Source organism: Vitis riparia, chromosome 10, assembly GCF_004353265.1.
Source record: "Vitis riparia cultivar Riparia Gloire de Montpellier isolate 1030 chromosome 10, EGFV_Vit.rip_1.0, whole genome shotgun sequence".
Classification (NCBI taxonomy): Eukaryota; Viridiplantae; Streptophyta; class Magnoliopsida; order Vitales; family Vitaceae; genus Vitis; species Vitis riparia.
Window position 1 is genome coordinate 23,380,124 of NC_048440.1, and position 140,954 is coordinate 23,521,077.

General features: G+C 34.8%; 18 protein-coding genes and 1 non-coding gene across 28 annotated transcripts; 5 read left to right on the forward strand and 14 right to left on the reverse strand.

Moving 5' to 3' along the window:
- Positions 1–5,777: 5,777 nt before the first annotated feature.
- Positions 5,778–11,551, reverse strand: LOC117923995 (homeobox-leucine zipper protein MERISTEM L1-like). Its single transcript, XM_034842536.1, has 13 exons — positions 11,226–11,551; positions 10,666–11,011; positions 9,908–10,170; positions 9,693–9,810; positions 9,336–9,524; positions 8,800–9,240; positions 8,603–8,704; positions 8,315–8,515; positions 8,051–8,225; positions 7,682–7,953; positions 7,188–7,283; positions 6,692–7,077; positions 5,778–6,329 (listed from the first exon to the last, which is right to left on the reverse strand). Exons 3-12 carry the CDS (start codon positions 10,126–10,128, stop codon positions 6,712–6,714), a joined length of 2,181 nt encoding a protein of 726 aa, XP_034698427.1. The 5' UTR covers positions 10,129–10,170; positions 10,666–11,011; positions 11,226–11,551; the 3' UTR covers positions 5,778–6,329; positions 6,692–6,711.
- Positions 11,552–30,137: 18,586 nt separating this feature from the next.
- LOC117923537 (COBRA-like protein 10) lies at positions 30,138–32,775 on the reverse strand. Its single transcript, XM_034841873.1, has 2 exons — positions 32,107–32,775; positions 30,138–32,016 (listed from the first exon to the last, which is right to left on the reverse strand). The coding sequence occupies exons 1-2, from the start codon at positions 32,657–32,659 to the stop codon at positions 30,599–30,601; spliced, it is 1,971 nt and encodes a 656-aa protein (XP_034697764.1). The 5' UTR covers positions 32,660–32,775; the 3' UTR covers positions 30,138–30,598.
- A 2,036-nt stretch (positions 32,776–34,811) lies between these two features.
- LOC117922983 (CRIB domain-containing protein RIC10-like) lies at positions 34,812–38,207 on the reverse strand. Of its 2 annotated transcripts, XM_034841230.1 has the most exons (5): positions 37,587–38,207; positions 37,161–37,325; positions 36,937–37,034; positions 36,705–36,813; positions 34,812–35,384 (listed from the first exon to the last, which is right to left on the reverse strand). In XM_034841230.1, exons 2-5 carry the CDS (start codon positions 37,216–37,218, stop codon positions 35,167–35,169), a joined length of 483 nt encoding a protein of 160 aa, XP_034697121.1. In that variant the 5' UTR covers positions 37,219–37,325; positions 37,587–38,207; the 3' UTR covers positions 34,812–35,166. The 2 variants fall into 2 exon arrangements, with proteins under 2 accessions (XP_034697121.1, XP_034697122.1); XM_034841231.1 differs by having other exon boundaries at positions 37,161–38,207.
- Positions 38,208–39,464: 1,257 nt separating this feature from the next.
- Positions 39,465–41,644, reverse strand: LOC117924319 (pectinesterase). Its single transcript, XM_034842926.1, has 2 exons — positions 40,702–41,644; positions 39,465–40,328 (listed from the first exon to the last, which is right to left on the reverse strand). Exons 1-2 carry the CDS (start codon positions 41,594–41,596, stop codon positions 39,637–39,639), a joined length of 1,587 nt encoding a protein of 528 aa, XP_034698817.1. The 5' UTR covers positions 41,597–41,644; the 3' UTR covers positions 39,465–39,636.
- A 1,013-nt stretch (positions 41,645–42,657) lies between these two features.
- Positions 42,658–43,604, reverse strand: LOC117924320 (nuclear transport factor 2B). The gene is made up of 2 exons (XM_034842927.1): positions 43,182–43,604; positions 42,658–42,957 (listed from the first exon to the last, which is right to left on the reverse strand). Exons 1-2 carry the CDS (start codon positions 43,527–43,529, stop codon positions 42,883–42,885), a joined length of 423 nt encoding a protein of 140 aa, XP_034698818.1. The 5' UTR covers positions 43,530–43,604; the 3' UTR covers positions 42,658–42,882.
- Positions 43,605–46,104: 2,500 nt separating this feature from the next.
- Positions 46,105–47,374, forward strand: LOC117923468 (probable dolichyl-diphosphooligosaccharide--protein glycosyltransferase subunit 3B). Its single transcript, XM_034841767.1, has one exon. It carries the CDS (start codon positions 46,120–46,122, stop codon positions 47,137–47,139), a length of 1,020 nt encoding a protein of 339 aa, XP_034697658.1. The 5' UTR covers positions 46,105–46,119; the 3' UTR covers positions 47,140–47,374.
- Positions 47,375–51,234: 3,860 nt separating this feature from the next.
- Positions 51,235–53,417, reverse strand: LOC117923466 (pentatricopeptide repeat-containing protein At4g21170). The gene has a single exon (XM_034841765.1). It carries the CDS (start codon positions 53,295–53,297, stop codon positions 51,588–51,590), a length of 1,710 nt encoding a protein of 569 aa, XP_034697656.1. The 5' UTR covers positions 53,298–53,417; the 3' UTR covers positions 51,235–51,587.
- A 904-nt stretch (positions 53,418–54,321) lies between these two features.
- Positions 54,322–55,760, reverse strand: LOC117923467 (thiamine thiazole synthase 2, chloroplastic). The gene is made up of 2 exons (XM_034841766.1): positions 54,798–55,760; positions 54,322–54,677 (listed from the first exon to the last, which is right to left on the reverse strand). Exons 1-2 carry the CDS (start codon positions 55,695–55,697, stop codon positions 54,510–54,512), a joined length of 1,068 nt encoding a protein of 355 aa, XP_034697657.1. The 5' UTR covers positions 55,698–55,760; the 3' UTR covers positions 54,322–54,509.
- Positions 55,761–56,986: 1,226 nt separating this feature from the next.
- On the reverse strand, positions 56,987–57,066 carry TRNAL-UAG. Its single transcript has one exon. It is a non-coding gene; the product is annotated as a tRNA-Leu (tRNA).
- A 1,250-nt stretch (positions 57,067–58,316) lies between these two features.
- LOC117923339 (probable xyloglucan endotransglucosylase/hydrolase protein 8) lies at positions 58,317–60,414 on the forward strand. The gene is made up of 4 exons (XM_034841594.1): positions 58,317–58,645; positions 58,727–58,827; positions 58,905–59,107; positions 59,860–60,414. Exons 1-4 carry the CDS (start codon positions 58,450–58,452, stop codon positions 60,260–60,262), a joined length of 903 nt encoding a protein of 300 aa, XP_034697485.1. The 5' UTR covers positions 58,317–58,449; the 3' UTR covers positions 60,263–60,414.
- Positions 60,415–60,875: 461 nt separating this feature from the next.
- LOC117923328 (cysteine-rich PDZ-binding protein) lies at positions 60,876–64,550 on the forward strand. Its single transcript, XM_034841580.1, has 4 exons — positions 60,876–60,980; positions 61,071–61,188; positions 64,009–64,100; positions 64,187–64,550. The coding sequence occupies exons 1-4, from the start codon at positions 60,965–60,967 to the stop codon at positions 64,249–64,251; spliced, it is 291 nt and encodes a 96-aa protein (XP_034697471.1). The 5' UTR covers positions 60,876–60,964; the 3' UTR covers positions 64,252–64,550.
- A 1,101-nt stretch (positions 64,551–65,651) lies between these two features.
- On the reverse strand, positions 65,652–67,291 carry LOC117923273 (MYB-like transcription factor ETC1). Its single transcript, XM_034841496.1, has 3 exons — positions 66,444–67,291; positions 66,125–66,209; positions 65,652–66,035 (listed from the first exon to the last, which is right to left on the reverse strand). The coding sequence occupies exons 1-3, from the start codon at positions 66,496–66,498 to the stop codon at positions 65,948–65,950; spliced, it is 228 nt and encodes a 75-aa protein (XP_034697387.1). The 5' UTR covers positions 66,499–67,291; the 3' UTR covers positions 65,652–65,947.
- A 4,075-nt stretch (positions 67,292–71,366) lies between these two features.
- LOC117922900 (probable serine/threonine-protein kinase WNK4) lies at positions 71,367–73,231 on the reverse strand. The gene has a single exon (XM_034841108.1). It carries the CDS (start codon positions 72,977–72,979, stop codon positions 71,726–71,728), a length of 1,254 nt encoding a protein of 417 aa, XP_034696999.1. The 5' UTR covers positions 72,980–73,231; the 3' UTR covers positions 71,367–71,725.
- Positions 73,232–73,771: 540 nt separating this feature from the next.
- Positions 73,772–75,550, reverse strand: LOC117923858 (ubiquitin-NEDD8-like protein RUB2). The gene has a single exon (XM_034842356.1). The coding sequence runs from the start codon at positions 74,847–74,849 to the stop codon at positions 73,995–73,997; it is 855 nt and encodes a 284-aa protein (XP_034698247.1). The 5' UTR covers positions 74,850–75,550; the 3' UTR covers positions 73,772–73,994.
- A 124-nt stretch (positions 75,551–75,674) lies between these two features.
- On the reverse strand, positions 75,675–86,447 carry LOC117923856 (tyrosyl-DNA phosphodiesterase 1). Of its 2 annotated transcripts, XM_034842354.1 has the most exons (16): positions 86,179–86,447; positions 85,909–86,088; positions 85,567–85,830; positions 85,066–85,296; positions 84,623–84,683; positions 84,148–84,224; positions 83,726–83,983; positions 82,772–82,861; positions 81,741–81,875; positions 79,195–79,344; positions 78,056–78,159; positions 77,436–77,489; positions 77,217–77,307; positions 76,216–76,293; positions 75,966–76,116; positions 75,675–75,885 (listed from the first exon to the last, which is right to left on the reverse strand). In XM_034842354.1, the coding sequence occupies exons 1-16, from the start codon at positions 86,191–86,193 to the stop codon at positions 75,788–75,790; spliced, it is 2,037 nt and encodes a 678-aa protein (XP_034698245.1). In that variant the 5' UTR covers positions 86,194–86,447; the 3' UTR covers positions 75,675–75,787. The 2 variants fall into 2 exon arrangements, with proteins under 2 accessions (XP_034698245.1, XP_034698246.1); XM_034842355.1 differs by lacking the exon at positions 86,179–86,447 and having other exon boundaries at positions 85,567–85,840; positions 85,909–85,994.
- Positions 86,448–86,904: 457 nt separating this feature from the next.
- Positions 86,905–90,061, reverse strand: LOC117922996 (dnaJ protein ERDJ7). The gene is made up of 10 exons (XM_034841251.1): positions 89,893–90,061; positions 89,736–89,798; positions 89,578–89,644; positions 89,131–89,190; positions 88,911–88,961; positions 88,739–88,819; positions 88,300–88,412; positions 87,934–88,051; positions 87,709–87,835; positions 86,905–87,329 (listed from the first exon to the last, which is right to left on the reverse strand). Exons 1-10 carry the CDS (start codon positions 89,994–89,996, stop codon positions 87,226–87,228), a joined length of 888 nt encoding a protein of 295 aa, XP_034697142.1. The 5' UTR covers positions 89,997–90,061; the 3' UTR covers positions 86,905–87,225.
- Positions 90,062–100,559: 10,498 nt separating this feature from the next.
- LOC117923610 (gibberellin 2-beta-dioxygenase 8) lies at positions 100,560–105,670 on the forward strand. Its single transcript, XM_034841985.1, has 4 exons — positions 100,560–100,885; positions 102,612–103,075; positions 104,770–105,088; positions 105,167–105,670. The coding sequence occupies exons 1-4, from the start codon at positions 100,634–100,636 to the stop codon at positions 105,395–105,397; spliced, it is 1,266 nt and encodes a 421-aa protein (XP_034697876.1). The 5' UTR covers positions 100,560–100,633; the 3' UTR covers positions 105,398–105,670.
- Positions 105,671–119,568: 13,898 nt separating this feature from the next.
- Positions 119,569–124,962, forward strand: LOC117923608 (pyruvate, phosphate dikinase regulatory protein 1, chloroplastic). Of its 3 annotated transcripts, none has more exons than XR_004652650.1 (4): positions 119,569–120,204; positions 121,077–121,716; positions 121,904–122,157; positions 123,592–124,962. XR_004652650.1 is itself a non-coding variant. In XM_034841984.1 (3 exons), exons 1-3 carry the CDS (start codon positions 119,674–119,676, stop codon positions 122,005–122,007), a joined length of 1,275 nt encoding a protein of 424 aa, XP_034697875.1. In that variant the 5' UTR covers positions 119,569–119,673; the 3' UTR covers positions 122,008–122,411. The 3 variants fall into 3 exon arrangements, 1 of the variants encoding a protein (XP_034697875.1); XR_004652651.1 differs by having other exon boundaries at positions 123,597–124,962; XM_034841984.1 differs by lacking the exon at positions 123,592–124,962 and having other exon boundaries at positions 121,904–122,411.
- LOC117923613 lies at positions 123,715–126,778 on the reverse strand. 6 transcript variants are annotated; one of them, XM_034841991.1, is made up of 6 exons: positions 126,482–126,778; positions 126,098–126,286; positions 125,741–125,935; positions 125,286–125,394; positions 124,543–124,783; positions 123,715–124,391 (listed from the first exon to the last, which is right to left on the reverse strand). In XM_034841991.1, the coding sequence occupies exons 2-6, from the start codon at positions 126,137–126,139 to the stop codon at positions 124,301–124,303; spliced, it is 678 nt and encodes a 225-aa protein (XP_034697882.1). In that variant the 5' UTR covers positions 126,140–126,286; positions 126,482–126,778; the 3' UTR covers positions 123,715–124,300. The 6 variants fall into 6 exon arrangements, with proteins under 6 accessions (XP_034697882.1, XP_034697881.1, XP_034697884.1 ...); XM_034841990.1 differs by having other exon boundaries at positions 126,387–126,778; XM_034841993.1 differs by having other exon boundaries at positions 126,113–126,286; positions 126,387–126,777.
- Between the last annotated feature and the right edge of the window lie 14,176 nt (positions 126,779–140,954).

Genomic DNA, 140,954 nt, shown 5'->3' on the forward strand with positions numbered 1-140,954 from the left:
AAGGTGATAAAAATATGTTAAAGAAAGTCTTTCTCTCCTTGAAAAACGTCATGTTTAAAAGTAGAAAAAAAAAAAGTCTGCTTCAATATGAAAATAGGAGATAAAATTAAGAAAGTGATGAAGTTTTTCCTTCAATTACCACCTCCATCACTAATATTGTACTATCAAGTGATGAAATTAAGGTGGTGATAAACAAAAAAAAAAAAAGGTGTTAGAGTGGTATAACTCCAATTGTAATAATCATGAGTTAATCTCATTCGTCTTTCTTAAAGTTGTAATTAAATATCAATTAAAATTTTATCAAATATCTTTCATATATTTATCATTTATTATTTTAAATAATTTTTCATCTTTTATTAATTTTACTCACCTTTTTTCTAACTAAAATTTAAAAAAGTACATTATAGAATGTCAAACCAATGAGAATTAGATATATTGAGATGAAAATGAATTCTAATGACAATTTCAATTTTTTTTTTTTTTAAGAAGAAAGGGCATTTAATTAAGGAACTAGCTTGTACCATGAATTTATTTCAGCATACCTTAGGTAGGGTATGCTACGTGTGCATGCACGTCCCATGAGGCTATGACATTAACCTAATGATGCTGTGCTGTTTGTATGAGACGTGTAGCACGTACCTAAAACAAAGCGAGACAATAAAAAAAGTTAAAACATAAAAAGAAAAATTAGATGCCATATAAAAATTAATTAATTAATCCATCAATAAAAGGAGCTTATAGCTACTAATTATATAAAATTGACCTAAAATTATTAATTATTGTGAGTGGGTTAGTCGGAATATCATTGGTTGAAAATATCTTGTTGGATGAGAAATAGGTTATACAATACTCTAATTGAATCAATCATATTCTATATTTTTCGACGAAATATACCATTCAACCATATTATGGAGAATGTTACAAGAGATGGGTCAATGCACTCCTTATATCTACATCCCCTTGTCACCCTTATATTTATACCCTCAATCACAAGCCCCTTAATTCATTAGATCTTTCATCATTCTTGTATTTTTATCTATTATACCTAATCTATGGTATTTCATCTTCATTTCATAACCTAGAATATTTATAAAAATATTATAATAACTTTTCTTCATATAATAATTATAAATTTGAGATATTTTTCAATATGTAAATTATATATTTATGACATCACCGATTCGATTATCATTTAATCATTGATTTTATTGTGGTTTAACCACTAGTAATTTTTTTAATTTATTGTTTGGTTTGATTTTGAAAACATTGGTCATTTTTCACAAATATGATATAAAATTTCGAATATAACATAAATATAAATCCAAATAATTTCCTAATACATTATGCAAAGGAATCACAATACTTATGTCTTGTCATATAACTTCGGCCTGGGCCATGCTGATCCATGAGCCGCTTGGGTCCATGTCAGCCTACGCAGTCCGCTCACAACAGAGCTCAACCAAAGCGGGCGGGCTCATGGGGCCAGGCCCAAGGAGCCCAACACAATCTAGCCCCACGCCCACAATTGAGTTGTGGTAAGATTTGTAAGTATGTTCACACACTTTTGGATCGAAAATATTATCCACATTTTAAAATAAATAAATAACCAAAAAAAAAAAACCCCCATATATTCTTGATGGCTAAAAGAAGTTGTATATATCCTGGATTTAGTTGTAGAAAGATAAAACTTTGAATAAAAGTGTTTGAAAGCGTTTTGTTTTAAAAGTGTGTTTGATGAACTTTTGAAAATTTATTTTAAAGATTTAGAGGATTACTTAAAATAGGAATGACAAGGTATCAAGTTTTTTTGGATTTTCGACTTATCATGTCTCTAATAGTTACAATTTGGGTAGAGTTTAAATAAAATAACGTAATATATATATTGGATAGATTATTCCCACAAAAATTATATTCAAACATTGAGTTATTCCTTATAAGATAATTTTTGATAAAATTGATACTATTACATTCCTAACAACAAAACCAAAAGCTGCACCGTGTCATGCTCTTGGGCTGCAAATGCTGGATATAAGGTGAACTCATTGAAGAGGATTTAATGGTACATTGATGGGGGAATGGTTATGGCTTGTTTGATTTTGGAAAATAGATTTAGAAATTAAATATATTAAAAATAGTTTCTCTTTTTTATTCTTAAATTACATGTAAAACATAAAAATATTCAGATATGCTTGTAGCTCTGACCCCCTATATGCCTTTATATAAATGAGGAAAGTTAAATAGAATGAATTTGAAAAATAATTCATTAATTTTAAATATTTTCATGGTTTAAGAGACTTTTGAAAGAGGGTTATGGCTTGATGAAAAGAGTTTTCTAAATGTTAAAAGTAATATTAGAAGTAAAATACAAATTTTAAGATATTTTAAATAAAACTTTCATAATTTATCTATGTTTTGAAAAGTCAAGAAAGTAATGTTTTTCCTCAAACAAGATACAAGATAGATATGGTTATAGATCTGATTCCTAATGTTTTTTTTTGTTAACTATTATTATTATTATTGTTGTTGTTGTTTGGTTGACGTGGTTAACATTCTGATCGATTTCCACTCCGTTTTTCTCTTGTACAAATTAAGTGTAATCGAATAGTACTTTTTGATAAGACTTTTGATAAACCAAGAGTGTTCCTTATTGAGGGTAATGAAATCAAAATCTAGTTTTGGAAAAGAGATTTTTTTCAAATATTATAAATATATTTATCTTTAATAAAAAAAAAATTTAAAAATACAATTCCTAATTAAACATAAAATCATACATCCAAAGATAATAATGGAACCCATTCAAGATAGTTCTACTTGTACACTTTCTTGAGGTAGATGGTACTTGGAAAGAAGAGAACAATATGTAGAATATTACCATAGAGGTGTTTGATGGCTAACATACCCATATTATTAGGTGGTTTTTATGAAGTAGAATCTCCAACATGATATTGGAGTAATAACATAAAAGACAAATCATAAAAGGTACGTAAGTGAAAGCTTTAAAAACGGGTAGATGTGGCAACGTACCTAAAGCATTCATATATGTTTGACTTCTCCTTACCTTTTGTTTTCTTATTAATTACTCACTTGTTGCTTCCTTGGATATGTTTGATTTTTTACTCAAATCACAACCAAAATCTTCAAAGTTACAAATTTCACAAGGCAATATTAGTACAATACAAGTCATGTTAAATATGAATAACTTTTTAAATAAGTTAAATAAAATTTTTATGATAATAATATGTCATATATCCTTTTAGATTATAATGCTTTCTTTATATTTATATAGAAGAGCAAAAATAAATTTGATTTGATAAGGAAATGTTGGATTTGATGGCGGGGGTTCCTCTTTTGTTGTTGGAAATTTTTGGGAAGCCCTGCTGCTATCAAATGTATGATGATAACAGAAATAGCTTTGTTCACCAAGCATGGACACGAGTGTTCTTCTCCTTCATTTGTTTCCCATTGAAGAAAACAGAGTCCTCCTAGCCATGGTATTTGCTGGAAAAAGGGTTGAGGAATGAGGACGTTAGAGTTGAAGCATTTGGCTTGCTGGTACTGATAGTTTTCTCAACAGAAATAAAGAGCTCTAACCACCTAGTAAAAGGCTCAAAGCAAAGCAAACCTAACAACCTTCATTTCTCTGGTGCATTCAATAAAAGCACAATACTAACCTCAACCACCATTGCTTCCATCATTTAACTTTTTTTTAGTGCTCATCTTACAACCCGAAGAAGAAGAAAAATGAAAATTCAAGGGAGGGGGATGGAAGACGACAAAGGAAGATGAAGAAGAAGCAAGGATTTTAAGTCTGTGCCAAGCTACTGGGTGTTAAATCACTGTACTGCTATTAATGAATTGAAGAAGTCCCTTTTGGATTGTTCGCCCTTACTGTCTGCTTCTGGCTCGGAGTCATTACAGGTACATTGTTTTCTTATAAATTTCTCTGGACAAGTTATAATATCCTTGTTGCTTGTCTCTTGCGCAAATTAATGAGTTATAATATCCTTTGTTGCTCGTCTCTTATGCAAATTAATGCCTACAGAGATACACAAGGATCCATTTTAAATGGCACCACACGTTCTATGCCAATCTACATCCCTGGCACCATCATTTATTGATAATTTATATTTTCTTTTCATATTGCAGTAATTTAGTGAAGGCATTTTCTGAAGAACAGGAAGAAATTCTTGTTTCTATTGTATTAGCAGAAGCACATCCTTGGGTAGGAGGGAGGGCTGTCAGGATGTGAATGATATCATATTCGTTTAAATCCTGAAATGTTGATATGAAACTGCAAGAAAACATAGGGGTCTCTCCTAGTCATCTGAAGTGCCTTTTGAGGGCAAAATCTCTCTTCCTAACTATGATTCCAAACTGGGAAGCACAATGTTTCTGAAGCTTTTGGTGGACTCTGCTTGAAACCCCTTTTTAGTTTAACAAGATACTTTCCCTTAATCGAATTCTGGCAAGGATGATTGGAGGTGCTTTGTCTTCCATTGAGAATGAAAAGGAATGACAGCAGTTGCTAGTTCCTAGTTCTTATACAGCATGGGCTTCATGTTTTCATGGTAACTGTACTCGAGTATTCTGACTCATGCTAGTTCTGTGAAGTATCCCTGGCATTTTGCATTTTCACTTTCTGCAGTCTAATCTCCCTTGTAATGCTATGTAAAACAGAATGAAACAGTAATTTTGCAAACTCTGTAATGGAATCCGGCAATGTCCTCCTAAATAATCTTTCATTTGCAATGGATGAAATGATTTTGCAGACTCTTGGAACGGTTAAGATTGGCCCAATCATTCTGATTTCGGTTCCTGTCCATACCGGGTAACTAAAGGACTGCTAGAAAGAAGATTGAGGTCAACTTGATGCATCTTTGTAGAGTGTCTTTCAGGCCTTGGAGTTAGGTTCTCGTCATTATTTCCTTGAGCCTGTGGATATCTGTCTTAGATATGCACCGCTGAGATGGTTAATGTGCTTGAGGTTGCGCATATTAAGTCCAATGATCCAATGCCTGGCTTCATAAAGAGAGACAATCCCTGGGCATCAATAAACAAACACCCACCCTTGTTACCTCACTGGAAACGTGTTGAGTAATGATTTCAGAGTATCCCAGAAATGATAAGGCTTTGGTGTTTAGTGATTTCAGAGTTTTCTCTGAAGTTATGGTTCTGCATTTACAAATGTGCTGAAGATATAGCCCTATATTGTTTCAGATCTGCCATCATGTCATGCTTAAACATATATTAGAGACATAGCGGTAACCTTTTGTGCTGACTCTACATTTTGGTCTTACTGGACACAGCATCTAGCTAGGGCACATGGACAACGTGTCAGGCTGGGTCTTGCATGCAGTGATCACTAGGGCCGCCAGTTGTTGATGCAGTAGGCACGCCTTGTTGATTACAGGTCCTGACAAACTCAGGCACTTTGACCCAAGTTCAACCGAATTTGTCAAGGTTGGCTGCTGCAGGTCTTCTCAACCAAGTAGATTGTTCACGAGTCTTAACAGATGTGGCTCTGTATTAGTATTTTTCAGGTAATAATGTTTGTGCCAGTCATATCTTTAGGGTTTCAAATGATCAGCCTGGTTTTACTCTATAACTGCAAATATTACGTCTTTGAAATCTCATGTTTTTTAGGCTGCTGAATGAGCTTGAACAAAGTATGGAACCAAACAACTTTTTCCATTTCATTAAAGTGCTGGCTTCGTTAATGAAATTGATTGGCTCAAGATCAAGCCCTGAGGCCAGTTGATTTGGTATGAGAATGATCCTGAATGAACATGCCACTGACTTATAAGGACTTGAGCTGCATGAGCTCGGTTTAACGGTCTTTCTTCCAAGTGAAAGCAATACAACAAAAGAGACACTCAGTTTTGGAGTTACACCAATTAAACAAGGCCAAAACAGAGGTTTGTTAATCAGTGTAAGCTCCAAAAGTCTACATCTAATAGTAATACCTATCTAAAAGACAAACACACATATGAGAAGGAAAGAAGGGATGGGCAGATTTAAGTTAAACTAACTTTCACAGGGAAATTAACTAAACCTTGAAGTAAAACAAAAAAACTGAATGGATGGCATAAACTTATGTGACTGGTCCTCCGTTTTGTTTGCCAAAGTCAATACCCGAACCTATTACCCTTGCTGGGTGGTGAAATGCATTTTCTGTTTCTGTTTCTGTAACAAATACCAGGCTTCTGTAACAAACACCACAAGGCAAGGGTCAGACAAGGTGCGTTCTTGACTTCTTCCCTCTGTTCCAAATCCCAGGATGAACCCCCACCCTTTTTTCTTTTCCCTTCTACTCCCTTCTTTTATTCTCACTGCAACAACAAGAGAAGGAAAAAAGGAACAATTAAATCAGTGGAGTTCTCCAACTTCATCTAAATTAATCCCATTTAGAGACATGAAAGTTTATTTTCCATGTCCTGTTATTTCCTCGTAATTTTTTACTGTTGATGGCTATTTGGAATGAGTATGTACCATGCCTCAGAACCCTTGAGGCTTGGCTCAAGTGGTAAAGGGTTGGGAGGGTTTGTGGGAGGTTCCAGGTTCAAGTCCCAATAGGGACAAAAATTCACCTATAAAAAGGGAGATTTTCAATTTCATGAGTTCCCAAACCCGGTTTAAGTTAAGCAGATAGCCAAAGGACAATATATTTCTAAACTAGGTAGAATTTGCTCACCGTGTTTAAATATTTCTGTATCATGTGTTCTCACATGATACTGCTGCCTTGATCCTTTCAACTGTGCACTTGATAAGGCTATTAACAGTTGCCACTGATCCAAGAGAGAGTTTTGCAGTTGGTGCTGAATCAACTAAGATCTGAAATGCAACCGTCAATAGAGAGCCACCAGACCCAACATCAAGAATTCCTCCTCCATGAAGGACTGCTCCATCAGGAAGTATTGCGAAACCAGATGGCAAGAGGGCAACATAATCTGGGTCCCCACCGCTTAAGACCACATTCATGGCAACGATGTCAACTGGAGCGTAGATCACGTAAGAGCCGGTAGGATCAGTGCAGCTCTCTTGTAGTATCAGCATGTTGCTCTGGCTCGAATTTGCACTCTACAGTTTATTTTGAAGTTCACACTTTAGTTTAGTCGCACAGTGACAGTTTCAGATATATGATTATGATTTGATCATCGACATTGACACGGCAGGCATATGGAACTTACATTCACTCGAAGTAGAGAGACACAGTTGCCTGGATCCCGGCCATTAGCTATGTGTGCCATCTCTTGAACTAGTCCTCCATTTGAAAGGATGTCCCACTGTCAAAATTATATGAAAATCGGTTAGATCTTACGGAAGAAGGTGGTTTCTTTCATAATCGTGCTATGAACCTTCCTTATGAATCTTAATCTTGGAATCCCATGCATGTTTACCTAAAGAATTAAGACAGATTATTTAATCCACCTAGAAATTAAGTGATGCAATAGATCTTAGTACACGAATTAGAATGTGTTGGTACGTCTTCACCATGGCTATGTTTGTTTTCTATTTGCTATAAGATCTCTGTATGCCAAATGACAGAAAAATTGTCTGCCAAGAAGAAATGTCTGCATTTGATTGAAGATGGACAATTCTAGCTGGGATACTCGGTCTTCCTGGCTTCTTTGTTGTAGGTAAGAAGAGAATGGAAGTGATTAAGTTTGTGGAATTCATATACCTCACTTCGGGAGTTCTCAGCACGAAGAAAATCAAATACTCGTTTCGGTGGAACTGGAATCCAGAAGGAAGTCGCAGCACTTAGTACAATACCAGGAGGCCTGCCAGGATCATCCATACTCTTTCTGGTCATGACCCTTACATCATCAGCCCCGCTGCCTGATAGTGTTGTCCATGTGTGTGTAGTAGAAGCCCCAACACCGGCACAAAAACTCATCACCATTCTCTCAGCCAGCTTCAACATGCTTTTCCTTCCCTCTGGGCTTGTTATCACTGCACACCACCAATCAAAATAACAACAATGGAGGAAATTAATTTAAGGAAACTGGTGACAAGATATCATGTAAAGATGAAAAGAAATATCCATTACCACCAATATCTCCTGCAGGAATGTTGCTGGCCATGGCACTTGCTAGACGTTCGCATTGGCGATCTAGGGTAGCCACCCAGCGCTTTGCTCCAAATGCAAGACCTGAGTTTACTAGAGGTCTGTATATATTGTGAACAGCTCTATCATCCACCTCTACATGTTCGACCCATATGACCTGAAAAATGAAGACACCATGACAATCATCAGTTGAAAAAACTATCTCCAAGGAACAAGGTGAACTGTGACTAGAGCTAGAGTTGTCACCTTGGAGTAACCATTGGGTAACTCTTGGATCAAACAACCAGATGGTCTTCTTCGATTTCTTGTTATTGGACCAGGGCGTAAGTTATCCAATGAAACATCAACAACTGCCCAAGTCCCATCGGGATGATGCTTGCAGTACCTAACAAAATAGTTTTCTCTAGTTGGAACCAGCGGTGAAGGGACTTGGAATTCAGCCGTCATCTGCAGAAATTAGAACGTTTTCATGGATATGGAAATTGAAAATTTTTGTTCAAAACATAAAGTTAGGGGAAAGACATTGATCAGTACCACTTGCAAGGCTCCATTGTAGTTCCCTGCCACTCCCGTTGAGAGGACTTCTAGGGTCATTGCTCTTGAAACAATACCGGAAAACACACTTGACCATTGATTCTGATAAGCGTCCTCGGATTAGAAAATTTTGTTCTAATGAATCTTTAAAAAATAGATGACAATATCAAAACTATCAGTAAAAGAGAAAACCCTACCACATCCATGAGAATCTCAACAAGGCTGATATGGTTCATTATTACCACTGCAGTTTCCCTGGAAGCTTCAGATTTTAACCCCAAGGGTTTTGGCCCAATTCCCCTGGGGAAAGTCCTCAGGTATTCATCTTCACTTAGAATCTCAGTAGAGTTGTCAGAGGTGGGAATCCATAAGGGTTCCCCAGCCTGGGCCATTCGGATTAGTTCTTCCATTGCTGCAACAGCAAGCTCAACAATCATCGGTTTATCTGCCTCAGTAGGCAGCGAGACTGATCTAAGGAGATCACCACCTCCGTACATGTCCCCTACTATGCCTGATTGCGCCCCAAAATTCCCAACCCCAAGATCGAGGGACCGGGATGATGTGTGGGTAGAAAGATGAGGATATGAAACCATGGGCTTCCCAACATACTTGGCTGCAATCCCAGAAATCCTATCAATCTGTAACCAAAGATTACATTAAGTCAATTAAACCATCACGCTAGCCTCTCACTTCAAACTGAGACAAACATCAACACATTGTCTCTTTCCATTACCTCATCCCTGAGCCGAGCATTTTCGATCCTCAAATGCTGCTCATCAAATGACATCTCGCCAATAGAAGCTGGGCCTCCGCAGTGAGGACATGTCGCGTTGCTGAGGGCTTCTTTGTACCTTATGTTCTCAGCTCGGAGCTTTTCGTTCTCAGCCCTCAGATTTGAGTTCTCATGGCGTTCATGTTGGGCCTGTGATGGAGACAAAGTTTGGTTAGAGACATAGCCAAGCTCTCTTTCCTGAAATAAGCTTACTTCTAAAATTAAAAGGGAGAGAAAACCAAAAGGCTGAAATAAACAGCATGTAATCTTAGAGAAACGTATACAGCGCCTGTAATGCATGCTACAAAGAAGCCTTACCTTCATTTGAGTGCGCTTGTTTTGGAACCAAAATTTGACTTGTAAAGGCTCCAACCCTAATTCACGGCTCAACTCCTTTCTTTGCTTATCATCTGGATGAGGGCACTCCTTGAAGAAACTGAGGAACACAAAACCCCTCTTGTATCAAAACGTCAAACATGAATTACTAGGCTACTGAGCCTTCCCTTCTACTGAAAAAGTAGGAGAAAACTTACGCTTCCATTTCCTGGATTTGATGCTGAGTGTGGCGATGGTACCGCTTCTTTTTGGGGCGCTGGTTGGGATCTTGATCATCGCCAGAAGGGGCGTCCATGTTTTCTGTTCCTGATTTGCTCTCGAATTCTTCGTCTCGTATTTTCCCCATTTCACTTTCGGGGGTTTTGTGGGGCATATCTAGTAGATGATGGTGACTGTCGAACATATTTGGTTGAAACATATTCACAGATCCTTTATGATTCCAAAGCTAGGGTTCTTCAATCTGCCAAGAGAATGAAATGAGTCAACCACTTCAAAAGGAAGAAGCCCATGTAAAGAATGAAAAAAAAAAAAAAAAAAACCTCAAGAAGTTGAATTAAGAAGAAAAGAATTAATCATGTGTGGAAATCTGTACATAGTATTAAGCAGTGAATTAATTTTCTTAGGTTATGGATCCCTATCCCACTTTTGAAAACCTGTTTATGAGAAGACTCTCTCTCTCATCTGCAAAACAGCTTTTTAGCGTTCGTATCGAGAATGATTTTTCTTGAAATACCTTAATGCCTAGCTAAAACCCTCTACTAATCTAATTGATCTTGAATATGTATACATATTTAGAAAAAAAAAAAGAAAAAGAAAAAAGAGAGATGAGGAAACAATGAAATGACTAAGAAAATGATAAAAGAAAAACCCAAACCCAGACAACCCTAACAGTCTTCACAGACTCACAGTCCATGAAATGGACATCAATAGAACTTGGACTGCCACGAAGGCTTACCACGCTTAGAATTAGTCCTGATGACAACCCAAATCCAGCAACCTTTAGGTTCCTTTCAATTGGCAGTGGCCAGTCATTAGCCGGAAGCATTATTCCGGCCGGGAAGTGTCACTGCCCCGACAAACCCTAAACATGCAGCAGTGGAGGAGCTACAACTGTGGCTTTGGGCTTTGAAAGAAGATCTTGACCCTGTATTTCTGTTCGTAGGTCACAAAGCTCTTACTGGAGAAAAATGGAAGATAGAGTGGACAGTATGGAATGGGCTTTGAAACACCAATTTCAAACCATAACGCCCACGAAGATCTCGGTGCGTCCAACCTCAACCTCAACCTTTGCTCTCTCTCTACTGCAAAAAAGATAACGGAAAATAGAGCAAAAACTCAGAAGTTAATAAAATATGCAAAGAAAGGTGAAAAAAACTTGTGTCTCAAGACAGTTAAGGATGAGAATGATGGTGTTGCAACCCCATTTAGACCCCCCACTCAAAAAAAAAAAAAAAAAAAAAAAAAATTAAAGACTGGTGAAAAATGGAGAAGACCTATGGGGTCAAAATAACTTACAGGTGCGGAAGCTATGGGAGAAAAGCAAAACGACCCTTTTGAAGATGAAGGTCAAGTCCAGTGAGCAAAGTGGCAGATCTGTTTTAGAGACTATTGGGTCACCGGAAAACCACTTTTTGGGCGCTGAAAGAGTGGTTTTCTGGCAGCTTTAGATGAGAGTAACAGGTTTTGAGAAGAACACTGAGAGAGGAAGAGGCAGAGAGAGAGAGGGAGAATAAAGGGACGGCGAAAAAGAGGAGATAGACTCGAAAGGCAGAGAGCTTTGGAGAGGGTGAGAAAGGGAAGAAGAAAGGGTAACAGGTGGAGAAGATGTGGCAGCGAGGAGTTATTGCAGAGCGTATTGAGAGGGTGCAATAGCATTTATGGTCGATGGAGGTGTAATTGCTAAGGAGAGAGAAATATATATACAAATACAGAAGCATATAAGCGTTTGATGTTTAGATGTCTTTGAGAGAGCGTGTATGGTGAAGCCAATTACACCCATCTTAACTGCAGCACTCCTTTCAACTCTTTCTTTTTCTTTTATTCCTTCTTTTTTTTTTTTTCTCATTCTCCCATCACCTTTTCTCCAACTCCTTTTCAAACTTCTTTTATTGTTTCTCTCCTTGTTTGTATATCATTAATCGCTTCTCATATACACTACCTTTTAAGCTTTTACAAATGGTTGTTTTGTGACACTGTTTTCACTGTTTACGCCTCAATTGAGTTGAACTTCCATGTCCATAAAGCACGATTTGCCCTAATGAATCACCCCTTGAAATGATTTTGCTACATGCATCCAATAATTTATTGTATTAAACAGAAGATTTTGTGAGTAACATGTATGGAAAACTTGGATTAATAGTTAATGTTCCAAATATGATGTTTTTGGCACCAATCCCCGTGACAAAGTGAGGGAATTAAGAAAGGGGATTATCAGGAGGAGGAGGTGGAGGTGGAGGTGGAGCTGTGATGAAGCATTTTAGCCCCATCTCTCCTCCTTCTCCCTAGCAATATTCCATTAAATGCCTGAGCCACGAGCAGGGTCTGCATGCAGAATAAGTCATTTACTATATTCATGCCTCCCTTGCACAAATCTCTTAGCTTGATAACATATCTTATTGTACCAAAATCTGTGGGCTAATGGCTGTCTTCAGGGCACCCTTAATTTTTCTTATTCCACTCAAATCATAAATTTGGATATTGTTAATAAGGCAGTTTTGTTCCCTCACCAAATTGAAAAAAATATCAACCTAATATTGCCTTTAGATAACAAGCTTACCAAATATTTGTAATTCATGAAACCCCCCATTTCTATATATGCTCTAACATTCTTGCACCATGGTGTAGTGTGATATGTACATATCAAAAGAGTGTACACATTAGCTGCATGCTATTATGCTATTAACTACATACAAATGTAATCATGCATATATTGGTTGCATGTTACCGTGTAAAGGTTATACCATATTTGATAAACAAACCAACAATTATGTTACTTCTTACCAAATTTTGATCTTTGCCTAAAATTTTATCTCCTTCTACATGAAACAAGATTTTCTTTTCTTTCTTGGTTTTTCAAATCGGACATAATGTGAAACAACCTTTTTGTTTTGATTTTTGAATCGAACATAGCGTCTAGCCTTTGCTTGAAGGTGGACTAACATGCATGCGTTAAAAATGAGCGTGCACTGTATATGTCAGACTAATTTACCACGTGTAAAGTGAAAAATTACAGTGCCAGGTAGGAATCTTTTACTATTTTGTCTTAATTCTATAGTAATTCGTAAAAAATATAATTTTTACAATCTAGACAAAAAGGAATCCCTCTAAATGTGTGCGCGCGCGTGCAGCGTGTGACTCTGATTGGATCCTTTACAACCGTGGGTTAAACTATGATGATGATGGTTCAAGACAGTCTGACCCCACTTGAGGACAAGTTTGGTAGGCTCAATTGTAGGGGCCCACTTTTAACCTAATATGAACCGCATGATTCTCCTATTTTTGGAGTTATTATTCACATCAGCATCAAAAGGCTTGGTTGCTAGTATTTGTTTTCATATGCATGGTTTTTTAAGCAAGTTTGGACATTTTCGTCATTCTATATTTGAAACGTTGACTTTCCACGTCATCATCCTCTTTTGGATAACAATCAGAATCCATGCATTGGCGCGTGATTCTCCTCCTCTTGTGAATAATCATATGTGGCTTGATTTTGTAGCTCACCTTGGGCATATGCGCGTGGATTTTTACAATCAACTCGCCACGTGTTCAAAGAGTGAACAAAAATAGTGTACAAGTAGTCAAAGTTACAAAAACTAATACGATAACCTTTTTCTTTCTCGTAAATATCATAAAAGTTAAAAATGTGGAAAAGGATAAAAAAATTTTGTGGGTTTCTTGTTTTCAAATTTCCTCTTAGAAGAAATAAAGAATATTCATATATTGTGTTTTGTCAGAGAATCTATTATAAAATACCAAATAATTTTATATCGAAAAAAAGGAAAGAATATTCATATATTGTGTTTTGTCCGAAATGGTTCAGAGTTTTTTATTTCCAAGAAAGGAAAAAGGTTACTAAGACTTAGGTAACAACTGTTACTAGCATCCATCGACAATGACAAAATTACCATAGTAATTGTATGATTCTTTTTGCCAAAAAAGACTTATACTTATCTTATTTGCCATGAAAGTAAATACTAAGAAATTTGAAATTACTAATTATCATGTCTTGACACGTCAACCTTTTTCATGTTATGTAACCACATCATATAATAAAAGAGTATATTTTCATGTAATTAATAAAAAAGATGGTTCCATAAATCATCATATTCTATCATTAGAAACCATAATAATACAAAACAATTCCTAAAATATTCTAAAATTTAATAATTAGAAAGCCTTGTTTGGGATAGTGTCCTATTTTTTATTTTCAGTAAAGTTGAGGTTAAAGTCAAAGTCAAAATTTTTAAAAGATAGTATTAGTATTGTAAAATTTTATTAAATATGAAAAATTTTCTTAAATAAGACAAAGTAGCGCTTTTATGAAAAGTAATATTTTCTTGACTTTCATATTAAACTAATTTTTAAAAAAATTATAAACTCTTAAAACAAAATTAACCAAACGAACATAGAAATCTTATGGAGCTCAAATTAATATCTTAGAAGTTGATCAAAATTGAATGGAAGTCATCAAGAGTATGATTAATTTACAAAGTCCTTTTCACACCAAAGAGATATAATTTTGAAATAAATTAATGGATGATCATGCTATAAATAAAATTACTAATTTATAGTTCTTCGTATCGATTATTTGTTGATTAATATTTACTGTGTCGTTTATATTTTTGAATTGCAATTTTAAAAAACTATTGTTTACCATCAAATTTGAATTATACCTAATAATTAAAGGTCATTTTTTATGGACAATTATATGTACATAAGTGATTAGTGATGTCGTTAATTAGTTCTTTGCCATGCTCCTAATATTTAAATCACATCATGACCATGCAAGTATTGAATGACTTTGCTTAGAAACCGCTCTTAATTTTTCTTTTTAAGAACAAAATATATATATTTTTTATTTAAAAAACATGTTTGATAAATTTTTATTGAAAATAATTTTTAAGAAATCTAAAATATATTATATTTTAGAATAAGTTAAAAAAATTGGTACTAAGAAATAATTAAAGTTAACAATTTTTTTCAACATTAAAATTGTATTTATTATTGAAAATAATTGATAACTGTTTTTATAAATTGTTTTTGAAATCGAAGTCAAAAGGAAAGAGAAATTCCTCCTTAGTAGATCCACACTTTTTTATTATATATATTTTAATTGGTAAATTAGTCATATTCTTGATGACCTCTTTTAAGCTTACTGTATGGTCATAGCATGGCCTCTTGACCATACAACCTAGAGTGACACCAAACCACAATTACTCATTTCTTTTTCTTTTTTTCTATGTTATTTTCAAATATATGTATATTGTTTTCTATTGTATTTTCCAAATAAAACGAAGCAGAAAATCAATATTTTGAAAATAAAAACCCAAATATTTTAAAGTATTTTATTTATATATAATAATTTTAAATTTTAATAATATATAAGTTATATATTTATCTTATAATAAATTGTAATTAAATTATTGGTTTGATCAATAAATTTTAATTTATTTTCATTTTTCAATCCAATTTTGAAAGCATTAAAGAAAATTTAAAAATTTTGAAAAAACAAAAAAGGTGAAGTGAGGAATACAATTGAGAAAGAGTTTAATAAAACAAATTTTTATTTCAATTATAATTATTTTTAATTTAAATAATTATGGAAAGAGTTGAATCAAATAAATTTTTATTTCAATTATAAATGATTTGTGATGTGAGCCACACGCCATACTCTATTTGATTGGGCCTGACGTGCGTTGATTCTCAAAAACTGAAAAGGTCCCCAAGCCACGTGTGTTGACTGAAGAAATTTCTATTGCAGAGAAACCAATTCCCATGCATATCCACCACACGTGGCTCTGTCTCTGTCCCCCACAAGTCAGAGCCACCGATTCCTTCGATTGTCCCCTAAACGGCGTCGTTCGCAAGCTACCAATTTCCCCTCGTCATCTCAGAAAGTCCCGTGTTTCATTTTTATGGGATTTTGGACAAAATACAGGGTTTTTTATTTTTATTTTTATAGTATGTTTCTCATGTGAGATATAAATCATAATATCATATAGCATTTTAAACACATGGGGACTTAAGGACAGTGCTAACCCTCCCAAAAATTTAAGAGAGTATTAAAAGAAGTGTACAACTAATTATACTTCATTGGTAACAACAAATGTACGTTCTGTGTTATATTAAATTTGAACATCTGCCTCATACAATAAATACAAGGCCCGTTGATGATATTTTGTTTAAATGATGTAAATTTTGATTTTATGAGATGACTTAAATCCAAACATGGTTGCCCCACAATGCGCCCACAAACGTCCTTATCAGTTATCACTTGATGAAATTCAAATTCAATCATAATTAATTTTCATGAAAACATGAACAAATTTGACTGAAATTTCATTTGTCAAAATTAAAATTTCTCCATTAATTTTTACTTCTGGAATTTGTTAAAGTGCCCATTATTTCAAATCGGTTTCCCGAGTATCTTTCCTAATCTTATACTTTATATATGGTATATCCACTAACTTTCTATGTAAAAGGAGCCATTTACCTTCCAAGGAAAAGGTGGTGATCAGTGGAACATCCCTATCAAGGGAAAAAGGGAGAATGCCTTTTGTAAGAAATAAAAGTATATGGAAAGGCTTGTGTTAAGAAATAATACCTCTAACGATTATCCAAAACCTTTTGACTACAATTATCTTTGCTCTAATTGGATAATTTAAATGAGTTATAATCATGTCAAGTTTGAGATGATTAACAAGTGGATTAATCATCTTAATTTTGTGTACCAAAAATAATTATTGTAGTAAACCATCAAATTAATTCTTTACCACCCTAATCTCTTAGAAATTAATTATGAGACCTATGTTTTACTAGTGGTTAACTTCTCATGCAAGATATATGTACAGATAACAGCCCTTTTACTTTGTTCCCAAGTCTTTCTAATTTCTGAGGCAGAGAGTGAGGATTAATATCTTGCTTCATGTTTCTTTTTTTTTTCTTTTTTTTGCATAGAGAAACATTTTTCTACCACACGCATAGTGGGCTCACATTGCATGCGTACATCTTTGCCTTATCGATGTGAAAGTACATGAATCAAAGGCCTAGCCAGATCTCTAGAAATGTGTCAATGTCACATCATTTAGAGTTGTAGAATGGCCATGAAAGCTTCCATGAAACAACCAGAGTTTTTGCTTCCTTTGATGGGGTGTTTGTCAGTATGGTGCCCATTGGCTTATTCGCTTCTTCCTTTGATTTGTGAGAGAGGGTTTGGTCTATTGTGAACAGTATATGGAATGATATAGTTGGCTGTATCTGGAACTTAATTGATTAATTGGAGCACAAACATCACTGTGCCTTAAGGCAAGGAACAAGTATATGTATGGGTACCATTAAAGATAGGGTGCCCACATTATTGGGTTATATATGCATGATTACTAGGGAGACATTAGGATAATGAGGAACATGAATGAATGTAGTTTAGTACATCCATGTATATTGTATTCTTAGCATTAATATAGCTGATGTGAACACTCAATCAAGACTACTTTTATTATTCCTGAGTTCAAATTATTGTTTTTTCCTATATGTTATCGCTCCGAGATATCACTTTCAACAAATAACTTTTCCTTGCTGATACAGGAGACAAGGGCTAAATTTATCATGGTGATGAATGGAAAAGGAGAAGAGGTGGGTATTGTTTTAGGCCCACATGGGAATGTGTTGGGTGTCTCCCTCCACACATATATACTTGACTCTGAATGTGGGTCGTTAACACCACCATCCTTGTCTTCCCAATTAACTGCATCACTGTTCTTTAAATTCTTGTTCCTTTCTCATTGAAGCATAAGCCCTAGCGATCCATAGCCCATGCATATGGTTTTTTTGGTTTATAGAATTGGGAAAATTTTAATTGTTATGATGAATTAATATGTGACATTAATTGTTGGCCAATACTTTTGAAAATAAGATTATTTAAACCTACCATGTTTGGTGTACAGATCAGTTAAGACCATATGTGTATATATATATATATATATATATATCCGTAGATCTGGCCTGGGCTGAAAGTTTTTGGCATGGTCCACAAGCTCAATGCCCAAACCCAACTCTTAGAGTTCATGTCTTTTAAATATGCATTAAAATCCTTACCAGATTTGGAAACAACAAAGGTTAAATACTGCAGCTAGTCAGTTGGGAATGCAGATAATGGATTGAAAGGGACGAGAATTTAGAGCTTGAACAGCCGTGAATTATATTTTCTTAGATTTTCGGTGTTCACCTGTACCCATTTATGCTGATATTAACCAGTCATGCCCCCAAGGACTCACTCTAGCCAGGCTAAATTAAAGCCTGGAGCTGTTTTCACCTGCACTAGTGAGAGAAGACCTGATAATGAAGTGGTCAGTTTGAGGTTGAGCTTCATTGATGATCAGTGTTCACTTCAATTCAAATTAAATACTTTGTAAGCATCTTCTCCCTAGCTTTCATATAGATATTGTTTGCTCCTAATACAATGAGCTTTCATGATTTAAAAACATGTATACAAAGTTAAAGACGGGCCTATTAGATATATAATGTCAGAGATTTCTTTCCTTAAACGATATAACATATCAAAATCACTTTTTATAAGGATACAATGTCCTTGATATGTTTAATGAGATTAGACGTTCTTGTAAGAGTGAACAATAAGTCCTAAACCAAGATGTAGAATATGCTTTGACACCATACCCACCATATATATATAATATGAAGAACTTCTGGATCTAATTGAAATATTTCAATCGGCTATCAAGCACTGGCAAGGCAAATAGAGTTCTACATATAGGTCAAAGGTTTGGTTTTGATGCTATTTGTTGTGGTTAATTCTTTTCATGTAGATATTATTTATTAATCCAATAAGTTTTCATAACTTTAAAAGCTACATACAAAGTCAATTACGAGGAACCCAATACAAATATGGTATCACAGGCTTCTTTTTATGTGAGATATTACAATCACCAAATCCCATGTAGGCACATCATCCTTGCGTACTACCATTTGTGATAGTCTAATTCATCCCATATAAATTAGATATGCTCATAATTTTAAAACATATTTACAAAATTAAAAAGAATCCATTACACTTATAGTATTAGAAAATATAGATATTAAATACTTAACTAAAAATGCTGAAATAATGAATATTTTCTTCATTACAAAAACAAATTACCAAAAAATAAACAGCCCGGCCAATTACTGAAAAAAATGATTGAAGTCTGAGGTCAAGGCAGTGTTAGACGAAACTAACATTTTCTGGCAAAGTAATGGATGGATTTGATGGCATTTTATTTTTAAATTTAAAAGGAAAAAAATTAACGTGATGGCATGCATTTGATCCTAACCCTTCTGGTTGAGTTTTATTCAATGCTCACCAGCCCTCACTGATACTCGGTAATAGCCTGACAAGACTTTGATGTAGATTTACATCAGCTTTCTGGCAAAGTCATGTCCTTGTTGTAGTTTAGGCTAAGTGCCAGGCATTTAGCGGCCTCTGAATATTTGACCAAAACTGCGATCCGCACTGGAAAATTTAAGCTCAAAGCTGATACCCTCATGGTGATATAATGAGAAAACCAGAAAGGTCTCAGTTTGAAATGGAAAGATGAGATTCGAAGTTAATCCACATTGTACTTTATCCTTAGTTGGTTTCCTTTACAGTGACATTTGGCCTTTGAAGTACCATGTTACCAACACCCTGAACCAATAAATAAACACTTCCTTTTATTGCGCCAACAGCACACAGACTGATAATCAATATCCTGTTGGATTTCATCATTAGCCATTATGCTAATGGACTGAGCAGGAATAGTTTGTGACTAATTCCATTTTTTGTTTTTGGAAAAATTGAAACAAATTAATCTCTTCTTTAAAAACCACGCCTACGGGAGGAGGGATTCAAGATTTTTCGATCAGCCCTTCTAACAAAATACAGTGTTCATACGTATCTTTAATGTTCTTAGAGAAAAACATCACAAGAAATACCATATATTTTCTATGAATAACTTCAAAGAACTTGGGCTTTATCAAAACTGGTTGAATTGCATTCAAAATACTTGCTAATGGGGCAAAAAAAAAAAAAAAAGGTTTCAAATGCAGTTGTACTGCTTGATCAGCTACCAATGCAGATCAGCACTGATTGTCATAAAACACGAATTTAGAGCTTGAACAGCTTAGCATTATATTAACTGTCTGTGATTTCAATGTCTCCGGTACCAATGACACCTGGAAATGACCTAACAAGAGCTTGATTTAGATTTATATCAACCTGGCAACCACATGTCCTTGATAGTTTAAGCTGAATGTCAGGCATTTAGGCTCCCATTAAGAATGGCCAAAGGCCTCAATTAAGCCTGGAGCAGATACCACCAGTTGAGGTATGACTGTATGAGATAATAACCCCAGATGAGATTTCAGCTAAATCCACCCTCAGACTTTATAGATCACGTGATTTTTTTTTTGACCCTTTGCAGAGATATCGATCTCCAAAATACGAACACTGAACATTTTCTTTTATTACAACAACAGCATACAGCTTGATAATGATGAAAAGTACAATTCCTGAGTTCCAGCATTGATTAATGTGTTTTACTTTTTCACTTTGTTTTTATTTTTTTGGTTCTTGAATTGGAAAATTTTCTATGAGTAAGAAAATATGTTTTGTATGAATAATTTCAAAAGCTAGCTTTGTCAAAGCTGGTTCAATTTCGCATTTGGAATATTTGCTAATGGGGAAAAACAAGGATTCAAAAGGCGTATGTACTATTGGCTCAGCTGCCAGGGCAGACCGCAGAATAGCAGAAACAAGAATTTAGAGCTCGAACGGCTTAGCATTATATCAATGAAAATTATGCATGTGGGCTGTTGGTGCACGACAATGACTTTTTCTCCATTATTTTCAAATGGAACTGGTGGTCCAAAGGAGAACTAAATAAACCTGTAAGAAACGTTCCATGACATATGCATGCATGCCATGAAAAGTGATGAGGGAAACACTTTCAAATACTCATCATCTTGTTTTCCTTGCAAAACATAAATGTGTGCATGAAAGTGGTGGAGCATGATTTAATTCTCCATCAACTTTCAGAAATGGTTGAAACTTGAAAATACGTTTTCTATGAATAATTTTAAAGAACTCTTTAGGTTTATCAGAACAAGTTTAAACTGGATTCTGATATTTTCCCATTGAGCCAATTAACAAATTAAAGGATTCAGAAGTCGTAGTCCTGTTTGGACAGATGGAATGCTGAACCACAGCTGATTCATTGACAGATATGAAAGCACGTGCTTTAGAGCTTCAACAGCCTAGTAATATATTTTCTGAGATTTTCAGTGTTCGTCGCTAACCTTTGGTACCTTGCAATTACACCCCATGGAGGACCCGGTGAATAACTGGCCAAGGCCTTGAAAATTAATCCTAAAGCAGAACCTGAATGGATCAGTTTGAAAGCCAAAGATCATATTTCAATTTAATACACACCCAACCTCATAATTCCTATATATGCTTCCCTTCAAAAGAGGTTTGTGTTCATATTAGTCTTGGAAAGTAAGGACATGTTTCATAGGCAAATAAAACCAGAGATGTCGGCATGCTAAGTTAATAATGGGATAAACTAAGCTACCACTCGTTGCTTCTCATATTTCATATTCAACCTAATATCAACTAACATAACCAAGAGATGTTATTCAATCCTTTTTATGTCCATTTCATATGAGATATTCCCCCATCAATGTCATCAATGATCATATCTACATTTGTAAATCATTTTAAGACGATTTGAGCGCTCGTAAAACATAAGCATATGCTTGAGCTAATTCTCAAGTACCTTAAGATTCACTTTAATATCTCTTAATATTGCTTTCCTAGACTTGTTCACAATTCTAACTAGATGAGCTATATTTAGACGAATAAATTTCAAACTAAGCAAGACTTAATGCGGTGGATTCATTAACAAGTCTAATAATTTTTAAAAATAATTTAAAACTCAAATAGTGAACCAATTGATCCCATAATTTTTTGGGCAAAAAAAGGTCTAGAATAGCATTATTGTTTTTTTTTTTTACATGAAATCATCATTTTTCAAAATTTTTCACTAGGCAAATGAATTCCAAATTAAATAAGACTTAATATGTTGAATTCATTAATGAGTCTAGTAATTTTTTAAAATAACTTAAAACTCAAATAATGATCCAATTAATATAAGAAATTAATGAATAAAAATTAGTTTAAAATGACTCTATTGTTTTTCTTTTACATAGAATCATTATTTTCTTTCTTTTTTTTTAACCAAGCAAATGAACTCCAAATTAAACAATACTTAATGTGTTGGGTTCATTAACAAGTTTAGCAATTTTTAAAAATAATTTGAAACTCAAATACTAAACTCATAATTAACACAAAAAATTAATTTATAGATAAAAATTGGTTTATAATGACTTCATTCTTTTTTTTTTTCTACATGTAATTATATTTTTATAAATTTTCTTACTATAAAAATAAACTTCAAATCAAGTGACCTTTTTTTATTAAATTTATTAATGAGTTTAAATTTTTTTTAAAATAATTTAAAATTTCTAATCATTGAAAATATAATAGATTAAAACTGATATATTATGAGTCATGACTTTGCTAGTTCTATATATACACAAATATATATTTTGAATTTAGTTAAATAAATTATAAATAAAAAATAAGTAAGATGTAATTAATAATTTAAATTCTTTAATGATTTTTAAAATTTTTAAGAATAATTTTGAATTAAAAAAAAAACGATCTAATTAATTATAGATTAAATAAAAATATTTTTGAACATCATGTTTGTAATTGAGTACTAAATGTGTATATGAAATGAAAACTTGACTTATTTATATATTAAAAAAGTTAAACATTATTCATTATTCATTTTAAATAAAATATTGTTAAAATTTATTACTTTAAAATATTATTATTCATTTTTAACTTAAAAAATTACGAAGATGTTTATATTCTTATATTTCTAACATATACTAAAACAATATATTTTTTATAAAAAAAATATATAATTTATAATTTTAGTTTAAAATTATTATTCATGTTTTACTAAAAAAATTATTTTTATTTTATTTGTAATTACAATTTTTATTTTTAATAAGACTAGCTTAAATTAAATTTAATTGATAATATATAAATTGAATTTGCAATGCTTTTACAAAGCCGAAACAAAATAATTATCTTTTAAAAACAACTTATCCAAACAAGTATTTTTTTTTTTATAAAAAAAAAAAAAAAAAAACTGTTTTTAGAAGCAATTTGCCAAATATTCTTATTTTTATAAAAAACCAAAAAACTATATTTTTTTAACTTAAAAATAATTTTAAAAAACAAGTTTTAGCAAACAGCCTTTATACTTAAAAACCCTCAAATGAGAATCTTTTTATTCTCCATGATTTCTTTGAAACCTCAAAGTTGAATCAAACCGATGGAGATCTATTTATCAAGTAGTATGTAGTTTGAGCAACTTCACTCCAAGACACTTTGGCAACTTCGCAGTCTTGACCAACATAAATAATGGCAACGACCTGATCATCAGTTTCAACTGGGAAAATTATGCATGACTGTTGGTATGCCACAATAACTTCTCCATTATTTTGACATGGAACTGGTGCGCTATCCAGCCTACTGCAAAACCTCCCTGCTCGTAGGTGGTCCAAATGAGAACTTAATCAACCTGTAAGAAAGGTTCGATGACATATATATATATATATATATATATATATATATATATATGCATGCATGCCATGAAAAGTGATGAGGGAAACAGTTTCAAATACTCATGTTGTTTTCCTTGCAAAACATCAATGTGTGCATGAAAGTGGTGGAGCATGATTTAATTCTCCACCAACTTTCAGAAATGGTAGAAACTTGAAAATACGTTCTCTATGAATAATTTTAAGGAACTCTTTAGGTTTATCAGAACAAGTTTAAACTGCATTCTGATATTTCCCATTGAGCCAATTAACAAAATTAAAGGATTCAGAAGTCGTAGTCCTGTTTGGCCAGATGGAATGCTGAACCCTGAATCACAACTGATTCATTGACAGATACGAAAGCACGTGCTTTAGCGCTTCAACAGCCTGGTATCATATTTTCTGATATTTTCAATGTTCGTGGCTAACCTTTGGTACCTGGCAATTACACCCCATGGGGGACCCCGTCAATAACTGGCCAAGGCCTTGAAAATTAATCCTAAAGCAGAACCTGAATGGAGATCAAGTTCATTCAAAGAGATGCAAAAAGAAATAAAATATAAAATGATTTGAGGCAAAGTTGGAAAAGTCCTTTTAATTTAGTTAATTTCATTCACATCTTCTAAGGTTTTGATTAAATGCACCGAAATTTCATCAAATACTTTCATTATTCTTTTTATCTAAATCTTGAAGGAAGGTGGTTGAGATTAACCTTTTTGAATTTTTGAATAGATTAATCCTTGTATGGAAGGATTTGGATTCCCTTCCGATTTGAACTCCTATATATAATATATGGTCATGAGATACTTTCGTATTTATTTTTATCTTGTTATTTAATTCCTTACAAGATTTCATGGTCGTTATATTTTTGAAATTTTAGTATGTGAGTTAGGAAACAAATATGACTTGATATAGAAAATTTTGTTTGACTTGGATTTGAAGTTGTGGAATATATTTTTTGGTAAGTCTAATTTAAAGTTCAAAAGATTTTCAATAGTTTTAGAAATTGGTGATGGTTAAGAAACAATGGCGAGTTACCAGTTGATGGGATTTTGAATTTTGACAGATGAAATTTCATATGGATAAGAATTTCTTAAAATTCAAGCTTTTTGAAAATAATTATGCTATTATTTTCCTTGCGAGACTAGATTATTGTTAGACTACTTAGTTTCTAATTTCAATTAAAATTTTAAAAGGTTAAAGACCCCAATTTTAATTTTGGAAAATTATTATGCAATTAGTTTGCTTATGGAATTAGGATTTACAAGTTAAAAAATCTTTCCACAAATAGTTAAGGCCGGGTTTGAAATCTCTTTGAATTTTAAATTTCATAAAATTGCTTGAATTCTTAAAAAGGTAAGTGAATAAAATATTTTCATAAATGTACTATAGTCTAAGACCATATGAATAAGGTTTCCATAATTGGGTAAATGTATGGATTAAAATTAATTAAAGAAAGACTCTCAATTTGTAAAAATCAAGTCAGAGATGATTTTAACAAATCTACAACCTCCATTAGCATATTTAATTTGAGAATGAGATGGGGCAAGTCATGGTATCATCGGCATTGATATAATAATGTGATTTAGTGGGAGTGAGTAATCTTACAAACAAAATATTTTAGTTCACTTGGTAATATTAATATTGATGATATTACCTGTTTGTTTAGTAAAGCACTTCCAGAATTTCAATGAAAAAATTAACATTACAACCTGAACCTCTTTGGAGTAAAACTCACTAGAAAATAATCATCCACTCATCCCAAGCCAATATGAATGATTTAGAACACGAGGAGTCCATTTATATATATATATATATGTAAAACCTAGAGCATTCTCCTTAAATAGGCCATTAAGCAATGACTAGAATCAATGGAACCTGAATGATAAATGAGACTCAAGGATATAGTCATAATGACCAAAATCAATGGAGCTTGAAACCAATAGATAGAAACTCAAGGTTATGGTCATAATAAGCAAAATCAATGGAATCGTGAAGATAGAAATGGAACTCACAAATACAACTACAATAACTGGAATCAACATTGGAGTCACAGAGATAGAAATAGAACTCAAGAATATGTAGTCGCAATAATTGGAATCAATGGGACCATAAACATAGAAATGGAACTCAAGGATGTACGTCATCATAATAATTGAAATCAATGGAATCAAGGAAATAGAAATAGAACTCAAGAAAGTGGTTGTAATGATCCAAACAAATGGAATTGTGAATAATTGATAAACAAAACTCAATGATGTTGTTGTAATCACCAAAGTCAATAGAATCGTGAACTAATCAATGAAACTTCAAGATGCACACAATAACAGGAATCTACGGAACCATGAATTGATCAACAAAACTCAAGGATGGGGTCACAATGATCAAAATTGATGGGATTGTAATAGAAATGGAACTTAAGGATGCAATTACGATGACCAGAATCAATGGAACTATGGAGATAGAAATAGAACATGGATATAATTGCGATGACTAGAATCAAACATGATAAATCATATACTCATCTTACTTTAAACCCAATTCTTTGAGAAATCCATTTAACCACAACATGTACTTTATTTCTTCAGTCGCAATTGTAGACTCAATTTCTATTGTGGTTAAAGTAATACACTTTTGTAACCTAGAATTTCATGATATAACTCTCCTTGTAAAGGTGATCAAATACCTCAATGAGATCTAGCCTTATCAATGTCATCAGTCATATCTGCATCTATAAACCATTTTAAGACCATTTAAGCTCTCCTAAAACATAAGCATATGCTTGAGCTAGTTCTCAAGCACCTTAAGATTCACTTTATTGCCTCTTAATGTTGCTTTCCTAGACTAGACAAGAACTTATTCACAATTCTAACTACATGAGTTATATTTGACCTTGTGCATACTATGACATACATCAAAATCCCTCTAGCTAAGAAGTAAATAATAGTTCTATCTTCTTCTTTTTTTTCATCTAAAATGAGACAATATTTCTTACTACGATTGAAGTGACCACGAAAATGAGAGCTAACTTGCTTGGCTTCCTAGAAACTCTATAGCTCATTCTCATCAGTAACTAACATATATGAAAATGAGAGATATCTAGTTGAAGGATGATGCTCTCCCATAGATCTTTTAACCTTAGGTATTAAACTCTCTTGATAAGGTGATTGCCCTTTAGTTCAATAGGCTACTATATAGGCATACCAACTACACTATCAACTCTAGTCAATCTATGTATCCCATTTGAGGTTGACAAGGAAGTAGGTACTAACTCAATACATCACCATTTGTACCTCTAGGCTATTAAACTCTATCAAAATTTTCTAAGGTTTAATCATCTTGAAAAACCGTATCCCTACTTCTCATGAATTAATCTTTTTTTAGCTAGATTCCATGGCCTAAACACCTAAACTTTTCATCATGATGCCCAATGAAAATGTGTGGGATTGCTTATCATCAAGCATGGATATTTGTTCTTTGGGAACATGCACAAAAGCTTTATACCTAAAGACCCTCAAGTGAGAATAGAAAACATTTTTTTCTCTCCATGGTTTCTTTGAAACCTCAAAGTTCAATTAAATTGATGGAGATTTATTTATCAAGTAGTATGTAGTTGAAGCAACTTCACTCCAAAACACTTGGGCAACTTTGTAGTCTTCAACACACACTTAACCCTCCTAACGACGGTACTCAACTCTATTGTCAAATTTTAGACAATTTAACTTCTTCCTAGTCTCTCTTTCAACCATAGCATGGAGCTATTAAAATAATTGAAAAACTTGATTCCTAAACCTCAATAAGTAAACCAGTACTTTTCAAGTAGTATCATCAATGAAAGTTATGAAGTACCTATTTCCTCCAAGAGTTTCCACATATGTGGGACCATAAACATCTTAATATAATCAATATAGCTTTATCTTTTTCAACTTCTTTTAGGTAATATTGAAAGAAACTTTCTGTTATTTCTCAAACAAACAATGATCACTTAGACATTTGGATCCATTTTTAGTCAAAGTCATTGAGGACTTCCTTTCAAAAATTTGCAATCCTTTTTCACTCATATGCATTGGTCTCTTATGTCATAATTCCAATGAAACATCTATTGCAACATACAATTAATCCTTGCACGCTTTCTCCTTAGTCTTGTACAAATGCAATATACAATTCCTTTAGCAATGACTAGTGATCATTTATTAAGCTTTGATTTTCCACCACCAAAGTGGCTCTCATATCCCTATATATCTAGTGCAAAACTAGATGTCAAATTAAAGCACAAATATGGTATGTACCTTATATCCATTATTAGTATCAAGACACACATATCTCTTATACCTAAAATCTTAGAGTAACTAAAATTTCTCATCTTAACCATGCCAAAATATTCAGCTCTATAATTAGGAAAGAACTCCGAGTGAGAGGTAGCATAGTAGCAAGTAGCAAGTAGTCGTGTTAACAATCCACTCAACTCCTTGGTCACCTAAATGTAAATGCTCGTGATACCAAAACTTCATCACTCTTGGATGTTAAGTTTTTTTTTTCTCCTAATTTTGACTCTTTTGTTCCATCTTCTAAACATAAAAATTCTATTTCATATAACCCTCTTTGTCATATTGAAAATATTTAATTTTATCTCTAGATTGAGACCTTCCCTTGATCTTGTCCTGACATTTTTATCTTCTATTTTTATTTTTTCCTCAACATTCTTTAATGAAGGCCTATGCATTTTTGGTGAAAATTTTCCTTTTTATATTTTTTTTGTAAAATTATTTTTCATTGATTTTATAGATAATGCATTATTCAAAATAGAGTTGCTAATAGTTACAATAAAAGTTTCTCAATTGTCTAACAATGAACATAGTGACATCAAAGCTTGAATCTAATCATTCATCACCATTTTCATTATAGCAATTGATTTATTATTATTTAAAGAGCATTCAAGTGATTTGTCACTAGACTCCCTTTTAACTTCATGTTTAGTAATCATTTTGTTCCCAACAATTTTTTATTTAAACGTTGACTCCAACTTCTTCTAGAGAACATGAACGCATGTTTCATTTTCCACATGATAATGTAAGGCTATAGTAACTCATTGCCTAATTTAGGCAATTGTCTTTTTCTTCATCTTCTTCCATTTCACATTGAAGATATTTTTAGGCCTAACTTCTTAACCCTTAAGAACATCTGATAAATGTTTTATGGTAAGAAAGTTTTCCATCATGGATTTCCATGTAGTTCAATTTAAGTGGTTGAGTTTTACCATAGAGGTTAGACATCTTTTTTATTTCCATACCTTCAAAAATAGGTATTCCCACTACAATGGAACTTTGATACCACCTATTGGGAATGGAAGGTGTAATAACAATAGTTGGATATAACACTGTTCTATGGGGGATGGTTAACTCTAGTGGGGGATAGAGAACTCAATAAAGATAACAATTGTAATTCACCTGCATAGCTCAATATTATTTCACAACAATACAATAGGAAAGATAATGAATCCACAAATATATCAACATGATGGCACCATATATAATGTGAAAAAACCCTCCTCAAGGAAGTAAAAAACTCACAAATTTTTTTTTTTTCCATTTCAATAAAAAAAAAATGGGAATACAACTAGTCTTTTCACAATGAAGACTAGTGGAAATACATCAATACTTGATAAGGAAATCCCTTATCTCAAAAATACAAAGAAAAGAAAGAGAGAGAGTGGAGAGATTATACCATAAAAGCTTTCACAACAGTTGAAGGAAGAACCTCCACATGTAGAGTTGAAGGAATTACCCACAAGAGCTTCACCTCCACACTTTGATGAACACTCTTGAGCCGTTGAATAATACCCAAGAATAAGCCCCTGATTTACCCCTTTTTTTTCTCCCTCCACTACTACCCCAATCTGGTTCTTATACACACAAAACCAGCCCAAGTACTGTCTATATTGGGCTTTAAAACATCCTGAAGAACATGTGGCCCAAAATGTGGGCTTAAAAAAAAAGGATCTTTCATGGGCTGGAACCTATATGGGCCTAGCCCAACAGTTATTGGCATCTCTAAGATTCCTGCTTTCCATGATCCACCTATGGCATTTATTTTAGCTTGTATGAAAACATATGGCTTAAAGATGGCAGAGGTGCCAATGGCTTTCTTTCTATTTGAAGCTCGTGGTCACTGAAATAAGCCACCTGACTTGCTTCTTCAAAAGAATGGGGCATATCATGAAATCAGATGGATGCTTATTCCCACCAATTCATATATATATATATATATTCCATCCATATGAATCTAGGTTGCTACACTAGGAAAATTAAAGGTCCCACATGATTGGGATTGAAAAGCTTCATAATTAGGCTTATATATGAACATATTGCTTAGTGTTTAATCACAGTGCCCATGTAGCTGTCACCTTTGCAAACTCTAGAACTGAATGCTTAAAAGAGAAACTGTGATGACTGAAGCATTTGACAATAATTTGAGAGAAAACTATCTAATACGGTCAGCAAAATAAATGGGCTAAATTACAATATCTAACAAGTAAGCTAGCTTTATATCTGTTACAACTTTGCGTATGCATGGATCTGAAAAGCTAAAACACCATAAACTCCATGCAGTACAGGGGCCTTATCCACTAGTTATAAGACACTCTTGCATGGCTGCTATCAACTGTTACAACTGTTTTAAGGCCAATCATCATCATGGTTCCCTCTTTTTCATCCTCTACAAGCTGAAATGTTGTAGTCTCTCCAATACTTGAGGAAATCGAGAACTGTGTTTTGTTAGTGAAGGTCATCATGAATATCCTTGGAATGCAATGAATTGGTTAACTAGAGCCTGAAGTATGACAAGGTGACAGAAATGTAGTTTTCTAGGAGGGAGGACTCTAGCTTTTGATATCAAACTGAATTGTCACCTAAGGTAAATATTGAATAGCAGTAGCCATGGGAAAAAAAAAAAAAAACTGGTTGTCAGTGCAAATGATTTGTCATCAGCATAGAAGTCACAAGTGTGAGGAGAATTACAGGCACAAGATTTACACGATATCTGTTTCCATCGCCTATGGGAAATTCTGTAGGAAGTGAACACTCTTCCCCATTGAAATACAGCTTTGAAGGAAAGCCATCTCCTTGTACTATCTTGATACCAGGTGTAAGCTTCTTCTTAAAGGAAATCACGGATTGCTGCTTACCAGGTACCTTGGGATCACTTTTCGGATCTGATCCATTCACCTCGCCCATCAAGTAGTTTAAACCCGGTAATCCTTGGAAGAAGAGAGTATTATTGATATCCTTGAGTACTGTTCCATTGAAGGAGTAAATATTTTCATAACCCAGGAAGGCCTTTTTCATTTCGACTGCAACAAACCAATCCTCAAAAATGATTTCTTCCCAATTGAACAGCGTGATCCGGGCTGTCCATCCAGTCTTGTAGTCTGAATTTATGTGCCAATTTATGCTAACCCCACAATTGTCACCGCAAGGCAATGGGCTGGGGACGTTAAGATGCTTTAATTTGGCCCAAGCCTTGGCCTTTGCAGTTCTGTTTTCAAAAGGAACCAAAAGAGCTTCAGAAGGGAGAAGCATTGATGGGATGTTTGGATTGCAAGTTTCTGTGTCATCACAACCACAAGCACATGTATTACAAGGTATCACTGAATCATTATAGTAGGCCGAGTAGGAGACACAGCATCTTGAATTCCTCTTCTTAGGCCTGGTGATGTTGCAGGTAACCTGCCAGCTCGCAATGGCGCTGCTAGTGACCTGCAGCAGCCCGCTCGCGTCTGGAAACTCGGTCGGGTCCACTCTTATTGGCGGCCCACACTTGTAGTCTGGATTGAGCACCCCAACGATTTTCCACTTCTGGGGAGGAAACAGAACTGTTCTATTCATATCTGGTGGAATCTTGTACACCTGCAGTTGAAAGGCTGCCTTTGATTTAGTTTGATCCATTATGGTTGGGAGGAGACTGCCATTTCTACAACAGTGTGGTATAAATCCCACTTTATCATCTTTGGCCTTTTCAGAAGGCAGGTCTCCAATGATGGGGTTCTTTTCGCAGTTCATGACTTGGGAAAAATCAAGGCCTTTGTAGTATTGCCCAGCAGCTCCATAAATGCAGTCAGTGGAGTCTATCTTATGAGTGTAAGCTCCTCTCATTGTGTTTATGAACTCCCCTCTCATCCACTCCCAAGTCAAATTCCAATGATCTAGACGCCCCAAAGGGTGATTGTTTTCTATGGTTACTTGAGCCAGATAATTCCCATCATATGCTTGGATGATATCATAGACAAAGGACAGATCCCCATATTGTCGTGGCAAGAACTTTGTCGATTCGGTTTTGACCTTAAACTTCGGCTTTCTAGTGCAGCATACATGCATTGCGGTCTCTGTGGAACAAAACCCGGAAAATTTAGATCATGAATCAAAAAAAAATTGAAGGCAACGCAGAAATGAATGATCAATGAAGCAGCACTCACTCTTTACAGTCGGTTTCGGGCACTTGTATCCGTCATTTGCAAGACTAATGGTTCTAGGCATTGGAACCCCTGGTGGCTTCACCCCAAACTGAGTCCCGGTGATCGGAATTTGGACCTCTATTTGGGTAAGGTCCCCAGCAGTTTCAATGGACGTTTTCAAATCAGTCTGAGGGAAGCCTGAGAGGTAAGTCCCATTCCCAACCGCAGCAGGCATATCATCCCCATTCATTACAACCGCTCCACCTGCTGAAACTAGAATCTCATCGTGCTGAAACCCAATGAATATCTTCCATGCCTTGAGCTCAAAGGTGCCTGCATTGAGCACGGTCGCCATGGCCTTAAAGGCCCAGGCCTGCGCCGATGCATTCTTGACATGGGGGAACTCCTTCTGCCTGGATATGAAGGTGTACGACACGAAAATCCCATCACAGTTTTCTTCTTCCGGGGGCGGAGCGGGCGGAACATAATCTGTGTAATCCTGGGCTCTAATAAATTGATCAGAAGTGAAAGAAATAAAGAACATGTAGACCAGTAGTCTCCACACCATTTTCATGCCTTGCTTATCAGATGAACGCAGAGAATGAGGTGAAATTCAAGGACAAGGCATGGCGAATTTGGCAAAAAAAGCTCGATTGAAGAATGTGGGGATTAATGGAAGCGAAATATGGTGGGTGATTGAGAAATGGGTGTAGAGGAAGACCAAGATTGAGATTAGGGATGATAATGTTAAGATTGTTGGAAGACCCAGTCAGCTGAAACCTCCACCGCTAAGTTAGCTACGGAATTGGCGGGGCCAATTATTAACAGTCTTTCAAATATTTGCAATTCCGGTACAAATACTCTAATGAGAATGTTGCATGCACTGACAACCCAAGGAAAATGCTGGTCAAATCAGTTCTATGCCGAGATTTTTTTTGTTTTTTGTTTTTTCCATTTACTACCCTAGATTTCATGTAAAATTTTTGAGGTAATAATATTATTTATTATCATTAGATAATATTTTTAGGGTATAATGTAGGAAGTTCAATAAAAAAAAAAAAATTGGGTTTATTTATCTTATTAATGCGACTTGCACCATTCTCATTTTTATATATAATTTAATTGATATTGGAGGATCATATTAAGATGGAAAGTAGCTAGCAAATAATCTTTTCTTTTTTTCTTTTTTCTTTTTTTTTAAAAAAAAAATTTATAATTTAGGGAGTTTTATGACTTTTAAAAAACTTAAGATAAGTTATAATAATATTGCTTTCTAAAAAATTCATCTTTTTAACTTAACCAAAAATCACATCATGTTTTATTAAATTTTTATTATTCTATTTAGAATTATAAAAAGATTACTAGTGAGTGACACATTCAAGTCAGAAACACTTTGCAGAAAATTTTCTTGAATTAAGACCAGAAACAACTTAAAAACCGAACTTGTGTGTGGGTATGCTTGAGCCCCATCATCTCAATACCCACCAAATTGCATTGCATTTGAATTATCATTGTAATTTACACCAGTTCAACCTACCCAATCTGCGGTTTTCGGATTGGCATGGATAAGGTTTCAACGGGTTAGGAACTTAGGAGGGAACTTGAATTAAAAATTTATCAACTTTAATATATTATTTTGGTATTGCTTTAAGGTATGATAGCATGTTGAAACATCAACTCACACATTATTATTTATTTTTAATTACATTATATATTATTTTATTTAATTTTTTTTTTAAATAGAAAGAAAGAAAAACATAAAAATGATAACAAAGAACTCCTTACCTTTCTTACCTTTTATTTCTGCAGGCATATGAAATTATCATTTTTATATAATTGTTAAAAGTATATTAAGATGTCAATTCATAAATAGTTATTTATATTAAATTAATAACTTATAATTTATTTTATGATTTTAAAATATTTAATTGTTAAGCTCTTATTTAATAATATGACTTATTTTACAAATTCTAAAATAATTATTTTATTTGATAATTTATAAAAACTCACAACAACTTAAATTGCTGAAAGACTTGATATGAGTTAAGAACTTAAGAGTGAATTTCTGACCGATCTCAAGTTAGATTTGACATAAATCAATATATATTAACACACAAATTTGACATGGGCAGATGGACGAGGTTAGTTTCAAACCCATCCAACCTAACCCTCTATAAGTTAAAGTCATAGTCTGAGTCATGATATCATACCATTTGGCGATTTTGACAAAATAATTATTTTTTGGACATTTTTTTCCTAACCCTCTATAAGTTAAATTCTTTTCCTAGATTTGGAAATATGCTTTGAATTTTCATATTTCAAACATTTTTTTTAAAATTATTGTATTTTTGTCAAAATCTCCGAGATTGTCCAAGACACCCTAGATTTTTTGGACAACTGGTCAGATAATTATAACTCCTCACGGATCAAGATGACTGACACCCAACAACCCAACGGACAAACATAGATTTTCTATGTGGATTCGTTTATTTACCATCACCTTATCCAGTGATTTTATGAGCCCTCTTTGTACTTACCTTGATGCTTGCAGCAATGATAAAAGCTTTTCGCTGTGATGGACTGCACATTGGCCCCATGGCAGGGCTAGCTAGAAGCGCAGCAGCAAAGGGAGAAAAACATCAGCTTGCTGTGCAGTGAAGCTGCTACACAAACCCAAAACTGCAATATTGAAAATCTTTTCAAGAACCAATATGACTAAACCAGTCTATTTGTTGTTAAGGAGAAAACCAAATAATCCAGCTCTCAGCATGTTTATTCCTTGTAATTAAGTCCAAAAATTCACATCTTCCTAGTTTTTGTTCTTGGAACACTGTCTTAACATTTTTTGCATGCCTCCACATCTCTATTCCCCAATCTTCTTGTTTTCCCTTTTGTGACTATGTGAATCTCAGAAATACAATAGGCTTTTACTGCTAAATTTACACATCTCCTATGTTTTTTCCTTGATGCCCCTGTGGATTGGACACCCCAACTGCAGAAAGGGGGACTTTGACGACCTTTGATATGCACAATGGGAGTTTCTTTTGTTCTTTGCAGCAAGTTGTTAAGTGTACACTGGTTCTAGAGTTGCAGGTTTGATGTTGTCTCCAATTCCATGTATGTAGCCTTGGACTTTAAGGCCCGGGAGGATCTGGACACAGAGGAAGAGGAAGACTTGGGGGAGGAAGTTGACTTGGTCTTTTTCCGCTTATGCTTCTTGGGAATATTTGGAACATCAGTAGGTGGGCAGTCTTTGAACATCTCGGATACTGGATGTTGTCCCATGGATTGCTCAAAATCTGTCACAACCACAAGAATTCGGTGTGAGAGCTTCGCTCATTAATCCAATGCAGCATATGATACACAACTAGGAATTAAAACATTCAAAATAATGGGTGGCATTTGGAAATATGCATGATCTAGTAGTGGTTGACAACAGAAGACAAGAAGATCAATCAAATGATGGTTGTCGATTTTCTCTGAAGCTTTTTCCCTTCAGAAATGGATGTTCATTATATAAAAACTCTGAAGGAAGGCGGCAATAAGGCAGTAACCATAAGGTAAAGGGTGTACTACTATGCAAGAAAATAAGGGTAAACCCTTCTTTCCCAGAAAGCTTGAGGATTCCCTTTCTTGCATGAGAATCATACTATGAAAACAGCGTGGAACAAGAGAGTAACTCCAAACACATCGCCTAGGTAAAACTTAATTTCAAAATAGCATATGGACGCAGCACATGAAGTTGGACCAACCAATCCCACACAGAACAATTTCTTCAAGTCTGAACAATTTTTATAGTACGTTCAGGTTCTGAGGAGTAAAATAGCCAATCTTATTGAAAAAAGGCAGCAAGAAACAACCAAAAAGAAAGGGAGCAAAACTTGAGGGTGAGTCACCTGTGATATATTTTTATGCAATCAAGGATTAGCACGTGTATTTCAAGGAATTAGTTCTCTGATTTCCTCCATTACTCGGATCTATTTCAGCATTTATTCCTCCATTATCAATCAAATTATAGCATGAGCTCAGCTCAGAATGCCTAAATCACTACGGTAAGGGGGTGGGTACTGTTCAGATCTGAAACTTGACTAGTTTCTGTTGACCAACCACCAGGTGGTGGCGGATCAGTACAGAAACCTGGCATAGTCAAGCCCAAGCCCCTTCAATCAATAGATTTCCCAGGCTGGGCCACAAAAACTGTTCCCTTTTGGGGCCATTAGCCAATAGATTCCCCTTGAAGAGAAGGATTGGCTCGTGACAGAAAAGCCAAGTCTCTCCTGTTAGGGGGGCAAAGAATCCAACTTTTTCCTATACAAAATCAGCTCTAAAAAAATTTGTGAAAATGGGCATTCATCCACAGCTGTTGAACCCGTGAAAAGGCTTCATTTGCTCTCTTGTTTGATTAGGAATACTGCACATGGCATCACCCAATATAATAAGGAAAAACAAAATTAACGCCGGTCATCTAATGATGATCTCTCTCATTCTATGTAAAGTTGAATTCATTATGATTACTAATATATTCTCTGTTCTTGGTGACCATGTAATAGCGTTGCAGTAAAACCACAAGAACAAGAATATGAAAGAAACTAGAGACAGAAAATAAAGCAGAAACATACCTTGAGAAGACCATGTGGAACGAGCAACAATATTGTTGGTTTCTCTTGGCTCAATGAAGCTGCCAAGCGATGAGGATGAGAAATCATGGGTTGATTTGTATTCATTCATCTGCATTTCTCGTCCAATAAAGCAGCCATCAATGATAAGATAATCTAAAAGAAATTGCAGAGCGAAACATGTAATATTCAACATCAACTAGGTAGAAGGGAAAATAGGATGTGGACAACATACCCAACTGGGTGCACTTCCGGATGGACCATCCCATCCAATGTGCGCCACATGCTTAACATCTGTTGGATACCCGATTTCCATCTCACGCTCCTTCACAACTGCAATACACCCATTTCCCACCTTAGCCTCAAGGCACCAAAGCCCATCAAAATGACAGAATAAATCTAGGGCCACAGGAAAAAATTAAATAAAATAAATAAGGGCAGTTCAACTTCAGGCATTACCGAAGATTTGGGAGATGTATTTGAAGCCTTTGTAGATCCCTTTCATCTTGGTGGCCATGGTGGAAAACAGAAGCCCAATCCAACAACTCCTTGAGTTAACGGTTAACACAGAGGGGAAGAGAGGGGAGGAAGAACCGAGCAAATGTGGAGAGATGACTCTTTTTCCTGTCAGAAAGTTGATATATTTAGATGGGGTTTGTAATTTTGGAACTTTTTGAAATACGCAAAAACAAAAAGTTATGGAGTATGAGAGAAGGGTGGGTAGATCATTAGATGTACTTTGGGAACTATTACCCTGTCAAAGGAGAATGGTATCTATCCATAGATTATAAAGAAAGATACAAAGCACTGAGACAGACATGTGGGATCTCTAACAAATTCATGAAAAAGAGAAGAGAGGAATACAAAGCATAGAGACAACGATACCTTTAGGGAGTGGTCAAGATGACACATAGAAGTGGGAGGTTCGTCAAAAGAGAGGCACCTTTGCCTCCTCCAATCACCACTTCCGCAAGGTTCTATTCTCCATTTTGGCTCAACATTTGTTGATAAAATGGAAAGACCTACAAAACCCCTCTATAGATGGGGAGGGCTTGGTGGCCTCACAAAAAGAAAAGTAATCCAACTAAGCCAAACCAAGAAATAATGGGAAGAAAGAAAAAGGAAAGGTAACAATGGTCTGAATGAGAAGGAAAATGTGTGGAGTTTCTCTCAGGGTAGGTTAAGAAAGAGAAAGAGAGAGAAAGGGGGAAGAAGAATGAGAGCCAAAGAGGAAGGGAAAACAAGGTGGACAAGCGTGGAAACCTCAGAAATGAAGGGTCAGGGAAGGCTTTGAAGGACAGGACAAGAAGACAGTAGAGTCAAGACACAAAATTTAGAGATTTCTTTGGTTAGAGAGGCAGTATCATATGTTGTGGTGTTGTGTTGTTGAACGAGTAAATCGCGGCCTCGGGTCTTTTTCTGTTCAAAACCCTCTAAAAATAAACCCAAAACCTCTCTTAAAATGCGGGCAAAATTCTGAGACCCAGAGAGAGAGCTTCTTTGAGGTGCCTTGACTCTAGTAGCAGCGGTCTCTGAAAATATACCTTGGAACTTGTAATATTAGACTTGTTGTGTTGAATCTGGGTTTGTAATCCCTTATTTTAGTGCAATAACTATCATTAGTTAATGGGAAAATGGTGTGCTAAAGGAGTGAAAAACACCCTTCATAAAGTAGGACAAAGTTTCCCATCAGCCAAGGCCTCAGGTGCACAGTTTACCTACTCTGTGAAAAGCTTGACATGGGTACTCCATTCCTGCAAACCCATTAACATTAACCAGAGAGAATGGATATGGGCAATGGACGAAGAAAATATCTACACCAACAATTGGTTGGTTCTTAAAATATGGAAGTGGTTAGTTTTTGGATATACGCATGATCAAATTAAGAACATTATTAAGGTAAGCTACTAAAAATATGATCAAAATACAAAACTTTGATATATTATCTCTTTGGTATTGTGTAATTTTCCATGAAAATGTTGAAGAAAAAGAAAAGTCAAGATTGATTTTTATGGTTCAATGGATTGATGATAACTCAATAGTGGTCAAAATATGGATGATTATCGATTTTTCACATGACCCAATCAATAAATTTTGCTGTTATACTTATTTACTTGTTTGGCAGGTCTGGGCATTTCAATTAATCTGTTGTTTACTCCCAACATTCTCCATATCAGCCCTGATTCTTGAAAATTCTTTATGTGCCCATTCATTATGAATCGTTGGAATGAAAAGTATACAAAGGAAGTCAAATCCTATAATATCATTGCCAACAACAAAAATAATTTCTGGGCATTTTTCTTTGATCTTTCGTGCGAGGCACAAGGATAATAAAATCCTTTGGTATATCTGATTTGATGCAACTGGGATTTTTGTATTGTTTCAACTGATCTGATTTTTTATTTTTATTTTTATTTTTATTTTCATATGACATGTGCTTCCCTGCTCTCCAAACCCCACCAAATGCTGAGGTGTTTCTGCTGCAACATGTGTTGAAGATTTATTGATGGTTGTAGCCACGTCTGGTGTAGTTGCTGCTTGGAATGAAGCAGAAACTAAGGCTTGAAGACACCATAAATGGAAATATGCCATACAACTCTGAGACAATCTCAGGGCTTAATTGACAAATGGGCCTTTTAATAATTCTGCTAATTAACAAGTCTGATTTTAAGAAGATTTGGATTGTGTAGTTCAATTAATATGACCATTTGAAGGAGGTCAATGCGGGTAAGATGAAATTATGATTAGTTAATGGAGTTCATATGAAGATGCAATCAGAAGAGCGTTGATACCAAATGTCAACCATAACATAGATGACCATTTCCAATGGGAGATCATGTGGCATACTGGCACATGAACAACATAGGATTCAGGTGAATTACCATAACATTAGCTTATTGTAGCATAGAAGGGAAAGGCATATTAACTAAAATGATCACAACCCTTCTGTGTAAGCCACACCAGTGGACTCCAACCAGGTCCCTCCTTGAATCAGCTCAGCTACTGTGAAATTTCTGGCCTCCGCGGGACTGGTAATGACGCGATAGCCTGGCCATTTAACGCGTTTGCTGGTGCCAGCCCCTGGTCCCCTATTCACATACTCACCATAGTACAAAGTCTTCAATGCAAATTCCCCATCCCACACTGACCACCCTGCTGGATCGATATGATCTCCAATGTATGACTGCAGGACCACAGCCCTAGAGTATTCCTTCCAGGGTCGACCCAGGTATGATTTTATGGTGCCCTTTACAGGCTCAAGATCAGAGCTGGCTATTATGTTGCAGTTTTGGATTGAAGTTCCAGTGTTCTGATATGGGTTGGTTCGGCCTTGGGCTGTGACCATGTTGGCTTGTTTATCCATGGGCTTTCGGGCTACTAGCTTGCAGTTTTGAAACACAACTGCTGCATTACCAAATATGAAGTCCACGGTACCAGTGATGTAGCAATCTCTGTAGAATTGTCTGTTGGTGTGTGCATAGAGTGTGTCCTGGTAGGCGTCGATGCGGCATCGGTTTATGACGGCTTGATCAGCCCCAACTCGAAGCGCCACTGCTTGATGCTTCTGAGGTCCCGCTGTGTTTTGGAACCAGATATCTTGTGCTATGAACCCATCACCAACGGCAGCTGCATTGGGAAAATGTTAGTAGCCTTCAACTCTAGGCTTCCAAGTACTCTGCCCAAGAGTACTAATTGCTTAGGATGGACCTCAGTATCAGATCAAGCCTTTTGGGTACAGAGTAATTTGAAGCAAGGACTAAAAAGTATGCTGCTCTACTCAAATCAACCACATAAACTACTTCCTTGATGGCATACAGATACAACAAATTAATTGTAAAAAAATCACAAAAACATGTTAGATGTAACATCAAATAAAGTATCTGCAAAAGAATAGATGTAGCATCTCATCAGCTCATCAGAACGTGTTGTTTTTTAGTCAAATATTGCTGTGTACTTTGACAATAGTATTGAGTTCTAGGCTAAAGGGTGAGAGCTTTACCAAGAGTTGCTGACTTGAAGGTTGTGGAACCATCGATAACATTTAGGCTTCCTGTGATAACCGTTGAATCCATGCCATCTCCAACGATCATCACATTTTTCTGTTTCGTGACAATTTCAACATTCTCTTTATATGTTCCCTTCTTCACATGGATGACATATCGGGTCTTGCTATTTTTTGGGACTGATGCTATGGCTTCTTTCACTGTTTTGTAGTTCCCACTCCCATCCTTTGCCACCACAACATTGGCCTTAATGTCCTTAGACGAACTCTCCAAGAGTTTCCTGTCTCTGCTGTCCACCCATGGTGGAAATTCACTGTGAAGTGGCTGGAGAACATCCTCTTTGGCAGGTGAAACTGCAACAAGCATGGCCAGTGAGGTTTCTGCTCTTGAGATCAAGTGTTTGAGGCCACGTTCCATTGAAATTCTGGATGGCCCATTTATCCCATCCATGCAGGTGATATAATTGGTGAGGACACCACTAAGCCAGGCATGAGCATCTGCGTGGGAATCGACCGTCCCCCTTCCAAGGGCCTCCATAGAGTCCCTTATCCTGCCCATGGACAAGTCCATGAGCTCCACACAGTCAGACAGAGCAGCTTGATCCCTAGGGTCATTCATCCGACGGTTGACATCGACCGTCATCTCCATCACACCTTGCAAGTGTGACATGGATTCCTTGAGGAACCTCTGAAGTTGATCCACATCTTCCATTTGCATCACATGGTTGTGGAGCACACGGGGAGGGCCAGTGGAGATGGTTTTGATAAGAGGGATAGAAAAGAGAGCAATGGGGGTTATGATAGCAGCTAAGAAGATGACCAAATAGAGAGACTTGCAGTGAGAGGCTTTGATTTGGGAAGAGCGTAGCAGAGGTTCAAGGGATGTTGCCATGGCTATTCTGAAAGGAGCTTTGCTTGCCAAGCTTCACTTCTGCTATGGTTATTTACAGATGTTGGAAAGTTAAACTTACATTTAGAAACCTCGTAAATATTAGAATTAGAAAGTCAAATACTGAAAAGTTAGAGTTGGTTTAATTTCTAAATATTAGAATTAGCTTCCAAGTAGCTATTTTAATTTCTATATTTGAATAATCAAGGTTGAGAAAATTTCTATATTTTATTACTAAGAGTTTCTATTTAGTTAAATGTGAGAATCTATGCATAAAAGATTATGTGATGTATATTTGTAAAAGAGAGAGTGAAAGAAGAAAATAAAATTTTAATCCTCCTTAATTTCTATCTTCTTTTGTAATTAGTTGTGTTTCTCTTTCAACCTTATTACTCCCGAAACTAACACAACAGGACATCAAGCATCTCTTTTCCAGATTCTCTTGTCAGAGTAGAAAAACAATGTCATGATGCTATCCGGACCCATGATAATAGCTTTTTCTTTTTGAGCTCTCTCCATCAAACGGCTCAATAATTTGGCTGGGTTACTAAACAAACATGGGGTATAACGGTGTTACTGAACCCATGTGTATGTACACTCATCTTCCATTATTTCATTTATGCTTAGTTGCTCCTGTTCATTAGACCTTTTTGAGTTAAGAAACCTCTGGAGACATGAAAAGTTGAGGAGAGCATCATGATGCTCCCCAGAAAAATGGTATTTACTTTGACATTAGTTTAAAATTGGGTAATCTTTGATCTTTCTCTCATATGTGGAGCCACCCTTACAATGGAAAGTTAAAAAATACCACCTACTCTCTTTTCAAGGGTGCGCATGCCTCTGAAGACTTTAGATAATTATGAACACAGAGATAAGGCGCGGCGCATTAATGTAGACTGATTCAGTGGTAATAATGTCGTAAGGTTAATAAAGGCCGACATATTTATGAAGATAGGGCCTAAAGTATGCTTCTTTTCCCACTCGGTATTATATCATGAATAGAATTTCTCCACGCATAACACATTCGGTATGTATTAGATCTGGCCACAGTGAGACTACTGGTCTAGGAAAAATGATTAATCATTCTCTGGATTTTTATTTTATTTTTGAATGTTCTCTAAAATGTATATAGAGAAGTGAGGACATTCAGGCAATGATACCTGATCGTGGTGTCAGCTTATGCAAAGCAAGGAAAGGGTAAGGCCAATCAGTTTTATTTCCTCAGATGGACTAAAACACAGATGGAACAACGTCACAGCATGAAATGATCTCCAGTTAATGGGCACAAATCAACCATAATTGAGGCGAAAGATGTCGTTCTGCACGAAGAAGCTTCCTTCGGATGATGGAACCAAGTGAAACATCTGCAACATCACAAAGTTCAAGTCAAAATATATACATGTGAAGCCTACCTCCATCATAAGTTGCTGCAAAAAATTGAATTCATAACTAAAAGCATAATAATTTGAGTGCCTTCTATCAATAACTAGGTTCTTGTCCCATCCCAGTAAATTTGTTGTAATCTAAGGAATGGGCTAATGAGTTTTTGGTGTATTTTTCTCTCGGCTGTGCCAAGGATAATTAATACCTGGCTAAATCTTAGTTGGTGCTCCTCCCCGGGTAGTTTAAGGCTGCCACTGACAAAGACCATGATGCCACCAGTGAAGGAGGAGGGCTGTGAATCAATGGTGCTGATCACATGTTGGCATTGATCGAATGGCAACAGATTGAGTTTCTGAGAGATTTCATCAACCCCTTGTACCTTGTGGCCCTCAAATGTCAACATGGAAGTTGAGTGGTAGAGGGAAGGCAAAGAAGATCGATCATTGTCAAAGAGATAGTAGTAATGATCCACAAATGCCCTCCCCAACCCTTCAACCTGCTCCTCCATTTCCTCTCTTCCTCTCCCCCTCTTCCCCCACTCTCCCAGGCCCATGAAAATATAGAGGGAGATCGATTCTCTGTAAAGTACCTAGTGCATGGCATAAGGCCCCCGAAAAAGGAAAAGATGAGATTGGCCGGTTTCTTTAGCTATCTCCAAATGACTACCCTATCCTCTGCATTATTAGAACAAACTTTTATCAGACTAGAACGAGCAGAAGTCAGTGTGCTAGAGCTATAGAGAAGCTTCAAGGGCAGTATTGTAAGTGGTTGATAATAAGGAAAGGAATCGGCTCTGCTGCGTTTGCACGCAAAGGTATAAAGGGTTTCAACCCAAATAGAAAAGAAGATTTGGTGGCTGTTTCAACAAGTTTTACCTTATTTGCAGAAGGGTGTTGAGGCCAACAAACTCTAGATTTCGATGCCCAAATGCAACTTTTGTTCTAGGCCATTGGCTTCTGAGAATGAGCCATGAATCACACCATTATTTTAGTATTGTAAGAGGATTGTCATTGTAGAAAAACTACATATGATTTCCTTTGCGGGGACTAAAAAAACCATGGTGAAAATTAATGAAAGAACAACTGGGGATTTGGTGATTCTGTGGATGCCTTTTGGGTGATGCATGGTTAGTGCGTCTTTGCTATTCTGAGCCGAAAGTGTGGATGGAATATATACTTTTCGGACAGTTGTTCTTTCCCAGGAGGAAAGCTGATCTGAGTCACAAGAGAAGCAATTCAGAATTCAGAATCTTTTGCAAAGAGCAGGAAGTGTTGTGATCTTTTCCCCTTGACGCTTGCTATTGAGTTTGTTTTCTTTTTCCTATATGTTTATGTTTTCTTGACGGGTTGAACTATGCTATTGAATGATGAGTTTTTCTTGATCTACTGTCAAATAAGGTTCTTCATTCCGACATTTGTCCTATTGCTTTATAGATAATAAGATTTTACTGTTTTGTATAGTATATGATCTTATTATGCTATTTCTTTTACCTTGATTCTATCTGTTTGCACCATTAATCATCGATCCTACACTAGAACAGCTAGCTCCCATTGAAAGTTCAATATGATATTGAATGAGAACCTACATTTTTACTTACTTTAATCCTCTTGGGAACCTATCTCACAATACCCCAAAATCTCAATTATTTTGGTATCCTTCTCTTCCCTTTTTGTGGCATACTCATTTCAAATTTCTACAAAACACATACATGGTAATGATTTGGTTAACAATAGAGAGGAGTCGTGAAGGTAAACTTGAAGCATAAATCATCAAGATGAGTCCACCGTACCATATAAAAATATACAAAATATATATTTGGGTTAATGTGGTTGACACCCTGAGCTTTAGTGTACATACACCCCATTGTTATTGATCTCAAATTTCGTTGGTTAACACCCTGATATTTATTTCATTTATAATTTTTTTTAGAGGATTTTAGATAAGATTATTTAAGAATTCTCTAAAAATTAAATTTTATCTTTTAAAAAATAAAATTAATACATGTAAAAGGTACTAATTAGCCAAATTTAAAACCAAAAGTGGCTTAGTATACTTATATTAAACATTAAGGAGTCTTAATGAAATCAACCCTATACATTTTCAATCACTTAAAACTTTTAGATCAAAATGTTAGATTGTGCATTTTATTGCTCACTCATTAGCAATCACAATGATATGATATAACAATTTCATTTTTATTTGAAAAGTAACTTATTTATAATATATATATATATAAATGTCATTTTTCATTTCAAATATTTACATGCAAGTTTTCAAAAAAAAAAAAATGTTATTTTTATAAGAAAATGATGAGGATATTTTTTACAAAATGAAAAGGGTTAAATTTCAAAAATTGAGTTTTCATAAACTCTTTTAATCAAATAATCCTTAAATTGTGAATATAATATTTCTCATATTTTTATTTGAAAAGTAACTTATTTATAATATATATATATATATATAAATGTCATTTTTCATTTTAAATATTTACATGCAAGTTTTAAAAGAAAATGTTATTTTTATAAGAAAAAGACGAGGATATTTTTTACAAAATGAAGAGGGTTAAATTTCAAAAATTGAGTGTTCATAAACTCTTTTAATTAAATAATCCTTGAAAAAAAATTAATTAATTGAATAAAAAAAATAATTTTGAGTAAAAATGGGCCGTTGACCAAACAAATGGTAAGTTATAAAAATATTGTAAAACTATAGTTCAAAGTAAACATTTTTTAATCCCCTTTATAATGTTTCAAACCTCTTTTCAAAAAAATACAATTTTTATAAAAAGGAAAAGTCATAGGTTTGAAATATGGTTTTTAAATATGTATTAAAACTATAATTTAAAAAATTAAAAGATAAGACGCTTGATAAAAAGAATGGAGCTCATTGTATATCATAATGGCCACTATGAACCCTAGCTTAAAATTTTAAAAATCTCACTTAACTTCTTATATTCAAGCAGATCGTAATTTTGAAGGGATAATAATGCAATTTTGTAAAACCCCCCCTGGGCCCACAATTCATTTCGGGCTCAATACCTTGGGCCATGGTGGGCTTTGGGCTAGCTAACTGGGCCTTGACTCCCCGGTCGAATATCTATAACCGAGTCTTCTCCGTCTTCGCGCAGACCCCAAACCACAGCGATGGCGATCTCTGAGAAACCAATCCTCATCCTCATCCTCATCTCCCTCGCCGTCGTCTTCTCCGGCGCCGAATCCGATCGGGTCGCTGAGCTTCTCTCTCTCCAATCTCGATCCAAATCGGGCGTGATCCACCTCGACGATCACTCCCTCAGCCGCTTCCTCACCTCCACCACAACCCCCAGGCCCTACTCGATCCTCATCTTCTTCGACGCCACTCAGCTCCATGAAAAGCCCGAACTTAACCTCCAAGGCCTTCGCTCCGAGTTCGGCCTCCTCGCCTCCTCCTTCATCTCCAACAACAAGGACTCTCCCTCCGCCTCCAAGCTCTTCTTCTGCGACATCGAGTTCAAAGAGTCCCAATCCAGTTTCGCCCAATTCGGGATCACCTCTCTCCCCCACATCCGACTTGTTGGCCCCGATGTGAAGAGCCTCAAGGATTCGGAGCAGATGGAGCAGGGGGACATTTCTCGCATGGCCGACTCCATGTCCGACTTCGTCGAGTCCAGGACCAAGCTCTCCGTCGGCCCAATCGAGCGGCCTCCGATGTTCTCCAAGAAGCAGTTGGGGTTCTTTGTGGCGGCCTTCCTGGTGTGGGCGCCGTTTGTTGTGAAGAAGGTTTTGGCCGGCCAGACATTGCTTCATGATTCGAAGATTTGGCTGGGGAGTGCTGTGTTTGTCTATTTCTTCAGTGTGTCGGGCACTATGCATAATATAATACGGAAAATGCCCATGTTTTTGGCCGATCGGAACGATCCCAGCAAACTTATATTCTTTTATCAGGGGTCTGGTATGCAGCTTGGGGCTGAGGGTTTTGCGATTGGGTTTTTGTACACGATTGTGGGCTTGTTGCTGGCTTTTGTGACGCATGTGCTTGTTAGGGTGAAGAATGTGACTGTGCAGCGGGTGATTATGCTTTTCGCATTGTTCATTTCCTTCTTGGCAGTGAAAAAGGTTGTGTCTTTGGATAATTGGAAGACTGGTTATGGGATTCATGCATTCTGGCCTTCGAGTTGGAATTGAGATTAGAAGTAATGCATTATTAGATTTTTGTTACTCAAAGGTGAGAATTTCGGGTCAGTTCGACTTCTTATGAATTATTATCAAACTTTGTTGATTCGATGCATGACGTTGTGGGAATTATCAATTATTTATACAAGAACTTGAGCTTCTTGCTAGGTCAACGATGCCCTGGATTTTTCTTGAATACTTATGTGCTGGATAGTTTTTAACATTAATTCGAGCAGTTATGATGATCTTTTCTCTGTTTTGTTTGAAGTTTTCACAAATATGAACACTGTTTTGTTTAGGTTCCTAGGTAATCTTTGGTCTTTTGATAGTGGCAGAGAGGATATGTGAGCCATGAGGTTGTGTTGTTTTTCATCTGATTCTTAACTTAGTCTCGAGAAAGAAAACTAGGGAACATAATAGACCATATATGCCTTAATAGCAAAAAGAGAAATTCCATGGTCATGCAGGATGAATGGTAGAAGGTCACAACACATGTGTCAAAGTCATGCCCAAAGTGCTTTAACAAGATCTTAGTTGCATTTTAGGCATAATTGATACATGTTTTTACTTGAGTTAAAAAATTATTTCCCAATTAGATCACATAAATCCTTGTAAAGCAGCCTTTCCAGAGACCAGTTTTCCACCATATTCCGGGTCTATTGTCCACAAACACCATCATATTTCAGCTCTCTACCACAAACAACTTCTCCTATTTTGAGTATGGTGGTGGGTTATGGTTACTTGAGTATTTTCCTGAGATAAATCAACCAATTTATATAGAAGAAAATACCATAAAGGATCCTTGAGGAATTCTGGTTAAAGTTTATTTGCCTCACTGAATCCTAACAAGCAAACAAATGTGTTGTGTTTTTTTTTTTTGCCCTTCATAAGTTTCTTTTTTATATTCTTTTTGATAGGTAAATGAGTAAATATGTTAAATGTGCCTAAAAGGAGATGCACCAACATACACATGATATATGCAAAGGAAACCTAAAATAGGCGAGAAGAAGAAAAACAAAAGAACTTTCTCCCTACTAAATGCTCAACCAATCTACAAAATCTATCACATTCATTGAGTGGTCCTCTATGTACACCCTAGCCCCAATTCACAAAAGAATATAGAAAATTGGATTTGTTTGTTTGGTCCAACTGCTCAACATCATTAAAAGCCCTTTTGTTCCTTTTTTTCAAATAGTCTAAAATAAGCACGAGTTTATTCTTTTGCTAAGACTTTATTACATATGGTGACTAATATTGGCTCTACAAGCCCAAACAGAGAGGGGTTGCTGCTTGTGCTACATGTGGATATTTGTTATTGCAATGGAACCCAGGAAGTCCTTGGGACAGTAGAAATGATAGTATTATTCAACAGCATCTATTATTGCCCATAAAAACCTAAGTTGTTTGATTCTCTTAATGGTATTATAAGCCAACTCAGATGAAACACAGGCAGTGAACTTATGAAACTGAGCGTGTGGATTTGCAGCGGTGAGTGTACCTGGGACGTAGGTTCAAAGACTATGCGATCCTCGGTGACAATATCATCATTGGGGATTGTTTGGTTGCAAGTGAGTACCAAACACTGATGGGGCGTGGTTGGTGTCATTGGGTTGGTGGGGGAACCCGTAAGGTGTGATTAGCTGAGGTGAGGTTGACCTTCTTTCTGCCTTAGAAGAGGTCTAATATTTACTCAGTTGTTCCTCTAGGCTATCAAGCAGGGGTATGTGTAGTACACGAGGCCTTTCATGAGCAAAACCAAACCATAGCCAACAGAAGTAGTTTAAGCCATGGCTGAGGGAGTAAATAAGGCCCTTGGAGCAAAAACCAAATTAAAGCCAGCAGTGGTAGTGTGAACCACGGTTGACTTTGAGTTGGTGGGTGGACTACCTTTTATTGCTTCCTTTCCCACATCCTACCTTTTCTCTGGCTGCCTAGGTAGCTTTTAGGGAAAACATGGGGTAAGCAGGTAGTGATTTTATAAGTTATTGCTATTGACAGCCAAGGGAATAGGTTTGTAGCAGCTGCTACTTCCTTCTAATTCCCCCACATCTAGTCAAGGATGATGCCCTTTTTTGTTTTTTGTTTTTGGTTGCAGTGAGCTAGGAAATGAAGGTATAGATTTGTCTTTGCAGTGTACGCAAATTTGGATCTCAGTTTTTTTATCAAGTACTTGAGATTCAGGCAAGGAAATTGGAGATCCCCAATTCCTTTCAAGATGTTGTAATCAAATTTTGATTTCTGCAAATTTTATAGAACCCAAAATGTGGATAACAGGAAAGGAGCCTCAAGTTAAAAAGAAGCTTTTGCTCTTTTAAAATGTGCTAATGTTATGGGACTCTGTTTGATATTGTTCTTGTATCCCATCTTGGGATCCAATGAAGTTTTACTTTTACCAACAAGAAGAAGAAGACTGAAAAATAGAGTAAAACCCCAACAACCGTGAGCACAAGTTTTCTGCCAAATAGCAAACTGAAACCACCTGATATTTATGCCAGCAATCTGAAATCTGTATTTGCTAGGGTAAACAACTAGCACAGGAATCATGAGGCTTTTACTAGTCGCAAGTGCCCTAGTTTTTCTTGGTTGTGGTGACTGGTGAGCTTGGAAACCTGGGAAGGTACACAAGTTCATAGTGGTGCATGAACACTGGGTCCTCGGTTTTTTGGTTAAGTAATTGCGGTTCAGTTGGGGAGTTGGAGATGCTACCTTCTTAAGGCAATCACCTCTTATTTCAAAATATAGCTCCATCTCTAAAGCCCTTTGAAAAGCATGCCTATGTGACCTGTTTACTAGATTCAGATCAAGGATCATAGCCAAATTTGAAGATGAATTCCATAAACAGCAGCTTTTGCAGACTAGATACCATGGGCTAGTTTATATATCCTCGTGATATGCTTCTTGATGGGAAAGCCTCTAAATGCTGAGAATTTTTATGAGGAGATGTTTTTCTGTTGTCTTCTTTTTCCTTCTTTTCAGCTACCACTTTCTATTTCTTTACCCCACTTCAAACGAGGGCAAGTGGTTTTTGCTGTGTGGTAATGGGATACACCTGAAGATTTTAGGACGGAAAGCTTGGTAGCCATGAATCATGCAGATAACACAAGCATGCACTGAACCCAGAAACACGGGAGTCCCAGGACATAAACCGATCCACTGCAGTATCAAATGTAAAGATTCTGTCTGAACCGTTTTTTTTTTTTTTTTCCTTTGCATATGCTAGTTAACTTATTACCATTTCTGGTGTGATGAGCCTATGGAGTGTTCATGATAAATGGTACTGGGTTCCATGGGGAGCATCTATGCAATTGACAGTGCATCTGACAGCCACTAAATATCAAAAGCATCTCAGCTGGGTAACTATCATTGTCTGAGGATCCCGTTTCTCCTAGAACAATTTTATAAGGAGCTATAGCTCTCTTGTTCTTGATTTTGCTTGCAGGGTTTCATCTTTTCCCTTTCATCATTCCTTAAAAGCCTTACCTATCAAAAAAAAATCATTCCTTAAAAGCGTTGGTGGATCTAGAGCTTCACAACTTTGTGCCTTGTTTGGAGGTGACTTCCACCTTGTTCTCACCAACTCAATTGAAGAATTGAACACATATACAGCAACTGAACATTTTCTAACACACAATTGAAGGATTGTAACACACAGAGCCAGATATCATCCACAGAAATTGCCATGGGATCACATGAATAAACTTCACCAACAATAAAAAGGAACCCCACATGGGAGAATCAATTAGGAACACCACAACCTCATGCAGGAGCCCTAGAAAGAGAGTTGTTTTGCCTATTGTCTCCCCATTTGAGGAGTCATAGAATGAAGTCACAGATTCCGGCTAAATCTCACCTTTTATGGTGACAAGTTGCTGGTACCAGTCTGTCAATGGGTATCCATTCACCAAGACGTTTGTAACTAAATGGAACTAAATACTATTCATCAAAGTGTGAGTTCATCACAATAATTCAGAGATATAAATTAAAAGAAATATAGAGATCTGACTTATCAGATTTGTTGATGATCAACATTCATCTTAGCCAGGTAATTCAAGTTATATATGCATCTCCCTGATCTAATTCCTCAAGCAGCTACAGCAGAGCACCCTCTTAAGATACACAGAACAGGATATCATTCACACCGAATCATCCTGGTTTTTTGACAATTTAACACAAAACCAGTATGGCTGAACAGGAGCACAAGACCAGTAATAGCATCAAGCAAAAATAAATATGGACATAGCAAAATGTACATGGTTAGAGAGTGTGCCTACATAGCCTCTGAAAATAGGGTTACAGAGGTTGTTTGCTTCATCTCTCTGAACCCTGTTTTGAATATTTGAACATAATTATAATCAATTGCTTCTAAGAATAAAATGATAAAACAATTATGACAAAAATAATCCAAAGCAAGAAGATCATTCTGCTCAGATCAGAAAAGTCGGGTATGAGTGAACAATCGCTCACTTAAATCCAGATATCAGTCGTTTATACGTTGCTCGGTCAGGTTTAAGCCCCATCTTCAGCATTTCATCATGAAACTTCATAGCTTTTCTCAGTTCCCTTTCCCGACAGAGCCCACTTACCATAATTGTAAAACTCGTACTGCTCAACAAATTTTGACTTCTCATGCAATCAAACACTGAGACAGCATCTTCAATCCTCTTTTCCATGAAAAGCCCATTAAGAAGCACATTGTAAGTTGCAACATCCAAGCTGCCCTTCACTTTCTTGATCTTTTCATGCAATGCAATAGCTGAATCAATCTGTCTACTCCTGCAGTAATGCTCCACCAAAGCACAACAGCAAAAGGAATCGGGCAAGAGCCCTTTCTCTATAACTACATTCAGAAGATCATCAGCTTCTGTCCATTGACCATTTTTGCATAAAGAAGTTATAAATTTAGACAGCTTTGACCCACATGGACTAAATCCTTTCCCAATAATTTCTCCCATTAATTTACTCACTTCTTGTGATGGATCTTCCTCACAAAGAACATTTACAAATGCATGATAACAACCATCCTTCACTGTCACACCACTTTCCAAAATCACAAGGTACACCCCAATAGCTTCTTTTACTCTTCTATCCTTAGCTAATGCCCTTAACATACACCCATAAGTAGCATTGTCTAATTCAATCTTCTCATTGCGAGCTCTCTTAAAGAACATTTGTGCTGCGTGTGTCTTCCCCAAATTGCATATCTTTTGGATAATTGAATCATATTCTGATAACAGAAGCTTTGGAAGCAATCCCTTCTCCACCATAGAACCCATTACAATTTGGATAACCTCATCATTTTCATATTTACAAGCACCATCAAGAATGGAGTTATAAGCACAAAAACCAGGGTCGAATTTTCTATTACACATCTCATTCAAGTAATGAAATGCCGCAGAGAAATTTCCTCTTTCACAGTAACAATCAATAACAAGCTTATAAATCAATGCATTACAAACAATACCCATATCTAATAATCGAACAACTCTCTCCAATTTTCCATTTTTACAAAGAATTAGTGCAATCCTAACGTAATCTGGCAAAACCCCATTACGAATCAAAGCACCGCAAACACACCAAGCCAATTTAATCTCATTCTCTCGCTGCAACGAATCTAGCAATGCATTGCAAGAGCGAACTGAAGGCACATAGCCATGAATTGTGATTCTTCTAAATACCTCTAAGGCTTCAATAAACAAACCCTTATTGGAATAACACTCAAGAACAAAACCCAATACAGGAGATTCAGAATCTTTACCTCTACAAGCCTGAATAATTGAATCCACGAGCACGGATGCTTTCTGGGTTTCAATTAAAGAATCTAGAATGCCTTTAGCTGGTTGGAAAAGACCCGATTGGATTGAAATTCGGATGATTTGAGAGTGGGCAGCAAGGTCGGGTTGGAACCCAAGATTGGTTTGGACCCAGTTGAAGAAAGATAAAGAGCTTTGAGGGTTTTTCTGGGTTTTGAGGAGGATTTGGTGAAAGAGAGATGGGGTTAGCTTGGAAGAGAGGTTGAAGTTGCGGAGAAGCGTGACCCAGTTGTGTCTCTGTAAGAGAATGGAGGAAATTTGGGAGATAAGCTGATTTTGCTTGATTTGGGCTCTCCAGTTTAGAGGAGTTGTAGATTTCGAAAATTGGTTGAAGGGAGTATTGGGTTTGGGAAGAGGCATTTGAGTTCAGTGACTTTGATGGTGCTCTTCTCCAACATCGCTGGCCCATTTTTAAAATTTATTAGGCTTCCTTTTTTCATTATTTTGATTTTTCTCTTGTTTTTTCTTTTTAATTAATTAATATGTTTGTCTGTTTATTTTATTAGTTTTTCATTTGGTGTTTTATTTTTCTTATTTTTTTTTTTTTATTTTTCTAACTTGACTGACATAAATCCGAGAATAATGTTAATTTTTTTTTAGTAAAAGATCTCAGTTGCTTAGGATGAACAAAGTTCACGTTCACCCAAATTTAATCCAAAAAGTAATCTAGAAAAAATGAATCACCTATATTATGTAGTAAATAATAAATAATGAAAAAGAGTGTTTCATATTTAGTAAAAAAAAAAATAATAATAATAATAATAGTAGTAGTGGTGGTGAAAATTGATTGATATAAAGGATTGTTATCTTGTCGGAATTAAAACAGGGCATGGACATCCCTAAATGATTCAATTTTAAATATGCAACAATTCTTATAAATAATTCTTTAAAAATTATTTTTAGAAAAATTGTTTTTAAGAATAAAATTTTATTTGAGAGCTTAAATATGAAAAAATAATTTTTATGCACCTACATAGAAATTATAATGCAAAAATTCTAAAGTATTTCCATAATTTCCATTTTTGTGTCAACATACTCTAAATTTAAAAACATGATAGATAAGCTTATTCAAGAAAATTATAAAAGAAATCTTTGTTAGTCAAAATTTTGTCTAACTTGGTATTTAAACAAAAAATATATTTTTTAAGGACAGTTTTGGAACGGAAGTTGAGATTTTTGGATTCAAACCCGGAATCAAGTTGAGATTTGGTATGGGAGATGGGCAGGAAAGGAATGGCAATTGGATGAATTTATCAGCTATAGTCACTCTGCCTCTGCCATGAATTTATCAGGATTACACAACCAGAGATTCGAGTCGGGCTGGTCTTTTGATTTCATCCCATTGAATTTTGACTTATTCATCATTGTCTTCGGTTCATATGGCTAGCAACTTGGAAGAAAAAAACTACCCATTACTTTTACTTTTAATCAAAGCCCATGAACAAGAAATCGAATCCCAATCCCTCCAAATCCATCATATCAACATAAATCTCATTCATCCCTATTTAGTGTCCTCATTTTCTCTTTATTTATTCAACTTCTCAGTCATCTAAACTGCCCTTGTACAAATTCTCAGGCATCTACTATCTCCCCTGTCTCTGCTGCAGCAAGAATCAGCTCTGGTTGCATAGTTTCAGCTTCTGTGTAGTTCCCATCAATGGCGTTGGGCTGCCCCAGTGCCCTCAATGCCAAATGTGCAGCCTTCTGCCCCGATATCATCATAGCCCCAAAGGTAGGACCCTGCAAAATCAGCAAAGAAAATTAACCGCAAGGAAGCAATACAATCAGGGTAGTCAAGAGCTCCTCTGTTTGTTGGATGGGAAAACTATGGTGGAATTGGAAAGTTTTTTCAGAAATTACCATCCTTGGAGCCCCATCAATCTCTGCAACTTCCATGCCTGTAACGATCATTCCAGGCACAATCTCCCTGGTGAGCCTCACAATGGCGTCCTCTGCTGTGTTCATGTCAAGGGCCTTCATGCCGGGGACGCTGTCAATCATCCCAATGCTCTTCAGCCTCTTGACTCCTGTGGCCCCGAAGGGCCCGTCGTGGCCGCAAGAGCTCACGACCACCTTCGCCTCCATCACATTGGGGTCCATACAGGACTGTGTGTCGTGGTTCATTGAAACCAAAGCCCAGTTGGTGACTACGCCGGCCACCCTCTCTTCCTTCACAATCAAATCCTCAGCGGCCACGGCGTTGAAGAGCTTCACATTAGGCCTGGCCAAGAGCTTGCTCATGATGGTGGAAGTAAACAGAGCGGCATGCTTGATCACAACGTAGTTGTCCTGCTCATCATACTCGATGCCAAGCTCATCAAGGAAGTGATGAGCAGGCTTCCTCACCACCATGGCTGAGAACAGCTGGCCCCCGAGCCACGCGCCGCCGCCGGGACTGACGGACTGCTCGATTATCGCCACACGGATTGACGGGTTCTTGCTGAGCTCGTACGCGCACGAGAGCCCCGCGGAGCCGGCTCCGACGATGACGACGTCGGTGTCGGCGTAGGTGATCATGTCCATCATGTAACGGCGAGTCATCTCGCGCGCAACGATTGACTCCTTGATGGGTTCGAACTTGAAGCTCTGAAGATCGTATGGAGAGGCGGAGGACATGGAAATTGTGGGGCTTTGGTGGGAGACCTTGATGGGAAGGACACGATAGGAGATGGGAGAGCCATGGAAGGAGGACTTGTTGTCGAAGAAAGCTGGTTTTGGGTTGGAAGAAAGAGAAGTGAGAGTGGTAGCCATGGACGCCATTGATGATATGGGCTATGAAGACTGAAGTGGGGGAAGATGGATAAGAGTGATGGGCGTTGAGTGGGCAGAGAGCAGGGTATTTAAGCATGGATTTGGAGGAGAGGGATGGGAAAATATCTGAAATAAAGATCTTCAAAAAGAGTGGAACATGAAGAGAGATAGAATTTGAACGGCTCACAATGCATGGATTTCTATTTCTATCTACAGTTTCCTACTTTTGTGGGTTGATGAGTTGTTGATATTTGATTTTGAGGTGGAGGCCACAACCCCATCACAGTTGTGATTCAATTCAGCATTTAAGACAATTCCCCTAACCAGTTTCTATCTTTGATTTTATTAATTTACATGCATTTATCTAATGGTACGGACTATGTCTTCCATGGCCGTGGGTAGCATGGAATTTCCCATCTTTTAAGCATAAAAATTAGGATCATACAACTTAAATTTGAAGAACCGAGAGCAATAAGTTTATGAATAGAAGCCTTCCCAACCCAATGCAACAAATTGAGATATCAAAAGTGGAATGCAATTTGGTAATCATAGAAAGCAACATGTCATGGGCTAAAAATCAAAGGTGAAAGTAACCATTCATGATAAAAGGAAAAGCAGTTACAACTTACAAGATGAGGCATGGCTCAACTCTGGAATCTTGATATTTTTATGTCATCTACTGAACCACAGCTTTGCCTTCCTAAAATATGTCCTTCACCTTCGCCTCATCCTGGTACATCATTAGGGCTTTGCCATAATTTGGTAATATTACCTAACAACACTAAATTTCAAAGCCACGTGAGTTTAGTCAAATTTTAAACTTTTTCTAAATGAATTAACATATCGCCATCTTTATTAATATTAAGTAAAGAGGTTATTAGAGAAAAATATCTAAGGAAGGGCATAAATAATTAAGATAACAAATATTTAAAATTTATGAAAAATATTTATTTTTATTTATTATTTTAAGTGTTTAATAACTTAAATTAAATCTAATGTTCAAATATTTCTCCCAATTAAGCTACAGGATATTATAGCTCTAACTTCATCTATGTTTGTCTCTAGGAAGCCAGAGTTTGCTATAGGCCTCATTGGGCAAAAAAATTAAGGAGAAACACCCAATGGGCTCATAACAAAATAAGGACAACCAATGGGATTTGAACTCATGCCTTTCGAAGCAAAGCCTAAATTTGGCGCATTAGACCAGTGGATCAAACTAATCAAATATTGGGACAAAAAAAACAAAAAAGGGAAAAGCTATAAAGGAATCCAAATTCCCATGGGTCACAAGCGATTAATGACAGCTGTGGGATTTGAACCCACGCCCTTTCGGACCAGAGCCTAAATCTGGCGCCTTAGACCACTCGGCCAAACTGTCAGGATGGAGAAAAATCTACTTACATATCTTGTAAATATAAGTTTAATATGAAAGTACGTAGATTGAGATTGAAGATCCAGCATGCCATTCCCATGTTCCACCGACACCTTCACTGCATGTGAGTCTGTGACCTCATCATATCATAATACAAAATAGTCTCTTGAGTTTTGACTTTTTATTTTCTTTGAATACCACCCCCCACCCCACTTGCCTACTCCATGACCTAAAATACCATTAGATTTGATCACATAAGCCTTGGATTAAGATAACGTGAAATCCTATCTTTAAAGAGGTGGTCTTCATGAAAATCTTTAAAAATAGGATGGTTTTGTCTAGGAATTCATTTTTTAAATAAATAGAATAATTTTAATCTTTAAGATTTTAAAATAAAAGAGTTTGTTACATATGTGTGTATATATATAAGATATCACAAGTACTCATTTGAATCATCAACACAATCACGGAAAGGGAAGGTAAATAACCCACCTTACACAAAATATCTTTTTTTTCTTAATCAAAGGAAAGGGAAGGTAAAAGTTTTTCACAGCTACCATTCAAGAAAATTGCTCAGGAAAAAAAAAAAAAAACGTATATGCCTTTCTGTATTACTGTACTTGATACCAGGTCTCTGCCAGTGCCATCACAATCAGTCGATGAATGAGAACTCCCCACTTATTCAATTGGGTGGACGGTGGACCACTATCAGCTCTCTCCTCCATCACTCTCTTCACCGATCACCACCACCCACACGGCATGTGCAGCCTTCAAGCCAATGTTTGCTGGGTCATTGGCAGCGAGGCTCAACCAACCACACTCTTTTCTTTAATCCTTTTCATTCTCTTGGACACTGATTTAGCATATTGGTCATGGCTATTACCAAGAAAGCTCGCTTTCTGTGCTTCCACTAGGAGTTAATCTTTGTTTAATGCCACTGATTATGCGTTTGTCACACAAAAGCAAAACAAACAAGTAGAGAAGATCAAAAGTGGTAAAGAAAACAAGCATCAGGAACCCATTAACAGTTCTTTTTTTTTTTCCCTAATGGCATATATGCAGTCAATTCTCAATTATTTTGAGCTTTTGTCTCTTCTGGAAGTTCACAATAACCCGACCCGCAAATACAGTTGTCAAGGCCAAGAACTTTCGATTATTCTATAACCAATCAAATCACACTCATGTTCTTGTGTGCCAACATGTGACCCCACTTCCATTTTTATTTCTTTTGTTATGAGGCTCATTACAGGCCATGGCAGCCTGTATTTTTCAGTGTTTGCCTTCTGGGTTCTCTAGTTTTTGGATGGTTTAGGTGGGTAAGCAGATCAAAGCTTCTTTTGAAAAGGAGTGATTATCTTCTTCTCAAAGATCCACCATTGGCAACCCAAAATGGAGTTGCAGGCTTCTCCAGTGCCTATTCTTCTCTGCATTGCAGCTCTCATGGCTGCCTCTTGCCCTCCATCCCAAGCAGAAGGTCAGTCAAAGAGCTCGTTTGAAGATAGTTTTGATATAATGTGGTCCGAGGACCATTTCAAAACGTCTGAAGATGGGCAGATCTGGTACCTCTCCTTGGACAAAGAAACAGGTATGCAATGCATGCTTTTCCCTCTTGATTTCTCCCATTCCTTTCCATTTATTTGCAAGGTTTTCCAACTTCTTCCATCAGGTTGTGGGTTTCAGACAAAACAAAGATACAGATTTGGGTGGTTCAGCATGAAGCTCAAGCTGGTCGGCGGTGACTCTGCCGGTGTGGTCACAGCTTATTATGTAAGCCCCCTGACCTCTCTTTTTGAAGCTTTTTCTGAAATATGAGTAAGGTGCTAAAAGGGAAAAATAATGGGCAGATGTGCTCAGAAAATGGAGCAGGGCCAGAGAGGGATGAGCTAGACATAGAGTTTTTGGGGAACAGAAGTGGAGAACCTTATCTCATTCAGACAAATGTATATAAGAATGGCACTGGAGGCCGTGAGATGAGGCACATGCTTTGGTTCGACCCCACTGAGGAGTTTCATTCATACTCCATCCTTTGGAATAACGAGCAGATTTTGTAAGTTCCACTCTTTATTCAAGCAATATTGTTTCCTCCTAATGTTGTGTTAATAATATGTACCTACTCATTAGTCATATTTTGCTCTAATGTGTAATGTGTTGTTACAACTTAGAAATTAATTAGAATAATACACCAACCATACATCTTCTTTCGGCTGAAAATCAATTGATTGTCCATAAACAAGTCATTACTATATTCTTTTATTTCTGAGGAAAAATATTGTTACAATCCTTCATCCAATAACCCTAAACGCTATCATCATTGATTAAACCTAATCATGTCATCAAAAATATATATTCATCATTAGATGGACATGCCAACATCAAATCCCAGGCTAACAAAATCCTCCACTTAGTCCTTGAGTTATCAAGTAATGGTCGAAGCTTCTTCCCAATATGATGCTTCACAAACTTGAAACCTAATCACTTCATTTGAAAATCTATTCACCATTAGTCAAATGACTATGCCCCTTTTTATGACATTTGAGATCACACCAAATCCCAAGGCAAATACAACATAAAATCCTAGGGCTAACAGACAACCTCTGACTCGTTTGTTTTTTTCTTTCAAGTAATAGTTGGGTTTTGCAGCTACATTATTAACTGATTGTATGCAGTAAGTTCCACTTAAATGAATGGGGATCATTCAATTCTAAATCTAAGGGCATCTTTGATGTAAAATAGAGTATAATTAAGCAGAATATGGGATGATGATTCTTGGGTACTAACACTCAGACATTAATTTAACAGGTTCGTTGTGGATAGAGTTCCAATCAGGGTATACAAAAACAATGGGAAAGCAAACAACTTCTTCCCCAATGAGAAGCCCATGTACCTGTTCTCCAGTATATGGAATGCAGATGACTGGGCCACAAGAGGTGGGATGGAGAAGACAGATTGGAAGAAGGCCCCATTTGTATCATCTTACAAGGACTTCAGTGTTGATGGGTGCCAGTGGGAGGATCCATACCCTGCATGTGTCTCCACCACGACTCAAAACTGGTGGGATCAGTATGAAGCTTGGCACCTCTCTGATTCCCAGAAGATGGATTTCGCTTGGGTGGAGAGGAACCTTGTCATTTATGACTATTGCAAGGACACAGAAAGATACCCTCAAATGCTAGAGGAGTGTTCATTGAGTCCATGGGATTAATGAACTATAAATGGACACATATTCCAACAACCCCCTTCTTTTTTTTTATGTGGATTAGATATAAAATGGTGTATTTTTTTTCATGTTATTAATGTATTGGGATATTGGGAATTTAATTCTATTTATTTAATTATTGAATTCTAAAGTATGGAGCTCTGCTGCATTGTAGGGCAGTGGGTGGGAGAAGAGATTTTTGGTTTTAAAAAGAAGGTATTAATCATTTAACTGAGATGAGTGATTGGTGATTCAATCCAAATGGAAACCCTGGCCTAACTAGGAGCTTAAAGTTTTGTTATTTTTAAATAAAATTGGAAATTGGATGTTTTTATTATTTCTATAAGCATGGGAAAAAGAATTTAAGGGATTTTGAAGAAAATAGATGTGGAGTTGGACCGTCAATCTTTATTTTTATTTAATACAAGAGATGATATTGGTTCCTATAAAGGAATTAAAGAACATGATTTATATTATATTTCAAATTCTAATAATATAAACTTATTTAAAAAAAAAAATCGGAATTTTGTTTAATCCTGATATACATGAGCAAGTTTACGTATGTAATATACTTCTATTCATTAAGGAATCATAGGATTTAGTAGGTGGGCCGAGTTTCTATATCCAACTCCAATTCTAACCGTATTGGGCTCTCGAACCCTACTTAGGGCTCTGCAACTGAAAAAAGGGAAATCCAGAAGACGAAGAATGGTGTGCGACAAGTGTAAGCTTCTAAATTCTCCTCGATCCTTCGTTTTCTATGTTTCAATTCCCTTGAAGGTCAAAGCTTTGATTTTGGGTTCATGGGTTTCAGGTGAGAAGAAGCTTTCGAAGGTGATAGTGCCGGACAAGTGGAAGGAAGGAGCCAGCAACACTACCGAAGGCGGTGGTCGCAAAATCAACGAGAACAAGCTCCTCTCCAAGAAGAACCGGTAATTCTTCAATTGCCCATGTTTTCTTTGCCCTCAATTTTGTTGCTTGATTCATCTATGGGTTGTTCTACGGTTTTTCGACCAACATAGTTTTAGGGTTGTGCAGTGAAACATTCGTAGTAATAATGATAATAATCAAATATGATACCGCTACTCTTCTAGAATAGTAGAATTTGAGGATATGCATTGGTAATGTCTTCGGTGTGCTGTAGGAATTATTAAGGTGGTTTGAATTGCATGGGGGGCTCTTTCAATCTTTTTCTATTTGATTTTTGTTGAGGGCTTGATACTTACTCTTTAGTTGATTGATAATCTAGGCACGAGGGTCATGTTATGTTTGATTATTGATAATTATTGGGGTCATTGATTCTAGACAAGGTGATGATTGCCCATGTTTGTATATCTCTATGTGCCTTTCACTTGATGGATGGATGGATGGATGGAAGGGAAGTGAGATTGATAGGGGTCTAATGGGGATGGAGAAAGCAAGGGCATGGAACTAGAGGAATGTGATTTAATGGGCTAAGATCATGCCTAGGACATCTTTGCTATTTGGTGTTTGAACTCTGAAGATAGGAGGGTTTGATAAGTGTAACACATGAGATCCCGGAATTGCATGGGAAGGGGGGTGGATTGGTGAAAAATGGTGGTAGATTGATGGAATGACTGATTGGAACTAACACTTCCTGTGCACTATGGTGTGCCACCTTTTGATTGGCACTGTCAATAATATTTCTGGAACTGAACAAATGAAAAAAAGATGGAGGAAAATAGAAAAGGGCTAGACTGGCAGCAATTAGCATGAAACTCATTAAGAAAAGATGTTGAAATAGGCTTTATTGACCTGCTAAGAAGAGCATAAACTTGATAGAGAGGCCACTTCTTTTTTGAGAATTAGAACTACTTGCTTATAATTTGATGGAATGCTGGAATTATCAGAAGGTATTTATAAAATACATGCCTCCATCTAAACGAATTATCTTTCATGTTTTCTTGTCCCTCTTTAAATCTCATGTTTATTGTATTGGTTGGTTCAGGTGGTACTTGAATATTGCTCCCCCCTTCCCTCTCCCCTGTCTCTCACTCTCTCTCTATCTCTCACTTTTGCTGCAAAATCTTTAGGATTCAAAGTGAATGTATCAAATTTTATCAACTATCAGAAGTCAGAAACTTGTAATGAGTTTTTGCCAAACATAAGAACTAATTATTTTTTAAGGTTTGAATGCATGCCAAAAAGATTATGATCTTGATGAGTAGGGATCTTGATGCTGCTATTTAATTTTTTTTTCTTTTTTATATTTTCGGGAGTAAATCCTAGACGTATCCAAACACTCTAGGAGCATATCGTAGACGTGTTCAAACACTGTCCAACTTAAAAAGCCACTGGGTTAGATTTGTTGGTTACTAGAGTCTCACAAATGTTATTTAACGGCAGTTGTTAACAGGAAAATTGTTTGTTCAAACTTCATTGATTGGTTGGATTCATTTTGAGGAGGGGAGTAGTTTTTTGTTCTCCCTTTCCTTTTACAGGCACCTTTTGACAGCCATTGCATATATCATGTGTAATTTGGTGCGCCCCTTTTTGGTGCTTTTTAATACTATTTTTATTTACTTATCAAAAAAAAAAAATGTTGTTCTACAATGGCTGATAGCTTGAGTTCAAAGACCTTGACATTAGTTTTCCTCTGTCACCAACTGAACTGATTGGCCCAGTCTGATTCAGTAACAGTATAATACCATAACAAATACATCATCAGTGGGGCTTTTTGGAGAAATGTTTCTTATACAGAAACTAGAGATGTATGTTGTGCCTGACAAAAAGGATGCACAACCTAAGTACATAACCACAAAAGGATCATCAAAGGAAGGAAAACAACAAAGGCAAAAGGCCCCCATACCAATCTAACCCTCACATAAGCTATTGATGAAACCTAAGGAGAGTCATTATCAAATCCTATAAAACCCTGTGACCTAGTAAACAAAGATCTAATAAAGAAATTTCTGATCTCTAAATCCAAATGCTGACACCTTGATGATTTGAAAAAAGAGTAATGTTAGGACACCTATTTCTTAGAAAGGATGAAGGGCATTGCATTAGGTTGCAGCCAGCATAGAACTTGCCAAGCACTCATGCCCTTTTAAACATGAATCTAGAAAAACTTAGCTGTAGATTAAGCAAATGGGAAAAGAGATTCATGTTGCTGGCTGTAATAGATGGAGAAGGATTTGACAAAGTAAGAATTATATTTTGAAATATAAGTGAGTTTTTGGGCCATAGCATGCTGACTTACAGAGGAATAAAAACTGCATGTGAATAGTATCCTTGTTGACTAAGACATCGAGATTGTAAACAAAGTCAAAAATATTATTCTTCACTGCTGGCCATGTTTGTTTACTTTATTGTTGATGTCAAAACTCTACAGTACACCACAGTAGAGTAGAGTAGAGTAATAAAACTTAAAACCACCTTATCATATTTGAGCAGTAATTGTTTTGTTGCTTGGTAGGTTCCATTACTGCTGCCATAAATATAGGTATTGATGATATTAACTCATATTATCAGGAATATGTCTAATAACATTAATTTTTAAAATAAATTATTTCATTTGTTTTCCATTCCTCAGTGGATCATAGGATTAATGAAAAAATGAGAATATATGGTGGGAGGCAAGCTATCTAAGCTATGGTTATGTTTGATCATATTCCTGGATGGACTTGGCCATTTTAACCATTCCCTTGACTGATGTTTTCCAAGTTGCCTGGTATAGTTTGCAATCTTTGTTACACATTTATCCAGAAGCTGACTTTCTCTTTTGGCAGATGGACTCCTTATGGGACAACCAAATGCATCATTTGCAAGCAGCAAGTACACCAGGATGCCAAGTACTGTCACACCTGTGCCTACACAAAAGGTAACATTATTCGATGGCTATATACCATGCTTGCTAGTTCTATTTTAATTTTAACAGCATATTCTTGAAGCACTGTTGTTGTGCAGGAGTGTGTGCAATGTGTGGGAAGCAAGTGCTGGACACCAAGTTGTATAAACAAAGCAATGTATAATACGAAGCAGATACTAGTTGGTGTTCTATGCTCAACCTTGGCCTTTTTCTCAAGCTTTGGTCTCTATCATTAAGTTAGAGCTTACCTAATTTGTAATTGAGGCTTCAAAAGGTCACAAACAATCACTAATTTGCATTTTTCCCATTATAATCATGGTAGTGTCATGAAATTCTACTCGTGTAAGCTAATATTGCAAGTTGCAACTTGTCAGTCTATGTGGCCTATAGTCTTCATCTGGCGCTTTTTTCATTAGCCTCTTCAGCAATTCCATTGGTTTTAGAATGCCTTGTCGACTGAAACTCATTCTGTTATCCAGACTAGCACCTGGTTGGTTTCTATGGATCAGAATTCAAGGTTGTGTTTGAAAAGTTTTATTGAAAAAATAAATAAATTTGAAAATAAGTTTTGCAGGTTTGCAGTCTTTTTATTTAGTGTTCTTATAAAACCTTTTGTATAATCCACCCCCCTCCCCTTTTTAAGTTTTAAGGTGGACAGATCCTACAAAGAGAGAGTTGAATGTTTGGTCTGTTTGTTGGGGCATGGGTCCGCGCCCACATTCACTTGTTTTCCTGCCTTCCTTTATCGTAATCAGCAGTGTAAGGATAAGATTCGGTTACTGAATTATTGCTTGATGAGAATTTTAAATTAAGTGGAGCTAAATACCATGTTTCTTTTATCCGGTTGAAGCTGCTCCAGAGGTCTGACTTTGTCCCAAATCCCCATCTGGAACTCCAGGTTTCGCACTTGAGAGTACTATTATCAAACGCATCATCCAAGTCATTGGTTGAGAGTATATTTGATATTTCAAGCGCCTAGGATTACTTGGGTCTCCAAATATAGTTTTTAGGAATCATTCTTTTTAAATTATTTTCAATAATAAAATTTTGTTTAAAATTTCAAATATAATTTTTCTTTTCCAGAAAGATATAAAATTTCTTAAAGCTTTCTTTATATTTTCCATCATTGTTAAGAACATTTTATCAAAATATTTCTAAATACATCTATTTTCATAACAATTTTTTTGTAAAATAACTTTTGTCAAATATATTTTTTAGACTTAGAAAATTATTCTGTTCTATTCCAAAATATTTTACCACGTACAGTCCCTTTCACCAGCATCACTTTCAAGCTTAAGAGTGGATAAAATAAAAGCAGGTTCCCTATTCTTTGTTTGTTTCTGTGGAAAAAAAAAAAAGGCTTCTGCTGAAAATGCCATGAGCTATAGCGACAGCATCTGCTCCGATTCAACTTTCTTTGCAAGTTGGAGAGACAAAAAAAAACTCCCCAATGGAGTTGAAAAGCTGGAGATTTGAAGAATATTGCCATTAAAAAAGTCTAGGCTAATCAATCACATGGTGTAAAAGGATCAGCATGTTGATGTGTGATGCAACAGAAAAACAAATTCAAAGCTGGAGCCATTTCCATGGAAACAAACAGAAAGTAGAGGAACAATTTTATACACTCGAGCTTGATTAACCATATTTTCACCCACATGGAATCATGATGTTAGGTAAACAAACAGTGAAACTTGAAATATCAAACAGAGTAATAACATGAAGAGCAAATCTTCTCTCCTAACAGGGATTGAAGAAAAACTCGAGATCTTTCAAATTCCCAACCATCTGTAATCTTCCTCCAACTCTCCAATAAACCCTTGCTTTTGTAGAGAAAACCACCAAAAAAAATTTCCCAATATTCACTCACTGGTTGAGTATCTTGAATTCCAGTACTTCTCAATGTCCTCTGCTGTTCTCCCAGGGATCCTCCCAGCAATTAGAGCCCACCTGATCACGGTGATTTCAAACATAGACTTATTAGAAGACTGAAGACCCATTAGAAAAATAGGGGGGGAAAGAAAAAAGAAAGGGCCCACCTCTCTCCAACCAGATTAAACATCCTAATGATCAGTGTTTCCTCGTCTTCAGAGAATTCAAGCTTAGCTTCTTGGCTGCTTTGCTCTGAAACAAACAGAAAATAACAGTAAAGAAACAAAGAGAGGAAATTTTGAGCTTGAGAACATGCAGAATTAATAACTTATATATGGCTCTATCCACTGAAACAAACATTACAAGTATGTAGCAGAGAAACCCATGCAAAAACTCCACATAACAAACAAGCAAATTCTAAAGGGCATGAAATCCCATGGGGGTGAGGAAAGAGTAGAGAAATAGAGAGTAATATCAACTGTGTACCTTGAGAATCAACACAAGAAGTGTCATTAGAAGTAGAGTATTCCGAGTCAGCCATAAGAACTGAAGAGAACAAAGAGACCGCAGATTTAATTTCAAACTCACCACCTACCACCAGGGGAATTTAATGAAGAGAGCCTATCAGACTAAGAAGCTTGCTGTTGGGGCAATAGAGGGGCACTTTAAGTGTTAATATATTAGTTAGAAGGAGAGGAGACTGCAGAAAAGTGGTGCTTTAGAGAAGAATGGATGGTGGGTGAGAAAGTGAAGAATGGTAGTTGAGAAAAGTGAGCCATGTATTTTATTTTTCTCCCTTCTTTTCACTGCTTTGATAGGTGGTTGAATCGGTTGGTCTGCAAATGACAAAATCATGCGGCCTAATACTCTTTCCATTATCGGATTGCTGCTTTCACTTCCCCTTCTTTTGTCATATTTGAGGAGTTAAGAGACAGATAAAAACTGATCAGAAAATTAAACAAAGGGCTTGGCCATAGAATTCTCAACCAAGTTGTTTAGTAGAGACAGTGAAACGAAGCGAAGGGATGTGGTCCAAGTTTATGGCTCCCCACAAGAATAAGAGGAAGACCCAACACTTTTCAGTTGTTATATAATAATAAGAAAAAGCCATGGCTGTCAATGATTCACCGAGAGAGATACTGCATTTTATGAACATTTTCGAAAAGTACAAGGAATTTGATGGTTTTGGGATGGAGGGGGGAAAAGAATTTTCAGTAACTTCTGCCTTTTCATACTCCAGTATCCTATAGGGCCGGACAAAATTTTCAGTGAGCGCAGGATCATGCAACTTGTGAGAACTCCCGAGCCCTGCAAAAAAAATCTCAAAATGTGTATGCGGCTAGGCATACAAAAAATGACAAACAGGTGCACATGTGTCAAATGATCTTTCACATAAATCAGAAGAAGGTTTAGAATAATATTATTAGCGCGGAATCTACCTAAACATGATGTGTTCAAAGTGAAAGAGACCCGTTAGAGGTCATCTTGTACACAGTCCCCTTTTTTTGTCCTTTCTTCTGTAAGTGGTAGATATACTTGTAGGCTATCATGGGCCAGAGTGGGAAGAAAAATTAGTGTAATATTCTAAGTTTGAGTGTAATTGATGTTTGGAAATTGCCAAGTTACCCGTGAATACACACGCGTGATAACGACATCCATGTAAACGATAAAACATTAGACTACTAAACGAAATCTAAATGGTCGAATTATATAATTGAATGAATTCAAAATATAAATAAATGAGATTATAATACTAATAATAAGTTACATTAAATTATAAATAAGAGATGGTTAAACAAAATAGTTTTTGAAAGACAGTTAAATCCACATAAAAGAAAAAGAAATTAAAGCACATGGGGATAGGGTTTTGAGAAAAAGAGGAAATTAAAGTACATGGGATTAGGATTTTGGGGAATGAATGAAAACCAAAAGAAGAGTATAGAAGAGAAAAATGAACATAATTTCGAAATATAGATGAATATGAACTACACTTTTCATATACTACAGCCAACACTGATATATAGTGGTTAATTGTAAAAAAAATATAAGATCTTCATGGTGAAAAAGTTCTTCCGAGTACAAAATTATTATTCTTTTAAGTGATTGTGATTGTGTGAAAAGACTTATTAGTGTATTATTATAAGTTTGAGTGTGGTTCAATGTTTGGAGTCATAAATCAACTCGTGATAAATCATAAATGAGAGATGACCGAACAATACATACAAATTTGACAGATACCCATGTAATGTAACCAAATCTAATATCCATTTTCTTAATCCATAGATATATTTGGTGAGAGATTGATATCTTGGATATTTGGCTCATTGGCTGTGATTGGGCGCACAGAACCCAAAAACACCAATGAAAATTCGGACACAAGGATGATGGGAGCCAAAACTAGTCTCTGATTTTTGGGGATTGAGACTTGGGTGGGGCACTAGTACTGGGATTCTCTTATAAGAAATTTGCCCACTTATACTTTGTTCCATTTGACAAATATGAAGCAACTGGATGCAGTTCAGTAGTAGTAGACTAGTAGTAATAGTTGGAGAGGCATGGATGATGAGCCTTTGAAGATTCTGGAAAGGCAGGTGCAATGTCTCAATCAGATCATGGGTCATGGGTTCAATGATCTCAATCATATCCTTATAATCAATATCTTTCAAATCACCGTATGTTGGCCATCACCCCGAGAAAACAGAAAGGTGGGGGTGGGGGAAAGGGGGATTATGCAATCATACACCGATTTAAACAAAAAGTGTAAAACGGAGAAAAAAATTATCCATCCAAAATTACCTGTAAAGGTCGTACGTCAACCCCTTCTGTCTCTCTCTTTCTTCCTCTTTTTTTTTTTAATTGGTGGAATGAGGAAGAGTATGGTGAGGGGATGTCACCAATCGACAATGGCAACATTGGCAACGACTAGTGGCTAACAATAATTGGCGTGATGGCAACGACAATGGGTCTACCGTGGAAGTGAGGGATGGAAGCTCCTTCTTTGTTTCTCCCATTTTCTATCTTTTTTTTTCCATTTGGTGGCGGAATGAGGAACAATAAGGAGAGTGTCGCAGATCGACTATGTCGACGACGTCGACGGCGACTGGTGATCGACAATGACTAGCACGACGGTGGCAACAGTGGGTTTGCCCTTGACGTGAGGGATGGTGGTGATGGGCAGGTGGTTCCTGTGGGTGGGCGTTGACGCCGGATGTGATGAAGATGAACTGATGAAGATGGCAACATGGGTTTGCGTGTGTGGGAGAAGAAGGGAAAAGGGGGAAAGAGAGGAGCAGAAGGGGTTGTAGTGGAACTTTTGAGGGTAAATTTGGAATAAATTAAAAAAAAAAATACTGGAATACATGAATGAATAGTGCACTTAAATTGAAAAGTTAAAATATTTGTACGATTGCATAATTCTGACAAATAAAAATAAAAATGTTGTATCATCAACCATATATATAGTTTTTGATTTGGCTTGTGAAAATGGTTAAGAGATACGAAAGTTTACATTTCAACATTATTGAAAATCAAGTGATTGAACATTTCAACACAAAACCAACACATTTTACCTCTATTACACAAATATTGCCTTGTTCATTAGTTTTAACCCAAACAAGGTAATTGTGACAACTTCTATATTAAGATTTGAGTCTAATATTAAAGTGTAATTTTTTGAAAAAATATGTATTTTATACATATTTTAAAATCTCATTTATTTGTGATCCTATACATATTTTTGACAATTCAAATCTTTTGTCGGAGAGGTAGAGCCACATCCACTATGGGTGGTGTACCATGAGGTCAGTAAAACAATAATGGAGGTGGTTTTGCCGGTGATTCCAGGGATCTGATGTTGGAGATTCACATTCTAATGCAATTATTAGACAAACATGGGGCTTGGGCCCATGACTATTACAGGGAGGATTGTCTCACAGAGCAGCAAATGGAGCCACACCCTGTATGGTTGGTGGGGGCACACTGACAAACATGAAAATCTAACCTTCTTCCTAAAAGATATTTGTGCTACAGAAAGACTTTTCAATGAGCCGGTCTAAATTCTAATAGAGTTGGTTTTGGCCACAGGGACAGGGACAATCCGTGTGGTTCTAAACCAGAAATGTGCGTTTAGAAAACAGTTATATGAATCTATTGTTTTTTTTCATTTTATTTCTCAGTTGTTCTTTTAGTTTTTCTGTTATTAATGGACAATTATTAATATCACTAAACATTAACACGCATACACACCACGATTAACATCACCACCAAGATTGAGGTTTGAGTAGGTGATCCACATTTGGAACAAATAAATTTTGAATCATGTCAAAGTGACCTTTTATGTATTTTACCATTTGATTGTTTTGTCATTCAAATCAGATTATGAGTGTTTCAGTGCTCAAATCTTTCAACTAAATCCCTCTCAAGAACCTTCAATTTTAGCTATTGGCATAGTCTCTCATTCTTACATTTGCATATGAACTTGTATGTAGAGTGAAGGAACTACTTCCCATTGGTAAATGATTCAACCTTGATCAACTTGCTCATAACTTCATCCTTAAATGGTTTTCATGTTGGGCCGTAGCCCATTAAACAGCCTTGAGCCTGAATGATCCATGTGCATTCCGCACATAACCCTTTCCTTTGGGTGGAAAAACAATGAGAGGACATCAGGGGATGTAAAAACACAGTGATCTTCATTCTTCACAAGCATTTGGTCGAAAATTTGTTGTACTCAACTGAGATAAACAAAATTCAAACTTATTTGTAACTCTTGGGGTACATCAACACTGCGCTTAAGAGTTAAGGCAATGACATAAAAGGGTTGCATACCCTCACTTGGTTTCCAGATGAGATGAGATGGTCAAATCCAAAAATTGATTTGTATCCAAGCCAAGGCCTACAGCAATCAGCAATTGGTTTCCGATGAGATGGTCCAATAGTAGTAACATATTCAAACTCATGTACGGAACCGATTCCATGTTTGGTTATCTAACCCATGAAAACATCCTAACGTTTGAGGCATGCAATGGGTAATCTTCTTATTCTCAGAAAGGGTATTGGAAGACGCTTTAATAGGTTTCTCTACCTTTTAGTAATGCATAAGCCTAGTGTTGGGAGAGCATTTCAGAGTATACTGCAGTTAGGATAGATTGAATATAATATGCTGAAGAGAATTCTTTTAAAAAAAATTTGTATCTGGAGAGCTTACCAGCTGATGGTTGATGGAGGTCACAAGTTTCCTATCAAACAGTTGGATCATGGAAGATGTAACCAGAACTCCAACTGACAACACCCCTACTCTAACATACATTCAGTACATGGCTAGACATAAACACTCAACAACAAATCAGTACCCATGCAGTGCGAGAAAGTTGCAGAAAGTGCTTCTAGATCTCATGGAATAAGGCAGAATTTAGAGCAACTCTTTCCGTTTCTTGGTTCCATTGAAATAAGAATTTAGGAGATGAAATCCTGATCACATTACCGCAGGCCAAAACTGGATTTGGAAGAGCAAGGCTTTGAAGTAATATACAAACAAGAGCAAAAAATTTTGCTATAGAATATTAAAAATTTCTTCCTACCGAACATACAGGAATAAAATAAGACCATGGATCTCAAATCAGACAGCAAACAGTTAATAATCCTCACATCTCAAATGGGATTGAAGATGGAGTATTATTATAGACTCCTCTGAATCAGAACTTGAATAAAGAATATGATCTCCTAACATACGAAATGGGGGCTCGCCAAAGGGAAGGAAAAGTCAAACATCATATAACAGGTATCTTCTTTATGATCCACCTCCCTTTTGCATCTTCTGCTACTTCCTCCCTCTGCCTCAAGAGTTGGCTAAGGCATTGCTGGTTTTGCATGTGTACTGCATCAAGATCGAGCTTAAGACCTTTGTTTGCAAGGGCAAAGGAAGAGATGATTGACAAACTTCTATTCCTCATGCCAACCAAAAGCTTCTGCCAGTCGGGGTCCATCTGTAGAGTAAGGAGTTGAAGCTTTGCTGAGTTCATGGATTTGGGCACAAGATGGGATAACTGCAGGGGATTGCAAACAAGCTCCTCGGAACTTTCAGAAGCCAAATTGTTCGTACTAACACAAGATTGAGGCTTTGGCGAACTCATGAATTTGGGCATAAAATTGGATAACAGCAGGGTATTGCAAACACGATCCTTCGAATTTTCAGAAGCCAGGAATGGGTCTTTCAAGAGCTCCTCTGCAGACAATCTCAAAGATGCTGGAACCAGGCACTTCTCAATAAACTGCTTAACCTGAGGATCACCCACTCTGCTAAGAGCAGCGGGCTTCACACCAGAGGTGACCTTCTTAAATATTTGCGCCGGGTTTGTGCACTCACTATATGGATATTCACCAGTAACCATCTCCAAAACACACATGCCAAATGAGTATATGTCAACAAGCTCATTATACTCCTCGTCGTAAAGCTCGGGAGCCATGAATTCCGGTGTCCCGATGCAACTCCGGGCAAAAGGCTGCTGCATAACGATAGCTAATCCCAAATCCCCAATTTTAACTTGCCCATTAAACCCGTTAACAAAGATGTTATCACACTTCAAATCTCTATGAATAATCGGCGGATTGTGAGTGTGAAGATAGTGCAAACCCCTCAGGATTTGCCTGGACCAGTTCTTGATGGCCTTCAAATCAACATTCTTGTGCTTTTTCCGATACTGCCTCAAACTCCCAGAAGTGAACAACTCGGTAATGATGTTAATCGTCTTCTTCTCGTCATTAACCCACGAATTATAACACTTAATTATGTTTTCATGCTTCAAAGACTTGATCAAATTTACCTCCGCATACAAGGATCGCTGAACCTCCTCGGGCGACTGCAACACGTCGTCGATGTCAACCTGGCACCACGCAACCTCCGTTCCATCGTCCTCGTCAAAACCCTTATACACAGTCTTGAATGCCCCCTTTCCCAAGAACTCGTTATAGCGAACGTATCGACCAGACGGATCTTTCTCCACGAAATCCTCAGCGGAGTCCATATCGGGAAGGAAGAAAACAAATGTTAGAGAAACAAGTGATCGGAAAAGCCCTCACGAGCAAGAGAGTAGGAATCGGAGGGAAAATTCTGGATCAGGTACTGGGAAAACCACATGTTGGAATAGGAGATTGAACAAGGAAAGAAGTATAACCCAGAATTATATAATTGGGACTTATAGTAGTAGAAATAGAATCAGTTAGGATTCTCGAAATTTAGCTTCGGATTCACCGCCTTTTTAGGAAGCTAGAACCGCACGCAAGTTGCAACTTCCATGCCCTAACCTCTTCCCTCCAACCGTGTATTGGGCTGGGCTGGGCTGGGCTCCAATCACTCCGAAATTAAAATCGTCCAATGCGTCGGCCCATGTGCAGGAGCTTTTATTTAGGCTTTTCAATTATATGTTTCAATCCAATAATTGATATTAAATCCAGCTATAAATATAATGATTTAATAAAGAATAAAACACAAAGACTAAATGTAAAGCCCTCGTATAACAAAATCATCACATAAAAATTATTTATTCTTATATTGCTAATTACATAGTAAAAACTTTATATAAATTATAAATAAAATCACAAAATTTATTAAAAAAAAATTTAGTGAAACTTACAACTTGGGTCCAAAATTAAAAGTACTCAAAATTATAATTTAATTATTTACCAGAATAAAAAATAAGTTTATAAATATTATTTGACTGGTTGAATATTAATGATATTAAAAAAAAAAAAAAAAAAAAAAAAGTTCTTTTCCTTTCACCCAAACACAACCAAGAAATTTCAGTTGGGTGCCACTATGACTCAAGAAATGCAGTTGCATTCAAACAAAAGTTGTTTTCCTCCAAACATAAACCCACACAAGAAAAGAAAATCCCGGAAACACTTGAAGAATAGCAGCAGTAGACTTATACCATTAATCATGGACAAGTGAAAACTCAAAACTATAGCTATATGGTAGCCTCAAATTGTTCTAACGACTTGTAACCCTAACCAAGAAACCAAGAAATGGTGAAGCAACGTTCAGGATCCACCTGTAACGCAGCCATTGAAGATCTCCACAGTATCACCTTGCCCAACATGATGCCACCGAAACGAGCGGTCGTCGTCCATCACATTCTGCTTGTATATAAAGAAATAACCTTCCGGCGGCAGATGAAACTGAAACCGCTGATCCAACTTCTCTAGCTCCTTTCTCAGCTCTCCCACATTGTCCAAAGGGTTCACTTCCACCGGAACCTTCTTCGTCCCGCACTTGGACATCACCATCAGCTTCAGCCTCTTCGACCCCGAACCAGACGCAGGTAATGGCTTGATGCCGACGTCGATCTCCGACCGATCAGAAAGCTCGCAGTCACGTAAAGAACGACTGTCCTGGAGCTCACGCCCTCTCCAATAAAGCACCATCCGGTTAACAGGGATGCCCTCCATTTCATGAATCTTCTCCTTCAACCTCCCGACGGTGTGAGCAAGATCCATCTCGATGGAGAGATGAATCTTGGAGGTGGGGATTCTGAGGAGTATTTGAATTTTGGTGGAAGGAGGTGGAGGTGGAAGTGGAGGCGGAGGCGGAGGAGGAGATGGGTCTTCTTGAAGGTTGTTGGGGGGCGGAGAATCTTCGATGTTGATGAGCGGCGGCGGCATCTCGGAGGGTGGGTCTGGAGAGATAATCATCTGAATGCGGCAGTTGTAGAACATCTGGATGGAGGGGATGTCACGATTGTCTTGGAGAAGGTGGCCATTGAAGAAGAGGGTCTGTCTGGAAGCGGGTATGCCATGGTATTTCTGAACCTTCTCTTTGATCTCAAGAACAGTATCGAAGAAACCCAGTTCAAGGCTGAACGGTTCCCCTCCCTGAGGTTCAAAGATGACATCCATGGCAGAGAAAACGAAAAAACAGAAATGGTGGGGGAATTGGAAGATTGGTACTGCTTCAAAACTAGTGTCAGTATAACAAATATGAAATGTCCTCCTCAACTGTCACCCGATTTGCATGCCTAAGTATTATTTTTCAGTTGCCCTTTCTGCCACGTGTCTTGCTCTTTGTTCTGCTTTCATCTGCTTTTCAACCATTCTAATTTATAAAAAAAAAAAAAAAAACCACCTGAACTAAGGAAAACGGGGAGGAGAGAAGATAATTGAAAGTTGTTTGGTCACACTCTGTTTTGTGAATAATTTTTAAATTTTTTTAGGAATAAAATTATGTAGAAAAGTCAAATATATGGGAACAAATTCCTGTACATTTGTGTATAATATTAGACTCTTAAAACATTTTTTTTCCTATTCTAAAAAAATTACCTAAAAATCATTTTAAAAACAACTTCCAAATGTGTTCATCCAGCTGTTACTGTTTTTTTTTTCCTCTCGGAAATAAAAACGGATAAACTATTATTAGCACGTCCAAAAAAATAAAAAATGTAAAGTAAATCAATTTATAGTATTTGAATTCGTAATAAAGAGGAATGCTGCAATGTAGATTGATATTGGTTGATAAAATGATATTATTTTTATTATTTAGAAACAATTTTCTAAAATCTTATGGCGTTAATAATTTAAGCAAGTCAGAATTAGGCCCGGACAGCCCTAGAAACAGAGTTCTATGCACGTGATATTTTCTTTTCTCTTCTTTTCCTCCAAACACAATCCTGCAAAAGCAAAATCCCACATTGTAGAGAATGTGAAACAAGAGCTCATAATCAAAGATGGCCTAGCAACCGGGCAATGGGCATAATAGAACTAGAAGATGAATTCAACTTCATTCCACTGTCGCTAATTCTAGATGAAGATGCAAATCAAATTATACGTTAAGAACAAGGTTAGGAATCTGGGGAACTGTACAGCTGAACGTGTCTCGGCCAAACTTGACCACAAACATCCTTCTTGTAGTATCGCCTGTCCCAAGACCAGGGAACATCTGCACAGTAAAATAAAACAAGTTAGAAGAACCCAGGAGATGAATGCACGGCCACAGCTGGGGTTACAATGTAGGAGGACCTTCAGAGGAGTACTGCTTTGGAGGGAGTTCGTATGGCACAGGCAATGGAATTACTTCAGAAGATGAATCTGAACTTCTGTTTCCTTCCCAGGTCAGAGTCACCAGTTTCGTTCTCTGCGATTTTGTGTCTTTTGACAAGCCACATTTATTCTGAAACAGAGAATAAGGACCAAGCAAGCAGTCTCCTCAGTGTGATAATCCTAAAAACTATTTTCCTGATAAGTACTAGGAGTGGGATGTGGCCCTTACCTTTGATGGACTACCATTGTCTGTACAAGAGAATCCCTGACCACGGTTGATGGGAGATGGTAAAAATAGTACTCCCAGCTGAGATGAGGCACAGATATATTGTACAAGGGATTCATCATATACGCATCAAAAAATCTTATTATAAAAAATGAAGAGGAACAAGGATAGCTTGGAAACTTCAAGGAAGACGGGCTACTCAACTTCAATGTGAAAAAATTGTGTATAAATTAGCCTTCTCTGGTCTTAATTCTCACAGATATTTCTGAGACTACAATGTATTTCAGACTCTTTTTACCACTCATAATAAAGTTTGAAAGACTTTCTTATGTATGAATAGGACAATATCCTATGCAAAACTAGGTAAATGAATGCATAATGACTATTAGATGAGTGCAGCCTGTGATGCGTACATGGACCTCCACCATGCCTGAGTATCAGCACCTTAAATTGTTGTTCTTAAAGGTAAGAATATGAACTGCAAAGAAAAATATTTTAGCAACTATTTTTGTACTTGAGGACGATGAAGACTGGGGCCACAAGGTAAAAGGTCAAATGCAGACAGCTCATAAAACAAAGTAGCACATATTCAGAACACCAGGAGACTAGGACAGAGAGGAAAGAGCTCTTCTCGGAAACAGTGCCAATTGTATCTACATAACCATTTCATACCAACAGTACAGAGCTCAAGCTGCAAGGAAGGCTGCATTTTGAGATCAGCAAAGCAGGTACTTGGTCTAGTCTTCTTGGGGAGTGATTGCATCCCCTAGGATGCCATATAAAAGGGATTAGGAAAATGGGTCCTTGGCAAGGTAGCATAATTAGAGAATACAATGTCTAAAAAGAACACTGACGGCGCTTCTTGATTCAGTTATAAGGCACCATTTGTTATCGTAGAATTACAGCCTTTTTTGTTTTTTAGTGGTTTTAACAACTAGATGGCCAAACTACTATTAGTCCCTAAATACAATGTGGTCCAGATAACACAATTCCAGTACAAATACCTCATATGAACGGATCATCAATTGGGAATTGTTCTTCTGGAGTGCTCCCCAGGCTGCTTTGCTGAGATTTGCTGAAGTTAACAAGAACCAACTGTTGGGAAAGGCAAAGCATAACAGTTTCAGTTAAAACTAGCCACGTCTTGGCACAGGAATATACTGAGAAGTCCAAACATTGAAGCTTCTAAAATCATGATTGGAAGGTCTGATATGAACTCTTACGCAAGGTTTTGACCATTATAACGGGTGTATGTCTTTATATGAGGCATTGCACGACTGAAACATTGAAAAACATAATAATAAGTAACATTCAACAAGTATGAAAAAGGGTTGATGATAATACAAACCAGGGTTATGAAACCTCATATTTTGCACCAAATGAAAAGAAAGATAAAAAATGAAGTCCTGGAAGTTATTTTGTGATGGAAGCCAAAGCTCTCTTACATATCAAACTCAAATTATTATAAGATTTCAAAAACTTATAAAGTAAATTTTTTTTAAATAATTAAATGTATAAACACAAGGATGGCCTAGTGAAACAACCAACTCAGCCACTCAACCCAGTCTTCTGAAACTACATTGTCCGTTTCTACAACCAAACCTAGTCAATGAGATGGGTCTAGACTAAGTTTACAACTCCTCAACTCATTGAAGCATTTATCAACCAAATGAGCCATACAATAACATACCATATATTACTCTAAGATGCCAAATATAAGGTTACTCCAATTTCTTCAGTTAACATTTCACTATATAGGGTATGCATGCAATCGTATGGAGACGATAATATGGATCTGCAATTACATTGCTAGTGACAAAAATCAATTGCTAAAGAACAATACCAGCGACCAGTGTGGGTTGCCTTCCATTTTGCCCAATACTTCTTCAAGAATTCTTTCTCCACATTTTTTTGTGGACTTGGAATTGCATTTCCAGCTGCATAACCCTGAACAATGTAGTATGATTGATGCAAAGCAAACTTACACATATAGCAGCCAAGAAGATATCCAGGAATCTAACATGTAATATGCGCCTAGATATTTTAGTTGTAGACTTTAATAAAACCACTAATAATTATTGTCAAATCAAGACCACCAAAAAAAGCAGAGAAAATAATCTTAAAAAGTTCTAATATTTACAATAAAGCTTCATTTTATAAACAATGGTAAATTACAAAGTCTATGGACAGAGTTTAAAGAGGAAATACACATTTAATAAAGTGCAATCTTCAAATGGTTTATTAGGTATTTGGCCTTCTTCCCAAGCAAATACATAAGCTGCTTTTAGCCATGGTAAGTAAAGTGACACTTAAAAGCATAAGAGCAAAATAGGGAGAAAAGGCCATAAAGGACTTCAGCTATGATACATAATAATGATCTTTTATGACTTTCCAGAGAAAAACAGGCCATACTAATGTCACCACGCCATTCATCTTATTGTGCATCAACACCATGTTTTCTTTATTGTGTATCATCTCATATTTTGAATCATAAGGGACACTAGAATTTTTCATGAGCAAAACCAAAGCATCAAAGCCATTTATTCGATCAAATTCAGCATAAAAATTTGAGTTAAAAAATATGTATATTACCAACAAAAAAAAAACAAAAAAAAAAAAAACATAATATTTTCCCTCTGATTGTCAGAAAAGAAAATGGAAGTTTGAAATGTAAAATTACATATTTTCCCAAATATAGAAAATAAATATGAGTAATGCTTTATCATGTCATTTACATAAAATTTTACCATCAACAACAGGTTTTCTTTTTATGTACACGTAGGGAAAATAGAACAAAATTTAGAATGTGACTGCTGACATAAAGGGGAAAAAAGGCATTTATTATTATCACTTTAATTGGAAAAAATAATAATAACAAACAAGAATTTCTATGTCTTTCCTTTAATTGATACCAAAGTGGCTTTAAACCAAAACTCTTAACAAACTAAAATATTATTCAGTGAGTAATCTACTTGATATTACCTCCAAAGAGCATCTGACATCTTCCACGGTAGGCCATATTATCAGGGGTTTGCCTAAACCAAGAGGTGTTTTATCATCACAGGAACCTGATGACATTGAGGATGCTAGTTCAGTCATCCACTTCTCATCCAAAGAACCAAGGGAAGAGAACTGCAATAAGACAAGGGTTTAGAAGGATTTGAAGTAATTCTTTCAGCAAATTCACATACACAGAACCTGTTCATGTGTTTATAATGCACTAAAATAAGCACAAGGTTAAATGAAAGGACCAAGCCTGAAACTTCATATGACAAAGAGATATCAATTTGAGAAAAAAAAAAAAACCATCAAATCAAATGCTATACCATCAAACTTCTTTACCTGATCTAACAAAGCAATTAGTACTCAATATTCTCAATTACAGGGCTATCATTATCCATGGGGGTTGACATCCTCGATACAAATCGGATAATATCATTACATTATCTAGAGGACAAGTGCCATTAATGTCAAAGAATAAAAAACAAGGAGTAACATCCTTTCACAGTTAATAATGCAACAAGAAAAAAAGGATAGAATGTTAAGAAAAAGAAACCAGGTTCCCTGTATATATATATATATATATATATATATATATATATATATATATTTGAGATAGGTAACAAGTTCCCTATAATTTTATCACCCCTTTACTTCACACCATAGTCCATCGAGACATTTTTCCTTATTTTTATGGAGATTAAGAGTCCCAGAGATGGGTGGTCCCACATCCTACATCTTGGGTGTCCCAAATAGTTATTCTCATCTTGCCCTATATATATATATATATATATATATATAAGGTAACAAGGCCAAAAAGAAAAGGAATAGCAAAAAAAATCATCCCCTTACTTACAACCCAACCAATCAATGAAATAAAAAATGAACCATGATATACAATCTACATGCACCCTAACCCAATTTGAAAACATGTACAAAAAAAACAGTAAAATAGTTTGATCCACTAATTCAGTATCTTCAAAGATTCTTCTATTTCTCTCCTTCCATAAAGTCCAAAATAAACATAAAGGAGTTGCATTCCACGCCTTTTTTCTTTTCTTTCCAACAAAGGAGCCGTTCCAACTAAGAATGGTTTCCTAGATATAATTGGGCATAACCCACTAAACACCAAAAAGAGAAAAAACAAGATGCCAAATCATAGCTACCTTGGGACAATGAATAAGCACATGATTTGCTGATTCTTTATCTGCTTTACACAAATAACACCTACTTGGTAAAATCCAACCCCTCCTTTTTAGTTGATCCCAATGATGAAATGTCAGTTTATTTTGCCAAAATATCAAATATTGGTGGGGCCTGAAGTGAGGCACCAATTATCATTCAACAGGAATTTCAGGGAAATCTCGGCAAAATCGTGCAAAAAATCGGCAAAATATCGGTTCAAAGGCGATATATCAGCGAAAAAATCGAAATCGAGCGTGGGACGAGCAATGGAGGAGAGCACAAAAAATCGCTTTTTGAATTTTTTTTTTTAATTTATCCATTTTTAAATTATTAATTTTTAATATATCTTTTATTTTAAATTTATATTATCATTTTATTTTATATTATCCTTTTATTTTTAACTACTTTTTATATTTATCTCATTAATCCTATTTTAAAAAATTACTATCACTTCACTCTTAATTTTTTTATTTATCCTTTTAATTTTATTTTATTTTAAATGTTTTTATTTTAAAATATTAAAAATATAATTTTACTCAAAATTTGCTACAATATAAAAAAAATTAATGAAGTCCTAATATTTAATAAATTAAAATTAATTTGATAAGATAAATTATTAATAATTTAATTATTTAAATAAATTAATATTAATAGAAAAAATTGTCACAAAATATTTGTAATAAAATTTTAGAAATTAAATTTCAAATAAAACATTTTATATAAATCAATTTCATTTTTTTATTTAAAATGTAATAACACACGTTTTAATAAAAGTATTTTTAAAAATTTTAAAATAAATGAATATAAATATATTAAAAGAATTTAAACTAATTTTTTTATAAAAAAATTGATAAATATTATCTTTAATCGTACTTATATCAATTATACTTACAAAATAACTTTAACATTATATTTTTGTCTATTTTATCATTTTTTTTTTTTTGAGTTTTTTCAAGCATTCCCGTGAATTTTGAATAATTTTCGCTTCATCGATATTTTTGTTAAAATATCCAGCGATATTTTTCTCCTATATTTCCGATATATCTATAAAATCTAAATACCAATATATCTATGTTTACCGATATTTCAAACTTTGATTGATCCATAGTTAGAATTCTTCCCCAAATAGCCTCCCAAGCAAAAATGTTGACTCTCTACTGATGCAAGGAACTAGGGATGAGTAGAAAGACTTAACTGTAAAGACATCGTGTCATGTTCCTATCCCTAAATTTTTATACTTAAGACAGAATTTCAGCAGGATGCTGAATGGAATTGAAGAAATAAACAAGAGACTAGAAGCATGAATGCACTGTCATACTGTTCTGAATGAGGTTCAGCCATACCTGATAAGCAAGGGGAGATTTCTGAAACTCTTTGTCAAAAATACACTCCTGTAGAACACTGCGGAGCTTCATATGTCCCCACTTTTTCAGATTGGAACCCGTGTGATAACCAGGGACAGATGCAATTAGTCTGACCTAGGATTAACAGATAACACATGCAATTAGTCTGATCTGATATTAACAGAAGGTTCTGAATCATGAAATGACAGGACTAGAGCAAAAAATCCACTCATAATTGTAATACTTTAAATCAGTAGGAGAAACAATTTCATGCAGAGACCACTCTAAGAAAAGGCCTAATGATCAGAATCAAGGGCTTTGCTACTTCCTTGAATCTGGGATCAAAAGTTCTTCTCACGCAATTTTTGGAAAATATGGAAAACATGAAATAGATGAGGACAGTAGCAAAGAGCACAATGCCAATAGTATCATGATGCAGATTTTGCAAGCATGGTTGTCAGCATTCATCTTCACATGCAGGATACCATGCAATGCCTTGCAAATCCCCCACAATCTTGTGCTTAAACGCCATCTAGTCTCACTGTAATAACATGGCAACAGAGACAGACCAACACAATTGAAAACATAATATATGATGAGCTTTTCATCATATTATATGAGATAAAGAGCATGTTTTAACAATTTTTTCAATTTAATGTATACTTCTAACTTTTCTTCAAGAACTCTTGTACAAGTTACCACAAATCAAACAGGAATTCTATTCTCTCATGGGTGTCACACAAGAAAGAACTAGGTTTAAACCATTCTACCAATTTACTTCCAGCATTTCTCTGCCCAGAAAAGGAAAAAAATGAAGAACTTGTTTATTTGCTCCCTACTTTGAATTCACAAGTAACAAAAGAAAGGAAGTTTAATGCATTGAATATTTAAAAAAAAAATATAAGCTCATACAACAGTTTTCTCCTATAATAATAAAAATGAAAGCAGGAAAAATTCAATGGTATCTAAAAAATAGAACATTACAAAAATACAGCACAAAAAATGAATACTGAAGGGAAATGGAAGAATACCACTGCATTGCTGTAATCGAATTTCTTGAAAAAGGATGAATTGATATTGAAGCTGCCAAGAGCTGGTAAATTAGCGGTGAATTCTGGCCACTGCAAAAATTTTAGGGGGAGGGGAGAAAGAAAAGGATTTTAAATTATTCTACTGAATATAGATGGCTTGGTCAATGAAGAAAGAGGAATTTTTTCAAGCAACAAAATTGATGTCAAGGCTCTTTGTTCACAAAATTGACATGTGAAATTGTATTTTGAATATACCCTGCAGCTAAGACGAGCACAGAAACATTAACAGGATAGGCTTCCAAGTTTTACAGAGGAGAATTTATGTAGCTTCATTGTCATAGTTCATTGTTGAGTAATTTTCAATTCATAGACAGGAAGAAAAGCAAAAACAAAAGGAAGAGAAGGGGTTGGAAAGTATTTTTTTTTTTTTTCCAGGATAGCACATTCAGGCTATGTTCAGTTCCCAAAAGTACCAAGGAAAGAAAAAAAACGTTAAAGGAAATGGTTTTCTCATGTTTGGTTTCACTATGGAAAATACAAAATAAAATCAAATATAATTAAAATTAGTTGAAAATTTCTTTTTAAAGTTATTTAATATTTATATAACCAAAGAAAATAAGATGAAATAAATTTGAAGAAGCATATAAAAATAATTTATTGATTTGAAATCCTTTTTTTTCCTTCATTTTTTCTTTCCTTCTACTTTTCTTCTCTATTTTCTTTCCCTCAAATTTTCTGGGAACCAAATATACCCTAAAGGAATAAAGAAAGTGAAAGGCATTCATTACTATCATTTCTAGTTCATCATCCCCACATACAACTAAAGAAATACCACAAAGATACACCAAAAAGAAAGAAATACTAAAAGAAAAAAACATTTTAAAAATGAAAATAAAAATAGCATATGCCCTTTTAGAGTTAAGCAAACAAATAAGATTTTACATGTATTAATACCTTCAATACACTCAGATAATCAATCAGATCATTTTCAAATGCACATCCTTTACTCAGTTCTTTTTGGACCTTCCAAGGGAAATCTTGCATCCATAAACCTTGGCTTTTGTTGTTCCAGTCAACATATATTAAATTTGCTGTATGTACAATAATTCTCACTCCCCGAGGATAGACAAGAAGCATGGCCTTCGAATGGTGCGTTCCAAATGAAATTGGTAGTGGCGGTTTGTGCAGAATCCAATTCGGAGGTTTGTTCTTCTATAAAACAATCAGAGCTAACAAATTTTAGTAATGCGCTTGCTAGAAAGCTTCAAATGAACAAGTGTGAATACACAAATGAGCAGAACTAACAAATTTTAGTAATGTGCTTGCTAGAAAGCTTGAAATGAATAACCGTAGATATAATTAGAGCCATATCAGACCTTCATGTGATCCAGAGTACCATCACCCTCTCCATGAATAACCAACACATGAGGGATTTTAGTAAGTGTTGGACAAGCTACAGAGATAGAAGAAATTTAATAAAAATAAAAACTAAAAAATAAAACAAGATATGCAAATAATAAAAATAATAAAACCAAACAACCAAACAACACTCATTATCACAAGTGAAAGGGAATGGATCGATGAAAAATACAGACATAAATGATCAATTAAGACATCCATTATGCATGACCATGGGAACTACACTCTTTAACTAGTTTTATATACTTCAAACTAATGCATATCATATCAGTGGAAAATACAATATTACAAAGATAGCATGAGAGAAGAAAATTAATTTTTTATGTTGATCTTCAGTTATCTCCAAATAGGTAGCTTTATTAAGAATAGAAGCAATAATATTCATAAAGGTAAGTTTCTTAAGACTCTATAGTTGTAGTGAATTAAACTCACAAGATAACAACCAATCGATGTCCACCATGTAGTTTGAAAGAACAGCAATGAGCACATCCCCCTACCAAATACAAATAATCAATCAGAAACCATTTTAAATGATTTACGACTTCACCCACATTTTACAAGGTTTATGGTCCAGTATATCAACACCACTCTGCAGACCCACATCAACAAAACCAGCAAGGTAGCAGAGGATAAACTTTGATCATTGCTCCTCTGACCTCCTGAGGCAAACTTCAATTATGTCTCTGCTAATATTTGTACAGATGAGGCAATGTTTAAGTTCAGCTAAAAATGTAAGGCTAAGAAATAAATCATTCATCAACAAAAATATCAAGTTTGTAGCTTTCTTTCAAAAGTTTCTAAGAAGCAATATTCCAATGCATCACTATGCAATTAGAATGGATTTACTATTGAAAAATAGAAATAACTTATTTCACCTGAATTACATCCCTTATAGAAACAGAAGATGTATTTGCCCATGCAGGCAGATCTTTCACTCGCAAAAGCCGATAGGTTAAAGGTAAATTATCTTTAGGAATACTAAAATGACGAATGGCCTCTGAGTTCATGTGGGAAGATGGAATACTTGCTGTACTAGCCTGCGAGTAGCCAGACTTTCCGGTCACCAAAGACCTCTCCTGTACAAGGACATCATTTTCCATCTCAGCCTGCACAATGTAAAGGAAAACAGTCATTCCAAAATAATAAATATTCAATCCAAACATTATCACAGACAGTACAAAACAGTGATAAATCTGCCATTGAAACCCATCAACCCACCTAGATTGTGAAGAACCAGCTATTATGATAAAATAAGAACACCCAATTGGCTATCACCATTCCAAACAGAAATCAAGCATATACAGTCAAATAACTCCTAAATACAAATAGAAGCTTGAAAAAAATAAAGTGGACATAACATGAGTATAAAGAATCACCTGCAATTTCCTTGCAAAAGCCTCGTCCTCAGATACTTGTCGCATTCGCTTCCGACTTAGACTGACTTCATTTGATTCCATATTCTGTGCATCCATGGAATTCCCTTTTTTCTCACATTTCTCACCAGCCACTGTTACATACTTAAAGAAGTAATGTCCAGGGATCAACTCTATAATATCATCATTGGTAATTACCGCTTTCTCCCCAGTTCGCAGCTTCTTCCTTTGATTCCCAGATGCCACAACAACTGGGTTCGTCCCCTCCTACAATTCCCTTCAAAACATGAAACCAAAGATAATGATCAATTTTCATAAGCCGGAGAAAAGGGAAGAATCAAATACCACGACGGCATCGACGGAACCATTTCCGGAGGCGATTAAGGTGAGATGCTTGCGGCTCAGCCTCTTGTCTGAGACGGAGATGCTATTCCGGCCGATGACATTGGCGCCAGTGGAAATGGGCAATTTTGGGGTTGAAGTGTCTTCTTCTAGATTGCGATTGAGTGGAACCAAGAATCCAATCTAAACACATAAACCCTAGACTTAGAAACCCAGAATCAACAAATCATATATATTACATAGCAAAGGCAGAAAAAAGAAAAAAGAACAGACCTGAGATAGAGACATTGATGAACTGCGATTGCATGAGACTGAGAGCGGAAATGGAGAGGAAACGAATGAGCGAAGCAAGAGGCAAAAGAGAGAAACGGAGTAGAATAATTTCGGAAACCCTAACAGATGATGCAATCTGGATTTTGGGTAATATTGAGGCAGCTTTGGACTTTGGAGGAAGCGGTGCTGCTGCTGCTGCTGCTGCTCTCAATTTGGCGCCATTCACCGTATGGACTAGCAGAAGGTCCTAAAACATTTCATATGGTTCTTTCTATTTAGTTATGTCATTTCATATGATTTTTTTTGTCATATTTATGGAAAATCTTATACTACATTCAATTTATGAAAAATCTATAGAATTGATACCATATTAAACTTTCACTGTAAGTCATTTAAGTATCTTATGAAATCTCCAAGTTTGAATGGAATAAAAACAAAGATGATGGGAAGAGACTATAACTAACTATACATATGCCATCCCTTGATAAGGTACAATTTGGTGGTATAACCAAACCACTAGATTTAATAAATTTAAACTTTAAAAGCTATGTACGTTTTATTGGCCCTACTAACACTTCAAGGAAATGAGGATGCAAGAGGCCCTATCTATTCTTCCTTTTTGTACTAATGAACTGCAGGAAGATGATGTCCATGAGATCAACATCTGTATGATTCTCGGCAGATTATGGTTGCAAACATTTGACTGAATTGGAGATGCAAATGATGTATCAGTAAAGTTCACAATATTTAAATCTAGTCATAAATGTATAGAAGAGCAAATGAAGGGTGGTCAGGAAGCTAACATATAGGATTACAGACCATGTCGACTTATCTTATCACACCCATGTTATAAATGTTCACACATTTGTAACTATCATGGAAGGTTGAACAAAATTCCTTCTCTATCTTTTCGTATCATCAAAGGCATATGATTATGTGTTTACAATTAGGCCATCACTGGCTTGTATCACTGGACTTCTAAACCCCAAAAAAATTTGTGTTCAGATTTAAAGAGCAATGGATAGCAAGGCAATGAAACAAAATCTGCTATCTTCTGCGCTTTGAATCTTTTCGCAGCTCTGCCAGGTATTTCTCTAGGTTGGACTTTTCCCATAAACGTCTCTGAAGAAGATCTTCCTTTGTCGATTCATCTGATAAACGTACACAGAGCAGAAGTTCAGGGACCAAATTAAGAGAAACTCTAAATCATTCAAGTACATGAGAAGTATGTATTTGGATCCAAAACTTAAGTCTCAAAAATTCTGTCATGATAGCATTTCACTGATGTAAGCAGCTATCACAAATTATATGGACAAAATCTTATCTGAACTAGTGTAAGATGATGATGATGGATGATATGAAGGTTTAAAATATTTGTCCAAGTAACTTAAACAAGATAGTTCTTTGAAGTTGAGGGGTTGGTCCTGCACAGTATTTAGAGCTAAAGAGCAGGAAGCAATTCCATTGATTCAAGGAAGGCTTATGTTAGCTTTTCCAGAAATAGATTTGTGGGAATTTAGTAACAGTTACCAATATTTCTCCATGCATCAAAAGGCACTCTTAGGGATTTCCGTGTCAGGTAAGAAGCATCTTCCCAAGAATATGGAGCTTGTTTTACCTTGTATCTCCAGAACCAAAATCCATGCCATAATAGTACCTGGATGAACATAAAATTGATAAGTAATCCTCGTATCATATGACCTAAGATGTTTAAGTTACAATGCATCTTGCAGGTAATGAAATGGGTATTCTAACCTTGCCAATGGTATAAGGTAGGAGTACAAAACGGACACCAATAAGTTCCCATATGGAGGGTTTTTCAGCCCCCTTTATCTGCAGTTCAAGTTCTTTGCTGAGCTCTTCCTCCATTTTCCTGCCAAAAAACATTGATCACCCTGTTTTAACTACAGGTTGAGAGCTATCAATGAATTGCCCAAACTTAAGGTCAAACAAAAAACCACAAAAAAAAGGGCAATGCAAGAAGTTCAAGAGGGTGATATTTTCATAGAGCTCGGTAAACATATGAAAAATAATACTGATAATAATAATAATAAAATGACATCATATACATATAATCTCATTGTTATCATGTTATCATACAAGGTAAAAATAAGTTCATACTTGTCCATCTGTTTGTGACTCTTCTTTTTGTTTGTAGCACCTCCAGTGCGCTCAAGTTCTAATGCCCGCAATCTATTTTTGTAAGCTGGTGTCTTCTTTACCATGTCTACAGCCTGCAGCAAGCAAAAATTATCCAAAAAAGGAATATCTAGAACACCTTTCTGTATGAAAAATCAGTATGCAATAAAAATTATATACTGAAAACCCTACTGATTATATTCATGTTCAGTCTGGCAACTTAGTTTCAGCAGAGGACAGTACACTGTCACTACACAATAATAGCTATTGATTGGATCTCTAGATATGGGAGTAAAATTCAAGTTGCTTCAACTTTTCAGACCCATTTAGCATGTTAATATTGAGCCTTTTCATCCAATATTACTGTGTTTACCACCATTAAACGACACAAGTAAAATTCATAAGTAATGTATCCCAGTACCTGTGTATACCTTGTCCACTGATTTAGATATTGAAATGCAGAGAGAACTAAAAGAAGACCCACAAGGACAGCACGGGGATCCTAGCAAGTACAAACATGAAATGTTAAAAAAGCAAATAAAAGGAATGTAGTCTTTATGCACATCTAATACCAGTGATGTAAATTTTCTCACCGTTTTATGACCATAATATGCATGATAGTAGCGAGCAGCATTGTAAAAGACCTACATGAGAACAAAATCGACAGTTTTAACAATGTTGATACTTGGCAATGAACTGAACTGGGTATTCAGAAGAACTGGTATGGACTAAAAAAAACAACATAATTACTTTCCAATGAATACATATTGCGAACATTTTATTTTAACATCACAAACATCCCATACTGCATACCTCCTCTGGATGAGCAATTGCATAATCATACTGCTCACGCGTGGCCTCGTCTTTCAGAATCTGCAATCAGAGAGTCAGTTCCCTTCTCACCATGCGTAAAAACAAATAAAGAAACCAAACTATCAAGCATTAAAACAATATCAACAAAAACAAGGGAAAGTTCCTTGATCAAAGTATAATAACAAGATCAGCACCACCCCTTAAAAAGCATGCAACTCAGAATTAGAATGATAAAGGCAACGGTGAAGCGAATAATCACTTTTCATCCATAAGTGATTATAACTCCTAAAACAGTATTTGCATACAAATGACAACTGGGTCAAAATCAGAAGTCAATGTACAGCCAATTCATCTAATTTCTCAGGCATTTATTGAACAATAAGCCACATAGATTCAAAATCAGAAAACAAATTAATTCAGCAGCAGCACAGATAAGATCCGAAGTACCTCATAAGCATTTGCAATTTTCACAAAAAGCTTTCTGGATTCCGGATCTGGGTTTTTATCTGGGTGACTGAACATAAACAATGAAGTGGAAATGAAATATTAGAAATCTGAATTAAAAGAGAAATTAAAAATAAAAAAGCATACAGAATCAAACCTACTATTTCAATGACAGCTTGTAGTAAGCTTTCTTGATTTCTGAAGCATTGGCGCTTTGAGAAACACTGGAAAAGGAGAGCAAGATAAATGATTAAGTCAGAAAAAAGAAGAGAGAGAGATTGAATTGAGAACCAAGGAGAGAAATGGAGGGAAGCAGACCCCAGAAGATCGTAGCAATCGTCTTCATCACAGTAAATGGCCATGGATGGAGAGATCATCAGAAGGAAGATGAGACCCCACCAGAGGGTGCCCGCTGGCGCCATGCTATAGGGTCTTCTGTTCTTCTTCCCGGCTCCAATGGAAAACGTGTTCTCATAGCCAGAACACCATGTCTTTGGTGAAATTACATATGTATCTGACTTTAGATCTGGTCCATCTGGGCCTAGTGAAATTACATACGTGTTCGGTGAGATTACATACGATCTGACTTTAGATCTGGGCCTAGTGAAAGTGGAGGAACAAGACTATGTTGACTTTTTTGGCCCAGTCTCAGCCCAAAAAGTATGGCCCGATTTGGGCCCTGTGGACCAGACGAAGCAGGAGCTTGAGTGGCATCTAGATTACCCTCGCTGGGCTTTCCTTTTCTCAACAGACTTGGCTGCCCGGTCCATGTTGGGCTTTCGAGTGCAGACCAATAATGATTCAGCAGCCGAACTCAGAAGGGTTTCTTTCACGCGATCCGCGAACACAACTAGAATAAAACGCTAACTTAACGGGCTTGGACCCAATGTAATCGTGTTGATGTCATAATTGTGTGAACCCAACTAACTTTTTGAATAAAAGAGATTAATTTCTTGATTAATCATTGTTGATACACTGATTTTTCATCTATTTTCTTCTAGAATTTTTCTCAGTTTTTATACATTTCCTTGAATATATGTGTCATCTTCTCAATAGTCTAAATCAAAACAATTTACAATAGAAAATATTCTTGGAATCCTTGTAATTAAATTCACGTGGAGATAAATTTGTTCTTATGAACACAAACTATAGTTTGTGTTTTTATGAGCACGGATATTGAATTATATACTTATAAGTGCAAATCGAATGTTTGTGAATTTAATATAACGTTTGTCAAATTATAAAAAATATTTATTAAAAATTTAAAAAGCCATTTATAATACTTTTTGGAAAACTAGTTGATGTATGATTCATTAAACCAATTTTAAGATTCCATTTGGAAATAAAGAATGTGTTTAGTAATAATTATAAAAAATATTTTTAGTTTTTCTAACACTTGAATGATAAAAATTTTGAAGTGTTAAAAATGTTATAAACGCTTCCTAAAATCATTGTCAAATGGATTCAAAGCGTTAGTTCCCAAGATTACTTCTAATGAAAAAAGTGTTATTGCTATATAATAGAAAAATTGTTAGAAAATATGATAATTTATCGGATTATGGGAACTTATGGATGATCATCTATATTGATGTATATCTCTTTGTGACAGTGTTAAAAATGTTATAAACGCTTCCTAAAATCATTGTCAAATGGATTCAAAGCGTTAGTTCCCAAGATTACTTCTAATGAAAAAAGTGTTATTGCTATATAATAGAAAAATTGTTAGAAAATATGATAATTTATCGGATTATGGGAACTTATGGATGATCATCTATATTGATGTATATCTCTTTGTGACTCCCTATAAAAGGAGGATACATTTAATGAAAATCTATTTTATTATCTTCTTACATTCTATTTTCTCTTTCTTGTTTTCTTATCCTTTCACTTTATAATTTTATAACACGTTATCAGCACGACTAATCTTTACAAAAGAAATAAAAAGATTTTTCTCTATTCAGATAAATAGCAAGACGTTCTCCTTTTTAGAAAAATAGAAAAACTCTTCTCTTTTCTTTCTCACAAAAAGGTATGTGATAAACTTATATCATGATTTTCTATTTTATTACCCTTTGATCCTATTTTCATTTATTTTATTTGAATATATAAATATGTATAATCCCTATAACCAGAAGTTATGGGGTAAATTTATAATCAGAAGTTATGAAAAATATGTGTAATTCCTATAACCAGAAATTATGGGGAAAAATTACATAATTATAGATATATGACCAAAAGTTATGTATATGATCCCTAATTATTTATTTTTAATTATATGGTATAACTGGATGTTATACCAAACAATATTATATAGCCAAAAGCTATAAAATAAATAAAAATAAATAAATGTTCATAACGTGAAGTTATATACAAATTTATATAATGAAAGTTCACAGCCTGAAATTATGCACAAATTTACATAAAATAATTCATAACTTGAAGCTATATATTACTTTGCACATTTTTGTTATGATAAAATAATCATAGCCCAAAGCTATGAAATATATATATATATATATATAGATATATAATTTTAATTCTTATTTCATATTTATACATTTTTACCATATTTATAATTGATAAATTTTAGGTCATTATATTTTTAGATATTGTTTACTTGAAATATTGTTAAAGCATTTTATTAATAGTTTATTATAATAATTGAAATATTTCTCTAATTAATATTATATATAGCTTTCAGATAATGTCAAACCTTGCAAAGCTTGAATTTGTTGCCCTCGATATTTTGGGCAATAACTACTTATCTTGGGTTCTGGATGCTGAAATTCATCTAGATGCGATAAATCTTGAAAATACCATTAAAGAAGGAAATGACGCATCCTTGTAGGATCGCACCAGAGCTTTGATATTCATTCGCCATCACATTGATGAAGGATTAAAAGGTGAATACCTTACTGTTAAAGATCCTTTCATCCTTTGGAATAATCTAAGGGAACGATATGACCACCAAAATACCGTAATCCTTCCAAAGGCACACTATGATTGGATGCACTTGAGATTATAAGATTTCAAATCTATTAGTGACTATAACTCAGCTCTATTCAAAATTAGCTCACAATTAAAATTGTGTGGAGAAAAGGTCATTGAAGAAGATATGCTTGAAAAAACATTCACGACTTTTCATGCCTCGAATGTGCTCATGCGGCAGCAATATCGAGAGCGTTGTTTCACTAAATATTCATAATTGATCTCATGTCTTCTTGTGGCTGAACAAAATAATGAGCTATTATTGAAAAACCATCAATCTTGTCCTACTGGGTCTATGGCATTTCCTAAAGTCAATGTCATATCTGTTCAAACCCTTGGACATGGACAAAGACGTGGATATGGACGAGGTCGAGGACGTGGTCGCGGTTGAGGTCGTGGTAAACACAATTCTTCTCATCGTAGTGGTTCTCAAAGTAAAAAGAACAACTCAAACCACCAGAAGTGGAATAATTCAAGGGCACAACCTGAAAAGGGGATAGAACCACAAAGTAAACATGCTCATGAGAATAAGTGTCGATTTTGCATGAAAGGACATTGGTCACGTACTTGTCGTACTCCAAAACATTTTGTTAACCTTTATCAAGCCTTAATAAAAGCAAAAGGAAAAGAAGTTAAAATGAACTTCATTGATAGTGATGGCCCAGTAGATCTAACCCATTTAGATGTTTCAGATTTATTTGATAATCCTAATGGGAAAATTAACCATCTAATTGGTGATGGAAATGTTTGTTATGATTAAATGTTATGTTCTTATTTAGTTCTTTGCAAATATGTTTATTTTGTTATCATCTTTAAATACATTGTCTATTATTCATCTTTTATAGTTTATTTCATATTTTATTATTTCTGATTTAAATTCTTCCATTTATTTATACTTGAAGATACATGAATCTTTCTCATACCTTGGTACATCATACGACATCCAATGTAGATGCATGTCTTGCAGATTGTGCCACAACACACACAATCCTTTGTGATAAAAAATACTTTTCCAACGTATCGTTGGTTAAGTCTACTGTTAATACAATATAAGGTCCTGTAGACTTGATTCAAGGTTCAGGAAGAGCAACTATTATTTTACCTAGAGAAACTAAAATCCACATTAATGATGCCTTTTATTATGCTAAATACAAGAGAAATCTTCTTAGTTTCAAGGATATTCACCGAAATGGATATCACATTGAAACTATGAATGATGATAGTAATGAATACCTTCTCATTACTTCAATTATTTCTAGGGAAAAACACATCTTGGAAAAACTTCCTTCTTATTCTTGTGGGTATATCAAACAATCATTAGACACAATGAGTCATATGTTATTATAAACCAGAAGTTCTATGACTTAAAAACTTTTATGATATGACATGAACGTCTTGGCCATCCAAGATTATCCATGATGCGTCGTATCATCAACAATTCTTAGGGCATCCCTTGAAGAACCAGAAGATTTTGATGCCCAATGATTACAATTTTGTTGCTTGCTCACAAGACAAATTAATTATTAAACCATCATTTACCAAGGTTGAATATGAATCACCAACCTTTCTAGAACGTATTCAAGGTGATATTTGTGGACCTATTCATCCACTTAGTAGACCTTTTCGTTATTTTATGGTTTTAATTGATGCATCAACTCATTGGTCTCATGTTTGTCTTTTTTCAACTAGAAATATTGTCTTTGCTAGGTTACTTGCTCAAATAATTCGCCTTAAGGCACAATTCGTTGATCATCCTATTAAGACAATTCGTCTTGGTAATGATGGTGAATTTTCATCTCAAACATTTCTTGATCATTGTATGTCAGTTGGTATTGATGTTGAATATCTTGTTGCTCATACCCATACTCAGACTGGATTAGCTGAATCTCTAATTAAGCGTTTGCAATTGATTGCAAGACCATTACTCTTGAGAACAAAATTGTCTTTGTCTGCTTAGGGGCATGCTATTCTTCACGCTGCCACTTTAATTTGAATTCGCCTTATAGCTAATCACGATTGCTCACCTTTACAACTTGCTTTAGGCTCCCAACCAAATGTTTCACATTTTCATATTTTTGGTTGTGTTGTCTATGTTCCCATAGCTCTACCTCAATGTTCCAAGTTAGGACCTCAACGTTGACTTGGTATATATGTTGGTTTTAATTCTCCCTCCATTATCAGTTATCTTGAACTAGTCACATGTGATGTTTTTACTGTCCGCTTTGTAAATTGTCATTTTGATGAAAATGTTTTCTCGCCATTAAGGGGAGACAAGTCAAAAAAATAGTGAGACATTACATAGTATGTACTCTCCTTGTCTCATTTTGATCCTTGCACAAGACAATGTGAGTTAAAAGGTCAAAGGATTGTTCATTTGTAAGGACTTGCAAATCAATTACCTGATGCTTTCACAGATATAAAGAAAGTAACAAAGTCACACGTGTCAGCTATAAATGCCCCAACACATATTGATGTCCCTGAAGGACAATTGGAGAATGTCATAGCAAATGAATCTAAGACACACCTGAAGCGTGGTAGACCTATTAACTCAAAGGATTTAATTCCTAGAAAAATAAAATGAACAACATATTTAAAACTTAGTACTCCTGAAGAGTTCACGAATATGAAAGGGTCAAATGGCAAAACCCAACTTGACAAACAGTTAGCTCTTGAAGAGGCACAAATTGATCAAATACCGGTATCTAGAACTAAAGAGATCTTAATGAGTCACATGGGAGAAACAAAGGACCGTAGCGACATTATCATAGATAATATATTCGCATTCCAAGTGGCTATGGACATCATAAGAAATGATGAATATCAAGAACCACAAACTATGAACGAATGTTGAAAAATGAATGATTGGTCAAAATGGAAAGAAGCAATCCAAACAGAGCTAAACTCGTTAACAAAACGAGAGGTATTTGGACCTGTAGTTCAAACACTTGGAAACATAAAGCCTGTTGGATATAAATGGGTCTTTGTGAAAAAACGAAATGAGAATGATGAAATCATAAGATATAAAGCATGACTTGTTACTCAAGGTTTCTCTCAAATACCTAGTATAGACTATTAGGAAATTTATTCCCCTGTAATGAATGCAATCACATTTCGATACTTGATAAGTTTAACAGTTTCTGAAGGACTAGATATGCGTCTTATGGATGTTGTTACAACCTATTTATATGGGTCTATAGATATTGACATATATATGAAATCCCTAAAGGATTTAAATTGCCTAAAACAACAAATCCAAAACCTTGAAACATGTACTCAATCAAACTACAAAGATCTTTGTACGGATTAAAACAATCTGGACGTATATGGTATAATCATTTGAGTGAGTATTTGTTAAAAGAAGGATATGTGAATAATTCAATTTGCCCATGTATTTTTATCAAGAAATCAAAATTTGGGTTTACAATAATTGCAGTGTATGTGGATGATTTAAACCTTATAAGAACTCTTAAAGAGCTCACAAAAGCAGCCAATTATTTAAAGAATGAATTTGAAATGAAATACTTAGGGAAAAACAAGATATTGTCTCAGCCTACAAATTGAGCATTGTTCAAATGACATATTATTCCATCAATCGACATATATAGAGAAAGTATTAAAACGATTTTATATGGACAAATCACATCCAGTCAATTCCCCTATGGTTATTTGTTCACTTGAAGTGAACAAAGACCCATTTCGTCCTAAATAAGAAAATGAAGAATTTCTTGGTCCGGAAGTACCATATCTCAGTGCAATCGATACACTAATATATCTTGCAAATTGTACTAAACCAGACATAGCATTCTCTATCAACTTACTAGCAAGATATAGTTCTGCCCCAACTAAAAGACATTGGAATGAGATTAAACATATATTGTGATACCTTCATAGAACAAGTGACATGGGTTTATATTATTCAAAATAATCAAAATCACAATTGATTGGGTATGCAGATGCATGATATCTTTCAGATCCTCATAAAGCTTGATCTCAAATGGGATATGTCTTTAGTTATGGTGGAACGACAATATCTTGGAGATCAGTCAAACAAACAATGGTAACCACATCTTCAAATCATTCAGAAATTCTTGCAATTCATAAAGCAAGTCGTGAATGTGTATTACTAAGGTCAATGATCCAACATATATAAGAAATATGCGGACTACCTTCCATCAGAGACAATGCAACTGTGTTACATGAAGATAATGCTACTTGTATTGCACAAATTAAAGGAGGATTCATAAAAGGTGATAGAACTAAGCATATCTCCTATAAATTCTTCTATACTCACGAGTTCCAAAAAAAAGATGAGATTGATGTTCAACAAATTCGATCATGCAATAATCTAGCAGATCTATTCACAAAGGTGTTACCTTCGACCACATTGGAAAAGTTAAGGTATGACATTGGAATACGAAGATTGAGAGATCTATCATTTGAAATATTGAAGAAATCGTAATCATATTTACACGAGGGGGAGAATGTTAATATAGATATATTGCATTCTTTTTTTCTTTTGTCTCATTGAGTTTTACTGACAAGGTTTTTAATAAGGCAGTCACCATATCCTTATGATCATCCAATGGGGAGTATTAGAAAATATGATAATTTATTGGATTATGGGAATTTGTGGATGATCATCCATATTGATGTATATTTCTTTATAACTCCCTATAAAAAGGAGATATCTCTAATGAAAATCTATTTTATTTTCTTTCTACATTCTAATTTCTCTTTCTTGTTTTCTTCTTTTTTTTCATTTTATAATTTTACAACAAAAATAAAATTTTTTAAAATATTTTTATTAAAAATGCTTTTGCTAAACATATTCTAAAACTTGTTTTGACAATTTTTTGGAAATCAAAATAGAGAATCACTTGATACGAGATTCTTTGACAAATTAATTTTCCGTTATACAGTATAATATCCAAGTACACTGAAAGTGTTTTTTAAAATTTATGTCCCAGAAGTGATTCTCTTTCAAACTAAAACCTATCGACGAAAATCAGTCCAAAAAGGGTCATGGCGCACTTGTTTGCCCTTGCTCAGCCATGTAAATTCATAATCCATGGACCCACCAAATTTTGTATGATCTTATCTTGGATGGTACTTGGATATTTTTTTTTTAGTGTTGACGCTGCCATTTCTAATGTTTGTGCCCCAGTTACTATTTTCTTTCGTTAGAGGTGTTCACATTTGGATTCATCACCATCACATTAAAGCTCTTATTCTTGATATTTTCTTCAATTATTTGTCCATATTGCCTTCACCAATTATTCCTCATGATTGTGGAATCATGGATGTCACTCATTTTCTTTTTTCTTTTTCAATTTTTAGTAAGTACAAGTTTTATTCAAACCACAAACAAAACGTCGGCACTAACACATTAAAGGCATCTTCCACTTGTGTACTAAAATTATTTTATTTGATTTTTTTTTTCTTTTGTTTTAAATTTCTTTGACATTAAATAAAAGAAATATTAGTTATTTGATCTTAATATATCATTTAAAATGATAAGATTCCAAGGTAAAACATTATTTTAGAAGACTTTGAACTTTCAGTTGTAGATCTCTAGTGTGATTTATTTGATTAAAATTTTAAAACCATCAAAAAGATTTCAAATATAAAATTTAAGCCCATGTCAATGCGACTACGCGTGATTCATGTTTTTCTTAAATATTAACAATAGTAACAGTATGTTTATTACTAGTAAAATTACGTTGACATCCTTGAGATATCTAACAATTACACTTTAATCCCTTAAATTTATGAAATTATATTGATATATCCTATCACAAACTTTTACAACAACTTATTTGTATAACTCTTTTAACTTTTCAAGAATCCAAACCCGATTTGATGAAGTCATTGAATCAACATGCTACCATGATTACAAATGTTTGATCCTCCTGTGTTCCTCAAACACCACTTGTACAACCGAATCCAAATTCTCTACAACAATACTAATCGATTGCAATGGTGGAAATCTTCCTTGCATTGCCATGTCGCATTTCTTAATTCGCGGCCTTGATTCCGAAGACAGATTTAACCCAAACTGTTGGCATTTTCTAATTATTGAGGATCCAATCAAAATAAGTGAATCCAATGTCTTTTCGAGAAAAGGGCACCCTAAATACAAAGGACCATTAATGATTGTAGAGACCAGCCAGAGTCCAGCAGACCACATGGCATTAGGAGGTGGGCATGGGGGGGACTACTTCTCTACGTGTCATCATGTTAATGTCATAAATATCATTTACTAATATTCACATTAAAAGGCCCAACCTTTGGGGCTCATAATGATTGACCGCCGCTGAGGAAATGCTTTAGGAGGACATGACCTGCACAAACCCCACTTTCCCCCACCCACTTTGACTCTCCAGTCGTCTTGATAATTAACCCTATTGAAAGTGACATATCTATGCATATCTTACACTACACTCTTTGTAAAATCAATCAAATTGGGTCTACATCTCCTATGCGAACATTTTTAATTACTTTAGAGGGATTTGACTATGGCATCGTCTATCCAAAAAGTTATCATTACCAAAGGAATGTAATATATTTGAATCCCATATATATTGAAAAAACTTGAAAGCCGAAATATCCGGATCCCTCAAAGCCCAAATCTCAGATGAGTCTTTGTATTTACTTTATAATTTCAACAAGTCATTATTTTATACTTTATACATATTTTTATCATTTTATAATTTTGATTTATTTATTTGTACCCTACTTTCATTTATTTCTATTTTTATTTAATGAATGATTAAAGTTATGTTTGATTTTTGAAAAGTATTAAAAAAAAATATTATATAAAATAAAAATTAGTTAAAAAATTATATTTTTTAAAATTATTTGATTATTATATGGATGAGTTAAAATAAATGAAATGAATTTAAAACAATAAATAAAAATAATTTATTAACTTTAAATTCATTTTTTATTTTGTTTTTCTCCACCAAATATATCCTAAACATCGTACATGAAATCCATACCATATATTTTTCCTACCTTTTAAGGCATTCATGGGATTGTATAAGATCTAAGTGGGATATGTAAGGTACGTTAGTTTTGGACAGCTCAACCTTTGGTCCATTACAACTAAAAGTGCTGCTTCTGTGGAGATCCGTCACATGCGTCTTCAATATTTTTATTTGGGACCATGTTCTAGATAAGCTACTCGCTCATCAATCAACCAAGAGACAGTAAGATTTTGGTAATACTACATTTTCTATAAACCAAACAATGCTTTGCTTTAATTTAATAATCTATGGAAAACACTAGAATGTTGGGTCAAGGCCCGACCCATTTCATTTAAAAATTAATCAGTCCTCCTAAAGGGTGTCGTGTTTGAGGTCACGTTACCTACTTGCCTTGGGACTTGACTATACAATGGCTTTTACTATCTTAATACTATTTGGAATGAGATCTAACCATCTTAGGATCCACTTACATAGATAAATCGCAGATTTCATTTCAAATTAGTCCAAGTTTGGAGCCATGCCCAAGAAAGAAAAGTAATGGTGCATTGTTGTATATTTGGAGGAGATATTTTTGTTCTAACTCATGGCCCTTTTCGAGATGAGCAAGCACATATAAGGCCAATTCATTATGATTTTAATCATAACCCAGTTGTGTGAAAAAACAGAGAAAAAAAAAAATTGAAGAGACTGAGTATGTGAGGAGTGAGCCCTGGATCTTCACTGGTAGGATGGTGCCACGTATGTGCCGACATGGACTCAGAGTCCACGAGTCTTCATCAGACATGGGTCCACTCTCAATCATGTGCATTTACTTCTGAGGAGATTTCAGAGAGAAACTTGACAGAAAAGGGAGAAAAAGAGAGAAAGAGGTGTACATTGATCCAAGTCGATCTCCATAACAGCAATTTCATTTCATTTGGTTCTCGTTTCTCCAAGTCTCTCCTTCCCTTATCTCTCTCTCTCTCTCTCTCTCTCAACTCATGTCTACACTATTCAGCAGTACTGTGTAAATATCTTTCAGCAAGTACCGAGAGACGTGTTCTTCTCTCAAGCATATACTCTCAATCCCCACCTTTCAATCATTGATGCCTTTCCTTCAGTATAAATATCACACCCCTCATCCAACCTTCCTGCTGGAGCACAGCTCTCCTCTTTCTCTCAACCCAACTCCATTCAGCTCAGGCTTCTCAGCTCATAGCCTTTCTTTCCGGCATTTCACTTACAGATATTTTCATATTCTTTTTCCCACTAAACTAAGTGTAGAACCATTAGCGCAACATTTACAGGTGGTGGTGCATTGGTGTTTGAAGGAGGAGATGGTGGAGAGTGATACTAAGGTCAGTTGCAATATTTTTCCATTCTAGTGCTCTTTCCTATGATGGAATTGTTGTTTATGGGCATGCCCATCTCATTCTAGTAAGCATATTCTAGCTAGTTCCATACGGCATATCTTTATGGTATTCAAGAATAAAATTATGTCTCCACCTGATTTTCTATCTGAGGTCCCAAGAAAACCAGCAGTAGCTCTCAGAGATAATAAAAAATATTATTGCCTTCAGATTTTAATACATTGAATGGTGATGTCATGCCCACGAAAGTTGATATACCTTCCACGAAAAAGAGACCGAAATATCACCGTCTATCGGATAATTAATGTATAGAAAGGGTTTTACCAGAATAACTTCCAAACAGGCATTAGAGCCATATAATGATATATATATATATATATATATACCAGATCCATTAATTAAGCTTACAGTCACACAAAATAATACCATCCACGTGCATGATGTGTGGCTTTTGACTGGGTTGGATTTTGGAGCAGTACAAAGCGGCTGGTGGGTCGCTCAGACTGATCAGTGTGAAAGATGTGTTGAGATGACCTTACTAGTGCATTTTTCAAGTGCTTTTGAAAAGCAAAAACAAAAAACAAAAAACCAAAAAGCAAAGGGAGGGCTTTCATACAAGGTCCAAATGGGGCACACGTTGGAGATGAAATTTGAGAAACGTGGGGATCCAGAATAAAGGACAATCTATAGCTTACTTTTCAAGGTTTCTGTTTGTACGAATTACTTGAGTTCCATCCCATGGAAAACATTTGAGGTCTTGGGGTAATCCTTATAGTCGTGGTTGTGGGTGTGGACATGTCACATTTGGCTTAGCTGAGAGCCTGAGACCACTCCTCTAGATTTTTGACTAATGGTGTGTGGTTTTCATCTTCACATGGCCGACATGTTAAAAGGGCCACTCCCTAATCAGCTTGTGGCGTTTTTAGGTATGGGCCTCCTGAAATAAATTTATAATTTTTTAATTCTTTGATACATGTCTAGTTTTGTATTTATTTTTTTTTTTTGTAGAAAAAAAAAAAACTCATGGACTATCCTCTTCTCCTTTCAAAATAAAAATAAATCATGTGGAGAGGTATGGAATCGACGTAAAAGGGTTCAACACAAACATCTTTAAAAATTGCTTTTGATCTTCAAACAACACTTGCAAACACATATCAAGGTAAAAATCGTTTCACTCTATATATTTATTGGAAGTTTTCAATATTTATTGTGTCCTATAGTGAGGAGGTTCAACTTTCAATATCCTCTTAATGTGGTTATAATCTTGTTGTGTGAGAATCTTGAAGATGATTGGAGATCAAGGGATATATATGAGATGAAAAGTCAGTGGTACTTTCCAAAGAGTAGTACTTCACAAGAGGATTAGATTGTGGCCCTAATTTTTCTGCACTCCTTTCGTACAATCAGAGCATGCAAAACAAAAATACATGGATGGGATGTGGGGTGCAACAACCTCATCCCCAAAAATCCAAAATCCAAAATCCAAAATCCAAAAAGCTTTTTTAAAAAAAAAAAGAGGGGAAATATGCTTCTATGCAACAAGACATGCAAGCAACTGCATCTCCAAAGAACAATGGAGCTGAAATATCAAATATGGCTCTGACGTTTTCATCGAAGACAGAAACAAATAAGAAAACAAGACGTTGCTTCTTTGTCTACTGCTTATTCAAAATAAACCACATCATCTTCTTCTTCTTTTCTTTTCTTTCATCAGCTGCCTTTCAGCATGGACTCGGACCCACCATTTGAAGAAACCTACAAGACCCTCTTCGAGAACTCCATCGAAGAGTCTAAAATCAACAGGGCCAACCAGATTCTCATCACCTGTGAGAAATGCGAGCTCCCACTCATCGATATCGGGCGGCTGAGTATGGGGGAATTGGAGAGGGAGGAGTGCAAGAAAGAGATAGCTCGAGCTTCACAGGAGTGGGGTTTCTTTCAGGTGATTAATCATGGAGTTTCATCGGAAATTTTGGAGGATATGAGGAGTAAGCAAATGCAAGTCTTCAAACAGCCCTTTCGCTTGAAGACCAACCACCAGTACTTGAATCTCTCGGCCGGTTGCTACCGATGGGGGACCCCCACAGCCACATGCCTCAGCCAGTTATCGTGGTCCGAAGCCTTCCATATTCCCCTCATGGATATCTCCTCTTCCGGTGGCCTCCCCACCACCCTCAGGTACTTACTACCTGAAAAGTATATACCAACTCAATTTGCTTCTTTTGTTAAATTCTGTGAGGTATGATATGAAGATGCTATACATTGCATTAGTTACTCTTACTATTATGACTTTTTCTTAATGATTTTTTTTTTTCCATAAAAAATAAAACTAGATTTTTCTTGGAAAGTAGTCCAAAAACAACATTTTTCACCTCATATTAAAAGACGATTATAGATTTGGAATGAAAATGAAATATAAATATTTTTTTTTTCTGTTATTTCCTATCCATTGAAACAAGATTTGGAGGGGAAAAGATATTTTGGTGGGCCAAGAAAAGAAATGGTGAGAATAGGGCTAAGTATCAATGGCGTTTTAAAAATATTATTGGATGCTATAATGTCCACGTAACTTTAACTATTCTCACAGTTTTAATTTTATCCACGATGGGTGACAGATAAGACCCAGATGAGACCCTTGTGATGTAGGAAGGAGGCTACTCTCTCCTCTCAGGGCCTTTAAAGCTGGTGGCACTTCTAATTTTCTTGGTTTATTTTGTAAAAGTTTTTCCCAGCTAAGGCCCCATTTCTAATGGGTGATGGAGCTTGAAATTGAATCCAGCCCTAGGTCATTTTGTAAGTAACCTTCTTTTTGCCCCACTACTATAAATTTTTTGCTCCACCCTTGTTTCTAATTTCAGTCCGTGGAGATATGAATGTTCAATATACAAGGAAAGCCCATATGAGATTGAAAAAGAACGTTCAAAAAGCAACAGCATCAATTATTCAATTCCATTAGCCTGCCTTCAAAATTTCTGCCTTTCACACTTGTCTCCTAGGAAAGTAGCTAGTTTCCCATTAGTTCAGACTGTTGTGGGTTGGTTGATTCCTTTGCCCAAAGTTGAAGACAATTATTCACCACATACTTGAGGGGTGAGCTATTGGTAAGTTCACATGTTCAAGCTGTATAGCTGCAAGTCTCAGCACAATTGTACTGAAGACTGTCTTAAAAGAAAAAGGCTTTCTTTTTGTAGTGTGTCCAAGTTTCTGGTACACTGACCAGAACTTCTCAAATCAAATCATGTACGTGCACATGCTTGCATGCATGGTTAGTCCTACTCTCAGTTCATCCTCTCTCTCTCTCTCTCTCTCTCTCTCTCTCTCTCTCTCTCTCTGGTAATGAGCTGGAATCTACCGAAAAAGTCTGACTGATTACTCGGACTTGACGTGCCCTCATCCTGAAATGGGTCCCTTCTAGGAAGAAGGTGATCATGATGATTCGATGCCAATTCAGATGATGAAGTCCGCCCACCTCCCAATAGATGGGAGACCTTTTGTGATCTCTTCACAAGTGGGGCTCGGTATTAACTAGTTTACCCATTATCGTTGGTGTAGTTAAGATAAGTTAGTCTTGTTCTACTAGTGGAGGAAGGCTGATGATACTCTGATTTATGATCTCTCTAGAGTTTGATGTTTTTTGCTTTTTTGCCTTTTTCCATTGTTCATGCACATTCATTTAGCCGCCCAAATTACTTGGTCATCGGTCAACATCTTCTCATCATGATTGGGTTCATTTTGAAAATCTAGCTATAGGTTCAAGTTGATTTCTTTTGCTATCAACTAGGCTGGCCTTAATTTATGGCCCTATGGGCTGCTGTTGAGTTCATTCATCCATTTGCTTGCAAAGTGTGATTTCTTTTGTTGCATGGGACCAGCTCCACAATGGGACAATTTGCTGCAACAGTTTCAGATCTGGCCCAAAGATTAGTTGAAATTTTAGCAGAGGAAATGGGCCATAAATCAACATTCTTCAAAGAAAAATGTCTCCCAAGCACCTGCTACATTCGAATGAACCGATACCCACCATGCCCAACCTCTCAGATCTTTGGGTTGATGCCACACACTGACAGTGACTTCCTCACAATACTGCACCAAGACCAGGTTGGAGGATTGCAGTTAGTCAAAGATGGGAGGTGGATCGCAGTTAAACCCAACCCAGAAGCTCTCATCATCAACATTGGCGACTTGTTTCAGGTAATTTCAAATGTCAATCCCACAATCTCAACCTGGGCTTTCTCTCATGCTTGGTGCTGAGCATTTCCATGTGTGCAGGCTTGGAGCAATGGTGTTTATAAGAGTGTTCAACACAGGGTTGTGACTAACCAGAAAGTGGAAAGGTTTTCTACTGCTTACTTCTTATGTCCTTCATATGATGCTGTGATAGAGAGCTGTGTGGAGCCTTCACTGTATCGAAAATTTAGCTTTAGAGAATTCAGACAGCAGGTTCAAGAGGATGTTCAGAAACTGGGTTACAAAGTTGGTCTCCCTAGGTTTCTTGTATAAAGCTCCATTCCCACAAAATCTCAGTACCACTGCCGATGTCTATACTTCAATTAGGTTTTGTATTGAGTGCCAAAGCAACTAAGGGTATAGTTTAAGTACAATTGAAAATTTTAGAAAGATGATAAATAGAAGATTTAGGAGGTTTGGAAGTAGGCTAAGCTCTCTTTTGCTCGACTACAGTTGTGAAATATATCTATATTTTGGTTGTTTGGAGATTGCTACTATATCCATCAGAAGATATTCACTAATCCTCCCAGAGTGGAATTGTATTAATCTCCATATTTTGTCATTCTATTATCAAGAGGGAAGCAAGAAAAAATGTTTTGATTCTTAGTACTTCCTTAGGTGCAATTGATCGAAAAACAATAATTCAAAAAAATAAATAAATCATTATTTTTAAATTAGTAACCCGGTTTTAATAGCATTAAGAGTACGTTTGCCTCTTCCATGTCGTTTTAATGGAGGTGTTTTTTCTAAACTTGTCTTTAAAAGAATTTCCTCTCATGTGTTTCTCTAAAAAAACCAAAAAAAAAAAAAAAAATTATAAATGAATTTTTATTTTTTTAAATGTTTTCTAAATTTCGTGACATCTTTAATTTTTCTTCAAAAATATTTTCAAAGTCTTAAAATGCCTTTAAAAAAACGCTTCAAACAAATTCTAATTTCAATATACCAAAGTGGTTATAATATACTATATTTAGTTTTGGAAAATTTTAGGGAAATATAATAATTTTGAAAGTAATTTGAGATATATCCGTGGATTGGCAAAAAAAAAAAAAAAAAAAAAAAAAAATTCAAATAGAATAAATTTTTATCATATTTAGATTAAAAATAATTAGAAATTTTTATATTACTTAATAATATAATTTTTATATATAAAATAAATAAAACAAAATAAAAAATATAGGTAAAAATAATTTATTAATTCCTAAACGTTCGAATTAAAGCATTGACAAAAAAAAGAATCTATTTAGAAAATGTTTTTTTTTAAAGGATTCTAAAAGACAAGTTTTTAGAAGAGTTTGGGAAAAATGTTGTATAATGTTAAGACAATTTTTTTTTTTTTGTGCTTATTTTAAATGCTTTTAACCTATTTTCTATATATTTAAAATAAATTTTATATGTATTACTTTATTTTTAATCATTTTATATTTATATAGTTTTTTTTTTAATATTTCTTAAAAAAATGAAAATAATTAAAAAAAATTATTTGAAAAAATATATTTTTTTTTCATTTTTAAAAATAAAATACTATTTTCTATCTTGTGATTGTCAATTATGTTTTTTTTTTTTTTTTTTTTTTTAATTTTTTGTTCTAGTAATAGAGAACTGTAAGGGAAAACATTTACCATAAAAGACCCAGACTTTTTTTCCCTGCAAACGAACAAAATTTTCCTGGAAACATGGAAAGTGAAAACGGATTTTTTTTTTTTTTTTTTTTTTAATCTTTTACTAAGCAAAACAGTCATTAGCAAGTCAAATAACTAGCAAATAGTCAAAGTAGCCCTCCTTTTAATTTTGTTGAGAAATGATCCTCTTAGAACACTTAACCCTTTATATTTCCTATTTGCATTCAAAAGTGTCATATTTCCTTTTATTTTATTCATTCTATAACACATTTATTTGTTGTATTTACATTTTTTTTTCTCATTTGTAATTATTTTTTATCTCTCAAACAACTCTTTAAATGAAGATTAAATTCTCAATCATAATAGTAGATTAAGTTCTCAGTCATCATAATAGTAATGTGAGTCGTTTACCAATAATTTAATTATGGTTAAGTTTTCATAGATATAAACTCTATTATTGTTAAGTTTGATGTTAAGTTTTATATTTTAGATCATCTTCATATTTTAGAAATTTAAATAAAATTATAAAAAAAAAAACAAAAAGCAAGAAACAAAATCCCAACACCAAAATCTTAACATAAATCATATGCAAAACAATTAAAAAAAAATGCAAAAAGCCTCAACAAGAAATTCTAGTAAAAGTATGCACCCTTTTTCACTTTTTTATTTTCTGAAATACCCTTATCAATATTAATAATCAACTTAAATGATAATTTAATCTTTTCAAAATAATTTAATCTTTTCATTTTATTACCATTTTAATTATTTGACATAACACATATCATTATTAAAATTATCATCACAAAACTAAAAGTTAATTCAAAATTTAATATTTTTCATACTTATAATCAACTTAAATGAGAATTGAATCTTTTCATTTTCTTAGGGTTAGTATAAGTCATTCCTAAAATTGACATCACAAGCCTAAAAGATAATGAAAATTTTAATATTTTCATTTACCTCCAATTTTTATTTCATTAACTGTTTTAATAGGAAAGTAATTTAAGGTTTTAATTACTTAAACAACAGAAATCTGTATGTTCATAACTTCATTTTGATTTTATATTCAAATTCAATTATGAAAACTGCTCTCAAGAAACTATAAAAGAAAAGGTTAATGTTTGTGGGAAACCTCTTAAACTAGACATTCATCTTTAACACCTCCTCCAACATAGCTATACTTCATCTTTCATCCTATTTGACAAAGCGCCATATGATCCACTAATACGATGTTTATTAGTTTCAACCATTGATTTTAGTTTATTTATAATATGTATGTAAAAAAGTTTGGTTATTCGATTTTGAATTTAGAATTAAGATGAAAAACAATTAAGATTTGTTTGAAACTCTCCCATAAATCAAGTTTTTTTTCTTAATAAAAAATTTATTGTATTTTAAATCTGAGAAAATAAAGGCTAATCTTAAATAAGAAAAACACCCAAGATAATGATGAATTGGGTTTTTCAAAATCTTTTTCAATACAACAAATTCAAGAACAATAGAAGCAAATATAAAGAGATAGAGTTAGAGAAATCAAACTCAGATTTTATAGTGGTTCGACACTTCCTTGCCTACGTCCACTTTCCTCAAGCTCCTAATTGAGTGAGGGTTTCACTAACTTGAAGCTTCATTCAAGCTTCTAATCTCCTTTACACTTGGATTTCGGTTCCAATGGGCTCTTACACAATTTCTTCAATATTCAACTCACTTGAAGACTTTAACACTCAATTTTACAAGAATGAATCCCTCAACCTAGCTCAAGGATAGCTCAAATACAAATCAAAACTAAGATCAATCACAAAGGTGCACTAAAGGATATGCAAGTAAAGATTTAATGCACCAAGAAAGAAATGAGAGCTTTTAAGGCAAGAACAAGTAGGTAGACAAATAAATGCAAGTGTTCTTTATATCATAAATGAAGTGGAGCTCTCAATTTATAGGTTTTTAATCTCGGGAGCCAAGAGAAACAAAAAGAAGCCTCAATCAGTCGAGTTGGGGGTCGACCGGATCACTAATCGTTGAAGTATTTAATGTTTTGGCAGGTTATCATTGCTTCAACCGGACCTCGACCAAAGGTCGATCGGGAAAGAGGATACCTCAATTGGGAAGGGAAGGCTATTGGAAGAGAGAGATTTTTTTTGCACTTCTCAATCAGACCTTGATCGGGCAAAGGGAATAGGTCGACTGGTACCGTGGCCAATTGAGCCAGTTGACCCAGTCCTCGACCAGTTCAACTTTTTGGCTCTGAAAACCTATCTTTTTCTATTCTTTTTTCTTTTAACACTTAGGCAAGGTCTTTAGGTAATTTAATATGCTAATTTTCAAACGTTTTGCCTAAGGTACATTTGATAAAACTAAGGTTTTAATGAAACTTTAACTTTAAGGAACAAACCGAGTTTTTCAAGCATATCATTTTGAAATGATATGTAAAACCTAAGTGCACCCATGCATTCATTTTACATTTGTTTCCTATGATTAAAGATCTTCCAAACGTCTTGATCTTGTATCTATTAGGTCATTTGATGAATTTCCAAATTAATACCTAAAATTCTTTACAATTCAAACCAATTAGTAACTTAACCATGATTTGTTATCATCAAAACCTGATTAGGAGAACCTTTGGGCTAAAAATTTCCCATTTTGATAATGACAAACCTTGGTTATCTAGGAGAAGAAAAATCTCCCCCTCAAATCAATCATGGATCAATCAATCAAAATTTATGAAGTTAAAACCAAGATAATCAAGACATGCGAATTTTCAATAGGAAACAGTGTAAGTCATGAATCATATAACATATCATATATAAGTCAAATGTACACGAAACATATAAGCCTATCATATATACGATTCAAACAAATGATATGACAATGATATGCATGTGAATCTCTTAGATCCTAAATATCTCTCCATTTTGGCAACATAAAAAAGAAACAAATGGGGTCTCTATGAAATGAAGGTTGAGGAGGTGGAGATGGAAACACAGAGCGTAGGTAAGCCATCATCTCCTCATGCTAACTCTCCAAGCGACCCTCAATGCGCTCAATCCTGTGCTGGAGATGCTCAAACGCAGCCTAATGCTGATCTATGCGAGCCTTGAGACTCTCAAATCGTGAGGTGAAACTAGCTTGATGTTGATCCATGCAATGCTCCATACACTCAAATCTCTACTGCAGATACTCAAACTGAAATGTGAAGCCAGTCTGATACTGATCCATGCGATCCTCCATGGAGTAGAATCAAGTATCACTAACTATAGTAAGCTTCTCCATGAGAGTGCATAGAAAGCTAATCTTAGCAAATAGATCCATCCAAGGCGCATGATTAGGAGCGTGAGGTGCCTGATGAGGTGGTATCTCTGTGTGAAAAGGCTCAGTGAATGATGGCTGAGAAGATGGTCCCATTGTGTAAGTCAGGTCAGACATCATCGATTCAGAAAATGTGGCCTCAAACTGAACACCCTCTAACTGGAGTGGAGGAATGTCAAGCTCGACCTCTCTCTGTTGAAAGCCTCTTTGAGGATCTACTCCACCCTCCATCTCTCGTATCTCGACCTCATTTTCTACTTCGCGATGTGCCTCTTCCTGTCCACAGGCTTGTGTTGGTGGTCTCTTTGCTCGTCTAACCCAAAAACCATCGGGGGCCTTCTCAAATTTCACCCGCCCCATCGATAGATCATCATATGTGTCATAACTACTAGGGGCCTCAAAATCTGTCTCTCGACTCAAATCAATCCCGACATTCTTGAACACTCTGATAAGAAAGCGGCCATAGGGGAGTACTCGGGTCGTGCTCTTGCAACATGAGATCATATGCATCATCATTAGGTACCTCAAGTGGATCCGTCTCTTCGTCATAATAGAGTCCATGAGGAGTGCCTCATAATAGGATACCTCATCTCGGTGTCCGCCCCGTGGTAGCAGGATAGAGCAAATCATGTGGTGTAGTACTCTACTAATCATGGTCAAGTTGTGAGTCGATGGTTTGCCCATCCCCTAGACATTTGTAAGTCTGTAAATCCTTTGAATGACCTCTTTAGGCTCGAATCCCGGCACAATGGGCAAAATCTTGGACTCGTATACTCTGAGTCCAATCGGAGCAATATCGAAAATGCGGCAGATGCTCTCCGGGTCCAAATGGATCTTGACTCCTTTAACGGTGGAAATAATTGAGTCACTAATGCCATAAATAGCCCTCAAATAAAATGCTTGCACCAGTTGGGAAAATCGGCTTCAAAACCGTCACTACGGGTAGCCAACACATCCGACTAAAAATGCCCTCAAACCCGAAATGCTAGAGTTTGGAGAAATTGATATTTCTCTCCAGAACTACCTTTCGTTGAGCAAAATTTTGCTTGTACCGTTGATAATCCTCCATAAAGCTAAATAAGGCGATGTCAAATCTCGCATTTCGGCAAGCTTTCAGTTGAGAAGACTCAGTTGGGCGCTTGTCCTGTGCCCTAGAGGCAACCAACTCTCTCCTAGGAGCTATGAGAAATATAGAAACAAAGGAGATGAGGTTGGTAGAGAGAGAAACACTCACAACCGAAACCCTAGGTGCGCGGGAAAGAAGAAAACCCTGACTATGGCACGCGAGAGAAATAAAGTGCAGTCCAAAACCGAAACCCTAACCTCCAATCCTCCCAAAAATCCAATCCAAAGCCTTTAATCGGTCCAAACCTTGCTCAAATTGGTCTCTGGAAGCCGAAATGTGAAAAACCCTAAAGAAATGAAGGACAACAGTGGAAAAAATAAAGCACGAGAGTTTCTTTAAATCCCTAGTCTCGACGAACCGGTCGATCGGTCCTGGTCTAGTTGACTGCTTAGTTAACACGATCAATAGTTTGACTTTTGTGCATTTTCTCATTTCATGATCCTTCTCCTATCCTTTTGAGTTGAAATTCCCAATTTTTTATGCCCAATGCCAAGGGAATTTTGATTATTGGTCGAAACTTGACCATTATCTAAGTGTATGTCTATATGATGCATATGACACGAAATTCATGCAATCAAAAGGTATATTCATTAGGAATTCATTAAGCAATCATTTGATCATAAAGAAATCACCCCTAGTTGTCTTCTAATATCAACAAATTATTCTTCACTTAGAGGTTTTGTAAAGATATCGACAAGTTGATCTTTTGTGCTCACAAATTCAAGTGTTATGTCACCCTTTTGTGCATGGTCTCTAAGAAAATAACGTCTAATCTCTATATGCTTAGTCCAAGAGTGTTGCACGAGATTTTTTGATATATTTATGGCACTAGTATTATCACATTTAATAGGAACATGCTCAAAAGATAAATCAAAATCACTAAGTGTTTGTTTTATCCAAAGAATTTGTGCATAACATAAACCGACTGCTATGTATTTGGCTTCCGCCGTTGACAAAACTACCGAATTTTGCTTTTTACTGTGCCATGAAACAAGTGAGTGTCCTAGGAAATGACAAGTGTCACTAGTGTTTTTTTCTTTCAACCCTACGATCGGCAAAATCGACATCCAAAAATCCAATTAATTCAAAGTTATCACTCTTAGGATACCATAAGCCTATGTCCATTGTCCCTTTCAAATATCTAAGAATTCTTTTTATGACACTTAAGTGAGATTCTTTAGGACAAGATTGAAATTTAGCACACAAGCATACACTATACATAATGTCGGGTCTACCAGCGGTCAAATATTGCAAAGAACCTATCATGCCTCTATACATAGTTTAGTAAATGGATTTACCTTTCTCATCCCTATCAAGCTTGATGGATGAGCTCATTGGAGTCTTCATTGTTTTGGCTTTTTCCATGTTGAACATTTTGAGAATATCTCTTATATACTTTGTTTGATTGATGAAGGTTCATTCCTTTAGTTGCTTGATTTGAAGTCTAAGGAAGAAGTTGAGTTCTCCCATCATGATCATTTCAAACTCACTATGCATGCACTTAGAAAATTATTCACAAAGAGATACATTAGTAGCACCAAAAATGATATCATCAACATATATTTGAACTAAAAGCATATCATTTTCTTTGGTTTTTATGAAAAGAGTTGTGTCAATTTTTCCCATTTAAAAACCCTTTTTCAAAAGAAATTTACTCAATCTTTCATACCATGCTCTTGGTGCTTGTTTCAAACTATAAAGATTCTTTTTAAGTTTAAAAACATGGTTAGGAAAGTTAAAACTTTGAAAACCGGGTGGTTGTTCAACATATACTTCTTCATTTATAAAGCTATTTAAAAAATCACTTTTTACATCCATTTGATATAAAACAAAGTCTTTAAAACATGCAAAGGCAAGTAGCATCCTAATGGCTTCCAACCTAGCTACGGGGGCAAAGGTTTCTTCATAATCTATCCATTCTTCTTGATTAAAACCTTGGACTACCAATCTTGCTTTATTTCTAACAATTATGTCATTTTCATCCATTTTATTTCTAAAGACCCATCTAGTTCCAATAACACTTTGATTTGAAGGTCTTGGTATTAATTTTCATACTTTTTTCAAATTGATTTAACTCTTTTTGCATAGCAATCATCCAATTTTCATCATCTAAAACATCATTTATATTTTTAGGCTCAATTTGAGAGATAAAAGCAAGATTATTGCAAATATTTCTAAGAGATGATCTAGTTTTTACCCCATTATATGGATTACCTATAATTTGAACTTGTGAGTGATTGATGACAAACTTTCAATCTTTAGGAAGGTCTTGGCTTGATTCACCTTGCACTTGTTGAGGATGAGGTAGTGCCAATGGTGATTCTTCTTTCTTGGGATTCTCTCCACTTACTTCTTGTTGCCTTTTATCTTCAATTTGCAATCTTCCCATGGAGGTCTCCAAACCTAAATCATCATCAAAACTCTCTCTTTCTTGAAGAGAATTGTTAGATTCATAAAAAATAACATGAATGGACTCATCTACAACCATGGTTCTTTTGTTAAAAACTTTAAAAACTTTACTTAAAGTTGAGTAACCAAGGAAAATTCCAATATCCGATTTTGCATAAATTTTTCCAAGATTGTCTTTGGTGTTTAATAACATTTGCACCCAAAGACTTTGAAATAGCTAATGTTGGGTTTCTTGTTTTTCCAAAGCTCGTATGGAGTTTTCTTAAGAATGAGCCTCAATAATATTCTATTTAAAACATAACAAGAAGTGTTACCACTTTGGCCCAAAAATATTTTGGTAAATTGTTTTCATTTAGCATGGTTCTAGCCATTTCTTGAAGAGTTCTATTTTTCCTTTCAACTACCCCATTTTGTTTAAGAGTTCTAGGGGCCGAAAAATTGTGGTTAATTTCATGCTCATTGCAATATTCTTCAAAATCAATATTTTCAAATTATCTTCCATGATCACTTCTTATACAAGTAATTGTAAAACCTTTTTCATTTTGAACCTTATTGCAAAACTTTGAAAACTCATAAAAAAACTTCATTCTTTTGACTTAAAAACAAGACCCATGTGTATCTAGAGAAGTCATCCACAATAAAATATGCATAAGACTTTCCTCCAAGACTTGGTGTCATAGAGGGACCAAATAAATCTATATGCAACAACTCAAGTGGCTTAGATATGGAAATGAAGTTTTTATTTTTGAAAGAGTTTTTGATTTGCTTTCCCACTTGACAAGTTTCACAAACTTTGTCTTTTTGAAAATTTATTTTGGAAAGACCTCTAATAAGTTCATTTTTGTTGAGTTGGGAAATGAGATCCATGTTAGCATGTCCCAACCTCCTATGCCACAACCAACTTTGATCATGCATGCTTGAAAAGCATCTATCATGGCCATCATATTTTGAAATATTTATAGCGTAAACATTATCACATCTATAACCCATGAAGATGGTTTTATCATTTTGAATATCCTTGATGATGCAATGAGATGCTTAAAAAATCACTTTAAAACCTTTGTCACAAAGTTGACTAATGCTTAAAAGGCTATGTTTTAAACCATCTACTAATAAAACACTTTCAATAAGAGAGGATGTGTCATTACCAATGTTGCCTTGACCAATGATTCTTCCTTTTGCATTGTCTCCAAAGGTAACATATCCTTCATTTTTCTTTGTAAGGAAAGAAAACTTGGATTCATCTCCGGTCATGTGTCTTAAGCATCCACTATCTAAGAACTACTTATCATTTTTTGAACCCTACAATATAAAATTCAAGTTGATTTAGGTACCCATATTTTTTTGGGTCCTTGAAGGTTAGTGACCTTGGATTTTTCAATCTAAACCTTTTTAGTTTTTGCCTTTAAATTCTTTTGAGAACCATTTCTTAAAGAACATGTACTACTAATATGCCATCCTCTTCCACAAAAGTTGCAAGTAGTGAAAGAACTTGCACTTGTGGATTCTTTTACAAAATAGGTTTTAAAATACTTTTGATTTTTTGAAGATTTGAATCCTAACCCTTGTTTGTCAAAAACACATTTTTGGCTAACTAGAATCATTTCAAAAGATTTTTGTCCACAAGAAAATATTGAAAGAGAGGAAGTCAGCCATTCATTTTTCTTTTTCAAAATCCCATTTTCTTTTTCAAGATGAGTTTTAAAATTTCAACAATTAAAAATTTTTCTTTTACTTTTTCAAGTTTTTTTTTTTAAAGTTGTTGAATTTTATTTTTAAGAGAAATATTTTTCAAACTAAGTTTTTCAAAATCCTCATACAATTCTTCAAAAACATCATGCATATCTTCATCACTAAAGTTAGAGTTTACCTCATCAAGTTCATCTATTGCTATAAGCACATGTTTGCCACTTTTTTCTCATTTTCTTCTTTGGAGAATTCTTTACTTTCACTCCTAGTGGCCATCATTGCCTTTTTCATTCTCCTCTTGGCTTCACTTTTGTACAGAGGACAATCATATTTAATGTGTTTCGGTTTCTTGCATTTGAAACACACCAAATCTCTTTTTTCTTCCCATTTCTCCTTGTCACCATGAGATGAAGATTCCTTTTTAGAAAGGTCTCTTCTAGAGGTGAACCTTCTTCATCTAAACCTTTCACCCTTCATGTATTTGTTGAGCTTTCTTGTGATGAGGGCTAGATTATCATCTTCTTCACTTTGTTTTTCTTCTTCAACTTCTTCTTCTTCCTTAGTTGTAGCTTTGAGAGCTATGCTTTTCTTCTTTTTGTTTTCACATTCTTGTAGCTTCTTTGCCAAATTGATCTCATATGTCATTAATGACCCTATGAGCTCCTCCATAGGTAGCTTGGTCAAGTCTTTTTCTTCTCAAATTGCGATAACCTTTGTATGCTACTTTGATGGGAGTGACCTCAAGATCTTCATCACCTTTTTGGATTTCTTGTAAATCTTTCCCAATGCTTCAAGACCATTGACAATGTTGGTGAACCTAGTGATCATCTCAATAATAGTCTCATTTTCTTTCATAAAAAACAATTCATAATTATGAACAAGTAAATTGATGTTTGACTCTTTCACTTGATTTGTTCTTTCATGAGTTATTTCAAGCAATCTCCAAATTTCTTTAGTCGATTTGCATTGACATATTCTATTATATTCATTTCTATTCATAGCGCATTGCAAAGTGAAAACGACCTTAGCATTTAATTGAAATTTTCTTCTATCAAGCTCATTCCATTCTTGCTTGGGTTTTGGAACCATGACTTCATAAACTAGTTTTATAGGAAAATTTGAGCCATCTTCAATGATGTCCCATATGTTTAAATCGGTTGATTGTAAATACCAAGCCATTTTAGTTTTTCAATAGGGATAGTCAGTTCCTGTAAAAAATGGAGCTCTATTTTTTGCAAAACTTTCAGTGTGAAATGAACTTGATGGAATAATCATTTCCTCTTAGACTATTAAGTCTTAAACAAGAGGCCTAACTCTGATACCAATTGAGAAAATAAAGGCTAGTCTTAAATGAGAAAAACACCTAAGATGAGGGTGAATTGAATTTTTCAAAAAAAAATTCAACACAACAAATTCAAGCACAATATAAGCATATATAAAGAGATAGAATAAGATAAATCAAACTCAGGTTTTATAGTGGTTTGACATTTTTTTGCCTACGTCCTCTCTCCTCAAGCTCCTAACCGAGTGAGAGTTCCACTAACTTGAAGCTTCAACCAAGCTTCTAATCTCATTTACACTTGGATTCCGGCTCTAATGGGTTTTTACACAATCTCTTCAAGATTCAACTCACTTGAAGACTTTTGCACTCAATTTTACAAGAATGAATCCCTCAACCTAGCTTAATGATAGCTCAAATACAAATCAAAGCTAGGATGAATCACCAAGGTGCACTAAAGGATATGCAAGTGAAGATTTAATGCACCAAAAAAAAAAAAAAATGAGAGCTTTTAAGGCAAAAACAAGTGGGTAGACAAATAAATGCAAGTATTCTCTATATCATAAATGAAATGGAGCTCTCAATTTATAGGTTTCTAATCTCGGGAATCAAGAAAAACAAAAAGCAGCCTCAACTGGTCGAGCTGGGAGTCAACCAGATCACTAACCGTTGGAGCATTTAATGAGTTGACAGGTTACCATTGCTTCAACCGAACCTCAACCGGAGGTCAATCGGGAAGGAAGATACCTCGATTGGGAAGGGAAGACTACTGGAAGAGAGAGAATGTTTTTGCACTCCTCGACCGAACCTCGATCGGGCAAAAGGAACCAATCGATTGGTACCCTGGCCGGTTGAGCCGGTTGGCCCAGTGCCTCGACCGATTCAACATTTTGGCCTCGAAAACCCATATTTTTATGTTTTTTTTTTCTTTTAACACTTAGTCAAGGTCTTTAAGTAATTTAATATGTCAATTTTGAAACATTTTGCTTAAGGTACATTTGATAAAACTGGGGTTTTAATGAAACTTCAACTTTAAGGAATAAACTGAGTTTTCCAAATATGCATGAAATGATATGTAAAACTTAAGTGCACTCATGCATTCATCTTACATTTGTTTCCTATGATTAAAGATCTTCCAAACGTCTTGATCTTGTATCCATTAGGTCATTTAATGAATTTCCAAATTAATACATAAAATTCTTTACAATTTAAATCAATTAGTAACTTAACCATGGTTTGTTATCATTAAAACCTGATTAGGAGAACCTTTGGGCTAACAAAATCATATTAGAGTGCCTTGAGAAAATAAATAAAATGTATTTAATACTTATATTATTATTAATTTTTTCTTCTTATCCTAACCTATCTTTCATTTTTTCAATGAAATAATTTTTTTTTTTTAAATCTTGCATAAAAGTTTTTACTTTTTATAGCATGATTTCCATTCATTTTGAGATATTTAAATCTTTTAAACTTTTATATTGAATTAAATAATAGTGAATTAATAACAACACTTATTATATTCTAAATAATTATTAAATAAAAAGTTTCATCACATGTTACATTATTTATTTAAACAAATTTAAATTTATTAAGAAAATTACTATATTATTTTAAAAACATTAAGATTTTGATATAAAATTTATCAAAATGATGAAAAATTTTCTATTGAGATTTTAATTCTTTTGACTTTTTTTTTTTTTTTTTTTTTTTTTTTTTTTTTTTTTTAAATTTTTAGAACAAAACTTATTTTTCCTTTATATATTTTTTGTTTGATTGAATAATTTGATATATTATCTTTGATATAAAATTATTTAATTTAATTTGGATTCTATTTTTTGATATGAAATTATTTAATTTAGTCTAGTTTTATTTTCTATCTTTACAAACAAAAAATAATAATAAGTTTTATAAAGTATATAATGGTTATTAAAAACGAATAAAAAATATAATTTTTAATAACATAATATAAGTCAATGATTTTTTTCATAAGAAATTTTAAATTTAACATAATTTTTTTTTATTTTCTTTAAAAAGAAAGTGTATGAAAAACCAATCATTAAATTTTTATTTACTTTTCACCCTTTTCATTAAAAAAATGTCTTAAAAGTTATAAATCTCATTCTCTTTAAAACCAAACTATTAATATAATCAATGTTATAAAAATTTATCATTAAAAGTTTGAAAACTTTTCAAATTTGTTGTAACTATGTTATTTTTCATCTTTAAAGAGTGAAAATTTTTAGCTTCGTTTGTCATTCTATGTTCTTTTCAAGTTTTTATCTTCAACTCTTTTTGGTATGCTAACAGTTTTTTTTTTTTTTTTTAATCCACAAATTTCTTATTCAAATTAAGTCATTTTTGTTCTTATTTTTATTGAAAAACTTTGATATAAAAGAAAAAAAATATTTAAACTATATATAAAATAATTAACTCAAAAAAATTTACAAATTTAGTATTAAAGAAATAAATGATGTGTTTAAATTAAGATTAATAAATGTTATGGTCAAAGACCAAGGTGATATTTATTTTTTTAATATGAGAAAATTGGTTAAAAAATAATTTTATTAACATAAAAGTTGGTGCCTAGAAGTATGATATTATTTATATCTAATCCTATTTATTTTTATTTATTAATTCAATTATTTGATTTTAAATCTCTACTTAATTTCTATATAATTTTTGAAATAATAAATTCACATTATAATTTTTTTATTGATTTTTTTTATATATCAAAGCACATGTACACTTACTAGTAACTAAAAAAATCCCCGAAAAAAAAACCAGTATAAAAACAATGCAAAACTCTTAACCAAAAAAAAAAAAAGGAAATTAAAAAACAAAAGAAGGATCTTGGGAGAAAAAAAAATAAAAATGAAAGAGTTAGAACCTTTTTGTTATGAGTTTGAATTTTACCCAAAAATTCACTCGAGACAGAAAGAGAGCGTGGGGAGAAATAAGTAGCAGGAATTAGAGAGAAATTCCTAGAGAATGAGAGGGAGATACCGTTTTTGAGGAAATAAAGTAGGATAGTGATATCCAAAATAGTTTTTGTTTCTAATTTCAGAAATATTTGTATTCTTTTAACTAAATATCTCAAGAAACACGTGGGAGGAAAATGAATTCTCAATTCAGCCAGCATTCAATTTCCCAAATTTATTTTATAATTAAGAAAAAAATGATGGCGTCTACCGCCGTCAGCTTTTCCAGTCACCGTCCCACACCTGCCTCAACCACGAATTACCCTAAACCCATCCCCACAAACACCATCTCTCTCCCCAATTCACAAGCCAATCGAGCCGCCTCCGACTCCGACCCTCCGAAATTCAAGGGCAGCCCCCAGCTGAATCGATGGTCCAGGGCCCGAGCCATACGTTCCGGCCGGAAATTAGAGCGACAGGGTCAGCGTTCGCAGGTGGTGGAGATGAACTCTCGTGTTCAGCCTAAGGAGAGCGTGTCGTCTCCCCCGACTTCGGCGTCTGGGGCTCCCGGCAACGATGACGGAGAGGTGAGGACAGGGAAGTCGATATACATGGTGTCTGACGGCACTGGATGGACGGTGGAGCATGCCGTTAACGCCGCGTTGGGGCAGTTCGAACACTGCTTGGTCGATCGTGGCTGTCCCGTAAATACGCATCTGTTCTCCGGGGTGAATATGTCTTTTCATTAAATTACTTGGTTATTTTAGCTTATAATTTTATGTACTTGTAGAAATTTCTGAATTTTCATCTTACATCACGTTTGGAGAGGTGCCTTTTTAAGTAATTTCTTAGATTTTTAAAAATAATTTTCAAAAAATAAGAAAATGTCTTCCAACATTTGTCTACTTTCAAACTTAGAATCAAAATCACTCTCATAAGCATTCTTAATTGGTAATGATTTAAACAATTACTCGCATACTCGAAATTGTATGTCAAAAAGGCAACTTTTAAGTACGGTAACAAAATGCCATGTATTTAAAACATCTTATTTCACTAAACTTTTGCCCCATTTCTTATTGTTTTCTATGTGGATGTCATGTCATGTATTTGCATCATCAACCATTGAAATTTCACCACACATTTTCAATGGTCCAGATCACATGTTTGATATGGTATCATTTCAGCATCATGACATTTTAATATTTTATATATATTAGTATAAGTATTAGTATTATGTTGCTAATAAGAATACGAAAAATATGATCATGCTACCTACAAATTGCTTTCAACTGAAACTTTTGATTCAATCAGTGTGTTCCTTTAGAAGCTCTTTCAATACCCTGCTAAACGATGTACTTAAAACAGTTAAAACAGAGCCTTCTATCATTAGTTTCATCTTCTTCGTTTTTTAATCTATGTTTTCATCACTTTTCACATGTCAAAGAGAAAGTTTGATATATGGGGCTTTCGAAAAATATTGGAAAAAAAAGGAGATTCTGGATTGGATTCTGTTGTATAGGGCTGCTGGAGTTTTGGTCTTAGAACTCTTGCATTAAAATGGATGATTTGAGTATATTTGATGGTCATCTATGCTTGCTAGATTGATGATGTAGAGCCGTTGGTGGAGATAGTAAAGCAAGCAGCTAAAGAAGGTGCAATGCTTGTTTACACTTTAGCTGACCCTTCAATGGCAGAATCTGCCAGACAAGCCTGCAAGCTTTGGGGCATACCATCCACTGATGTACTTGGCCCAATTACTGAGGCCGTTGCTTCCCATCTAGGTGTATCACCATCTGGCCTTCCTCGTGGGGCGCCAGGCAGGAAGTTCCCCTTGAGTGATGAGTACTTCAAGCGAATTGAAGCGATAGAATTTACCATCAAGCAAGATGATGGAGCCCTACCCCAGAACCTGCACAAGGCTGAACTTGTTCTTGCTGGAGTCTCTCGTACAGGGAAGACACCCTTATCAATTTATCTGGCACAGAAAGGATACAAAGTGGCAAATGTGCCTATTGTGATTGGTGTAGAATTGCCCAACACTCTGTTTGAGGTAGAGCCAGAGAAGGTTTTTGGTTTGACCATAAATCCTGTTGTCTTACATACAATCAGAAAAGCGAGGGCAAAGAGTCTGGGCTTCTGTGAAGAAATAAGGACTAACTACTCGGAGATGGACCATGTGAGAGCAGAGTTGGAATTTGCTGGCAAGATTTTTGCACAAAATCCCGCCTGGCCTGTAATCGGTGAGAGATTAGCATGTCATGTTTTTCTTATTTGCATTTGGTTTCTACCTCATCTTCTCAACTTCGATTTCCAAACTTGAAGCTTAAAACAGTTAAGAAAAAGAAGAGGATGCTGAAAAATGATGAACAGCATAGTAAATTGTTGCCTGGTTTAATATCGTCATATTGTTACATGCTGTGGTTGCAGAAGTGACAGGAAAAGCAATTGAAGAAACTGCAGCAGTTGTATTGAGGCTTTACCATGACCGGAAGCATAAGTGCTCAATGCCAAGAATCTCGAAACGGTACTAGAGATGGCTAATGGTGGTTCTTGTGCATACTGAATAAAATGCTGGCAGAATGGTTGAGAGCCTATTTCAAGTCAAATCACAGGTTGTAACATATGAGAAGTATAGTTTCCATAGAAGATGATCCTGCTAAATCATTACAATCACTTGAGAGGTGAAATCTGACCAATAAGTGTATCTCATTTTAACTGTTACATTAATATACTTGTCTTCTTTTGTTCTTCCCCCTTCTTGATGGCCATACTATATATCAATAGAATAAAACCATTTGGTTGGTTCTACTGAAATGAAGGCTTTTGTTTGTACAACTGAGTGATATATGCATTTACTTGATCATACAAAATGTACTTAGGAAGATCACTATATATCACTTCTCATGTTGGCTGTTCAAAAGCTTCATTTTCATCTTCTTGCTAGCCTCGCATTCTAATTTTTTTGGGAAGAGCCATCTAATGTTTGCTTTCTGAGGTTAGGGTCAGATGTTGAATATTTTCTTGGGGTCAATTATTTCTCCCAGGCACAAAACCATAGGTGATGATAAACTCTGCTAGAACTAGTAAAGAAATTGACAAGAAATTTCTTATGCTGAGGCAAAGATGGTGGTTTTTTTTGAGAAGGTTGTGATCTAGACATCCCAAGTCTTTGATTCCAATTAATTTTGTTAACATTATTATGCTCTTCTCTTGCAACTGTAATTACGTAATAGTATCTCTGTTTCCTTGTAGTGGAGCATCTACCATGTTGATGAATGTAATCATCTCATGTGATGCTTAGAAGGCCAAGCCACTCTTAATAGGCCATGAAACCTTCATTATACAATGTTCATGGCCTGGAATGGATGCAAAATGTAAACCCAGCTTTGGACACGAAACCATCCAACTTTGGACAGGAAACCATCTTAACACAAATTATTTTGGGGTCTACAATATTGATGAATGTAGTAGTTTAGGAAGAATTGAAACTGTGAATGATACTTCTCATAAATCATTCATGTAATTCTTAAAAGAGGGATGCAGAACATTCATTATTTAGTATAGCAGCCTGGAAGAAGAAAAACCCAAACCCACCTTTAACATTAATCATTTTCGGATTGTTTTGATCTCTAGCGCAGGATTTGTTTTTTCCTCTTTATCTTTCTTTTTTGAGTTTCATTATGAGGTGAATTTGGTTATGAGTTTCTTATTGTGAAAATGGAAACTTCACCTTGACAATTTACTGATTTGTTCTTATCTATGTACCTTGGAGCTGATTCGTAGGCATTTGGTTAACCCAATTTCAGAAGCAACAATGTTCAAAGAAGGAAAGGGCTCTGCAATCAACCCACTGAGCCTTCAATTAAATCAATTACCCCTTCTTTGGAAGTGCATAGTTAGGAAAGATCTCTTGAATTAGAGATTTACTCTTGTTGAAATGGTGCTTGCTTTGAATGAATAATACAGAAGTCACATATAGTTAGTTTCGGGAATTTTGAAAGTACTACTATAGGCAAATCTCCAATGTCTTGGCTAATAATCTTGTTTCTCGTTTGTCTATTGCTTAACCCAGATTTGGAATTTGCTTGCTAACTGCTCTTTCATGCTCATAACAGTGCAGATGAAGCAATCTATGTAAAATTTCTTACTACTTCCTGCAACAAAGTTACAAAGGCAACGCTTGGATTATTGGGAATGTAATGAAGTTGACAAGACCACATATTGTTTCACACAAAAGGTAAGAAGGTCGAAAGTATTCAGAGGCAAATACTTTAATTGTTTACAACTCTCATGGTTGTGCTCCTTCCTTGCCTAATCACATGAAACCCACATACAACAAAAAGGGACAATTGATGTTGGATTGCCAAAAGAGCCAACAGAATAGACAGCATCAGACATGAAGGAAAAAGGGCCGCAGACCGCAGAAACCCATTATCACAGTGAAACAAAAGGGGAAACACAATATCATGTGTTTGAGTCTCTCCCGGTTTCCATCCATACACGGGATTTCGAAAAAAAAAAATACTGAAGATTCTCTGTCACACTGCAGTTGTCCGTCATTCTCTGTCACGCTGAAAAAAGTGAGCTGCTGAGTCTGAAATCCATGTTAATGGAGGTTTGGTTGCCTCCTTTTTGTCTCTTTTCCATCCCCCTTTACCCTCTTGCTTCTTGTTCACCGTCTTGCAGCAAAACTCCTCAAAAGAAAGCCAATTCGCTCACAGTCAAACTAGCTATACATCCATGTCTGTATCTGTTCTACATTCTACTCCTAACTATGGGATATCATCAAATTATTTTGTTCTTCTAAGGAGGTGGTGTGGCTTGTCACTGCTGCCAATCGAGCTCAGCATCATCCCCACCAAGCCTTTTGATTGAAAGGGTGAAGTATATCAGCAATATTGTCCCCATGCTCGACCTGAAAATAAGTAACATTACACCCAAAAAATCAGAGTTATATCCCTTGAGTGGCTGACTTGTCATAAAAAGTACTTGTGAACAACATTATGATTCAATGTGGGGCAGATATGATAAAGAGCTACAGTTATGGAAGTTGGTTTTGAACTTACAAGGTGGCAAAGAAGAAAAGGATCCTCCTGGGATCAATGAGCCAGGAAGGAGAAGCCCGCCTGAAACTGTATCGCCTACTGATGCACCTGCTTTCAGTAATGGTGCTGATGTTGCCTGCCGTGATGGCTATGTGATGATGCACTTGTGACCCCACCGGGTGATGATCTGTGGTCCCTCCTGCTGCTGCTGCCACCACCACTGCGACTGGCTTTTCCAGCGTGCTGCCCCCAGCTAAAGCAGCTTCAGCTCCAAATTTTAACATCAATTTAACAACCCCATTAATCATAAGAGTTACGAATACCAAAAAACAACGCAATAAATCTCTTGTTGGGGTCTTCTATACTATCATTGACATACTTGGAATCAGTAATTTTTATATCTTATAATGATCCAAATCAGTCATGACGCTAACTAGTAAACTAATCTATGATTGACAATCCAGCTAGAAACACTCGGGGCCTCACCCACCTCGATTTGAGGCCAGGGTACAGGTACAGGTTGGTGAGGCAAATTTTTAAATTTTGGCTCACAGTAGGATATGGCCAACTCTTGATTTGTTTAATTCGCTCTGCTACCGTCTTTGCTTTTGCATCAGAGTCTCACATCACGATCAACGGACCTCAGGGGTTCAACCCGTTCCTGACCATGTGATTTGGAGACTTTTTGTTTTTCAGCCAGAGACGTCCTCCTGAATAATAATGTAGATGAAATATAAAAAAAAGTCTTGATTTGTTAAACGTACCTCTTGGTGACGAAGTGGCCAGAACTGCATCTGCGTCGATGGAAGCGACAGAATTGGGCTTCTTCTCGCCGCCGCGCTGCGACCCTTTTCGTGAGAGGCTTCTCTGCAACTTTTCCATCAAAGTCAAACAACACCCATTAGGCCATTATTGGAATTTCAAAAAATATATATGATATTTTATGATTAATCGTTTTTTCTTTATTTAAGAAAATGATAAATATTGGAGAAATTTATGGGCGATGATAATTAGACTACTGAAGGACATTCCATGTTAATGGCCACAAAATCCAAGAGAAAGTACCTCAGAAATGTTCTTTTCTTTTCCTCTGTTTTTTTTTCAAGGATGAAATTATTAATTCGGAGACTAAAATAATCGTAAATGGCCTTTTTTTTGGACGGGAATTGAAGAGATTGATTGATGAGAAAGTTGAACAGAAAGCGAGAGGAAAACTCACTGTGATTCTTGAATTTGCGGTTGTATCTTTATTGACGCCATTAGGGAAGCCTTCCATATCGACAACAAAGCTATCGGATTTTTCGGTTTTGTACTGAAATCCATTGACTTGATCGGAAACCAGTATCTTCTGGGTCTCCTTCTCTTTCATCCCACAATCCTCCGAGGAAGAGTTGGAAGTAGATAACCCTGAATTCTGAAACCGAAATCAAGCACCCCAACACAGAGAAGAGGAGAAAGAACGGTTATTCAGTTGAAACGGATGGCAGATGAACGAGAACGAGAAAAGACCCATGACCCAATGAAACAGTTGCAGAAAAGAAAAAATTTACTAGTACTAAAACGGAACCAAACCCACAAAGAACGCGCTCACCAACTTTGGATTCTCCGCCATTTTCATCAATTTTCACGACACCCAAACAGGAGAAACAAAGAAGAAGAAGAAAAGAACGCCGAGGAGAGTTGTTCTTCTGGTTTCCACCTTCTACAAAACAAAACGTCACCGTTTGCGTACGGAATCGGGCATTAAAGTTTCAACATCCACCACCTGATCCAAATAAAGCAATCAAGCAAACAGCTCCCAACCCAACTGGTCAAAATTTTTAAGATTTTCAATGAATAAAGAAACCGAAAGAAACCAATCAAACCTCGTGAATTCATGGTAAAGCAATAAAACTCTAAAAGACCCCTCTTTCCCTTCTTCCACGCCTACAATTCATTGGCTGAGAGAAGATTTACAGACCTTAATGGAACCAAACAAAGTCTTCTTCTTCTTCAACAGCTGGTGACCATCTTCCAAAAAAGGACCCGTTTGGTTGTAAAATTCAACTACTCCCTGTTAACCACGTTCAGAGCCCTCCACCGCATGAAAGAGACCTCAGAAAAAACAGACCTGTAACCTACTCCCCACAGAAAACTGCATTTTTACCAGAAAATGAAGGAAAACGGCTGTTTAGGAAGGAAAATTGAGATTTTTGTATACCGAGAACTTGAATGGGTTGGTTTTTGAAACATCATTGTAACGCTTTTTAATCCCGTATGCTCCAGTCCATGCTTCCCTTGATTGTGGGTTCATTGGGTTTGATGTACGGTGTATGATTGATTAAGATGTGTGTGTGAATTTTCTTTCGGCTTGTGATTAACTTAAGACTTGGATAAGATAACGCAGGTTTGTGAAGTTTGGCGGCTACATTTGCCTAAAAACAAAAAATAAATAGGGGTGGGTCAGCTTTGAAAGCATGGCTAACGATTCTCGTCGCTTGATTTGGTGGTGGAGGGGGCCGTGGAGGGAGTGGGAATTTTTAAAATTATTTCTTTTAAGATATGTTGTGATTTGGGCATTTATTATAAAACCTATAAAATTTAAACGAGATATGGTAAGTGAAACTTAATTAAAATGTAATTTGAAAAAATATATCTAAAAATAATTTTCTAGAAATATCATATTTAGAAAAATTATCTATATTCACTAAAAATTAACCTTTGATATTTTTACCATATATATCTATTTATCTGTATTTATATTAAAAAGAGTGCTTGTTTGATGAGAAAAAATTGATTAATGGTATTTATTTATTTATTTTATTGTTTTAAAAGATGAAGATTACTTTTCAAATATATGATTATTTTACTCTTTTTAATCTTATAACCTATTATATTATGATTAATTTCATTCACCCCACTAGATTTTAATTAAATACATATAATTTCAATTGATTTAAAATTTTATCAAATATCTATTTTCTCTTTTTATTTATTATTTTTGCTCATCTTTTCTTTTATTTAAAATAAAATAAATATTTAATGAAAGTTTAAACCAATAAAAATTAGCCAAATCTTGGGACGTCCAATGAAATTAAGTGGGGCTTGTCCCGAGCTGTCCACTTGGTTTTATATTTAAGGTTACATTAGTTTATATTGCTATTTATAAGAGGAATCATTTCTTTTTTCATATTAGTTTTTGATGTATTTATATCATTATTCAATGACTCAAATATGATTTAGATTACGTTTGAAAGTGATTTTAAAAAGCATTTATAATATTTATAATATTTAAATGATAAATTTTTTTAAGTATTAGAATATATTAAAAATATTTTATAAAATTACTATCAAACGAGCTCTTAGAGTGAGTTTGACAGTGATTATAAAAAGTATTTATAATATTTAAAAGATAAAAAATTTCAATATAAAGGTTAGAAATACTTCCTAAAAGCATTACCAAATACACTTTTAGAGCTCTTTTGATAGTAATTCTAGAAAGCGTTTTTAATATTTCTAATGTTGGAAAATTTTTATGTTTCAAGTGTTAAAAATATTAAAAACTATTTCTAAAATAACTCCCAAACTCACTCTTAATTACTAGGATCAAAAGTTTAATATGTAATAAATTCTTCTATAAAAAGGATAGATGAAACATTTTTTTTTCTACCTGAAAAATATATTTAATTGAACAAATGTAGAAAAAAAAAATGAATTTCTTAACATATGTATAAATTACCGTTACCGTGACCTTTAATCCAGCATGGAAGAGACAAATCAAAGTGCTTTGAAGAGGGATTTTAGGAATAAATTTTATTTTTTATTTTTTTCTTTTAATTTTGTGTGTTTTTGAGATTTTATAAGATAATTAGTATACCATAAAGTGGTGAACAAAATTAAATCGAAAATTGTAATTATTACGAGTCTCCGCATTAGGGTATTAATATTACCTAAAAAATTGTGTTTTTTTTATACTTGAGTTATGTTTGATTCTTAGATAATTTGAGGGAAAATGTATGGGAAAGAAAATAGGGAGTAAAAGTAAAAGGAAAGAAAAAAAAAAAAAAAGAGTTAAAATTGATGAATTATTCTTATTTGTTACTTTAAATTCATTTTATTTATTTTAACTCATCAATATAAAAATTAATAAATAATTTAAAAATACATAAGTTTTTAACCAATTTTAATTATATTTATTTATTTTTAAATTTTTTATAGGACAATTATATATATAAAAATCATTTTACTTAGCATTTTTTTTTTCTTTCCTTATTACTTTCCGAAAACCAAACATAATTATGATATTCTTTATCCTAAGTTTATGTCTAAATCTAGAAAATTCAAAATATATATATATTTTGAAAGTAGTTTTTTAAAAAGTGTTTTGACAATATTTTGAGGAATCACTTAAAGTAGTTTTTTTTATAAAAAAAATTAAATTAAATTTTTTTTAAAACACCTAATTTTTTTAATTAGAGACATAAGTTTTATAAAAACACCAAACATTTTTAGCCTCTCTCAAGTAGTGTAAATTGAAAAGCTTGTTCTTAAAATATATTAGGTTTAATAATCCCTACCAGAAAAGGGTTTAAAAAACCATTACAACCGTCGCCAATTAAAACCCTTGAATGGACAACAAATTAACGAGGGGGTAGACAGCCAAAGGATCAATAAATGAAGAGAGGATATATAACAATCGAATCAATAATAGTAAGAAAATGATAGGTGTGATGATGGGTGAAGAGGAGGAAGACAGCCAAAGGATCAATAAATGAAGAGAATCGAATCAATAATAGTAAGAGAATGATAGGTGTGATGATGGTGAAGAGCAGGTGCGGCCTCTTCCTCGGAGCTTCCTTTATCATCAGCTATATTTATATATATATATGTTATCTGGAGATCGTGCTTCCTCATGTCTTTTCTCTTGCCTCATAAATGTATACGGTAGTCTAGATAAAGTGGTGGCATTCTTTTCCTTATATAATGTATATGTGCATGGCACATGATTAACAAGTCCCAAAACATCAATTATTCTTCTTTCAATCAGTGGGAGTTAGTAGATGTTGTTCAGACCTACAGCACCTGCCACTTATGAATATGATTTATCAACAAAGAGAGATACCCATAGGTGAAGAATGGAGATTTTTTTTTTCTTCCCCCTGAAGGATGAGCTTAAAAGTCTCGTAGATTGAAAGACACAAGTCGATGAAATGATTTTTCACACAATTATTTTCGATGAAACCGTGTGTTGGTTGTAGGAAATTAAAGTTAGAAGACATCCTTGAATTTCTATGGATTTGTAGCAACTTGCAAAGAGATGGAATGGACAAGCAAAAATTCATTAGTCTTTAAAGAGACGAACAATGACAGGTTGAGATAAAACAAAGGAAAAGATAATTCGATATTTCTCTATTGTCTCATTCCAGCTCATGGACTTGTAGTGAACGAAGAATATATATATGTGAAATGGGGATTTCACATACAAAGTAAGGGGACCATCCATGAAAATTGATAACATCTCTTCAATTCTTGCTCTTGGGTCTCCTCGTTGTTTCACTCTTCATTGCTGGCTGTGTCTGTTATCCGGGCACATGCTTCATGTCATGTGCAGGGACAAAGGAAAAAACTGGAACAGCTTCAAGCATGGTTTTAGGAAATCTTTTGCCACAAGCTTTATCCAATGACATATATGTGGTGAGTTTCTCTTAAGACCCACTTTAAAATCGTGAGGAGATTTTGGGCGTAGATAGTACATCCCTGATCCTTGTGTGAAACTCTTAAGTGTGTATATTCTGAGCGCCCCCAAGAGACCCACTCATCACCTCCCATGTAATGCTCCAAACCCATAAGGATAAAATCATAATTTTAAAATAATGAATTAAAATAACTTAATAAGGGTAAAACTGTCTTTTTATATTTAAAACCTTTAGATATAAATTATATTTTTCCTATATTTTCTATTCAGAAAACTCTTTTACACAGAAATAAAAAGATGAGAGAGCATAGGGCTGAAAATTTGGAGGTTTAGGGTTTGAAGATCAATTTTTAAGGTAAGATTTTTAATCCTTAAATTAATATTTTATATTCGTTAATTAGTTTTGAACATTTTAGATATTCTTTGGAATATCTCAATTTTGATTAAAATTCGTTTAATTAATTTATAGGTAAAAAAGATTAAAAATTTATTAACATAGTTTGATTTATTAATGGAGATCGACAGATTTTGATTACTCAAATGAATAAATCTAGAAAAAATAATAAATAAATAAAATAAGAGTAGCGTGATTTTCTGGAACAGTACTGAAGAGAAAAAAAATAATAATAATGTAGATGTTTGTCGTGTAATAGAGGGTTTAAAAGAAAAAAAAAAACAAGAATACGTGTGGACGTCTAGGAAAGAAGAAACAAATGAAGAAAAAAACAATTATTATTATTATTATTATTATTATTATTATTATTAGAGGGTGTAGTTGGTGGCTCGGAGTAATGGTGTTGCAGGGTCTTTGTATATATATATATATATATATATATATATATATATATATATATATATATATATATATATATATATATTTATATAACGGGGTGTGGGGGTGTAATTGTGGTTAAGTGATAGTTGGATTATGGGAATAATAATAATAATAATAATAATAATAATAGTTTCTTGTATAGGTTTTAATTTAATTTAAGTATATAAAGAAATAAATAATGAGGGTAAGATTATGAAAGAAAATGAATTTTACAATAATTTAGAAACTCAATAAATTAATTTATTATTGTTTAGTAAGTTGAAAATAATATTGGGTAGTAATAATATTATTAGCATAAGAAATTAATAAGGATCCTTAATACTAAATAAAATATTTTTAGGATTGTCAAATTTTTACCTTTATATAATTGTGTATGATATTATGTTAGGTAAGGAGTAAATTCGTTAAGTTAAATACTTCAAGTTTTTGAGCGTTTTTTCAACGTAAGGGAAACTAATGTGGATTTTTATAAAAGAAAATAATTTTCTTTTTATATTGTATTTTGAAATATGTAAAAATATTATTTTTATCTTTATGCATGGATCAAATATGTGTTTTGTATGGAAAGTATATTTGAGCATTTTTTTTGTTTATGAAAAATGAAAAATTGAGGGGATATGGTGTTTTGTTTTGTAAGTTTGAATTAATGAAATTAAGTGTTTAACTCTAGATTATATGACCCTAGCCAACGGGTTATAATTGTTGACATTTTCGACTCTAATCAACGAGTTATAATAGTTGATATGATATGGTCTTAGTCAACGGGTTATAATAGTTGACCTTATGACCCCTGGTTAACGAGTTATAATTGTTGACTTTTGATTTTTTTCACCTTAAAAGGAACAAATTTGAAACTAGCCACTCATTTGTGAAGTCCCACCTAATTGAACACCATTTGTTATTTGATAACCATAGTAAATATATTTTGAATGTATTTGATTTGGTTTTGATGAGAAATTGTTTTGAAATGAATATAAGAAAGTTTTGTTGAAATTTTTTGAATATATTAGTATGTTTAACTCAAAAAGTTTTTATGAAAATGAATATATGTTATATCTCCAAATTTGTAATTATAATTAAAATGTTTGACCCATTAAACTGTATTGATGTTCCTTATTGAGCTTCAAACTCATGCCCTTTCGTTGATAATTTTTTTTCAAGTACTCTCAGTTCAGGCGAGGAGTGATGGCTAGGCTGAGGAATTTTTCTTTGTTAGGATTTTGGTTCAAACTTTATTTTAAACATTGTTTAAATGTTAAATTTTAATTCCCATTTGAATTATTTGAGTTTGGAGTTATTTGGACAATAACACTTTGGTCAATGTGTTAGTTTTTAAAGTTAAGAATTGGGGATCATAGAATTTATTTATTTTGCTACTCTGAATAGGAATTTGGTAATTGGTAATTTCTAGTTACAATACGAATGTTTGTGTCGTTTCCACTTTGAGCCTTTGTGCTTGAGGTGTGAAATGATCGTCATGCCCTTGTAGTGGGTTTTGGGGCATGACAGAGTGGTATCAGAGCACTAGGTTATGATATTGTTGGGAACTTGTTTTAGTTTACTTTGGGGATAGATGAGTGACACATTAGTTTAAGTTTAAGTTTCATTTTGTATAAATTCCTATTCTTTCTTATGAATTTGAATTGTCTAATTGGTTTCTTAGTGATTAATTTAGTTATACCTAATGCTTTATAGGACAACATGCCACCAAGAAGACCAGCTTCCCAAAACAGTCAAACTAATAATGATGTACCTCTTCTACTTGAGGGTTTGCCTTCCATGGATGTAGAAGGGCTTTATAGGTATCTTGAGATTTTAGCTGGTTTGGTTGAGCGTCAGGCTAGAGCTATTGAGACTCAAGCTCTTAGAGAACCCTCATATTCTAAGGGTAGCTCATTTGATGACTTTAAGAAGTTAGTTCCTCCTTACTTTTCTGGTACTTTAGACCCAACAAAAGCATAAACTTGGATTCTTAAGATAGAGAAATTCTTTGATGTTATAGATTGCTCTAAGGAGCAAAAAACCTCTTATGCAACATTTATGTTAGATAAAGAAGCAGATCATTGGTGGCGTATGACCAAAAGGCTTTTATAGGATCATGGACCTATAGTTTAGAGACAGTTTAATGAGACAATTTACAAAAAGTACTTCCCCAACAGTGTTAGATGACAAAAAGTAGGAAAGTTTGTTCAGTTGGAACATGAGGATATGACGGTGGCCCAATATGAGGCTAAATTTACAGAGTTGTCATGTTTTGCTCCACAATTGATTGCTATAGAGGAGGAAAAGGCATTAAAGTTTCAAGATGGATTGAAGCCCTATTTAAATAACAAAATATCTATTTTGAAGCTTAGTATCTATTCAGAGGTTGTAGATAGAGCCCTTATAGCGGAAAAGGATAATAAGAAGCTTCAACAGTATAGAGAACAACAAAAGAAGAGAAGTAAGAGTGATGGTATCCATGATAACCAAGAACCAAAAATGCTTGTTTCAATTGAGAGTCAGATTAAAGGGGAAGTAGTACAAAATTTAGATGTGACTTGTTCTATTTGTGGTAAGAAACATTAGGGTAAACCTTACTATAAAGAGTCTGAAGCTTGCTTTGGTTGTGGGAAGCATGAGCATATGATTCAAGATTGTCCAAAGAATAAGAAGTTTATAACTGGAAAGCCTAAAGAGGATAATAAGGAGGATAAATAGAAACCTAGAGTTTAAGGGCGTATGTTTTCTATGACTCATCAAGATGCTAAAGCCATTTTTGATGTGGTGACAAGTACTATTTGAATTTACACTTTATTGCTAGAGTCTTGATTGACCTAAACTCAACACTCTTTGTTTCAATATCTTTTGTTGATTTGTTGGGTATGCTTGTTGGTAGCCTAAACTTTGATTTGATTGTTGCTATTCCTATGTGATATTCTATTGTGGATAATATAATGTTTAGAGGTTGTCTTATGATGACTAGTTATATGGAGATGTTAGTTGACTTAGTACTTCTTGACCTTTAGGATTTTGATGTGATTTTGGAGATGGATTGGTTAGTTTCCTTCTATGTCTCTTTTAATTATTTTGGTAAAAGGGTGATTTCCATATTCTTGACCAATATAAGTTTAGTTTTAAGGGAAAGCATGTGGTTAGACCATTATGTATGATCTTGGCTTTATGGGCTAGTTCCTTGCTTAGGAAAGGTTGTTAAGGGTTTTATGCCTGTGTGGTGCGAGAGGAAAAGATACTATGTTCTTTTATTGTCCGATTGATAAAGGTCTAGTGAAGCAATTTTAGTATTTGAGAGGTCACTTAGGAATTAGATGAAAAGATAAGAGAAAAACATTTTCATTTATTTCAAGACTCATGTATGTCAAGTTTAGAGGACTAAACTTTTGTTAAGGATGGAAGAATGTAATGCCTCAAACCCAATTTAGGGGTAAAATCATAATTTAGAAATTATTAATTAATTAAAGTAACTTAATAAAGGTAAAAAGGTCTTTTCGTATTTAAAACCCCTATATATAAATTAGATTTTTCTTACCTTCTCTATTTAGAAAACTCTTTTACACAGAAATCAGAAAAATCAGAGAGTGAAGGTTTAGGGTTTGAAGATCAATTTTTTAGGTAAGATTTTTAATCCTTAAATTAATATTTTATATTCATTAATTAGTTTTGAACACTTTGTATATTCTTTGGAATATCTTAATTTTGATTAGAGTTCGTTTAATTCATTTATAGGTTAAAAAGATTAAAAATTTATGAACATAGTTTGATTTATAAATGGAGATCGACATATTTTGATTACTCAAATGAATAAATCTAAAAAAAAATAATAAATAAATAAAATAAGAGTAGCATGATTTCATGGAACGGTGAAGAGAAAAAAATAATAATAATATAGATGTTTGTTGTGTAACAAAGGGTTTAAAAGAAAAAAAACAAGGATACGTGTGGACGTTTAGGAAGGAAGAAACAAAAGAAGAAGAAAACAAGTGTTATTATTATAATAATGGGTCTAGTTTGTGGCTAAGTGTAATGGTGTGCAGGGTCTTTGAAAGTAATAATATATATATTTATGTAATGGGGTGTGGAGGCGGAATTGTGGTTAAGTGAGAGTTGGATTATGGGAACAATAATAATAATAATAATAATAATAATAATAATAATAATAATAATAGTTTCTTGTATAGGTTTTAATTTAATTTAAGTATATAAAGAAATAAATAGTGAGGGTAAGATTAGGAAAGAAAATGAATTTTACAATAATTTGGAAACTTAGTAAATTAATTTATTATTGTTTAGTAAGTTGAAAATAATATTGGGTAGTAATAATATTAGCATGAGAAATTAATTAGGATCCCTAATACTAAATAAAATATTTTTAGGATTGTCATATTTTTACCTTTACATAATTGTATATGATATTATGTTAGGTAAAGAGTAAATTTGTCAAGCTAAATACTTCAAGTTTTTGAGCGATTTTTCAAGGTAAGGGAAATTAATGCAAATTTTTATAAAAGAAAATAATTTTCTTTTTATATTATATTTTGAAATGTGTAAAAATATTATTTTTATCTTTACACATGGATCAAATATGCGTTTTGTATGGAAAGTATATTTGAATATTTTCTTTGTTTATAAAAAATGAAAAATTGAGGAGATATGGTGTTTTGTTTTGTAAGTTTGAATTAATGAAATAAAGTGTTTAACTCTAGATTATATGACCATAGTCAACGGGTTATAATTGTTGACATTTTCGATTCTAATCAACGAGTTATAATAGTTGATATTATATGGTCCTAGTCAACGGATTATAATTGTTGACTTTTGGTTTTGTTCACCTTAAATGGAATAAATTTGAAACTAGCCACTCATTTGTGAAGTCCCACCTAATTGAACACCGTTTGTTATTTGATAACCATAGTAAAGATATTCTGAATGTATTTGATGAGAAATTGTTTTGAAATGAATATAAGAAAGTTTTGTTGAATTTTTTTTGAATATATTAGTATGTTTAACTCAAAAAGTTTTTATGAAAATGAATATATGTTATATCTCCTATTTGTAATTATAATTAAAAATGTTTGACCTATGAAATTGTATTGATATTCCTTATTGAGCTTTAAGCTTATGCCCTTTCATTGATAATTTTTTTTTTCAGGTACTCTCAGTTTGGGTAAGGAGTGATGACTAGGCTGGAGAATTTTTCTTTGTTAGGATTTTGGTTCAAACTTTATTTTGGATATTGTTTAAATGTTAAATTTTAATTCCCATTTGAATTATTTGAGTTTGGAGTTATTTGGACAATAACACTTTGATTAATGTGTTAGTTTTTAAAGTTAAGAATTGGAGATCATAAAATTTATTTATTTTACTACTCTGAACAGAAATTTAGTAATTGATAATTTTCAGTTACAATATGAATGTTTGTGTCGTTTTCATTTTGAGCCTTTGAACTTAAGGTGTGAAATAATCGTCATGTCCTTATAATGGGTTTTGGGGCGTGACATCCCATGTCCTTTATTATATGGCACCCAAAGGAGCTAGAAAGAGGGTTAATTCTTCTGGCTTTATACCACGAGCTGATCTGTTTGTAACAACTGTTAAGTGCATGTGTTGGTGGGATTTTTCTCAAGACTAACAGCCAAAATTTGCCAACTTTGATTCCAAGAACCTTTCGAAGAATCTTTATGATTGATTAGCTTTGAGGACTAAACTTTATGAGCTAGAAGCCCAAATTACTACCTGTAAATTTTTTAGATGTACTTTGCATACTTACACCAGCTTCCAATTAAATCAAACAAGGTGGTTCATTGTGGGGTGTCTCATGATCTCCAAGCCACGACCCCACATTTTCCAGCCTTGTGTTAAGAGTTCCCCATCACAGCAAGCATCACATAATCACTCAAAACTTTCCCGTCAATCATGACAATTGGTACCAAGTGCTGCCCAATAACATCTACACATCTGGGTCATGACCTCATCCTCAGGTGATGCAAAGCTCAATTATGATTTAAGATAGGGTTAATCCTCCAAAATGAAAACCCATATTGAAAGTTCATGTCCATCCACTGCTACTCATCTGCTAATGTATTACACTCACTCTTGACATATATATATATATATATATATATATAATTGTATTACTGTTACTAGGACTGCTGACCTAAATAGTATATACATAAACCCCACCATTGTGCTTCTTTGTGGTGGTTTTCTAACCTCATTTTCGAGAGGGCTAGTGGGGTTTCTCCGTTTCTACATCATTGCTACAATTGATTTCTTTCTTTTGGAATTGAAATTTCTTCCCAGTTACGTGTCGAAACATAGGATATCATCATCGCCTCCACTTAATCCAGACCGTAATCATCAAGGCCTAGAAAATATGTCGTGAATTATACAGAGTGTTTACGCGTCCATGGTGGCTATATAGAGACACATCTGATTTATTTTCAAATGCGGTTGGTGATTAGACAATTGGTTGGTTTTGTAGGCTACCTTCGTAATCAAGAAGTGATTATGCGATTGTGGGGTTACGAAGTCAACATTGAAATCATATATAAGAGACAACTGGGAACTAATTAAAACAATATTTTTTTTGATCTGTTAAAGATTATAGGGCACGTCATGAATCTGTGGAAGAAAATGGTTTTTTATTTTTTATTTTTATTTTTATAGTCTCAAAAGTCTTAGTAACAAAGTGAAAACCAATAAAATAAAAGGGTATGCAATTACGTGAGTACTCTCATTTTTCCATTTTGAATTGTCGTATTTTTTTATTTATTTTATCATCTATGATGTTTTCTATGATATAATACAATGATTTTATTTTGTCTATGAATATAATTATGATTGGTTGAACAACAGTGAAATCTTAATATATCTTTGTGTATAAATTGATTTTATTTTTTATGTTTTTGAACTAATTAATATGGTAACTTTAAAACATTCATCACAGAGCTGGAGTCAACTTGTTATCAATTGAAATAAATAATTCTTCCATGTATGACACTTTGTATCTTGACAATGATCTCAATTTAATTTTCTGAACCTAGGTTTGATAATTTTTTTGCGTGTTCTTTTCACCTCTTAGCCCTAAAGTCCTTTTTTATTTATTTATTTATTATTATTATTTTTAATTTTTTATTATTTATAACCTTTGTTTACAGATTTACATTTAATCACACATGACAAGGATGATATAGATTAAAATTTGAGTACGGTACCAAAGAGGCGCGTTACAATGTTCCAAATAATAATAATAATAATAAAATAAAAAAAATGGAAAAACAGAAAAAAGATTGGTTTGAGGTCAAACTCATGCATGTGCTTGGATGGTCTATATATATCCACTATTTCATATGCTTTATTTTCCACGTTTGGATTGAGGAACAGCGGGACTAAGCCCATTAAATCCCCAAATTCGGCGAGTCTCCATCTAGTTTGGGAAAGAAGAAAGGGAGAGCATTGAAAAACCAATGGTGGCTTTTGCTTTAAGGGAAACCAACAAAGCGCTTTATCTGCAAGCGTGATCCTTGAAAAGGGACTCCAAGTGATAGTGTGTGGCCCGGCGTTGCCCTGGCTGAGAAGGAACCGAAATATTAATGGTTGACTCTCCAACTTTGTGAAGAGTATGGAGAGTGTACAATATATATGGCTTGAGAACAGTGTGTGAAGTTGTAGACACTGATTTTCAAAGCATGAGTCCACCGTATATCTGGCTACTTACCCACCCTAAAATTAAAGATAAAAGTATTGAGTGTGGATGAGTGGATGGTATTCTTTTCAATATGCTTCTCTAACATATAAATATTAACATAATGTGATGAAACTTTATACAAAACTAACAAAAAGTATTAGAGGGTTGTGTCTATTGGCAAGTGATCCAAGAGGGTAGGGTAACATAAAAAAAGAGACTATTGTTTTTTTCCTTTTTTTTTTCCTCAATAGTTGCTTCTTCGGTAAATTGGACGGCCGGTTGTATCACTTTGCTTCTATTTTTCTAGCTATGTAAGTCAAAATGAGAAAAGGGGATTTGTATTACAAATAATTTTTTCCAACATAATGATAAATAATACAAAATTTTACGTAAAAGAAATGGCAAGTGGTATCATTCAGTGGGCTGTCTGTATGGGCTCAAAGCCACTGCTCTTGCGGAGAACTCGATGGCTTTGAATTTGGATACATCTGGTGGACCTCACCTTCTCCCATGGACCTAGGCCTCCCATCCCATGTCTTTGTTGAACCACAGAATTCGCACCAGAACACTGCAAAGGTGAGCCCAAATATTGTTATGTATCTTTAATTTAACCCAAATCATACCCATGCTCAAATCATCATTTTCCTGGTCAAAACACCTACAAATCTCAAAAGTTTAAATATTGGGCCCACATGGAAGTGATTATAGTAAAATCACTTTTGTTTTTAACATATAGTTGTTTCTCAAGCAACATTTCTACCATAAATAGTACTTAGTACTTATGGAGACTTAAGCATATATAAACGTAAAAATGGGAATTAGTTGGCAATAGAAAAGTGTTGCAACAAGGTCTTCTTTAATTTCTATAACCTTGTTGGTTTAAGGGTATGGAAACAAAGGACTAGCCCAAAAAATACAAATAAAGAACATAATGAATTGTAAGAAAAACTTATTGGTTGAGGTGTGACAAACACTGTCTTTGAAATATATCCACCTTCCTTGAAGACGAACTTGGTGCACTAGGGTACCAGTGGTCTACCTCCAGGATTCAATAGCTAGGTTTTGCCTTGTAAGTGAGACGTGTACAACTTAGGTTCTGAAAAAAAAAAAAAAAATCATCCAGATAGATGTATGAAAGACTCTGAAAAATTGGTATTCATATTTTGAAAGTGAAAGGTGACCTGCTTTTATAGACCACTAACACAAACATGACTCAAAGAGGAACGAGATTCTACTTATAAGTGGAACGAGACTCCACTAGCACAATCTCAATAGGACTCTTCCCAAAAATATAAGACTAATAAAATAAAATAAAAATAAAAATTATTTTGAATTTTTTTAAAAATTAGCGAAATTGTTAAAATACTTTTTTCAGATTTACACTCTTCTTGCAATCCCTTATAGAGTGTAGATGTGAAAAGAAAAAAAAAATGGAGGAAAAAAGAATCTAATGCATCAATACTGGAGCCTAAAGGTTATAAACCAGTCTTAGGACAAATAAGTATTGAATCACAAAACATGGTGAAAATAAATTTCTATGAACCAGTGTTTCTTGATGTAACTCAAGGTACTTTTATCCACATTGGTTTTCTCAACTTCACTACAAGCTATACAAAATGGGTTGGCACAAATAGGCCATGTGCCTTGCCTAGATATTCATGAGAGCTCTAAAGAATCTGCCTAGGTTCTCATAGGAAGCGACCCCACCTCAACTCTCATATTGGTGAATCCATCAAGTATGTTCTGCAATTAAACATACCATCCATAAGGAATATGATATTCATTAAGAGTAAACATTTAACCTTATTCAATGTAGAATACACTCTATCTACACCATAGGGGCAAACTCTCATACAATTAGTGTTGATAGAGTACTTCAAGTCAACAAGTGATTTGTTATTACCCATATGAACTTACTTCATGGAATTTCCATTCTAATAGGTTGGTAGGTTACCACCACTCTTGACTTTTGTAATAGACATAAGCCTCATCTTCCTCAATGTTTATTCTACTAGCTTCTTATTTAGTGGTTTGGTTAAAGAATCAACCAAATTCAACTCCGACCTCACAAATTCTAGGGATATAACCCCTGTTTCAAGCAGCTGCCGCTCAATATTGTGCCTTAGGTGTATATGCCTATTCTTCCCATTAAATATTTTACTCTTAGCCTTAGTAATTGCAACTTGGTTATCACAATGCATAAAACTTGCATTAGAACTTGCATTTTCTAAAGCAAT

Bases quoted from the DNA above. Each gene is read 5' to 3' on its own strand.
- LOC117923995 (XM_034842536.1), bottom strand. From the start codon at position 10,128: ATGTTTCAACCAAATATGTTCGACAGTCACCATCATCTACTAGATATG. The intron at 8,226-8,314 runs GTGACAACTCTA...TTCATTTTTCAG, and splicing joins TACCCAATGGTTACTCCAAG to GTCATATGGGTCGAACATGT. The intron at 7,284-7,681 runs GTATATGAATTC...TAATTTTGACAG, and splicing joins CTGAGAACTCCCGAAGTGAG to TGGGACATCCTTTCAAATGG.
- LOC117923537 (XM_034841873.1), bottom strand. From the start codon at position 32,659: ATGAAAATGGTGTGGAGACTACTGGTCTACATGTTCTTTATTTCTTTC. The intron at 32,017-32,106 runs GTGAGTGCTGCT...TTTGTTCCACAG, and splicing joins CCCGAAACCGACTGTAAAGA to AGACCGCAATGCATGTATGC.
- LOC117922983 (XM_034841230.1), bottom strand. From the start codon at position 37,218: ATGGCCACCAAGATGAAAGGGATCTACAAAGGCTTCAAATACATCTCC. The intron at 37,035-37,160 runs GTAATGCCTGAA...GGTGTATTGCAG, and splicing joins ATACATCTCCCAAATCTTCG to TTGTGAAGGAGCGTGAGATG. The intron at 35,385-36,704 runs GTATGTTTCTGC...TGGTTGTGACAG, and splicing joins TTCCACATGGTCTTCTCAAG to ATTTTGAGCAATCCATGGGA.
- LOC117924319 (XM_034842926.1), bottom strand. From the start codon at position 41,596: ATGGCAACATCCCTTGAACCTCTGCTACGCTCTTCCCAAATCAAAGCC. The intron at 40,329-40,701 runs GTAAAGCTCTCA...TTCCCAATGCAG, and splicing joins CTTCAAGTCAGCAACTCTTG to CTGCCGTTGGTGATGGGTTC.
- LOC117924320 (XM_034842927.1), bottom strand. From the start codon at position 43,529: ATGGGCCTGGGAGAGTGGGGGAAGAGGGGGAGAGGAAGAGAGGAAATG. The intron at 42,958-43,181 runs GTATTAATTATC...GTGATGTTGCAG, and splicing joins ACCAACTAAGATTTAGCCAG to ATGTTTCACTTGGTTCCATC.
- LOC117923468 (XM_034841767.1), top strand. From the start codon at position 46,120: ATGGCGATCTCTGAGAAACCAATCCTCATCCTCATCCTCATCTCCCTC.
- LOC117923466 (XM_034841765.1), bottom strand. From the start codon at position 53,297: ATGCCTCTTCCCAAACCCAATACTCCCTTCAACCAATTTTCGAAATCT.
- LOC117923467 (XM_034841766.1), bottom strand. From the start codon at position 55,697: ATGGCGTCCATGGCTACCACTCTCACTTCTCTTTCTTCCAACCCAAAA. The intron at 54,678-54,797 runs GTAATTTCTGAA...CTGATTTTGCAG, and splicing joins TTGATGGGGCTCCAAGGATG to GGTCCTACCTTTGGGGCTAT.
- LOC117923339 (XM_034841594.1), top strand. From the start codon at position 58,450: ATGGAGTTGCAGGCTTCTCCAGTGCCTATTCTTCTCTGCATTGCAGCT. The intron at 58,646-58,726 runs GTATGCAATGCA...TTCTTCCATCAG, and splicing joins CTCCTTGGACAAAGAAACAG to GTTGTGGGTTTCAGACAAAA. The intron at 58,828-58,904 runs GTAAGCCCCCTG...AATAATGGGCAG, and splicing joins GTGTGGTCACAGCTTATTAT to ATGTGCTCAGAAAATGGAGC.
- LOC117923328 (XM_034841580.1), top strand. The intron at 61,189-64,008 runs GTAATTCTTCAA...CTCTTTTGGCAG, and splicing joins CTCCTCTCCAAGAAGAACCG to ATGGACTCCTTATGGGACAA. The intron at 64,101-64,186 runs GTAACATTATTC...GTTGTTGTGCAG, and splicing joins CACCTGTGCCTACACAAAAG to GAGTGTGTGCAATGTGTGGG.
- LOC117923273 (XM_034841496.1), bottom strand. From the start codon at position 66,498: ATGGCTGACTCGGAATACTCTACTTCTAATGACACTTCTTGTGTTGAT. The intron at 66,210-66,443 runs GTACACAGTTGA...TGTTTGTTTCAG, and splicing joins TTCTTGTGTTGATTCTCAAG to AGCAAAGCAGCCAAGAAGCT. The intron at 66,036-66,124 runs GTGGGCCCTTTC...CACCGTGATCAG, and splicing joins TTTAATCTGGTTGGAGAGAG to GTGGGCTCTAATTGCTGGGA.
- LOC117922900 (XM_034841108.1), bottom strand. From the start codon at position 72,979: ATGGACTCCGCTGAGGATTTCGTGGAGAAAGATCCGTCTGGTCGATAC.
- LOC117923858 (XM_034842356.1), bottom strand. From the start codon at position 74,849: ATGGATGTCATCTTTGAACCTCAGGGAGGGGAACCGTTCAGCCTTGAA.
- LOC117923856 (XM_034842354.1), bottom strand. The intron at 78,160-79,194 runs GTAATATCAAGT...TACATTGTTCAG, and splicing joins ATGTCAGATGCTCTTTGGAG to GGTTATGCAGCTGGAAATGC. The intron at 77,490-78,055 runs GTATTGTTCTTT...TCAATGTTTCAG, and splicing joins GCAACCCACACTGGTCGCTG to TCGTGCAATGCCTCATATAA.
- LOC117922996 (XM_034841251.1), bottom strand. From the start codon at position 89,996: ATGGCGCCAGCGGGCACCCTCTGGTGGGGTCTCATCTTCCTTCTGATG. The intron at 89,645-89,735 runs GTAGGTTTGATT...GTTTATGTTCAG, and splicing joins TACAAGCTGTCATTGAAATA to TCACCCAGATAAAAACCCAG. The intron at 88,820-88,910 runs GTGAGAAAATTT...TGTACTTGCTAG, and splicing joins CATATTATGGTCATAAAACG to GATCCCCGTGCTGTCCTTGT.
- LOC117923610 (XM_034841985.1), top strand. From the start codon at position 100,634: ATGCCTTTCCTTCAGTATAAATATCACACCCCTCATCCAACCTTCCTG. The intron at 100,886-102,611 runs GTCAGTTGCAAT...TTCTTTCATCAG, and splicing joins TGGTGGAGAGTGATACTAAG to CTGCCTTTCAGCATGGACTC. The intron at 103,076-104,769 runs GTACTTACTACC...GCATGGGACCAG, and splicing joins GGCCTCCCCACCACCCTCAG to CTCCACAATGGGACAATTTG.
- LOC117923608 (XM_034841984.1), top strand. From the start codon at position 119,674: ATGAATTCTCAATTCAGCCAGCATTCAATTTCCCAAATTTATTTTATA. The intron at 120,205-121,076 runs GTGAATATGTCT...TATGCTTGCTAG, and splicing joins ATACGCATCTGTTCTCCGGG to ATTGATGATGTAGAGCCGTT. The intron at 121,717-121,903 runs GTGAGAGATTAG...CTGTGGTTGCAG, and splicing joins TCCCGCCTGGCCTGTAATCG to AAGTGACAGGAAAAGCAATT.
- LOC117923613 (XM_034841991.1), bottom strand. From the start codon at position 126,139: ATGAAAATGGCGGAGAATCCAAAGTTGGTGAGCGCGTTCTTT. The intron at 125,395-125,740 runs GTGAGTTTTCCT...TTGATGGAAAAG, and splicing joins CCGCAAATTCAAGAATCACA to TTGCAGAGAAGCCTCTCACG. The intron at 124,392-124,542 runs GTAAGTTCAAAA...ACTTATTTTCAG, and splicing joins CTTTTCTTCTTTGCCACCTT to GTCGAGCATGGGGACAATAT.